General features: G+C 40.9%; 5 protein-coding genes and 1 long non-coding RNA gene across 11 annotated transcripts in view; 3 read left to right on the top strand and 3 right to left on the bottom strand.

Moving 5' to 3' along the window:
- Positions 1 to 57350: 57350 nt before the first annotated feature.
- ccdc80 (coiled-coil domain containing 80) lies at positions 57351 to 75681 on the top strand. 3 transcript variants are annotated; one of them, XM_055059762.1, is made up of 11 exons: positions 57351 to 57399; positions 57519 to 58669; positions 59362 to 59559; positions 60488 to 60921; positions 62285 to 62617; positions 63764 to 63920; positions 66200 to 66336; positions 68570 to 68724; positions 70452 to 70555; positions 73227 to 73310; positions 74860 to 75681. In XM_055059762.1, the coding sequence occupies exons 2-11, from the start codon at positions 57979 to 57981 to the stop codon at positions 75180 to 75182; spliced, it is 2616 nt and encodes an 871-aa protein (XP_054915737.1). In that variant the 5' UTR covers positions 57351 to 57399; positions 57519 to 57978; the 3' UTR covers positions 75183 to 75681. The 3 variants fall into 3 exon arrangements, with proteins under 3 accessions (XP_054915737.1, XP_054915739.1, XP_054915738.1); XM_055059764.1 differs by lacking the exon at positions 57351 to 57399 and having other exon boundaries at positions 57483 to 58669; positions 60506 to 60921; XM_055059763.1 differs by lacking the exon at positions 57351 to 57399 and having other exon boundaries at positions 57483 to 58669; positions 68573 to 68724.
- Positions 75682 to 76551: 870 nt separating this feature from the next.
- Positions 76552 to 85762, bottom strand: slc35a5 (solute carrier family 35 member A5). Its single transcript, XM_055059765.1, has 11 exons — positions 85669 to 85762; positions 85162 to 85362; positions 84152 to 84330; positions 83891 to 83989; positions 82386 to 82519; positions 81405 to 81472; positions 80272 to 80460; positions 79360 to 79560; positions 79143 to 79270; positions 78764 to 79032; positions 76552 to 77875 (listed from the first exon to the last, which is right to left on the bottom strand). The coding sequence occupies exons 1-11, from the start codon at positions 85704 to 85706 to the stop codon at positions 77807 to 77809; spliced, it is 1575 nt and encodes a 524-aa protein (XP_054915740.1). The 5' UTR covers positions 85707 to 85762; the 3' UTR covers positions 76552 to 77806.
- Positions 85763 to 86761: 999 nt separating this feature from the next.
- Positions 86762 to 106959, top strand: f5 (coagulation factor V). The gene is made up of 25 exons (XM_055059761.1): positions 86762 to 87004; positions 88485 to 88567; positions 89588 to 89710; positions 90980 to 91192; positions 91280 to 91441; positions 92291 to 92512; positions 92598 to 92763; positions 93668 to 93848; positions 94029 to 94125; positions 94217 to 94422; positions 95107 to 95254; positions 95463 to 95675; positions 95775 to 98100; positions 98213 to 98381; positions 101891 to 102127; positions 102548 to 102764; positions 102901 to 103080; positions 103163 to 103279; positions 103788 to 103859; positions 103939 to 104024; positions 104440 to 104595; positions 104682 to 104826; positions 105440 to 105591; positions 105889 to 106071; positions 106169 to 106959. Exons 1-25 carry the CDS (start codon positions 86844 to 86846, stop codon positions 106313 to 106315), a joined length of 6162 nt encoding a protein of 2053 aa, XP_054915736.1. The 5' UTR covers positions 86762 to 86843; the 3' UTR covers positions 106316 to 106959.
- LOC129379139 (uncharacterized) lies at positions 100522 to 101584 on the bottom strand. Of its 2 annotated transcripts, XR_008608149.1 has the most exons (4): positions 101554 to 101584; positions 101336 to 101407; positions 101184 to 101246; positions 100522 to 100951 (listed from the first exon to the last, which is right to left on the bottom strand). It is a non-coding gene; the product is annotated as an uncharacterized LOC129379139 (long non-coding RNA). The 2 variants fall into 2 exon arrangements; XR_008608148.1 differs by lacking the exon at positions 101554 to 101584 and having other exon boundaries at positions 101336 to 101498.
- A 2844-nt stretch (positions 106960 to 109803) lies between the features above and the next one.
- On the top strand, positions 109804 to 116415 carry rgcc (regulator of cell cycle). Of its 2 annotated transcripts, XM_055059984.1 has the most exons (5): positions 109809 to 109989; positions 110128 to 110301; positions 113744 to 113851; positions 114737 to 114799; positions 115868 to 116415. In XM_055059984.1, the coding sequence occupies exons 1-5, from the start codon at positions 109962 to 109964 to the stop codon at positions 115873 to 115875; spliced, it is 381 nt and encodes a 126-aa protein (XP_054915959.1). In that variant the 5' UTR covers positions 109809 to 109961; the 3' UTR covers positions 115876 to 116415. The 2 variants fall into 2 exon arrangements, with proteins under 2 accessions (XP_054915958.1, XP_054915959.1); XM_055059983.1 differs by lacking the exon at positions 115868 to 116415 and having other exon boundaries at positions 109804 to 109989; positions 114737 to 114810.
- A 19759-nt stretch (positions 116416 to 136174) lies between these two features.
- The window catches only part of vwa8 (von Willebrand factor A domain containing 8), a 64119-nt gene continuing 56114 nt past the window's right edge, over positions 136175 to 144179 (bottom strand). For both annotated transcript variants that reach the window (XM_055059885.1, XM_055059886.1), the window contains exons 40-45: positions 142427 to 142535; positions 141151 to 141276; positions 140554 to 140712; positions 138901 to 138999; positions 138031 to 138269; positions 136175 to 137092 (exon numbers count right to left, since the gene is read on the bottom strand). In XM_055059885.1, the coding sequence (XP_054915860.1) occupies positions 136984 to 137092; positions 138031 to 138269; positions 138901 to 138999; positions 140554 to 140712; positions 141151 to 141276; positions 142427 to 142535 (841 nt within the window). In that variant the 3' untranslated portion in view covers positions 136175 to 136983. The remainder of the gene's footprint in view (positions 137093 to 138030; positions 138270 to 138900; positions 139000 to 140553; positions 140713 to 141150; positions 141277 to 142426; positions 142536 to 144179) is intronic.

Here is a 144179-nt window from a genome sequence, read left to right as displayed (position 1 = left end):
TTAAAGACTTTTTGCTTCGACTGTCTTTCTAGCTCGATCATTGCCTAAATGCAATTCTGCTCGATTCAATTCTCCCTTTGACTTGGATTCCTCCTGCAGAATTTCTGCCGACTGGGTTTTAAATGACTGGGTGAAATTGAAGCATTTCTGAAGAGTTTATGAAAACAACTGTTTCTCAATAACGTAGAGTCCAGACTCTGTGTACGAAGAGAAGCACAGAACAAAACGTCTTCTCATTCTATTGAGGCCTCCTTGGCGCACAAATTAGTAGACAACAGTTTCAGTTTCAGGGACATGCTGTTCACCTTTAAAAGAAAGATTCTGCGTTATTATACCTTCCTTATGTCTGAATCATACACTGACACACAGAGGAAAGTCCAACCCTGTCCAACATCTCCCACCGCTTCCCCAGGGTTACATATTAGACAGAATAATGCCAGCTCCTTCTCCTCCTCCCCATGTACTTAACCTTGCACCTCACCTGTGTGTTGTCTGTGAGTCAACACAGATAACAGCCGCAGACATTCCCGCCTCAGCGGCCCGGGCGCCTCTGGGTTCGGCCGGCTCCGGGGAGGCGCACCAAAGGAGGCGGAGGACTCGCGGGGAAAAAACGTCTCCGTGGAAATGAGGCATCGTCCACCTTTTGTGTGTCAATCCCGCCTCCTCTTCCCCAGCTGCTTTTCACACCTACGTCGTCCTCCACCTTCCAGCATCCCGGTCCCCGCCGCTCACTGGCTCTCCCTCCATCCTACCTCTCCATCCTCCTCCTCCCTCACAGCCCTCTCCACATCAAAGATAAAAAATAATAATAAAAAAGAGCGAGTGAGTACGTCTTTTAGATGTAGTGTTAGTTTTTTATTTTGCGGAGGGTTATCAGTGAAATCAACTTTAGATTTTTTTTTTTAAAGATTATGTAACGTTACATAACTTCATCTGTTGCAGCACACACACTGCAGAGGTGCTTGACCCTGGGCTTCTGGTAACAAAACTCAGTTTTAGGTTTTTAACAGTCAAATGTCAACAAGACATGAAAGACTAAACCTGACATGGCCAACATGGTGTTCATATGGGATACTTGGGAAAAAACAAAACTTGCTTTTCAGAGGAAGAAATACTGCTGACTTCATGAGTCAGTCTCTTGAAATTGTGTTCAGAAAGAACAGAAACCAGGTCATTGGTTGCATTTCGACTTACTATCTTTGACTTTAAAAAAATACATGCTTAATGGGAAAACAGCATTGTTGAACAAAATGCATTTTTTGATCAAAAGTTTTGGCGCTAGGATAATTTTTTTTTTTTTTTTACTGAACCAAAATTGAGTTAATTCTCAACACAGCAACAGAATCACTTTTTGCACCTTATGAGTCACATGATCAACAATCTGATGGTGTTTCGTCGACATTAGCTGAATACTGACATGGCATTTTGTCATAGAAATGCAGCTATTGGTGCCTGAACCTTGGCACCAATACATCTTCCCTCTGTTCAAGGGTTGGTCCAGTTGAAATTCTACCAGAAGAATCCAAATCAATGGGAGAAAACCCAGACTTGCTGCGGAGTGAAATTAAAATTGAGTGGAATTATGTAAGAAGGAAACGGTCAGACTCCTCAAACTATTAAAAACTGGAGAATTCCTGGCAATTTCTTTCTTTACCTTCCCTTCCCTGTTTTTTTTTTTGGCTCTTTTCTCCTTATCTTTGTCTGTTCAGTTCCACATGCCACAACCCTGTCCTTTGTCAGCCACACCCAATATTTTAGTCAAGTAATCTTCAGATTGTTTCCCACAATCAGAACACGATTGTTGGAGAAACGCCCCGCTGCACCCAAATATCAGCAGACCAATTCCGCACAAGAGTTCGGCACCGCTTCTCTTAACAGCGTATCATAATGAAAATTGTAGGTTTTAGATCAGGAATAAAAAGGAAGGGAGGATAGAGGAGTGAGGAGCGCTGCTTGGTTTCCAAGCAACAGTTAACGGCGGGTGCAGCGAGAGCTGCAGGGTGGGTTCCCAAGTTCCCATGTTTCTGCCTTCGACTCCACATTCTCTTCCTGAGGAATTTGACCCGCCTGACCTCCTTGAATATGTCTGGCTCGTCTGACACACAATCACAAGCGCACTGTAATCGAAAACTGTTATGAGAGCAAATCTTACTCCCTGTTTTACCACCTCTAAACGGCAGAGGTGGTTCGGGTCAGGAAGCCGCGTGTGCTCCCGCGGACATGCATGTCGACGCCAGCTGACGCTCGGACAAATTGAACATATTCACAGCCTCCCGCCGTGTGCTTCCGTGAAGGACTTGTTTACGGTTTAAGCGGTGCAAATTGCTGCACTGTTTAGCGAGTCAAACCGAGAACCCTCAGCACGGACGGCCAAGCAAAGCAATTTTGACGCCAGCGGAGATGTAAAAGTCTTCGCCTTCGTTTGGACTCGCCACAGAAAGATGACATTACTCTGCCGAGATTGAAAAACAGTAATTAAGACAGGAAATGTGGAAAAAAAAGGAAACGGCTGTAATTAAGGGAAGAAATGAAAAGATTCACAAGAAAGAAAACTACATTTTGTCGTAAAATATATATTCAGGAGCAGACAGCTTTTAACCCAATAAGCTGAAATGTCTCCCTGCCTCCCTTTTGAAATGTAGCAAATAAATGCTGCCAGGCATGAGAATGGTTCGGTGTGGAAACCCAATGCAAAATTACAGCTTTCTAACAGGTTTCATAGCATTCAATAATTACAATTGGGACATGTAACCTGTTGTAAATGTGTACAAACCACAAAGATGTTCTGAATGATGCTAAAATAGAATTTGTTTTTGTAAAGCTACTTACTAGAAAGACATTATTCAAAGATTAAAATGTCTGTGGGAATCGTGAGCGTAGTTTATCTCCCCAGCGTGGTGAACAACGCTGCAGAGCGGCGCTGCAGAGCGGCGCTGCAGAGCGGTGCTGCTGACCCCCAGGCGTTTCGTCAAGTTAACCTAAACTCACAGCAAGATGACAAGTCGCTACGCCGTGTCGTTATCAGCCAACCCACAGAGTTTGACTGGAGGAATCCAGACTGATCTGATGACGATTAAACCAAACTACCACGATGCTCGACTTTATCTTCATCACGCCTCTTCAGGTTGAAAAGCCTGAAGAGTATTACAGTCGTATCTAAATCGATAAAGTTCAAATATCACAAACTGTTTAACAATTTGTTTTATTTTATTTCTTTCTTTTTGTTGTTACCAAAATCGGAGAATTCCTTTCTCTCTCTCTCTCTCTCTCTCTCTCTCTCTCTCTCTCTCTCTCTATTTTGATCTTAGTTGTAAACATTATGGGAAGCTGTTGACCTTTGTTAATGATTTCATAAAGATGATTACCTTAGAAGCATGTGCAATTGTTCCTCATGAAAGGTTTGGGAAATAGAGTGAAAAGATCAAGTGTCTCGTTTTCAGGCCAAAGAAATGAGGCTATTTCCACAATGACACAAATCTAAGGTAGACAATGAAATGTGCTGTATTTAAACGTTTTATTCCATGAAAAACACTTTATATCATTTTCTACACTAGAGATTTTATTTTTTTTTGATACACAGCATTTATTCAGTTTGTGGCAGTTTGTTAACCTGACAGGAATCAGTAGGTGAAAAGAAATAACTTAACGGTGCAACTTTCCCATACAGCAAAACAATAACACTTGCTAGAAGTGTTGATATCCTGGAAGTGCGCCTTGGATTCAGTTCAGCAAGCAAATGGAAAACAGGTTTTGTTAGCGATGCAAACAAGGATCAGCCTCTTGTGAATGTGTTCGGGTCTGTAGGGGGGGTGGGGGACTGTTTGTAGGTGCAACATTTGCATTGATTGTTAGTGGAAAATGTTCATTACCTTTAGTCATTCTTATTTTATGTCACCCATCGCACAGAATTTGGTGCAAAAATGAGTTACTCACTTAATGACAGCAAGTCGCTGATGTTTAATTCTTGGCTGTTGCAAATATGGGAACTTTACTAACCTTTTTCAATTTTCCTTAACATGGAATATTTCCCGTTCGGCCGGGAGATTGTCTCAGAGCGTTTGCATGAGCAGATTTCTGTGCATGGGGATGTAGCTTGGAGGTGTATGGGGGATGAATAGCCAGAAGGCCGTCTGGGAGCAAGGCACACACTCCATCTGGACACACAGTCACTGTGAAAAAGAGTGTGAAAGAGAAGGATAAAGACACACACAAGGAGAGCGAGAGAGAAGGTGAGAATGTGATGTTTAATGAATTTTAAAAAGCAACCTGTAAAATTTCCTCTTATGCAGCACAGTTCTTGTTTCCCCCCCATTATTTATGTCTTCATTAACTTATTTTAAAGAAGGTGATGAAAATCTAGTGCAGAAAAGTGACTAAATTAACAGTTTTTTTGTTTTTTGGTTTGTGCTGAGAAAATAGCACAAACCAGTTAAATGATACGTGGTAAAAATAAAAGGTTAGAGTATTTTTGAGGGAGGTCCAAAAAAACAGACAAAAAATACCAGTTATGTTAGGATTTCAGCATTTATATTTAATATCAAAATACACATGAAAAGACTCGATGCTCTCTTTCAGTCCTGCTTCAGGTTGTCAGATAGGCTCCGTTCAAAACCGGAAAGACAGATATATCTGCAGTTTGGATATATTTACTGTACGTCTGAATCAGAGGAACCTTCACCACATTAGTAGAGTTTCCAATAAAATAAGAAAAGCCATTGAATTTGTGAATAAGTTTGTTCACGCAACAAGTCGTTAAAAAACAAAAGAAAGCAGAGCCACTTCCTGCTGTCTCCTTCCTGGTGGTTTGCACCACTGGCAACATCTGATTGTTGAACATGTGACTCCTGTGATGGGAAAAGAAGTCTTTCCATTGCGGTTTTGCGAAATAAAGTAAATTCAATACGGCAAAAAAAAAAAAAAAAAAAAAAAAAAAAAATCAAAAATCAAAACATAACTCATCCCATTGCCCAAACCTTTTATAAAAAGCAAGTTTTTTTTTTCTAAATTCTTATTTTTCCATTAAGAGAATTTATGTTCGAAATGCCAAATTGCGCAATTATATGTCCAATGGAAACACAGTTAGTGCTCCACGCTGCATTCCCTGCAGCCTAATGGGTGGTCATAATGTTCTCTTTTCTTTTTTTTGTTGTCCATCAAAAACATAACAACAAGAAAGAAAGAGATTTTCTTATGGTTAATGCTTTCTTCCATTATTAAGTCCATTCAGATCCTGGTTCGTGTTTTTTGTGTATTCTGGGTTTTCGGTGTGAACATCGTCTCCTGTTTTATTTTGTTGGATTCTCCCTTGTATGAATTAGTTTCCACCTTCATTTCTTGATCTGTGAAGCAGGACTCGTCTTTAATGTGTTGTTTTCTCCTTGTGTTTGTAGGTCGCTGTTTCCTTTCACCAGATCTTTTATGTTAATTGCAAACTTCTCACCTGTTTTGCCTTGATTTGGGTTTTCCCTCTCATCAATAACTCTATTTTTCCAGTCATCTTACGCAACTCTGAGAGCTAATTTATTCATTTATTCTTAAATAAGCCTGATGGTTCAACAGCATTCCTTGCGGAAGTGTTTCACTAACAACCGACTGGTGAAGGTGGGTGCTGGAAAATGAGAATGAGAGACACACACAAAATAAAACATTTGGAGTCATTTGCAATGTCACCAGATTTATAGAAAGACGAAGGAGGAAAGTAAGATGCAGCAGCTGCTGCTGCTGCTCCGTTTGGTGCATTTCTGCCCACTGGTTGTTTCTTCTGAGCGAGAATACTTTGGAAAAGTTCTCTTGCCTCTTAAAGTTTTTCACTGTTTGTAATGTTACAAACCTCTTTTTATGCATTTTATCCAAATATTTTCATTGGATCGACTCTGAAAATCTGAAAAGTTCTAAAGGAGAGTAACGGTTTGTTTTCTTCATTTATATATATATATATATATATATATATATATATATACACTTTTGTGCCTAGAAACCACATAATAGTTCCTCTTTAACACTATAAGTTTTTTAACAGCACCCCACTACTTCCATGAAAGAAATAATCATTTTAAAAGAGTTCAATTTAATCATAAAGTAGAAAATGTAATAAGGTATTATGTTTACATTTATAGTTTTTATGTCAGAAACCTTTTGATAGGTCGTCCAACAGTGAATCTCCTGAAAACACCTGGAGTTGATAATACTAACGAACGCCTCCAGATTCAGTTAATCCCAAAAGTGCAAGCGCGTGAACAGGGGTCTCTCCAAGACCTTCCATTTTCACTTTGCTAAATCGCAGATCAGAGCAGCGATTTCAAACAGGAAACAAAAACCCCACTGCAGCTGCAGCTGGTGGACTGAGGCATCGACACGCACCGACTGACGTTCAAACCATTTCCATGTAACAGCCGTTTATTTCTGGGTCAGTCTGTTTGATGGGCTCGCGAGCCCACTCTCACTTTTACGTAATTCCAAATCTCGCAAACTTCCAGAAACATGGACGCAGAGGTGTTGAGAGAGCTGACCTGTGGCCTCCCATCCAGCGCCGGCTGTGTTATGTAAGGGGAGCAGCGAGTGCTAGTCAGATCCTCCTACAGATGCCTGAGCAGTCACGACTAACTCCGATGTTCTCCATCCATCCACTCAGCCGGGCAAACACCGACTGCAACTTATCCACACACACACACACACACACACACACACACACACACACACACACACACACACACACACACACACACACACACACACACACACACACACACACACACACACACACTTCAACTAAACTGATGCGTTTGGTCCAGAAATTGGCACAAAAAAATAAAGTGCATATGTTTAAATCGAAGAATAAAACATCTTGGAAAAAGAATAATGCATTATAGAAACAAAAAATCTGACAAAGTATTTTTCATCTTGTTTCTATTGTAAATATCTTGACAAAACTAACTATCAATTTTAAGATAAGCTAATATATGAGCTTATTTTTAACATTGACAGATTATTTCACCTCTGAAAAAATTTTTTATTTTCAGTAAGTGGAATAATCTGTCTAGACATTTTTAGTATCATTAAAGAATTAAAACGAGCTTCTAGAGTCTATTAGTCGCCGAAAGCTGAAGGGAAGGTGAGAAAATAAAAACTAAATAACTGAATTGAAACTTTTCAATCAAAATTCAATCTGGTCTCCAATCATTGTAAAATGTAGGCAGCAATTTGCTGGAATGTTATTTGCCATGTGCGTCTTTCTGGTTGGCTGACGGTCAAATTTATGGAGCTGCTTTGCACTTCAAGCTGGTGCAGCCAGCAAGCATGAAATGAACAAGTTTCTGACAGATTTGTCCTGATAAATCAGCCCTGAATTCCTTAATTTTTGGAGACTGGAGAGACGCCAATATTTACATGAGAAACAGACATTTACCTTCCTTAGAAAATGCCTAAAACTCAACAATAGTCACCCCACTATTGCCCACTAAGCAACTTTCTTGCCTTATTTTTGCAACATTTCAGACCAGAATCAGAATTGGCTGGTCAGGGTTTTCAGTGAACGATGAACAAAAGTGAGGGGAAAAAACTCCCAACATTTTCAAAATCAATGTTTCTTTACCTATTCAGTAACATCGTCTGTTAATTCGCTAAGGGCAACAGAAGCCAGCACTGTTTTAGAAAAGTTTGGGAACCAATCTGCTAAGATATTTGCACCAGGATCCAGAGCAAAAACACTTGGGTTTCGTGTTTTTGCAGATTGGTTCATAGCTCAGGATGAAGGAAATGGGATGAGCTGAACATCAGAACGCTCATCTGTATTTTCCCAGATATGACAGGACAAAGTCCCTCACCTAAACGCCCCCCACATACACACACACACACACACACACACACACACACACACAACACACACACACACACACACAACACACACACAACACACACTGCTCAGCGATCAACTCACAAGGTCCACTTGGACTTATTCTAAAATAACTCCCTCAGATCTCCCGTCTTCCCACAAACGCAGCTTCCGGTTGGAAGCGAAGGCTGATCTCAGCGCTGGACTGAGCAACACGGGTCACCTCTGGAAGCAGCGGCTCCTCCGGGCTCTCAGGGGCCCCATCGCTGAGAATAGCATGCAGATCCAGCCCACCATCAGATGTTCTCTGTCTGCAGGGAGGGAGAGAGAGAAAGATGAACCCTGATGAATAAATATGAAGATAACCTGCACCTCTGCTGTACTGTGCTTTTTTTTTTTTTCTGTTCCCAGATGGTTCCACTGAAGAGAGAGTAAAAGAAAGAAAGAAAAAAATCACGTCAGATTTTCAAAAGAAGCCTCTGGGCTATTGTGTTTGCCTGCGTGTGCGCTGGGTTTTTTTTTTTGTGTGTATGTGTGTTTTTTGTGTTGGAGGATTTGTTGCGTGTGTGTATGTGTGTGTGTGTGTGTTGTGTGTGTGTGTGTGTGTGGGCGGCACAGTGTAGGAGTGTGCTGTAGCTTTTTGACAGAGCCTCCAGTAGCATGTATTTGTGAATCTTTTGTTTTATTCTCCATCACTTGTTCGGCGCTGCGGTAATCACACCTAGCAGGGTCCGCTGAAGAGCTGCCGCCTCTGAACGAAGAGCAGCAGAACGCAGCTCTTTACGCGACTCATTTCCCTAACCGGCCTCAGTCATGCAAAACAAATACCAGATTGTCATTTTTTTCTTTTTTTGTTGTGACACTGATTTTACAAAACAATCGATATTACAGCACAAAGAACAAAAAAGTAAAAACAAACAAAAACAGAAAAAAAGGATGAAAAGTCGGTGTTAATGAACTACATATGAGTGGAAATTGCTGCACCGGTGAAGACTGCTGTGAATATGAAAACACTTTGAGGCAAATATTACATTCTGGCTTCACTGGAAAGAGGTGGGTGGGGGATCGATTCATTCAGGGCCAAACTGCACCTTGTTGTGACTGCGTGCGGCTCTGTCGTGACAAAGACAACCAGACGCAACAAGGTGAAGCGTTTCACTCAGAACAAAATGACGAGCTGGCCGCCGTGTAAGCAGAGACTCCTTCGGGCTGAACGTTTCAGATCTCTGTTGTTGTGCCTGAGTTTCTTTAAGCGGCCTCGTAAATCCACCTTTCTCAGCCTTTAAACCCATTTAGTGAACAGTCACAGTAACACAACATCTTAACTCATAAACAACCTGAAGCAAAAAGATTAGTTATTGTTGTCTTCTTTGTTCAGCCTAATGTTGAGTGAATGTGAAAAGACGTCGACTGCGTTTTGAGTTACTTGCAGATTCTCAAACTGTGGATTCTAAGTTTGTTTTCTTTCAGACAGACGTAAATAATCATTTTATTTCAGATGCAGGTGCAGTTAATCGGCATGGGGCGGACCACCAGAGGTCCGGGAACCGCCAGAGGTTCGGGGACCCGCATTTTGACAAAGACTGATGTAAATAAAGAATTAGGTCAGTTTTCATTTTTTAAAGTGAGTCTCAAGGAAAGTGAGCCTTTCGATCGGGCCTGAAACCGATAAGCGCAGCGTTTGACCGTGATCCGGCCCGACTGGTCAACTTCAATTAGACACGGGAAAATCTGACGGAAATGTCTGTGAATCACATTTCAGATGAGCCACAAGTCATCAGATAATTAATAGCTGAGTCACAAAGTAGGCCATGTCGTCAGTTTCACTTTCAGTTTCAAGGATCCGTTTCCTGCATTCTGAGGCGAATGAATCACCATCCTTGCAAACAGATTGTTTGCATAGCGTTGAAAGAGATTATGGTTCTTATTGAGTCATATCTGAATACTCTGTAAATAATGCAGCAGTGGTATAAATGGGTTTTATACAGTCTTTGTTCACGCTTCAGAACTTTGCAGAATGTCAAAAAGGTCCATGGCAGCCTGCTGTGTCTCAAAAAACTATTTGTATTAATGCTCTTCTATGTTTAGTTCTATCCCAGTTTTGTTCATATGTTTTCTGAAATGTGTCCTTTATTGAGAACAAAGCTGGAATGCTTCTCATTCACAATAAGCAAAGTGAAGTTATTTCCAAAGGCCTGTTGTTGAAAACTTCCTAGTTCAAATCTTTATTTTTCAATGAAATGAAAACAGTTATTTAGGTCCATTGACACAAATCATATGATGCTTTTATGTCAACATATAATAATAAAATAAATTCAGAAACATAAAAGTGACCAAACACAACTTGTCTTATAGCCATTTAGGTCCCAAATTGTTATAAAGTGAATTATTTCCTCATTCATTGATGAAAACCTGGAATAATTTATGAAAAATGACTAAAACTATTATTAACAGTAGAAGCAGCAAAGAAAAAGCTTCCTGGTCTTAAACAGGCATTTTCTCTTCGTAATAAATTTCTAAATGAGTTTGTCTTGCTAATGTCTCAGGACGCTTGGGGAACATGCTGAGGGAAAGTTTAAAATGAGGTTTAAAAGCTTATTTGAATTTTAAAAATTGTCATACAGTGACAATGGGGGAAGCTAGAACTTTATGACATTGTACTGGTTTTCAGCAAGATTAATAAGTCGTGTAGCTAATTGATTTTCTCACCTGAAGAAACATCAAGCTGAACGCAAACATCAGTGGTAGAAAAAAAATCATCTGGAGTGCAAATCCAGCTGCTTGACAGCGTCAATTTAAACAACACTGAGATCTGAAACAGCCCCGCCTGGATGATGCATTTATAATGCATCATCTCGTACACTTACAAAATAAAAAAACAACAACAAAAAACACAGAAAGCAGCTCCAACTCCACAATTTGTAGTAATAAGTCAAAAGTAGTTGAATAAAGTTTGTCAAACTTACTTTACGTTGGTTAAAGTTGACAACTTAATAAACTTTTAATAAACGAACTTGGATAAACTTAACTTGATTCCTTGTGACCTGTGAACACAACATATTTAAGTCGGATCAGTTTTTCAGTGCTGGGTGGTCTAAGTTTTAAAACCAAACTGATTCTGAACCGTTTTGATGTGTGAATGTCTGCAGCCTTAAATGACACGGACTGTTTTCAGCTGCTTCTGTAGTTTCATATTCTGTCCGTCCGTCTGTTTATCTATCCATTTTTGTTTCTCTTGATGGAAACAAACGGAAAACGGACTGAATCATGGTTTTAAGAGTATCGTACATTCATGCTCTTAAAACCAGCATAAATGGAGCTAATGTTCTTGAAAAGAAAAGAAAAAAAATCCCAGCAGTCATTAGTTCTTCCTATTTCTGTGAACAAGCACCAAGTGCACCTAATGAACTTACCAATGTGTATTTGACAAGAGAAAAGCTCCAGGTTTGTTTGCAGTGTTGTCAGCTTGAATGATTTTTATTTATTTTTTATTTATTTTTATTTATTTATATAGCTTTGGGCCTGGCAGGTTCATCTTCACCTTCACCGTCTTCGCTCCACTCAGCGGCAGACGGCTGATAGATATGTTGTGTTTATTGGCTGTGCAAGAATACACAGCAGGACAACCACGGTTAGTATGACTACGGAGCCGTGCGTTTCACTGGCATCAGGAATAAAAGCTTCTCAGAGAGCAGCTAGTCTGAAAACCATCAGTCTGCTTTTGCGTATTTTTCCATTTGAACAAATTAGGATGCATTGTTGAAACGGCGCATCTCACTGATTTTGTCCAAAAAGGACCACAGGCCTGGAACAGGAACTATTCGACCGACACGAACCTAAAACAATTGATGTCCCGGCAAAAATGTAGAAATTTTAGGGGGCTTATCACTGCTCTTTTAATGAAGCAACAGTCTAAAGCCCTTATGTTTTGGATCATAGACCTATTTGATGAAAATGTAGTTTGTTCATCAGGCCAAACACCAAAAACCCCAAAAATGAATTTTTGCATTTTTAGTGTAATGAATGTTGGGTCAGATCATCCTGTCCTCCCACCAACATGTCTCTCTCCTCCTGTAATACTTTAGATTAACCTCTGGACTTTAAGCTTTCGTAAAGTTTTATTTTAGCTCATTTTTTGGAACAGTTCATTTTCCACCTGCCTGCATTTCACTATTTTATAACAGGAAAATCTCAAGGCTGAGTGGGATAAAGTTTTCTCAGGCTGATTCAGACTCTAGAAGATGGCAACAAGAACCCTCTCCAAGAAGATTTTTTTATTGGCAAATGTGGCGGGACCAGTCTGATCAAGATGAATTTAAGACCACTATTTTAATAAAGATAAGATTGCTTGAAAAGTTGAAAAGTTAGCTTTAAAGCGCCACGACCAATTAGATTCATGCACTTGTGTGGTGCGTTCAGGACAAACGCACCACACATGCGGCGGTAGGACAAACCGCCTCATTAAGATTAGCTATCCAGCTAGAAAACACTTTTTTTGTTGTTGAATTTTAGTTAAAAGTGATTTTTGTGTGTGTGTGCGTGGTTTAAGTGCAATCAAATCACCTTATTTTGTATGCGAACACAACTGAATAAAAAAATGAACAGTTTAAATTTGTTTCACAATTGTCACATGAAGTAACATTAAGCTCACTCACTGAATCGTAGCAGCTTGTAAAGGTTTAAAACAGAAATAAAACATGAGCTTCCATCCATTGGTTGCCAACTTCAGGGTAGCAGGTGGCATAATGACCAACTTATTTTTCCTCATCCTCTTCTGCTTTTCACAAACACAGGGGACAGAAATCAACGCTACAATATCTGACACCAAGAAGCAGTGGACACTCTCACACTCCCACTTGATATTTAACAAGTGCTCAGTAATTTGATAATTACAGGAACCGTCTTCTTAACGTTATACAGGACTCCACAGTTCAATAGTATTTCGCAGAGCAATATGTTTTTGCGACTTGCACATTAAAAAAACAGTAAAAAAAAATGATTCACTTCTCTACGGTCTCACCTTCGCCTTCTACCGAAATGGGAAACGCTGCAGATAGGAAGTGCTTTCACTGATCACAATGCTTAATATAACTGTAAGATAGTTATAAATGTTTCATAGGGAGGTCTTGTAGATATTTTTGATATGATGAGTCAGTTCAGTACCTGTTGAAGTCATTCCACAGAAATATAAACAGAAGAACAGAAAGCAGAGGAAACCTGGCAAAAGAATGAAGCAAAAGATTTAGTGTGATTATTCTCTAAAGACCCCAAAACAACAAGCAAGAAACTACAAATCACTGAACCAAATCAACAATTGTCAGTGTTTCACACCTGATAGGTTTTGGTCCAAAGTTGCAGCATTTGTTACATTTTCAGCAGGTGAGGTTCAATTTTATGCTGCATTGTGTCAAACCAACTAAACCCTTTGAAAAACCCGTTTAAAGAAGTCGCACGTTTCTCTTTTGTCGTTGGTAAAAGACCATGAGTCCTTTCTCCAGCCAGCACTAGAATCTCATGTCTGTTTTGGTTGTATTTTCCCAGAATGCCCAGCGCTATAGTCGCCTTCCTACTTTTGAAGCCGCCTCCAGTCCGCTTGCGTTCACATACGAATTCAAAGTGCAGGTGAACTAAACCCAGACCTCGGCTTTGAGGCGGAGCAGAGTTTGCTTTCCGAGTCCAGATCAGTTTGGTTGCATCGAAGAACCAAGAAGGTCAGAGCTAAACAATCTGAATGTGTTCAAGTATTTGTCATGGAGAGGTGAGCACAAAACAGGTGCGACGGCCCCATGAAGCAGGTTCAAATGCTGAGCAGTAAGAACAACTAAGTGACTGTAATATGATGGAAATTTGTAATGCTTTTGCAGGCCTTTGCTCCACAAAGAGCCATAACAAGATCTTTTTACTGCACTTATTTTACATCAGTTGTTTAGAATATTGATTTTGAAATTTTTGCAGATAATTTTTGTAGACTTTTCTGTCTGTCTTCTTGGGAATAATTTGTCAGTGAGCTTTGCACATTTGCCAGCATCCTCCACTAATGCTTTTCTTTTCTTTAACCTGGCTTTGTCACAGAGAAATATTTTCATGTCTGTGGATGAAAATACAGTTCTGGAAAAAATTAAGAGACCATTTTAAATGATTAGTTTCTTTGGTTTTACTCTTTTTACACATCTATCTATCTATCTATCTATCTATCTATCTATCTATCTATCTATCTATCTATCTATCTATCTATCTATCTATCTATCTATCTATCTATCTATCTATCTATCTATCTATCTATCTATCTATCTATCTATCTATCTATCTATCTATCTATCTATCTATCTATCTATCTATCTATCTATCTATCTATCTATCTCTTTATGTGTTACCCTGTGCAGACAGATGAGAAGTCAATGATGTGTTGTGTAATAAGGGAAGCAGATTTCTGCCTCATTTATCCTGCCAGAACTCCCAGGATCTCCCGGCTTCTCTCAGCAGCTCACGGTTAATGGATCCGATCTGCACAGCACCTCGCGAGCTCTGACATCATCCAACACCAGCACAACCATTTAACACCGGATGTACTTTCCGCCAAGGTAGTCGACCCTTAACTGATGAAACACCACATCCATTTAAAAGCTGAGCAATGATGTTTAAGGCTGTGACAGAGCTGCCTGCTATTCTAACACCACTGTGTGTTTTTACATGGACTCAGGCGCCGGCAGCTCAACAAACGTCACATTTTCTTCCGGAGGAGGAACAATGACTTCATTCTAATTTCAGGTTTTGTAGTTCATTGAGATCAAAGCAGCTTTTTTCACATGTAAAAATCATTAAGGGAATGATAACATTAAGTATCATCTTTTATCATCACAAAAGGAAGCGTATACATTTATTAAAGGGGCAGTGATATATATTTTCCAGGCACATGGTGGCATTTTATAACACAATCAAGTAACTATGTTACCTTCAGTTGTTACAAAATTGTTGTGAACGTCAAAGAAATTTTATTTTGTAATTTAACGCCTTGAAATTGGGCTTCTGTCTGCCGGCCGATCAACAAGTCAATCAATCAATCATTTCAAAACTTAATTACAATCACTTCAAAGACAGAGGACGTTTTCAACGTTTCAGAAATAAGCCTGACAGATTCTGTCAGGCAAAGGAGCAGCGACTCCTGGCAACACCTCACGTCTTTGAAATCTGTTACTGATCCACACAGAGATGTGTGAAAATGTACTTCAAAATCTGGTAAAACTATTTTATAACCACATTCTGGGGGAAGGTTTCTGCAGTGGGAACCTGCTTTAAATGTTTTTCAGGGTGCGAGGAGGGGCTGATGATGGGAAGTTTTATATTTGTAATAATGCAAATTATTTCATGGTGGAATTAGGGTCTTGTCCAAAGAAAAGCTGAGAGAAAAGAAAACCAGTTGAATTATTGCCCTACCAGATGGTTTCAACCACTCCATGTCAAGAAAAAGATATCAGTGTAAAATTACAGCTCAAACTTTCTGCTTGTGGCTGAGAAATCGGTGACATAAGAATGTTTTTAACTTTTAGGACTGTGCAAAGGTCCGTCATTAAAACTGACTCTTTTAAATTCAATTTCTCTTACAACCTTTCAGTCGGTGTGTCTTGAAGAAGTAATGACCAGAAGTGGGCTCATTGTAAAACCTTCACTTTGTCAATATTTTGCAAATGTAAGAAGAAAAAAAAAACAACACAATTTTTCAATTGTGGTGTTTCGATTAAATAAGTAACACAATTAAAATCACACATGAATAAGTTCGTTCACAAGATAGGTCTTTAAAAAAACATTATCCTCTTACCACTTCCTGTTGTCTTCATTGTCGTTTACACCAGTAGTAACATCTGGCTGTTGATCGTGTGACTCGTGATGCAGTTTCACAAAACACATGGCCAAAAAAACACAGCTCGCCCTAATGCATTAAAAAAATGGCTGTTTTTTCTTTAACCAAATGTATTTTCACAATTTCAATTACAAGGTCAACAGAAATGCAGGTGGGATGTGGGAAAAAAATGACACAAAACAACATGAAGGTCAGCACCCCTTAAAGCCCCATTGGGGACAAGGGTGTACAGAAAATGGATGGATGGAACATGAAGGTCCAGATGAAAAAAATAAAATAGAAAAGAATCCATTGGTAGAAAACTGAAAGCTCAGAGACGATGTGGAGTCTGTCATACCGAAGAAACAGGAAAACGTCCCGGGGAACTGAAGGTCTTCGGCACCGAGCAGCCTTGTGACTGCGTAGGTGTCGGGGCCAAACATCGTTCCGCTGTTACGCAGGGAAAAGGTTTATTATCAGTGAAGATGATGCGCATCATCAGGACCTTCATACTAACAGTGTTTAACCTGAGAGCTAATTTTACCTGCCTTTTTGAAATGCCCACACATCGCCATGCAGCCCAGCACACAGAGAGGGAGAAGGTCTGCTCTGCTGCGCCGAGCAGAGCAGATTTCACTCACAAGGCAAGAAAAATGTCTTGTTATAAATTAAATAATCTACCAATATGAACTTGTAGTTTTTTCATCAATATTTAGGAAAGTGTGACTCGAAAGAAGCTCCTATATCTTCATGTGAAGCGACTTGTAAGATAGTTGTTCCATTAAATGAAATAAAAAATCAAATAAAATCAAACTGAATGAACTGTACTGAAATGGAGTGAACTCAATTAAATGAATTTGAATTTTACTGGATTTTTTTGTGTCATTGTATATTAATTAGAGTCTAATTTTACAGGCTTTTAAATACATTTTTAAAATGTTCTTCAAACCCTCTCCTCACATTTATTTTCAATTGACTTTTTTATTTATTTAAAAAAATAGAAATGAAGTAGGAAGTAGACTGAGTTTAATTTATGTAGCCAAAGTTGAATCAGAAGTATAAAGAACAGTGTGATCAGAAAATCCCATCTTTTACACGTTGCAACCAGATCACAACACAAAATGTGAAATAATAATGCGACCATCTTATCAACCAGTATTTCACATCTGGAAAAGTCCTGGAACAGGAACAAAGTGCTCACACGATTTGCGCAAAGAAAGAAACTTCCAACTCGAGAAGCTGAAGAGTGGATTGATCGTGTGAAGAGAGGTGAACGCGGGCACTGCTTGGACTCCTCTGAGCGCTACTTTAATTACACAATTAACTGGGACACTTTTCATGAGAGCAACACAGTGCATCCTTCCAAGAAAAAGTGGTTTTCACCTTACTGCTTAATGCACACTTAATTCCACCAAGACAACAAGGTCTCGGAGCTGTTAATGACTTTTTTTTTTCAGGCTGTGAATTTGGACAGTTTAAACAGCAAAAACCTGAACAGTCAAGTTTTTTGGCAAATCAGCTTTACTGCAAGAAGTAAACAGTAACCTTTAGCAGGAGCACAGATAATGTGAAATATAAGATAGAATGATATAATTAATTACCAGAAGTAACAGTCAAGTAGCGAGGGTTAAAGACTGCTCTGAATCTTAGTTCCTTATGCAGCACAATTATGTTGACATATAATTATTTAAGCAGCTCAGCATTATAAAAATGATTTTGACGTGAAAAATTAGTACTAGTTTCTGTTACCTCAGACTTCTTCCTGTCAAGAAAGTGAAGCTAACACCCTGTGAAAGCATCACCCCACCCTGGTACAATCAAAAATAAAATAAAATCCACTAAAGTGGGCAGAGCCAAGAGACACTGCCAAGCCTGGGGTTGAGTGGAGAGGATCAGAAGTGACCAAAAAGTAAAGAAAACTTTGACACAATATATTTATTTACTTTTCACATCCTCTAGCAAAAACCAACAAGTTACAAATCTAGCGAGTCTCTTTCTGTGTTGTTGGAGTCTTTTATGGTGAACCAGCAGCGAGTGCTGCCGCAAGCGGAGGTTTGAGGTTGAACCCCATACCTTCGTTGATAGTCAGAGCAGAGGAGATCCATTCTACTCCATGTCCACATTGCATGTAAATCACACATTTACTAAGCTGAGTAATGTTCAGTATTTGCCGTGGACACGCTCAACTTGCTATTCCAACTCCGTGTGTCTCCGAGAAAACTTTTTATACTCGAACGCATGTATGTGACGAAGTTGTACCAACTACCGTTCGTTTTAAAAACGTCGATTCAGGGGTGAGTTGCACTTCTGGCCGATAGACATTACTTCAGTTGGGTGAGAATAGACAGTTAGATTTAAACTTTTAACCCCACAAGCTTTTTCTCCTGTGTGCGGTCCATCAGGGTTGCACTGACCCAATGTGCGCTTTTACAAGTTTTTTTTTTTGCTATTACGGGACACCTATACCCAGCTATCCAACCATGACGTCTGCTGTGGGAGGGTCATGAAAATGAAAGGAATTTATTCCAGTGGTCGGGGTAATTTGATACCCTTATCTCACCATCATGTGTCTGCATTGGATTTCCGTGACAGAAAGATACACAGTCTCATGCAAATCATGCTGCAGCATCTCCAGCTCAGCAGCGCTGCATCACAGTGACAGAATCCCTTGGATATGAGATGCCAAACCAAAGTTCAGAAGTCCCAGGTGTTCATCCTGCATGACCGGGTCAGTGGCTGAGTGGTGTCAAAGAAGCGGATGTTCCTACCAATGGTGTCACTTAGTATACGTGCGGTTCATGAGTCAACCAGACGAGGATGAGCCTGGACTTGAGGTTGAGCGATTGCACGGCGGTGTGGGTCTTGTTCGGTTGTTTGGCACTTTCGGGGATGGAATGTGTGGTATTCGCGTGGGCGAGCAGTTAGTTCAGAGGGTATGTCCCATTCTTTTTCCATGTGTCAGGAGTGGTAAGTGTGAATGTGGGCCTGTGCAAGTATTTGCATAGTGTGGATTCCTGGTGTGCATGCTGCATGTGGGAGCAGAGAGAAAGCACCTGGCTGAGGGGTGAGTCAGAGATGCAGGTAATCGCTCTGACATTTAATTCTAATGGAGTACTTGGAAGACAATGGTACCAAACCAGCATAAGGGCTGTTCTCACACAAACACACACACACATAGCCCTCCCCAACACTTACCACTGTAAAAAGCTATGCTTAAGATCCTGACTCATACGCATTAAGGCACAAAAAAAAAAAAAAAATTGCGGAGGTGGGAAAAGTGTATTGAAGCTCCAGACAAGATGACAGTCAAAAGGACACGCGCGTAGCCAACCGGGCAGGTACTAACAGAAGGTAGACAGCGAACACGAAGGAGAGAGGGATGGAGAGGGTAAAGAGGTGACTAATGCACCGAGATGCTGATTAGCTTCCTTGAAGACATGGTTAGAAAGTTAGAAAGAAATGGAGAGTGAGTCTGTAGTTCCTGCAGCAGGAGGAGCATGCTCAAACTCTCCAAAGTGAAGTATTTCACTTCGGCGGAAGAGAGGCGAATATTCAATTGCAAGTAATATCGAGGTTCAAGAGTTGAGTGGGCAGTTTCGCGATTCCAGTAGGTCTTTGATTGCTGCTTATTAGAAAAGCTGAAGGGTAAGATGCAGTAAATTAAACAGGGTTTTTTTTTTTGCTCTCTCTTTCTCTGTTGCCAGTTTGAACATTTGAATGTACAATAAAAATGACGGTAATGCACTCGTTGTGCTTGCGAGCTGATTAAGGTCACATCTGATGTCACTGTGTTTCCCCTCAGTGAAAGCATTGATGTCTGTTGTGGTTTTGTCGTTGACTTGCTGTGGTTTCCCTTTATTTCTATCAAAGCTGAGGCGCGTAGAGCGCTTGTGTGAGAAAGACTGATTGAGGGAGATAGCGAAAAAGAATGTCGTTTTCTGACTAAATGTCGGCTTCCCCTCGCCAGTCACTAACGTTCGGACGCTCGGGCCGCCCTTCATAAGAAGCTCCATCTCGAATCATGCGTTTTTGTTTCTTTTTTCTTCCTCTTGCCCACACAAACCAAGTAGCGACAGAAGTACAAAAGCCCTCATTCATTTAACCTCTGTCAGAGTTTTTGATGTTTCTGACACATTGCAAAAAAAAAAAAAAAAAGGAAACAACAAAAAAAGCAAAAAAAAAAAAAACGTCCATGTGGTTTAGGGAAATTCTGCCTTTGAATTTCTGGCTTTTGTTCTGTCTCCCCACCGCCAACACCCCCAAACAACAGTCACTATCTGCTGATTGTCAGCTTATGCACAGACTACAATGACTTTATGAGTGACTGTGATTGAGTCTCGGCAGAGCCTGCGGCGGGGAAACACGAAGAGGAAGAAAAAAAAAATGCATATTTGATAAAGAAATCAAAAGCGAGCTGCCAGTGCGGCACAAGAGCCCTTGAAAATTTCGCCTGTTGCTCCGGTAACCGCAAGGACGAATTCAGGTGAGCATGACACGAAAGCGAGAGTGCACACAAACTCTTCATGATTTTCTCCCTTTTTTTTCTGTGTTTCGGCACAGCTGTAGAAATTTGTTCCTGTGAGAGGCTCTGATCCTCACACCTGGCTGGTTCCATGTTCATCACCCACATTTGTTTCCGTTTGTCCATTCACTGGATTTGTTTCTTTTTATTTGCTCAACAGGTCCTCACCTCATCTAATGTGGACTGTCGCTAAAAAACTTTTATTAACAGGTTTTCTATGGCGGCGCAGCATTAGTGGCCTGGTGTTTTCTTTTTCCGACGCTCCTTCCCCACCTCTGAACACATCTCAGTATCTCTGTTAACTGTACTGCTTTTCACTGGATTCTAAAGCTCCTTTTATATATTTATATATATATATATATATATATATATTTCACCACACCCTCGCCTTTGTGCTGCTATTTGGTTATGAATCCCACGGCTGGGAAAAAAAAAAAAAAAAGCATCTCAAAAACTGTCATCTTTAAAGCGTGGATTTTTTTTTTCAATTTATTATAAACAATGCTTCAATTTCACTTTCAGAAGAATATTTTTTTATCCCCTCTTTTTTGCCACAGCTCTTGTTCGAGTGGTGGAGGTGAAACCCATTATAAGATGTGTCGGCAGAAAGAATGAGTGAGTGGGTGAGGGGGGGTAGAGTGGCTCCATGAGGCTGTCACGCATTCTTTCAGCCTTATTCACTGAGCGTAGGCAGCTAATTCTTGTTTGCATTTACCAGGTTTACCTCAGGGGGAAATGTTTTATTATATGCTGTCTTTGAAATCGATGACTAATTGTGCTTTATTTTTCTCTCTCTCTTTCCAAGTGTCCATCTGTCTCCCGGAGCTCGGTTTCCCCTGAATCCCTGCCTTGCCTCTTCTTCACCCCACCTAAGATCCAAGTCATCCTCAGACTTAGATCTGAGGATAACTTTGTTTTGAAAAAAAAAAAAAAGGAGAAGATAAAATATAGAAAGATGCTTAAATAGTTCCATAAACGCCCTCTGCTTCAACTCAGTGTGGGTGTGACGAAACACTCAGCACCGTGAAGGTCTTTGCTACTTTTTGAACCACAATGTTTTTTGCTCACTTTGCGACAGGTCAACACTAAATAAGGCAAAATTAGAAAGTTGAAGTATCATACATTAATTTCAAATGTTTTAACAACAACTGCGAGGTCAAAGAGTGCCATAACTCCAGCACCGTCAACAAAACACCATCCAAATCAGTTCAGTCAAGATTCTCAATGACACTACTATACTATCAATACTTCAGTTTCACATTCCCTCTTTGAATTAAATTTTATTTTTGTATTGTTTCTCAAATCTACCTCAAAACATTTTCTTCCGATTTGCTCTCAAATGAACATTTTTGCCTTCTGTTTAATGGAAACGTACACCAGTCATACTAATATGGCATTAAATAATTTTGTAAATACCTGTAAACTTTGATAAGTTCAAAGAAAAAACTACTAAAATAGATACAGGTCAGAAATCTGATGGCATATGATACTTGAACAAAAAGTATCAGTATCGATATCGGATATTGGCGATATTGACCATGTATTTAGCCTACTCGATTTTGGATCAATACCAAAAAATACTGTTTCACACAACTCTACTGACAAGGGCTGGGCAATATGACTTAAAAATGAGATTGATTTTTTTTCATAGTAGATCCGTTTTACAATTTTAACTTAAATGTTTCTTGGTTCTTTTTATTTTTGATGATGGAAATGACAGGAAGTATTTCTTTAAAAAATGGCTTTTATTTAAACCATCCCTCCTGCGAGATGTGCAACAAGTTACAATCGGGCTATGAAAATATTTGTTCAACTATGAGAATATGGTTATAATATTAGCAGAATAAAGATGCACTGATTGTTGTCATCCATTGTTGCTGCAACGCAGAACAGATGAGACACGCGCGAGCTTTTGTTAGCATTCAACATGAAGTTTCATTCTCCTTCTGGGTGCCCTTAAGTCTGTGCAGCAATGCAACAGGCGCCCCCTAGTGGTTGGATGTGGAACACAGCTAAACAACTGAAATAACTCCATGCGACTAATAAAAAGAGAAGGTAAGATCAAAACAGAAAAAAATAATTCTGTTTTGGAGAAGTACTGGAGTAATGTACTGTTTTCTGACCTAATTGCTTTAACATCCTCCCTGACATGTTTCTAATGTCCTCTAATTAAGAAATTTGAAATGTCTTCAAAATTATTTACAAATAAAAACTTGAAAGTATTGCATTCATTTGTATTCTCTGCTCTTTACTTTGATAACCATAAAAGATTTACATATATAAGGTGGATTTATGCTGAAGTTAAATTGCGGACAATTAGTAACTATGATGCTATAGGGGGACTGGAACTGGTTGCACTTACTTTATGTGTAACAAAGTAAAGGACAGCGAATACAAATGAATGCAACACTCTCAAGTTTTTATTTGTGAATAATTGATCATTTCTTGTTTGCTTCACCACTATGCAGCACTAAATAATCGCAAAAAATAAACACGTCAAGGTTCTGTTGTAACGTGAAAGATGTTCAAGCGGTATGAAGGTACTCCAGGTTGCAACTGGCCCCAAAAAACCACGAGTGTAGGACAGTGATGCAGGCATGGGTTGACAAGAAAAGAGCAGATTAAGATAAATGGAGTGTGAGTCTAACTGAAAGGAAATAAGACAGCTTATAAAAAAAAAAAAAAAAGCCTCAGAGAAAGAAAAAAAAAGTACATTCTTGGGAAATGAGTCACTTCTAAGTGAAAGCTTTGTAATTTAAGCCACACATGGTGAAGGAGAAAGTGAGCTGGAAGGATAGATGGAAAGATAGAACGGTAAAAACAGACAGGCGTAGACATTATCCATCACAAAAAATCACTGGTTTTAACCACAGCGCAGTAGGTGGATTCAATTAGGCTTGTGGGCTGAACTGTACCAGAAGTGGCAACACCTATCAAGGTTGATTTCGACATGCAGTAATTATACACCAACAGAAAGTGCAGGTGAAATCTTATGTTGGCCTCCTTATAGCACAACCATATATAAGCTATACTTACTCACTTCGCCCCAGTCTTTTATTCTCTGTTTCAAGCTGATGAGTGTCAAGGCTTTCTATAGTCTGTCTGATTGATGACAATGATCTGAACAATCCTGGGAAGAACAATCTGTCTGAGCTGCGGCGCGGTTCGCACTCACCAGCGACTGCTCCTTTAAGTTCTTCTCAAGGGGATTTTATCTGTTCACAGGTGGCTGTGGTCAGTAACGCCTGCAAACACAGGGAACTCACTACACACGATTAATTCAATCACCAAATCTTTATTTGGTAAGCTCGAAATGTGAATATGCGCGTTTTCATAAAGTGTTACCGAAAAAATTTTATTGTCTCAAACCAAACATCTCGGTCGTCCAGGTTTTTGTATTCAGAACAGTTTTTTTTTCTTTTAAAGCCATTTTGTTTTAAACGTTAAATTCAGAAACATCAACTATAAACTGCCTGTTCTTCAGAGGAAGGATACTTAATCGTTACAATAAGTACGTTGGCTTTCTTCATAGTTCCACAAGGGTGTTTTTTAAAGTTCAATTTGCCGATAAGCACAGCATGTAGACGTTCCCATCAGCCCGCCTTTTCACTCGCGATTGCAGCTAAATTGCTGACCGCAACAGAAGACCATGCAACGGGCTTGACACGCCTCGTCTTCATCGGTCATTTCTGAGGAAACTGGTGTGATGAGGCCGCCGTCGCTCGTCATTGTCCATCGTCTGGCGACATTGGTGCGTGTGAAATTTCAAGCTCAACATAAGAAAGTTGAAAAAAGTTTACCTTATGGTGTCTTATGGTCAGCAGACTCCGATGAGGTCTATCGCTGTTGCTCATGGCTCCCTGTGTGTCCCGCTCATAATGCGCCGCAAGAGAGGCTTTTAGGTCGAAATTGGTAATCTGATTAACCTGAATCGCTAAATATATATAGATGTATTAGTCCTGAAGGACATGGCTGAAAAACATACCGCAATACAAAGGTTTCTTGTCACTCTACGTTGGTAATTGTTGATTCGTTCTTTTTGTTTTAAATGTCCGAAATACTGGCAAAAATAAAAAAATTTGCCACAAGCAGGCCTGGTGCATTAAACACCTAAATAGGAAAAAAAAAATAATTCCTATAATTCTGGTCTCTATGAAATACTTCTGACACCAAAAATCAAGCTGTTTGTTCTAAATGTGACAATCCTCCATAAGGACAGATTCACTTTCAGACATGGGAAGAAAAAAAACAAAACGTGTCACATGTCTAATTGTACCTATTTAAATTGGAATGACTGTCGTATGACATGTGGTGTGACATGTCCTGTTTCATCCAGTTTTCACTGTTCAGAATAGTTTTTATTTTTAAGCAGTGATGAGGCAAAGTGGCGATACTTCAAACTGCTGCTGCGCAAGTCGCTCAAGAAGTTAAGAGTTATTTCTGAATATTCTAATCATTTGTATTATTTATTGATACTGATCAAGTGTCTAATGCGATATCTTTTTTATATTAATTCATTGTCCTGAACTCCAAATTATGTCTGTACACATATACAGTTTTGTTCTTCTTTCTTATAAATTCTCTGTTTCTTTCTCAACAAGAACATGCTACATGTTGAGTCAACTCAGAGGGGGGGCGGGCGACGCTTTCAGGGATGCAGGAGACAAAAGCATCAGCCTTCCTTCGCCTGCATTGTGTTCACACTGCAGTTGCAGAAGCTCCACCTGGTTATTTGCAGGGGCTCTCCACAAGCAGAGTTATTTCTTTGTGCTTCAGAAAGTGTGAACTTATTGCGCAGCATGCTCATTTTTGTCACTTTGGAACACCGTGGCGGTGACATGGTTTGTCATTACGTGGCAACACGAAAAGTGCAACTAGAGTAGATCACTGGTCTTTGAGTTGCCTTTGAGACCAAGTTTATATGTGCATGTATGATTGGACAGAATTGGAAAGAAATTTATTAAAGTGTTAAGTGCCACTGAATTGAGTGGAAGTTGTTGCTTAACTGTTTTTGTCGGGACGTAAACAGGAAGAAATTAGAAATCCGATGCAGCACAACAGCGTTTCGTCTGGCAACACCGTCAGAATTAAAGGTCCTTTAATTTTCCATGCAGTGTTGACCAATTTGCTTACATTATACATCTTATACAAACATCAATTGTGATTCAATTATACACCTGCTTGATCAAAATACCGACTTTGAAAAACAGTTTTTTTGATAAAACGTTAGCTCAGAGGAGGATCTGCAAAGCAGAGGTCCACCCAGGTGTTTTGCACAGCTGAATGGTTGATACGGGAGATTAAGGTATTTCTCAAATATGTACAAAATAATCAAGGAAACACTCCATGTATGTTTTTGATGGGAGAATAAAATTTTACACAATACTATCTCTTGAAATATCAGTGATTCTTTTTCATTTGAACTAAATCTTGTCTAATAGGCAAGCAGCTCTGATCCAGATTCATCAGGATGGGTTATTTTCTCGCCAATAATAAAAGAAAATCTAATTTGTCACTTGTTTGTGAGGAATCTTATTAACCATGAGGCACTGTCTGTTATTTTTTTTACATTTTTTTTCTCTTGTTTTTGCTATGAACGCAGCAATACCAAGCCTTGAGCATGAAAGGTCTGATAAGTACCATTTGGCCGAACATGTTGAATCTGTTCAGTCCACATGGCCAGCTGTACGTGACTCATGTTGTTTATGATGACCAACCAGGAGTCGTACCTCTTCTCTGGCCACCAGCTACCGTTTCATTTACTGATCCTCTGCCCCCGATCCTCTCGCGTCGCTTTTGGCTGCAGCTCTTTGTCTTCACAACTTGTGGTGGTGGGAGTGGGGGGGGTTCAGAAAGAGACGCAGAAGTATACTGCGGTTCTTCTTTGTTCGTTTTAAAAGGAACAAAAACAGAGACACATGTTGTGAGTCAGCTCAGTGTGTCACAATGATCCATCGGGAAGAAAGGCGTCCTGTGTCGATGCGTGATGTTGTTCCCACGAGGACCACGCTTTCTTCCCACCGACACGGCCTTGGTGAACTGCTACAAGAAAGTACTTTTATCGTTACAATTAAATTCATTTAATCAATGTCTTTGGGTCTTGTGTGTGGCTCAACAGAAATATGTGAGAGATTTTCAGGTGGAATTTTTTTGATCAAATGAAGAAAAGGAAAATATGGGTCAGTCAAAAGAGACAAAAGAGAAAAGAGACAGTGATGTATTATAAAAACAACGCAGACGTTTTGACCAAAGGAAAGTTAGTAAAGCTAGTTCTTGGTTGAATGATATCTTGTATTACTCACTAGCTGAAAAAAAACATCTTAAATTCTCTTTAGGGGATTTTTGATGACTTGAAAAATCGCTGTAATTATTAGAGACGCTAAATGAGATAAACAGGAGGATTCTCTTCCCGGGCCCCACTTGGAGTCAACGCTCTGCATGGCGCCCGCCGTTCCTCTGACAGCGGAAGGATCCTAAACAGGTTTGGAAAACGAGAGGGAAACCCCGTCCCTGTGCCAGAGAGATTCAGGTATTCAGGCGGATAAAGTTTTCCCTGCCAAGGTATGCGAGTCTCCCATTCCTGCTGGAATCCGTCCTGTCACAGTCATTGTTATTCAACTCTGCGGAAGTCATTCCAAGTCTGTGACAGAGCAGAAGTGAGAGCTGCTGGCTGGAGTCCAAAACCAGGGCCTGCCTGGCTGGCGAGGCGGCGGGCGGCTTCAATGTCGTCCCCCGCAGCCGGCTGGCCGGCCGGCGGCTTTCATCTGCCTCCAGTCAAACTATATCAAAGGGCAGGTAGGTGATAAGGCAGTGGATGGTTCTCCACCCACCCAGTCTTATCGGCGTGGCCTACATCGCGCAACATTCGGGTCATGTACTGAGCAGACCTGCCTTCGCGTGGCGTTTAGAGCCCTGCCTGCCACAGAGGAGCGGGCCGATTAAAGTCAGGGTGCGGCTCAAAACGGTTTCCCTGTGTGGAATAAAGACGACATGAAATGTTTGTTAAACTCAAGTGTGAAATGTCTTATCCTAAAAAAATAGAACACAAATGCACAAAGACAGATTTTTAATCTACTTTCTAGCGCAAAAGTGAAATAGTCAGCCAATGGAACACATGTTTGTTTTCATCAGTATTAAAGAATTATTGACTCTAAACAAGGTCAAAACTTTTGTCTTATTTTACATGTATTATTATATTTGCACTATAGACCAAAATTATTTGGTGAAATTTTGTATTAAGCTACTTACAAGTAACTTTTCAGCAGGACACAGAAGTTTGCTTTCTGTCAGCATTTTTCACACAAGTGAAAAAACCTCACCAACAGTACAGGTTTCATCATTAAGAAATGTTTTACTCCCATCTCTTTCTGAAAAGTTATTTGTAACTTAGTTTTGTCTTACTTCAAGTCTACTAAGATATTTGCATTATGCCGTGGTGACAACAATATCGCGTCACAAACCCGCTGACGTGACGTGAAGACGGGCCGTTTTCGCTTGCTGTGCGGCACCGCGTCTCTGATAAGGATCCAGACATCAAATGTTTTCCTGTGGGGCGTCTCTCAGCAACAGGTGCCAGGAACAGCAGGCTGAATGTTCGACTTACATCAAAGAGGACTTTCACAAGCCGTGTGACGTCACTGCGAGGTCCACCGGTCACACGCCGGTGGTATTGACCTAAACTACATAACCTCCAGAGTGCTGGATCAGAATAACAGAGCAGACCTGTGCCGCTTGGTTCCACGGCAGAGACCTTTATACCAAAACGTCGCACTGCAAAAACACTAAATCTTACCAAGTATCTTTGGTATTGATTTTAGTGCAAATATTTTAGTAGACTTAAAATATGGCAAAACTAACTTACAAGTAGCTTTTCAACAAGATACAGGAGCATGTGTTAAGGCAATCATTTTTTTATGCTGATAAAAGGAAATACTGGTTAAACTGGCAATTTTTTTCCATTTATAACTAATACATTTTCATCAATATACATATACACCAATTTGGCTTTGATATTATCAGTATTTTGGGATCGATACGCCTGTGTTCTGTTCAGTGGTTAAAGGCTACCGGTGCCTCAAATCTAAAAAAGAAACCTTCAGGAGACAAACACTCAGGGCTGATGAAGTAACACCCGGACTTGTTTACATATTTGAAATAAGTGAGAACTGATGATACCTCTGCTTCTTGAAGCAGCGTCCCATTTGTCAGTGGGATATTTTAACCCCAACTAAGCATCAAAGCAAAGGGGGTAGCCATGGGAACCGGGGACCTAGCCAAACGTTTTACTGAACTCCACAGCTGCGTAACAACACATCATTTCCTTGGCTAGATTAATAATGACTGATAAACCACAGAGGGGCAGGAGACTGGACTGTCTGTAATATTTCAAAATAGAAAGACAAAACCTTAACCTGTGATTTTATTTTTTACATCTATAAACCCACATCCTTTCACAGCAGGACCTTGACAACACAAGTGTCTTGAAAGGCCTTTTCAGAGGCACAAGGTCTCTGCTGAGGTTTTGTACGGCGGAGAAAAGCAGCGCTTCGGCTTCCTGCGCCAACAGAAGTCATATCTCTAAATGAAAGGGCCTTTTGCAACAAGGCTGCAATCATGTTTCTCTGAAAAGACAGTCTGCCCTTTGGCCTCACATATCTGCTACAGGCTAGCAAAGGAAGGAAGAGAAGGAAGGAGGGGGGCGGGGGGACCTTTCATCTCCTTTTTAATTTCCCTCACCTTCTCTTCCTAACATGGAACCTCTAAATCTCTGCCTTCCTTCTCCTTTCAGCGTCGTGTCGCCATCTATCAGTTCGTCCGTCCTTCCATCTTTAGGTATTTGGGGAGGAATTAGCAGCTGACGCCGGAGCATTGTTTCCCACGCCGAACACTGAGGGGTTAACGGAGCAGCGTAGGAGTAGTTTCGATCCATCAGGTAGGTCAGGTTTCTCCTAACTCCACTGCATACCTGGGTGAAACTGCATGCATTTGCATGCCTGCCGATGAGACGGATGAATGTGTGCGTGTGTGTGGGGTGAAATAAAGTAATTGTTGACGTCCTCAGATGGCCGATCGGTTCTCTGTATTTTACGTCTGCCAGTCAATTTGCTTGCATGTTCATGCAGGGGACGATGGCTGCAGACTAAAGGAGCAAAAAAGGAAACATACAGACAAAGACATTGGATATTTTTGGTTTAATGTATGGGATTTAGGCTGGGTGGCATCCTGGGTGCACAAAGGAGCATCATCGTAGATTCTCGACTCTGTCGGTGTTTGCATCCCAGATGGTGTTTGGGCAGTTTCACTCATTCTGAACAACATTTATAATCAATAAAAACTGTTGCGTAGGTTTTTATCGCCACTTGTTGTCGACAGAGTCTTGCATGTTTGCAATGGAAATGCAGCTTCTTTCATGTAGTAGACCGTCTTCAGTCAGGGGCTTCGTCAAAGCAGCTGTCACAGACTGCGACAGGAAATCTCTCCTGACCATCTGTTTAAAGAAGCAGAACGATTCATGCTCCTCTCTCACACCCATTGAGATATTCATTTTGTTCTGATAAGTTTTGTTTTATTATTATTATTTTTTTAATTATTATTAATTTTTCTATTTGAATTAAAAGTCAATCCAAACAAAATTAAATCACGATCTCTGCTAAATCACTGTGAAAGGGATGCTGGACCTCGTCTCTGCTGTCGGCTCCCTAAAGAACTTTAAAAATGATCCAGAAGAAGCTGAACGTCTTTATAATTCACACTGCCTGTCTTTCTACAGATACACTCAATGAACCGACCAGGGGGAGACAAAAAAAATAAAATAAATCAGAATAAATATGTCATTTGAAAGGGTGAGAGAGAGAGAAACAGGTTTGATATTTCAATTTCTAATGCCAGCGTTCATCTGCGACTGAGTCATGTTGTTTATGTTCTAAAGTCCTGTGAGGAAATGTAAGAGACAGAACGCGCTAAACGACAGCATGCATGATGAAGCGTCCCCGCTCTGCTGCCGTTTTTTTCTTTTTATTTCACACGAGTTTGAGTGCGAACAGTCAGCGAGACGGCGTCTTTGTCTCACACAATTGCACAAACACTTAGAAACAGGCAGACCCGGAGGTGGCAGCACACATGTTTGTGAGAATCATTTTTCTTACAGGTAAGTTTTCTTCTTTCTTTTTTTTTTTTCTACTGAAATAAATATACATACAGTAGCCTGCAAGAGCACTTTTTAGCCCATGGAATTGCTTCATGTTTTGTGGCAACTCAGCCACACTTCAGTGGATTTTATTGGGGTTTTATGAGACAGTAGCGCAGAAGAATGAAGGGCAGGGGAAATGAGGTGAAAAAAGTTTTGACAGTCTTTGTTTTGTTTTGTTTTTTAATAAAAAAATCAGTTCATTCAGTTCCTTTTCATTAAAAAAAAAACTTGTCAGAATGAACATCATCATGAATCAATCTTATGCTCGGAAACAATATCCAACAGTTTAAATGTATATGTCTAGAAATAGGGGCAGAATTATGTGTTTTCTAGGCAAATAATGCCATTTTATAGCATAATTAATAACAATGTTATCTTCAGTTGATATAAAAATGCTGCATATATCAACTAGACTAAAAAGAAATTTGACATTTTGATATAATGCCTTGAAATTGGACCGGTGTCTCTTTAAGAAGCTCCTGCTCTTTCTGAAACTCCACCTTCAGGAAGTCATTACAACATGGCTCCTCTATTAACCCTTTAACAACATTTTAAACAGCGTTACACTGAAAAGTAGCTCCTATAAAGAGCTTGGCAGAGCCGCAGTTCCATTTGGGTTTTTTTTTTTCTAATTCTTGCTGGCTAGTCTGAAGGAGCAGCATAGCGGAGGGCTGCTCTGTGAGGCTGAAACTTGGAAACTGCAGCTCAGAGGAGGAGCTTCGTCCTTGAAGGTGGAGCTAGGTCCAACCAGGCATTCTGCATGGCAGGATGGTTGCCTTGGGAAATGAAAAGATTTCTCAAACTTGAATGAAAGCAACATTTTTGATTAGGACACAGCATCATAACATGACATGCAACCCATGATACTGTTCCTTTAAAGGTTCAGGAACTCTTTGCAGATGTTTGGAGTTAATGAGGTGATTACGCCGTGACACCATGAATTTCCATCAACGGCCTGTATCATAATATTCTACATTTCAGAGACGCTGAATTTGAGTTTTAATTAATCTACAAACCATAATCATCAAACCTGCAAGAAACAAAGGAACGGTGGAATATGTCACACTATATGTTTTATGATTCCATATGAGTTTTACTTTCTGACATGACAGAAGACATCCAGAAAGTTTATGCAATATTCAAAGACTTTATTTAAGACGTCGTAGTAAAGGAGTCCTGCGGCTCCTGCTTTCGGTGAGCTGAGTCCAGCCAAACCTCGCTACTATGAGCTAAATGACATATTAACACAGACGTTTTAAACATATGCACACAGTCACACACGCACCTTGTTTAATCCCTTTCATGGCGGGTGGCTGTGCAGGCGGATGCTGTTTAAACAGAGCGGGGCCCTTGATGTGGGGGCCTCTCGGGGCCAGGGTCTATGTGTATGTGTGGTGTGTGTGTGTGTGTGCGCCTCTCAGAGTTTTCTGGCCATGGGAACAATGGTCCTTTAGAATGCGAGGTTACTGGTGCGCTGACCCCTGGCAAATAAGAGCCATGTTCTGGCATTCCAGGCCTGATTGGCACTTTGAGCCTGCAGGGAGCTCAAAGGAGACACAGGAAATGTGACCAGTGTAATTGGTTATATATTAGCGGTGCATTCCCCCCCTCCTCTACCCACCCCATGTTTAAATGATGGAACATTCTTCAGTGACACTTAGGTGGATGGGACCGGGATTCCTCCAGTCAGAGAGGCTGAGGGGGGGAGAGGGAAGGGGAGCGAGGAGACGGAGGCGAAGATGAACGAAGGGCGGCGAGGATTTGTTCCCGTCTGCTTCAGAGAAGTGGGAGATTTTCGAAAATGAAAGTGGCGGATAAAAAAAAAAAAAAAAAGACTTTAGCTTGGTTGAGGGTGGGGAGTTGTGGGGGTCATCTCCTGAAGCCTTGTGTATTTACCCCCGGCGGTGGCGGTGAGTGGGGCTGCCGGGGTCACGATACGCTCCGCACTCTCCCTCTGAAGCGTGGCGACGGGGGCAAATCAGTAGCTTGACCTTTGACCTGAGGAGAAGAAGGGGGAGTTGGGGGGGGGGGGGCTTAGCCGTAGTTCATGAAGCTTCATCTCACTCCGACGCTCGTGGGCTTGAGTGCGTTCAAGTTCAGAGTAATCGAGTGATCCAATGATTATTCTGGCAATTGATGAAACATTTTATAAAATATTGGTAATTTCTGTCATAACAGCTTCACTAGTATAGGAAATCAATGATAATCAACATTTTCATATTTGTGTAGCTTCCCTGACATTTACCTGTCTGCAGCTTAGAAGATTAACCCGTAACAATAATAGCTCATTTTTAACTCAACCCAGACAAAAATTCAACAAATGTGAACTTTTGATCGATTTAACAATAAAAATAAAAGCAACTAAAGAGACTTAGAAAAATGGTTGCTGTCCAGTTTTTAAATTTAAGGAAATTGTTTTTACTCAGTTCATCCACAAAGCTATGAACCAAATTGATGGCGTTCGCAATAAATTACCAAACCAATAGGGATATAAAGATCCTTATTGGTCCCTCAAATAACGATGAAAACTCAGATTTTCATCAATCTAAATGTCCTCAGATACAATGTGGAAAGTGTCAGAGGAAAATAGAACGTTTGGTGCAAATACCAGTTATCAGTGGTCAACAGCTGACTTACAGAAGTGAAAGCACACCAATCATGTGATGAATCGTTACCATGACGGCGTATTGGGGCAATTATGGATGAAAAAAAAGGAAGTTTAAAAAAAACAAACATTTTGAGATTGACCTCAAAAGTCTTCTAGGAAAATCTTGTTTTTAACTTTTGAACCTGAAACATTTCCATGGTTCCAGAGGTGAACATTTCCCCTTTTTGGAAATGTTCTAAGTTGTATTTTTTTCCTAGAAGATTTCTGAGATTAAACTCAGCATTTCTGAGTTTCAAGCTCATCAGTTCCTGAGTTCTTTCTAGGAAATTTCAGAGTTTTTAGCATAAATGAACTCCCCCACCCTTTTTTTGTGTGTCTATTTACAATGGCCTTAAAACGCCATGGTACATTACAGCCTTGGTTTGAGTGCGATACATATCTGTCAAAATAACACATGTTGGTGTGTAGAAGCCATTTGACAGCCCATCAGTGATTCAGAGGCACGTCAGAGGAAGGAGCTTTTATCCCCGCCTTGCAGTTCGGCTGCTTTCAGGGAATAAAGAGATGGCTGATAATTTATTCACTACCCACCCACTCAAAATAAAATGTTTCTCGGTAAATACCACTAGCCCGATAGAAACTGACCTTATAGCTCGCGGGGACTCTGGATGAGCGAACACAGGCACCGGAACGCACACATCTCGTTGTAAAATAACAAGAGGCTGTCAGTTTCTGTCCGTCAGGCCTTGAAGTCCTCTGGGAACCATGAGAATCATGTCAAAGTGGACCACCCACTCCCGTCGGTACACAGATGAAGTTCACACCAAGCTGACGACAGCGGCGAAACACCTGAAAGAGGAGAGCATGGCGGCCGCTCTCCCTTACATTTACACCTTTCTCTGGGTTCTTGAAGACGCCACACGGCACTCTGCAATCTGCACAGGTATTCACACGCCTTGCATTCTGTCCCATTTCGTCTCATCACAGCCACAAACCTCAGTGGACACGTCTGAGACATTTGGGCAAATCTGGCTCTCAGCAGGCCTTGTGCGCTCAAATATGGAAGGCGTTTTGTGATTTGTGCTCACCCCTGTTTTATCCTGATCTTTCCAAATGAAATGTAACACAATCAATTGCTCTTTTTTTTTTTTTCAGCATAAACGTAGCTGTTCTGTGAACGAACGATTAGTTTGGGAATCAATCATTCTGACAATTAATCAAAAAAGGAAACTGGCACATTCTGCTGAATGTTCATTCAACCACTCAAGCTTATTTTATATGATTTTGGAATTTAATAATATTTTTTAAAAATTAATGAATTCAAAGGAAATAATTATGCTGGACTGAAAAATTAATACTTGGAAATGAGAAGGTGCTTTTTCCCCCTCTTGTTTTTACAGAATTTGAACCAGGTGACATTAAAGCTGAATTCTAGATTGAACTGATTTACATTATGAATAATCGTTTCTTGCAAAAAGGTTGTTTTTTGATTCAATGAGATTAATACAAAAGCGAATATTAAGTCGTCTGTGCATATTTGGTGAACAACTAACAATGAACCCACCGTCCCCATGATAGAGCACATTGGTGGTGTATCATGCTGTGGGCTGCTTTTATTTTTGACAGCAAATCAGCATCAAAACTCCCCTCTAATGAGATCACTGCTATTATTTCTGTAAACCTTTTATTGTATAATTAATTCTATCTTCTTCCTAACTGTATAATCCCAACAAGACCTTCAGAGGTTCAGCCTGTAGTTAAAAACCATCGCTAGGTAACTATTTAACCAAAATTGGAACTGAAGGCATCCAAGGTTTGAGGATGGAGAGAGGGGAAAAAAATATTGTCCCACATTCCCTCCAGCCTTGGTAGGAATTCTGGAGTCAAAAAACAAACTAAACAAGAGCCTGATCTATAAATGAGGTCAGTAAAAAGTGCAATTACCAAATTGATTATGTACTAGGAATGTTTCAGAATTCCACTCTGACATTCTAGGACTCAATTAGTAATGAAGTTGTACATTAATCACAAATTGGCCTGCTTAATGATTCGGGCATCATATGTTCTGTAACAAACATCACATCAGTCGTTCATTAAGGATACATTCAATAGGACGGTAAGTCCAGGCATCTCGGGAACTTCGCCGACAATGTCACAAGCAATAGCAATTGGAAAAGATGTCAAAAGCACCAGAAAAATAAACTGCAGGGTCAATGGGAGTTTATCCGAATTGTTAAGGACCCTATCCCTAACCCTAATCAGCAGGCTTATTTCAAGACCCTAAATTCTGTTATACACAGACTTATCAAAAATAACCAGACTCCACTATATTGAGTTCTGCTTCAACTCTGAAACTGTAAAACAGACAAAATGCCACCTGAAAACAGATAAAATTAACACAAACTGATCCAAACAACCTGAACGTCAAGCGGCTCACCGCTGAATCTGGTAACTCCACATTAAGTTTTCGTCAGCAAAAACAGACGGCTGCACACAGCCTGCACTTCTACGACAGCGCCCCCGGTGGCTGGAGGAAGGAAAGGGATGGGGAAGTTAGCTAAATGTCTGCCGTTACTTTATTGTTTTTTCCTCATGTCTGGCGCCCAACTTGAAAAACTGTGGCGACCCCCAGTGGAACTCCCCATACTTTGAGAAGTCCTGGTTTAGATCAGATATTCATATGTTTTAATGGCATAGGCTCTAATTGAGAATTTGTGGTCACCATTGAAAATGACCAGTCACAGGCAAGTCACTCAGTTTGACCGAATGGGCAAAAGCACATTTTTATTGGATTAAATGAAGCATCCTTTGCCTGTTTGATTTGGTATATAAAATCACAGTAAAAAGCTGTGACGTTTGTAAAAAAGTTCCAAGATGTAGGAATAAATTGCAAGGTGTTGTATTGTATTTTGCAGAACAGAAGTGGGCTGCATGAATTTAACACGTCCAAATTCCCAGAAGCTCCTCAACAGTTGGCAGGATCTGTGCAAAATCAACAGGCTGCAGCCCCCCACCCCCTCTTCCTCTCCTCTTTTACCCCAGCAGGATCCAACATCCTCATTTTCGGCCCCCCCTGCTTCCAAAAGCTCCGAAAAAAATTGCCACATTTCCAAGAACGAGGCGTAAATTTGACCGAGTGGGAGATTCTCCGAGTCAGATCACTGATAACGGGAGAAGATTTGTTAGCATTGCTTGGGTCATCGCGAGTGAATATAAATTGGGAAACCGTGTTGAAGAATAGTGTGCAACGAGTGAAATAGGAAGGCAGAGAGGAAACATGCAGAGGAAGAGCAGAGCGGAGACCTTGAGGTACTCCAAACGCCCACAGGATCTAACGGGCTCACAGATCCACCAGCCGCATCTCCACTTCCGGCATCAACCCACAGCATCTCAGATTCAAACCCCCATCATGTTTTAACACATCTGTTCGCGCTTCCCGCACAAACAAGCTTATTTTATCTGTTCAACTGCATATTTTAGCCGTCCTCAGTCAAACCAGGACTCTCGCCTAACAAATTCTATATCCATTAGAATATAGAATTCTACATTTACACATCTTCTGTGTAAATGTAAAGAGGGGAGGCGAGTTGGTTCCCATCCTGGATTGTTCTCCATACCAGCTGCATTCCACGACGAGGTGAGCACTGGGGCTGAGAAGAAGCATGTCTGTGGACGTCTCGCTGTCAGGACACTGACGATCATCTGTCTTCATTCAAAGAGACAGGCAGCCACCATCCAGGCTTCTGGCTTCACCTCTTTTTTTTCTTTTGTTGTTGTTGTTGTTTCCCAAAACCCCTTTAGGGGTATTGCATTATTAAGTTGTACATAGAAGAAGAAGAAGAAAAATGGCTGGGGGAGAAAATTGCTGCCAAAAATAAAAAATGAAAAAAAGTTAAACTTTGAGATTAATCTAGAAAAATACAGGGAACTTTATGAGTTTGAAAAGTCCAACGTTTTCTAGAAAAAAAAAACATTTTTGGAATAATCTCAGAATAACCTCAAATTTTGAGATTAATCTAAGCAAATGTTCAACTTTCAGAGCTCAGAAATGAGCAGTTTTTACTGCTTACACTGTAAAAACAAGTTCTTAGATTAATATCTAATTAATCTAATTAGAATCTGAGGTTTTTCTAGCAAATTATTGAGAAGAACCTCAAAATTCCTGAGTTTATTTTCATTTTTTGTCAGAACTGCACTGTTGTGTATCTTTCAGTCTCCATTGGCCCTAAAACGTCATCATACGTTTCAGCTCAGGACTGAGGGGAGATGGAAGAAGAAGAAAACCCCCCCAAAAAGAACGCGGTCTGGTTGTGAGATCTGACGGGGACAGCAGTGATGCGGCTGCAGGAAGCTGCCCACTGGCCACAGGAAAAGCTTGTTGGGAAGTGAGTTAAAGGTCACATCAGTCACACTGAACTGATGGGCCGAGACGAGACGTCTCCCCAGTGACCAACATCGCCAAGAGACGCGACCCCTGTAAAAGAACAACAACAAAAAACTGCATTGGAAATGTAATCGCAAAACACAGACGCGGGGATTACACAGGCATTTAACAAGCTCTTTGTGGGGGTCAAAGTTGACGGAAGGTCCCCCCAGCCCCCGAGGAAAGCGAGTAGAGCTGGTGGTGCTGGCGAGGCCATGGAGGAATGCAGCACAGGCAAATACTGTAAATCTTAACCAGACTCGAGGGAAACGTTTCACTTAACTTTCCCCTAAAAGCACGGTTTGAAAACGTCCTCCGTGTGTTAAACTGCTGGCTGTATATACAGTTTTTATTTCAGAGCTGGAAGACCTTTTTTGTTTTGCATCTTCTTTTGTTACCAGGGTACAGGTAAAGTAACACGTTCAATCCCGTAGAAAGGAGCCCGAATCCGACCGCAGACAAGATGAAGACAGGGATCCGTTTAAAGCCCCTGAACTGTGTGAGAAAAGAAAGGGGGCAACAGATCCCTGGGACCACCCAGGAGCCACACAGATAACTCACGTTCAACGCTGCTCGACAGATTTATGTCGCCGGAAAATGACCAGCTCCTCAAAGTTTGCTGTGATTTTTTATTTTTTATTTTTTTCTGTTTTACCTCAGTGTGGCTGTCTGGCTTTTTTTTTTTTTGCTTTGTTTTGTTTTATCATCAAATCAGACAGAAGCTCTTTCAAGGATTCTCCAATCAAGGGGAAGAAAAAAAAATGAAGTAGATTTTTGGGGTTTTCAGAGCAGCGTAAAGGCTCACAACTTGTTCTGTGGCCTGTTCAATCAGGAGGGCCACCTGCTTACACTGTAAAAACACAAAATCTTAACAAGTCATTTTTTTCTCGTTTCCAGAGCAAATATTTCCGTACACTTGAAATCAGACAAAACTATATCAATATTAGCAATATATAGGAGCTAGTTTTTATGCAATGATTCCTTAACTTTCATTTTTTTTCAAACTTATTCATCCCATTGGCAGATTATTTCACTTATAACATTAAAATGCCAGTGGATCTCGTAGTTTTTCAAATATTAAGGAATTACTGAGTTGAAAGGATCTATATCTTGCTGAAAAGTTACTTGTGAGTTAGTTTTGTCTTATTTCAAACAGGAATGGACCCGTCCACTTTTTCCCTTTCGACACCAAAATCAATATTGATATCAACATCAGAGGTTTAGTATTGGCAGATTCCAATTCAATACAGAAAAACAGACGAATTAACTTAAATGTACTAAATTCCTATGTTTTTTTTTTTTGGTAACTCTGCACCAGTACAGCACTCTGACCTAGACTGTGATGATGTTGTTGTATTTCAAACATGTAAAACGACACAATTTTAATTTGTTCAGTCAGTGCGATCAGGAGTAAAACAACCAACGTCAAATAAATAATAAAGAAATTGAAAGGGTGGAATTTTTGTAAAAAATAAACTGCAATAAATCTTCTTTCAAATGGTTCATAAATTCAGCTAGAAATTCCAAATATAATGGAATATAAATAATGACGAATGACCTTTCTGATCTAGAATTGTTCTCTGTGTATCGAGACCAATACAGATATTAATGTGATAAATTGTTTCATAGCTATTTTTAGGTGTAATAAGTTATTTGCACCAGCTAGAAGCTAGACCAAAATATGTTGTGTTTTCGTAGTGCAAATAGTTGAATTATCTCCTCAACATGCCTCTCAGTTGTGCAGCTGCACCACTGGACCTGTCTTAAAACACAAAAAAAACCAGATCATTTCATTTAAAAAACAAAACAACAACAAAAAAGCAGCATGACAGAATGAAAAACTAATTTAAACCATTTTATTGAGCAGGAAAAATAATTCCCAATATTTTTTCCCTGACAGAAGGTCAGGATAAGTGAAGGTCTCCCTGCCTCCGGGGTCAGTCCTGGTCAAGCGGATATTCCTGGACCAACAGCGCCCTCTTGTGTTCATGTTTGCTCATTGAAACGTCGGGGACTCATCTGATTCACAGGGAAACAGAGACGGCGGAGAAAGTTAAGAGCGGACATGTGAACGGTGTGATTTACAAAACCGGCCTGTAGATGGCAGTGTTTCACACGTTACCGTTATGGACGCGTTTCCGTGAAACCAGGCACATTAGGACGGATGTGCTCCAGTGTCTTAGCTCACTGGAAGAGAATGAGCTGCATAGATGTACAACATAAGATTTAATTTGTTCTACTTCTCCCTGCAGTCAGACTGGAAGCCCGTTGTTTCCTCTGGGCTCCCTGCTTGTTTTTATTTTTGCATGCCTCCTGACCTTTGTGTTTGAGCGTTGCATTCCCGTGGTGGCTGTGCCTGAGAAAAGGAAACACTGCTCAAAAAGAAAAAGAAAAGAAAAGCTGCCGCCTCAGCGAGCGAAGCTGCAACTCTTGACATTTCTGCAGGAGAGTTCAGGTGTGTGTGGGCATAACGCCTGCCTCACTATTCCAGGACAAGAAATGGCCGGGCAGATATTCTTCTGCCTGGCAATCATGAAAGGCCTCCTTTCATGCGTTCCCTCCGTCTCACACATAAAAACACGCATCACCACAGAGGCTGACATGCACTCATTTCAGGAGCCACTGGCCCGAAGGTTGATCTTTAAATAACTCATCTGGACTCTTGTTTTCCAACTTCACTGACTTTTTGAAGACAAGAGGCAGAAGAACACTGCAAAATAAAAAACCTATGTGTTTTTGGTCTGGTTTCTAGTGCAAATATCTTAGTAGAGTTGAAATAAGACAAAACTAATAACTAATATATCCTGAAGCAAGAGATAATAGCTTGTTTTGAATAAATCATTATTGAATATTCATGAAAAAGAAGGACTGGGAGATGATTTTACTTATGACATTAAAAATGTCTTGTTCTACATAAAATAATTTGCCAGCGGAACAAGTACTTTTTAAAAATAAATACTAAGACATTTTTCTCTTAAAACAAACTCTCATATGTTTCTGAAAATTATCTGAAAATTAGGTTTTTCTTATTTCATGTAGGGATGCACCATTTCACTTTTGTCACTTCTGATACTGATACCGATTCTGATATCGGATGAGGCAAAACTAATACCATACAGAAAAACTGAGATAAATGCACTGGATTACACATTTATTTGCTCACTCTGCTCCAGCACAGCACACTTAAACACAGCAACCACTTAAGATATTTGCGCGAGAAACCCAACCTAACCCTAACCCCTACCCTAACCTAACCCAACCCTAACCCTAACCCCAGTTGTCGGTCTTGGTAAGATTTTGTGTTTTTGCAGTGACAGAGCTGTAGAAAGTACCAGGAAGTCCTGATTGTCTCTTATAGAATTCATGTATCTGAACAAAGAAAAAAAAATTTCCCTGAGAGAAAACAACTTAGCTTTAAACAATAATAAAAAGCATGGCAACAACAAATAATTCGGAGAAAGAGTTACGGTCTGATGAAATGATCTCCTGTCCTCTGTAGTAATACACTCCAGCTCAGTGACGACCAATCAGACCCAGGAGGCGGGTCTTTGCACTGTCAATCATGCTCATTTATGAATAGCTCACACCCTCTTGATTTCTGATGCACTATGGCTAGCTTTAGCCTGTCGTGAATGCTAAGGCTAGCCAGCATGGCCGCTAATGACGGCAGATGAACAGATTTCCTGTAACTGTAAGTTGTTTCTCTGCTATTAGCACATTTAGCTGCGCGTAAACGAGCTGACTAACAGCACTAAGACCCTCCTTCGGACTCCTATTGGTTATTTTTGACAGATTGTCGGTCTTATATGACATAGTAACAGTTTTCACAAACATGTTTTTGTTAAGACTGTGCTCACTAATAGAAACACTTTTATTAATGTCGTTTTCTGTCTATTTTCAGCTGTTTTGCACATGATGCTTTCATCTGCTTTAGGGGATTAAGAGTGAAAAATTTAAACTGTTCCTCGGCTTTGTGCTGCAGTCACCATGCATCAGTGAACAGAGGGAGTTTTCTGTCAAAATGTGACACCACTTTCTCTAAAAATAAAAAATAAAGCTGTTAAGTAAGCCTTTTTCTGGTTCTTTTCTTTGTAACTACATTTATAAAGAATCTAAGTTCAGTAGTTGATTTTACGTGGATGAGTGTGAATCTTTCAGCTGAAAAAAAAATGTACGTTTGTAATTCCACACGCCAAGGAAAAAAAAAACCACTTGTGGAAATCATTACAAACTGTATTGAGAAATCCCATTGTGTGTTTATACATATAATGCATATTTTCAGATTTGATAAGATAATAGTCTTCTGTTGGTTGACAGTAGGAAACTACTCACACAGAGGTTTCAACTTCCAACCCACATAATAACAGAAAACAGGAGAGCAAAAAAACAAAAAAACAATGAAAAAAAAAAAGATCACTCCAACTTTGGATGGAAAAATGTCGAGACAATGCACATTGGTAGCTTATTAAACCGTGACCAAACACACGTATGCCATAATTAGAGCCAAATGTGGTTCAGGGAAAAAAATTCTTCTTGTAATTCTTCTCTTGCTTTGGCCGAGTTGTTGCAGGCAGATTGAATCACATTGGTGCCTGAGGCCAAACGAGGCAACGCAGCAACGCGGCAACACTCTTTGTTTTTTTTGTTTTTTATCAAGTAATATATATATATATATATATATATATATATATATATATATATATATATATATATATATATATATATAAATTCTTATATATATAAGAATTTTTATTTTTTCCTCAGAACAAATGTTGACTTTTGAATAAAAGTGGAACGCTCAACACAACATCGTCCTTCAACTTATTTTTCTATGTGTGAAACAAATCCTCCTTCGTTCATAAATGACTTTTTGTTTCCAAGCAGCAGCGTAAAAAATGTCTCTGAACCAACTGGAAAAAAAATTTTCTATTTTGTTGCAGCTAATTTTACTTGTTCTGTTCAAGCCTTAATTCTCATTTCATAATTAGAATCAAATAAATTCAAATCTGAATAACAGCTTGCAAAAAACTAGTAGAATTAACTGTGACAAATTAGTCTTAGTTCTTCTTTTTTAAGTTGGTTGGAAGAATCTTTTTTTTTCAGTGAGGACTCCGAGGCGGGAAGCTTCATCAGTTACCTCTCAGTCCCTGACTCCGGTTCTGGTTCTGATTCTGGAGTCAGAACCAGAACCAGTTCTGACTCCGGTTCTGGTTCTGGCTCTGGCTGGGGTCAGTGATGTCAGTGGAAACATGGGGAAGGAGGTGGCAGTGTTCAGCTGTGTCTCAGTGGGGGTGAGGGGTTATGCGGGTTGGGGTGGAACAGATTCCTCAGGATCCAGGAAACAGACTCCGACTCAGGAAGCAGGAAACCTGTTAGTCACATTAGCCACAGGGTCATCCCAGGAAAGGGAAGGCCTCAGTGAAAACGCTTCGCTTTGTGACAACTTTATTGTGATAGAACAGCTGCAGGACTACGATCTAGGAAAAAAAAAAGAAGAAGAAATACAAAGTTTGACCTGTGTTCAGGTTTATTTCTGCAGATTTTATCTGAACATTTTCCAGGTTTTGGACTTTGCTCAGAAGACAGGAAGACGTGTGTAAAGCAGATCCTGAGCTCAAAGAGAGCAGCAAACTTTCCAAACTGTAACTTGAGACTGAAAACTGAAAATGTGTTTTTTGTTATGTTTGTGTGTGTGTGTGTGTGTGTGTGTGTGTGTGTGTGTGTGTGTGTGTGTGTGTGTGTGTGTGTGTGTGTGTGTGTGTGTGATGCTATACTTTATAAACCCCCAAAACATTTATTTGCTTTTTCATCTGTCAGATTTCGTTTCTATTTTTCTCATCTTGTCTGAATTTAACAGTTGATTAAATCAATGTGTCATCCATCCATTTTCTAACATTCTTAACTCCTGTGGGGTCAGGCGGGTGCTGGTGCCGAGCTCCAGCAAGACATTGTGGGCAAGAGGCGGTGTCACCCTGGACAAGTCGCCAGTCCATCAACAGAGAGACAGACAGGACAACCAACCATACACACACACACACACACACACACCCTCACATCTAAGGAGGATTTAGAGAAACCAATTAACCAATTAGCCGGAGTACCTGGAGAGAACCCACAGATAGAAACACCCTTTCAGTTTATGTACCACTTATGAATTAATTTTATTTGAGATTGATTTGAATTTCTTTGATTTGCCGTTGGAATGTTATTAACTATTATTATGTGTCAGTGCATTTTAGACTGACAACATAAACTAAAGGCAGCACACATTTTAACAACCCACCCAAAGCTGGTGTTTTGTTTCCCAGCCTAGTTTTCACCCTAATCTACCAACACACTCCCAGAACAGAGGAGAGAACAAAGTGACGTCATTCTGTTCACACGGTTCTGGTTAATGAGCTCTTGAATTTTATTGTAACACATCATCTGGGCAAGACATGTTTTCATGCTATTAGCAGCGAGCAGAGCCTGGTTCTGCTGGAGGGTTCTTCCTCTTGCTTCCTGTTCCCATATGCTGGCTAAAGACCACTGCAAAGCCAATAACTTGATGCAGTCATCAATTTATTATCAATCAAGTGTCTTTCATTGAACTTGCTCTGACTCTGGTTCAGGTTTCATTCAGTGAAATATCACAGATTGACTGTTTGCACTTCTATTGGATTTTACATGTTTTCTTAATGCAAGCATATGCTGCTGTAAAAGAAAGCAAGAAGAAGAAAGAGAAAAGCAGACAACATTAACTTTGACTCTGGGCCTGACATTACTCAATTACACAGAGGGACAATACTTCTATGTCTTCATTATGTAATTTTCATTTTATTCTTGGAAACAAGGAAAGATTTTAATGCTTTTTGCATCACTGTGAAATGGTGAGATAAAATTTTAAGATGTCATTATTAGAATTGTAGGAATTCCTTATGGAATATATTGACCATCAATAAATTAGTCTTAAAGAGGTAGTATGATGTAAAGTTGACTAGGCAATTGTATTGCCTTGATACTTTTATGCATGTTTGAGAAACCCTTTAATCTTGCCTCACAGAGCATCGCTCCCTCACAGTGCCCTCACTCAGTTCCTTCAGACTAGCCAGGAGCAATTAGCAAACATCTGGTGGAACTTCACATCTGCTGAGCTCATTGTAGGAGCTATTCCTCAGTGCAAAGTTGGTGAACACTTTGTGAAAGGATTAATAGAGGAGCCCTCTTTTGACCAGGAAGTTGTAGGAGGAGCCACAACTTCCTGGAGGCGGAGTTTCAGAAAGAGCAGGAGTTTTATTTTATAATAAATCTTGCGCAAACCATTTGCTGTTGCCTTGGTGATATTGCAGATGTTCCATGATCTGACAAGCTAAATCCATTACTGAATTGAACGATTAAGTTTAAATTCTTAACGTTTTATGTCTTTCTTTTTCCCCCCCTGTGAACATATCAGGACTGTTTGCATTTGTTTCTTGGTTCATGTTCAGTGTGAAATAATCGCCACCTGGCGCCATTTGTGGAGTAGAAAGCAGCAAACTCTGCCAGGAAGGTTTTCCGCCTCTCCTCCTTCACAACGCGCTGCCCCCACCTGAGCAACAGCGTTTGGCTTTCAAACAGCCAAACCAGCCATGAAGTTGGAACGTGTTCACCAAGTCATCTGCACCAATCTCCCAACACACAGTTGGAGCTAATTAACAGATCCCCCTCGCGAACACGTTACAACTCCTGGAAACGCTACAAAACCAACAATTTTACTTTCTTTTCTTTTGTGGTCTTTGCACATGTTGTGAAAAAACATTTCCCTCGCTGATCAAAGCATAGTTTTTGCAAGTTCCTGTTGTCTGGCAGAGGCTTTGCTAAAACAGCTTCTCATGGTCGTGTGTGTAATGGTGTGAGAAAGTCTGCATTAAAGGGACTCTGCGCCCTTTGGGTCTGACGCTGTGGAAATCCTGCTGCTGTTGTCTCTGTGATAATGTCCACATGGGGACAGCGCAGACTGTCCGCCTGGCTGCCCCTCAATGGGGAGCGCCGTATCCGTATCAAAGGCGGGACGCGGCGTTCCAAGCGCGGGGACACTTGAAAGCTTAGCGCCGGCTCGGTTCTGGAGTACGTGTTGGTGTTCGAGAGCTTTGTTCCAAATAATGTCACGTCCAAAACAGACAATATCTCATTCCTCTTGTAATCACAGCCAAATCTGTTAGCTGAAAGGCGCAGCCCGGCGAAATGAGACACTTCAGCCTTGAATCGCCTTTTAGATCAAAATGTGCCATGTAAATAAATAAAACAAATAAATACAGCTCAAAATTGAAAGCGGATGTTTTTGCAGAGCCGCCGACTGAAAATGACCAGGACAAAAGCAGGCAGTTATTAATCCATCAAACGCTGTTCACTCATCATATTCTCCATAAGGGTGTGATATGAACGTTTGGGTTCTGGAAGAAAAGCCAGAAGCCGTTAAAAAGAGAAATGGCCGATGTCAAAATGTTACTGCACATGTTTCCGATTAGGATTACATTTACCTCACATTCATTCTTGATAAGACGAGAACCAGTCCGCTGGTTCTGCTGCTGCTTCCTGCTCTCTGCAGTTCTCTTTTTCTCAAACGAAGGGTTCAAAGTCTCACCGAAGGACACTTCGGCACATGGCATCGAACCGTCAGTCTTCTGGTTGAAAAACAACCACCCGGCTTCGCGGTTCCACATTTGATTTCTACTGTGAGAAACACATCCTTATATTTAACAAATTTAAAGCAGGTTTACGACTTATGCTTTGTGTGAGTAAAGCGTTCTGCTGTCACACTTCAAATCACATCCAAAGAATGAAAAAAATTCTCCAAAATGTTGACGGGATTAAAGTGGAATTTTTTGGGAGGTGTCTTGTACAAACACAGCTTTTCATCAAAACATCAAGGTGTGAAAATCTTAATTGTAAGACGTCTGATTCACTCACGCTGACCAAGCATCGACCATTTAGGCCAATGAAAGGCCTTGAACACGTCAGTGCTTTTGCTGTGGCTCATCTGTTTGCGTGCTCTCTATAGCGCCACGTTTTCAGACTGTCTGCGGGTTTCGGTCTGCTACGTGGAGCGCCGTTTTCGGCTGCCTCAGATATTTCGGTCCTGAGTGTTTGTGAGAGCTTTAGGCCACAGAGGGGAACTGGCACCACGAGGTGTTGGCTGGCGCACACGAAGATGCTCAGTGCGCCGGAGCCTGCTGAAAGACACAAGCAAATGTTTTGTTTTGTTTTTAATCTGTAATCTATCCCAAAATAACACCGACCACCATGTTTCCTGGGGACCTGTGGACAGAGTGGACAGACAGGAAGTCAACGCCTCCCACTTCCTCAGATGCCTCTGTGCTGGAATATCAAACCAGCGATCCTCTTCTGGACACACTGTAACACAAAGAGTACTCCAAAATCTTCTGCAAAGGCAGTCTGAATATAAGTAAGGCTTCTCATGCAGTGGAGCATGGAGTGAGCCGTGTCTGCATATTAGAATAGTGCTGCAGTTTTACTCCACTGTGCTAGCATCCCAGGTAGCCGCAACACCCTGGAGACTTTTTGAATCATCGAAATGTTGTCGGGTACATTATCTTAAAAAGAGCTTTGAACACCTCTAGCAATAATAGTAGTGATAATAAACTTTTATATACAGTTAACAATAACTGGCATGTTTTGTACCCGCCTCAATAATCTTTAATTGCATTGGATTCATCAAAGCCTTTGAGGTTAGAAGGCCTCCTTCCAATCACCCTAATCTTTAGATCATAACTTTGACTAGGCTACTCCAAAATGTTAAGGAGGCAATATTATGTTTTTTCACATACTGCCATTTTATAGCACAATGAAGTAGCTATGTTACCTTCAGTTGCTCTAAAAAAAAAACAAAACCTGAAAGTATTTTTATAACAAAGATCTGACACTAGCAAATTTCTTCACATTAGTTATATGTATGTATAAAAATCTAAAAAAATATATATATATATATGCAAACATATTTGTATTTATTAAATATAGTTTAAAAGAAATTTGGACAGAAGCCCATTGATATTGGGCTTCTGTCTCTAAGAAATTCTTCCTCTTTGTGAAATATGGCTCCTCTATTAACCCTTTAACAATGTTTGCTGTTCCAACCTGGCTGCGGTGTGGCAGGTCTGAGCCTTGACTTCAATCTGAGAACTCCTTTGTGATGAATTAGAGCACACACGGCAAGCCAGACGTTCCCAGCCAACATCAGTGTCTGACCTCACTGTTGTGCTTCCGGAAGAAACGTTCCACCAAAGACAGAACAGCAGACGCTGTCACAGCTGCAAAGGATGCAGTAAATGTCCCAGAGCCGGCAGGTCTGGCTCATTAGTGATGGTTACACCGGGCAGAACTTGCACCAGCAACTTTGCATGAGAGCAGTGTTATTCTAAAGCCTGACAGTGGAATGCACAATTCAAACATTACAGACCTGCCGAAACTCTCCACAAAGTCCTTTTCACATGCTGAATAAAGAAATGTCAGAGAAACTCCTTCCAAGGGAGAAAAATAAACAAAAATAAACAAACAATGCTGTGCAAAAGTTGCAAACCAGCCACAATTCGTCCTGTGAAAGACCTTTTATTTATTATTTTTTTAAAATAGTCTTATCATATTTTTTCTCAGACTTTGCAAAGGTCTTTCCAGGGTTTAGTTGGACTGCAGTTTCTTTATTTCACACATCATCTACTTATGTTGTTCAGTGTGTGTCTACAACATGGAAAGAGTGGAGGACAAAAGAGGGAAAAACACTAATTCCATCTCCTCATGACTTTCTAAAGGTCAGCTTCTTTACTACTGAGCGTCTGCTTCTGAGAGCACGACTCCTGTTCAGCTCCTTTAGACTAGCCTGCAGACGTTAAACACCTGGTGGAACTGTGGATTTGTTAAGTTCATTAGAAGAGCTACCTCTCAATTCAGCGCTGATAACAACGGCTGTAAACAGCATTAATGGAGAAGCATTGTTGTGCTGAAGGACGGGATCTTCCAGGGGTCAAAAGTGCTTTTTGGTATTCGTGTTAAAATTTTCAACATTCCTTCTACTCCTCCGTCTCGACAAAGCAGTAAGTTCCTCAGCTAAATTTTTACTACGCCCCCAAAAAAGAAAACCACTTATGAGCAATAAATGACGAGAAGCGTTGAAAGAATGCCAGTTATTTTCCTTGAGAGAGCCCCTTGTCAGCGTGCCAAGTCTTTTCCTCACACATTCCCAGGCTTTCAGTGCGCTGAACCCATTAGCATTCCAGTAACAGAACTTCATGTGGGATTGATTTACTGGACAAAGTCGCTGTGTGCTGCTTCGATAACCAGGATGAATTGCAATTGTTTCCCTCCGCATTATACAGAAATGATGCCGTGCAGGAATGCGCTTCATGCCTGAGGCTTGAGCCTGGACCATCAACACGCTGTCACTGCAACCTGAGATCTACTTTCCCTCTGTTTGCTCTTTGACCACAGAACATCCTAAAACAATTGAAATACCGCAGCTCTGCCGTTCTCCCTCCACTGGTTTCGATTCAGCTCAGTTTCTCCGTATGTTGTTAAAGAGCCAGTATCACGTAAAATCAACTCTTTTTTTTTTAGCTTCACATCATTTATTGTGTTATTTCTTCATCAGAAACATGCCTGGAGCGCTGCCTTGACTCTTTTGTACATGTTTGTGAAATGCTTTTATCTCCACAGAACCCCTGGTTGGACCTAGCACCGCCTTGGAGGACTAAGCTCCTCCTCTCAGCCGCAGTTTTCAAGCTTCCACGCTTCTGCCTCACAAGGCAGCCTTTCCCCACTCCTACAGACTAGCCAGCAGCAATTAGCAAACACACATTTATTGAGCTCATTATAGGTGAACTACCTCTCAGAGCAACGCTGGTAAAAATGTTGTTAAAGGGTTAATAGAGGAGCCATGTTGTGATGGCTTTCTGAAAGTGGAGTTTCAGAAAGATTAAGAGTTTTTAAATCACAAAGTCAAATTTCCTTTAGATAGTATTTGATACATAGCATCTGAAGCAACTGAAGGTGACGTGGTTACTTGACTGCCTGGAAAACACATGGTACTGCTCCTTTAAGAGACCTCATGAAGCTATTTTGCCTTTAAGACATCATATGGATCAGCAGTGAATATTGAACGTTTCATTAATAAATGGTTTGTCTTCCATGTTTTGCGGCCCCATGGCATGATGCAGTTCAGGGAACCATTCCGACCCTTTGTGCCTCTGTTTGGACCACTCTGATGGGGAGAGACCGCAGCAGACGTACAACTCCTCAGAAACTCTGCACTTGGCTCATGCAGCTCTTCAATTCAAGAGCAGATTTTGAAAGAAATCGCCTTTTACAGTTTGATCTCGTTCGTCGTTCTCTGTGCTCCAGGAACAAATGGTCTGGTGGTTTGGGGACCATTGGTTGTAAAATGTGTTTTGGGTTAAACATGTGCTGCCTGCAGAGAATCATACCCAGAACTTTGCATCTCTTAAAGTTACCATGGCTGGGTATTTCATGATTGGTTACTGTATTATGTTTTTTATAGGATGAAAAACACTTTGAACTGACTCGTTGCTGTTCAAATAAACTTGACTTGCCTTGATTAAAAGTCATTTTTTTCCCAAAACGTTATCCAAGTGAATGTAAGTAGTCCCTGCCCAACTCCGTCAGAACAAGGTTTTTTTTTTTCATTATACATTTTATGTATTTTCAAAAACGGAAAAAAACCCACCCCTCTCTTTCCACTTCAATTATCCACAACATGGGAATGTGATTTTTCCATGTCAGACAACGCGTGTCCCTCAGTATTACTCATTGGCCTTAAATGAGACATTTCTAGGATTTATTGGCTCCACAGAGAAAATGGAAGCAGTCAGAGGTAGAAACACATGTAAGGCTCTTTAGTTGGGGGAAGTCTGGCCAGGCCACCACCATGTGGGGTTTGAGTCATAAGCTCCTCGTCGCTGGAGTACCGCTGATGTTTCGCTCCGCGTGAAGGCCTTCTCGCCGACATGATGAATGGCCTCTGCCTTACGGAGAAGCACTTGGGGAAATGGAGTCACATCCTGGAGGTCAACGGTCCAGGCAGGACGCACACATGGACCTAATCACAGCACAGACACACAGGCAAGCTGAACCCACTCAGAGGCTACCTGTGTGAGCACACCAAAAAAAAAAAAAGAATGAAATGTCAAGGGACATATTGTCCATTATAGTAACTTTATACTTTTCCAAACTGGAGGAAATTGAATTCCCAACTCTACACCTTTTAAGATTCGTTAATGTCCAGCAGATGAGTTCCTTGAAGCAGAAAAATAAAAATGTTCAATTTTGTTTAGCTAACTCAGCAAAGAGCGACATGTAGAGGATTTAGTTTTGCCTCAAAGAACACCGGAAACGATCTGAAATGTTATATTTTCAGTTTTCTCGTTTTCTTTTATTTGCCGCAGAAGGTTTGTCCGTTTGCAGGCTGCAGTCTGACGTCAACCCAGAACCGAATGGCTTTAATAACAAAAATATCCAGCAAACAAGTCAACAACAGTAGTCCGCAGTCAGGCAGCATGGCTGAGCGGAAGCCAGGACGCACACCGGTAGCAACTGGTAAACAGGCGGAACAAACGACAACGACGACAAAATACAACAAGGACCCGACAAGGAACAAAGGACACAGGAGGAGGGATTAAATACACAGAGAGTAATCAGGGGAACAAGACACACCTGGTAGCAGGACAACGAGGAGACCCAGGACACAGAAAAGTCAAATGAACAACAGAAACACACGGAACACAACATGAGCTTTTCCACAGTAAGGATTAGGGAGGAAGATTAGGTCCCTGTCTGTAGCTACACTTTTTAAATTGACACATTTTATCTCAACTGGGTCAAGAAACTCAGTAAAACGGCTGTCAGATCTCAGATCTCCTCTGGATCTCTGCTCCGCTCTGCTTCCGAACGGTGTACTGAGGAGCGGTGGTTGGGGTCACTGCTGTGGGCGGGGCTAAAGTCCACACCCACAACACTCAAAAACAGATTCCATTCATCTGATGCAAACACGTACAGCTGGTGTGAAGCTGCTTAGATGCTGTTTGTTTCTTGCCATGCCGCACTAATCAGACCCATATGGGAATCATTGGCCTGTAGGGGTTACATCAGAACCGAGCCCTTATCTCCTGTCAGGCCCTCTTTTTATGCTCCAACAAACCTTTCAGCTGCCTCTGAATTCTGCTTCCTTTCTTTCCCTCCTCAGCAGACATATTTCCTCCTGTACCGTTTAATAGTTTGTAAATATCCCGCTCTCTTTGCTGAGCCTCCATAATTTCTCGCTCATAAAGAGCACTTCCAGTGGAATTGGGTTTTTATTGAGTCTGCATAGTCGTTTGTCCTGCGAATGGGAGGAACCTGTGAAATATCTCCCGCCCTTTGACCTGCAGATGGGGCTAATAAACACGATGGGCGAGCTCGAAGTGAATGTGTTTACAGCTGGAAATCTTGCGGCTGATGGAGGGCAAAATAAGTTTTCACTTGCCGTCCATAACCACTTTGCTACAGTGGGACAGTTCCATGAACTGATGAAACCTGGAGATGTAAGTATTATTCATTTAGAGCAGAAAGGATCAAATAAAGCAGAAAAATAGTTGACGAACAATTCAGAACCACTTGTATTCCTTTTTGTCGCCTACGATATCCACAGACCAGTTATTATAGGAACAGCTGGCAACAGCTCCAGCAGTGAATCAGGATTCAACAGCAAAAGACACGCAAGTATTTCCCACACAAAGAACGGAACATTCAGTCCATCACAGTTTTATGTTTTCAGGCTTGTTGTTAGTTCTGTGATAATTAATAAGTGGTTATCTGAATGCAGCTGCAGGTTGACTAGCTAATTTAAACTCCTGCTCCGCTGAGGATCCATCCAAGAGTCGGTGTGTGGGCCGGCTTTCTTTTTTTTTTAACTGAACCAAAACACACCAAATCCCACAGCATATGTACATCTTCAGATTATCAAAGTCAAGCTAGCATAGCCTCCCTCACTTCTTTTTTAATCAAAACTTTTTCGTGACCTATGAAAAGGGTTTACTGTGGACCTTGTCTTCTGGATGTGGTAGCATTGACACTGAGCAGCAAAGCTCTGGATCCATTTTCTCGTTCGTATATCCAGTGCACATTTAAGATTGAACATACCCTGTTGCTAACTTATCAGCAAAAAACAATGTCCTGTTCTCTCCATCACAAAGCCAGAGGATGGGCTCTTGCACGCAAAAAACTACTTGCAGATGATGACCACCGTTGGTTTTATCTGTCGATTTGTCAATGTAAAGTCCTAAATCTTAGACGTATGTGATACAAAACAGAAAGGGGACACAGAGCTTTGTTACTAATTGTCAACACTATGACAGCTAGAAAACCAGGTCAGAAATCAAGTTTTAATTAAAACCACAGCAAAGGTGGAAAGGCGGTCAGCTATGCTAGCTTGACTTTGACAACCCTAACATGTAGACGTGCTGCAGAACTCGATGTGTTTCGGTTCAGTTAGCCAGAAATAAACAACATACCGACTCTCTGACAGATCCTCAGCACAGCAGGAGTTTAAATTAGCTAATCAATCACAGCCGTGTTCAGATAACAACTTATTAATGATTGCAAAATAAACATCAACCCTGAAAACATAAAACTGTAACGGACTGAATGTTCTGCTTCTTGTGTGGAAAGAGTTTGTGTGTTTCTCTGGCTTGGAGTCCTGATACACTATTGGAGTTTTTGTCAGTCAGTTGCTAAGTCAACCAGCAAGTTTGTAGCGTAGCCAACAAAAAAAAAAAGAAAAAAGAATACAAGTGGTTTTGAATCGTTCAACATTTTCTTTCTGCGTTATTTTCTTTTTGCTGTGGCCTCTGCATTAAATGAATAGTTCCTAGATCTCCATGTTTAATACTTTTAATGGAATCGTTCTGCTGTGGCTACGGATGGAAAGTAAAAGAATCGTCTTTCTGTCCTCCAGCGTTGTGCGCAGGCCTGAAATTTCCGGATGTAAACAATATCATACAACACGTCAACAGAGGATCATTCCAGCTGCAATTGGAGTTCAGGGGACGTTTTGAGATGTGGCCCCATGCAGTGAAGCATGGCTCTCTTTAAGCTACAGATATAGCAGGCTGCCAGCAATCTGCTCACTGCTCACTGTTTTTATGGCCCACATGAGAACAATCAGGTACCGGGCAGCTCTGACTCCCAGAGAATCCTGCTCTGCTCCCCCAAAATAAGACTTTGAACAAGAACATGTGAGACCCAGATGGGCGGGATCCTCTGGTGGGAGTCGAGATCTCACAGGGGGAGGATACAGCAGGAGCAAGGGGTCGCAGAGGCCTCATGGAAACTGTCACTGAAAGCTAAAACAGGAGTTGTCACAGGCCACCATCTTGATGGAAGTAAAACACGACTTCGCGGGTCTGGGAGTGATTTGACGGTGCTGGCTAGAGGAATGCAGCGGTCTCCTGTACAACAGCTGGGACGACAGAGTAAATCATGGAGACCTGTGAGGAGCCTTGGAAAACTACTTTGGCGAACGCCGGAGTTCAGTGTTAACCTGTCAGTGAAATGAAACACGTTTCTGACCCTGCCCTGGTGAATCGAAGCTGTCACATGGAGGAAGACAAGCTTTCCTCACGATGTACAGCTGACTGCTCACTGCTAGGGTCCATTAATCCACGTGTTTCACTTTCAATACTAATACCGACATCTGAGGTTTAGTGTCGGCTGATTCGATACAGAGAAACAGCAAAACTGACTCAAAACGTTGCACTTGCTCGCTATGCCACAAATGATGAAGCATCCTTGTTTTCATGGCGTGTCGCTGCAAACTTGTTCCTTCCTCGTGAGGCGTTGTAAATAAACAGCTGAATTCTTTGTTTTCCTGCTGGTGCTCGGGAGGAAAACTGAAGGAAAAACGTCTGACAAAGAGGATGAAAGTAAACTGGATGGAGAAAAAAATCCAGTGTTGCACCAAACATTAGCAATCATCTTCAACAAATATCATTGAATGAGTCAGAAATAAGTCCGAAAAAAACCCTAAAATATCTCTTTTGATTAACTTTGCACAGAGCCCACTGCAGCAGCAGCTGTAAGCTGGTGCAGAAGTGCAACATTCCTTTGCTTTGAGACAAGGCAGACGAAGTGGTTGACTTTTCTTTACATAGGCCGTAATTACAAACTAAACTGGGAGACATTCGCAGACGAAATGGAAAAACATGCATCGAACAAGCCATTAAAACAGAACAGAGATTCATTGTCTTGTTACGGCAGCAAACATGACTTACATCACTCACTTGCTCAGAAGTCGTGGACAATCAGGGAACAAAATTGTAATTCACGTCACTATTTTAGAGCTTTCTCACACCAAGAAGCAGCAGCAACTTTGCAGAAAAACACAGTCCTTCACACACACACACACACACGCACACGCACACACACACACACCCCTACACACACACACATGCACACACGCACACACACACACACGCAAGCACGCACACAGACATTTTAACACTCCCTCGCTACATTTCCTTCATATTATAACCACAAACGAATATGTTTTATGTGGGCTTTTTGTAACAGAGCAAAAAAAGAAGCAGTGCAGAGTTCTGAAGAGAAAGGAAAAAAAAAGTTATTATTATGAATAAATACCTAAAATGTGTAGTGTGCGACTACATGCAGATTTTAATGAAAGAAGGATGGAGCTACATGTTGGATAACTTTGTTAGCAGATCCAACAAATCTGACATGAGGGTGAAGCAGCCACCCAGAGCAACACGGAAATGGTTCAGCTCAAAGCATATTCATATGTAGAATGACCCAGTGAAAGTTCAGACCTAAATCTTATTAATAATAACAAAAGTATATCTTCTGGTGAGCCTCAGGGCTCTATGTTTGGGCCCAACTATGTTCAGTATTTACATGGAGACATGGTAGACATGTACATTATCTGATGCTAAAGTCATCCTCTATGCTGACGATACAGTCATATACTACTGAGGCTTACAGACTGCTTGTAATGTTGCAGCATGTCATCTTACATATTTGTAACTAATTTTAAATGTTTCTAACAAATTAATTGTTTTTTTCAAAACCCCTCTAAGGTTGTTCTCTTTACAGGGGAACACTATCGACATGCTGCCTTCTCTCAAATACCACAGGGTTTTGATTGATGATTGGCTCTCCTGTAGGGATCACTATCAATAAGTTCAAAGTGAAATTGTGCTTCAGAACATTCTTTACTTTTGGTGCCAAGACAACGACGGCTGCTGCCATCTTTCCTGCCTTGTCGGACGACGGCGAGCTTCTTTACAGATGCTCCTCATCCAGTCTGAGTCTGTGAGAACTTGAGCTGTTTGGCGAAGACTGGGTGAAAAAATGTCAGCCTGTGTGTGTAAAAACACTTTATTGTTGAATGCCTTTCTATTCTGTCTATGTTTCTTGATTGTTGGCACGGGGACACGTGTTAGGCATAAACAAAAACAGAACACTAACATTTATAGTCATAGCTAATTTGCTATGCTTGTCCCCATTAAGCTGTTTTCACAACATAAAACAGTTTAATAGACAATAAAACAGCATAACCAAGATAAAATGTTAAACATAACATAATGCTAAAATTAACTTAGAACAGACCACAGTGAAACAAAAGCCATCATAGACTGACTGTTAACCATGATTATGAAGCTAAACCTGCTCTAATTTAAGAAACTCCTTCAGTCCGAATCTAAAAGTGTGCCAGTCTGGAAAATGCTTCAAGACTTCGGGTAAGGAACTTCACACAGTCATGTCTTACACCGAAAAAAAAAAAATGTTGTGCATAAAAGTAGCTGTTGCTGAATGAACCACGAGTCTGTTGGTGTTGCTGATGGCTCGGGACGTCGCACAACTGAATGGCAGAGAGTCGATGGGAAGCATGACACTGTTTGCACCTTGAAACAGAAGACAGTCCGCGTGTGCGTCCAGCAGGAGTGAAAGGTGGTTTGACAAAATATTGGCACTTTTTTAGAATTTCATTTGTAAATGGTTTTTGAAAAATTATTTAATCAATTGCACCAAAATACGTTGAAGTTAATAATCTTAAGGTGACGTGTAAAAACTGTCCAGGAGAGTGAATACTTTTGTAAGGCGCTGTAAGAGTAAAGGGTGTTTTATTATAGATGTGTCTAATGAGATTCTATACTTTGAGTTTCATAAATTTTTCATATATATAATCTAATATTAGACATCCATGTTTCCTCCTAATATTTTAAAAGGCACATAGTGCCATTTTATAGGACAATCAAGGAACTACTTTACCTTCAATTGGTACAAAAATTCTATGGATGTCAAACAGGACTTAAAGGAAATTTGACTTTGTAATGTAATGCCTCTGTCTCTTTAAGAAACTCCGACTCTTTCTGAAACTTCAGGAAGTCATTACAACATGGCTCCTGTGTTAACCCTTTACTGTTTTTACCAGCATTGCTCTGAGAAGTAGCTCCTACAATGAGCTCAGCAGAGGTGTTTGCTAATTGCTGCGAGCTAGTCTGAAGGAGCAGAGTGGGGAGGGTGGTGCTCTGAGACGGAAGCTTGAACACAGCAGCTCCCAGAAGGGGCTTCGTCCTTGAAGGCCGGGCCAGGTCCACCCAGACGTTTTGGACAGCTGACTGGTTGCTATGGACATTAAAGGATTTCTCAAACATGCAAGAAAGAATCGCAGCAACACTGCAGGTGTGTGACTTTATAAGTCTATAACATGATAATATCACGTGAAAGATGTTTTAAAAAGTTGATTTTACACAATACTGTCCCTTTAAACCGTACAGGAAGACTCTGTTTTACATTTGGGGGAAGAAAGGAGTGTATTTGCAGATCGTGAAGTGGCAGCTGCGCGTCCTGGGCCAGCTCCTCCTGACTGCGCACTGCCAACAGTCCGGAGGCTGAGGTTTGTGTGGACAAGGCTCCACCGCTCCCAGCTGCCAGAGGAGGACCTTGAAAGAGGTAGAGCCGAGTTTTCCCTGTACAGTCTCTCTCTCTCTCTCTCTCGCCCTGTCTTTCTCTTACTCTCTCTCTGTCTGCAAAGCCTCAAACTGGAATTCTTCCTCTCCTTCATTCATCAGGAAGTTTCTCTCTCTCTCTGGAAACAGACAATGCCGGAGGATTAGGGAGAAACTCGGCATTCAATCGACGTCTAAAGCTTCTCTCTAGGAGGGTTGAGCAGCTTTCCTCTGTGGCTATGAGTTCTTCGGCGACATTTCTCCTGTCCTCAGCGGGACCCCGCTTGTTTCTGGGATGAACTGGTGGATTTAAACTTTACGCACAGCGCGTTCGGCCTGTTTTCGTGCGGTTTGGTTTCCTCTCGCAGCGCAGGGCCCGCTCTGAAAGCGATCCCTCCTGTCCTCTGTCTGTCTGTCTGTCTGTCTGTCTGTCTGTCTGTCTTCATCTGGATTCAATAAGGCACCAAATGCTGTGAGGAAACTACAGAACATCACCGAAGCTCCGCTGCTGGATCTGTTTTCTTCTTCTTCTTTTTATTTTCTCTTCCTGTTGGGTAGGTTTGTTTTACTCGAAGGATCCACAATGAGGGCGTCTGTTTGTGTCAGCTTGACTCTGATTTATTTGATCACCTGGACCGAAGCCGACAAACAGACTCATCTGAAGAGAGCGGCTCTCCGCCGGCGTGTAAAGACCGGACGTGCCCAGCAGCGCGCAACCGACAAGGAGGGCTTGGTCGGGCGTCTGCGCCCGGAATTTGTATCCGCGATCACTTCACAGAGCTCAACGGGTGGCGGAAATGTGCAGTCTGACGAGGGGGTCCGAGTTCCCGTCAGGACAGGGGCGTTGAAGGACAGAAGAGCAGGAGGCGGTGGGTTGTCGCCACGGAGAGGGGGCGCCGGGCAGATCGGCCTGCCGCAGCGGCCGGACATGCTGCAGGACGAGGGCACTCCGGGAGCGAGGGCCAGGATCTCCAGGATGCCCAACAGCGCGGGGTCACCCAACCTGCTGGCCAGCTTCGCGGGGAAGAACCGGGTTCTGGTGATCTCTGCGCCCCACGAGTCCGACGGCTACTACCGGCTCATGATGTCTCTGCTGAAGGCGGACGTCTACTGCGAGCTGGCCGAGAGGCACGTCCACCAGGTCGTGATGTTCCACCAGGAGGGCGAGATGGGCGGTAAGGTGAGGAGGATCACCGCCGAGGGGAAGATCCTGCAGGAGCCGCTGGACACGGCGCTCATCCCCAGGCTCATGAGCTTCCTCAAGCTGGAGAAGGGTAAGGGGTGAAAGGTCAACGCAGCGCCTGGAAGTGTTGACTTTGCAGATGTGCAATGTCTGGCGAAAGTATTTGTGTCGCTGGAACTTTATCACATTATTTTCACATTACAACCTGGAAGTTTCAGGCATATTTAATTCAATATGGTCATCGCAGGTAGAATAAAGTGAGGAATGAACGTCTGCTATAAATATTTCTAGAAAAGATGAGGAGAAAATAAATCTTCAGACATTTGAGATGAATCTGAGAAGGTTTCCTAGAAAAACTTGAACACTTTGTAAAAGTTGTTCAAAAGTAAAAAAATTTCGAATAATCTAAATTTAGGAGTTTAGAAGAGGGATTATTTTTCTTTGGGTGGAAATTTAGTTCTTTTTTTTTCTCCATTTAAAAAGTGTTTCCATTGAGCACAAAACATCTAATCCAAAAACATCTTTTTTTGATTAGATGTCTTTTTTTAAAATTGGGGTGTTTCCATTACATTTCCAGTTTATTTTCACATTTCCTACTCATGTAATTTTATGGTGAATGGGTCAGTTACATCAAAACACATGTGCACTGCTTAATAAGTGCTTTATGCAGACACTGAGTTGTAGTCAGTGAAGTTCAGGGTGGTCAGAGTAAACAGGAAGCAGGCTATCAGTGTGGGCCACAAATTTCTTCTTTACTTTATTCTACTTTTCATTGGCCTCCAGGTAAGTTTGGAATGGTGCTACTGAAGAAAACCCTGCAGGTGGAGGAGAAGTACCCCTACCCGGTGAGACTGGAGGCCATGTATGAGGTCATTGACCAGTCGCCCATGAGGAAGGTGGAGAAGCTACGTCAGAAGGGCTTTGTCCAGAAGTGCAAAGCAGCAGGCGTGGAGGGTCAGGTGGAGGACGTCACACAGACAGGCAAGTCCACACGTTTTACACTTCTTAGTCTTCAAGGTTTACAAATGTACAAAGCTTTGCTCATCAGATGAGACCAAAATGAGGTTTTTAGGACACAGCCAGGTTGAGTTGGTGCAAGTCCAAGGAAGAATGTGTGGAACATACTATGTAGTACGATGGAAGATCTGTGAGGATGTGTCTTTTGGCCATGAGCCGCTCTATCTTCCAGACCTGATTGGTGGACTGCTGCGGAGATGGTTGTCCTTCTGGAAGGTTCTCCTCTCTCCACAGAGGAATGATGGACCAGTGGGCTCCTGGTCACCTCCCTCACTAAGACCTAGTTACCATTGCCACCGATGGCAGTGAGCAGCGCATAAACGAGCCTGATTGGCAGGATTAAGATCCCTCTCCTGACTCTGATTGATTGATTTTGTCTGAGAGTGGTTTATGTCTTCAGATGAGAATATTAGCACTGGGAGGAAGTGGAGGAGCTCTTGCTCTTTTCACCTTTCAGACCACACAGTCATTGCATGGAAACAGTTTTAATAAATGTGTAAAAAAAACATTTTTGTAATAGCTCCACACCTGCTCTGAGCTGCAGAAACGTCTCAGTGGAAAGAGATTCATGTTGAGCTTCACCAACAAGGAGTGAAGCAAAGGCTGTGAAAATTGACATAAAATTAATATTCTTTTCAATTTTTAATACATTTTCAAACAACTGAAAAACTTTCTTTTCACATGTGCATAATTGGGTAAATATTTTAATACAATATTTTTTGTTAATACAATATAGCTTTATTTTTGACAACTTTTTTTTTACGTTTTCAAATTTTGCAACTTTTCACACATGAAATGTGCACCGTCACTGGTACCATCACTGGTACCATCACCGGTACCATGATGGTACCAGTGAATATTTTCCTGAAGTTAAAGTTTATCTGTCGAACAGCTCCTGATCCTCCTGCAGAGAGAAAACCAGTGAAGTTCCCTCGAAAGCCCACAAGGACCTCAACTACAGCTGCTACAATAACCACCACCACCACCACCACACGGCCCACGACAGCACCAACACCAACCACAACCAGACCCACAACCACCACCACCACGACCAAAGCTACAACCAGGAGAACCACCACCACCACGAGAAGACCCACCACCCAGAGACCGACCAGAGCCCAGACTACAGCTGTGTGGCTCCCGCCTTCCAGAACGACAGCTGTTCCTTACGATGACAACCACAGCGAGAGGCACCCGGCTAAAACCACCCCAACCGGAGACAACCGCACCGACAAGGACAACAGAGACTCTCACGGCCACAAGCTGGTCCCTGTTCCACACAAACCCACCAAGACAAAGTCCGCCAAGAAGAACGAGGCAGAGAAGGTAACGCTGCCGTTGCCGACTGTTAGAAACAGTTTAATTGTTCCGCATCCTTTTGCCTCTCTTCGGGTTCATAATCTCATTTTGTACTATGGATTACAAGTTTGTCCTTCCACCCCTCCGTTCATCCAGGCACTTGAACCATTGACAGCAGTTTCCTTTCTATCTTTACACCATGTTCCAAATTATTATCCAAGTGATATTTTCTCAGGTTTTCTTAAGTAGTCAATGCAAATGATGCTCAGTATAATTTTCAAGTCATGAACTATTACAGTATAAATGAAATGTTACTGAACGAAGCTCCCCATGAGGACAGTATTTTTTTCAAAAATAAAAAACTCAAAATGCACTGTTCCAAATTATTATGCACAGCAGATTTTCTAAATATTTTATGGATTATAAATGTGCGGCATTAAGTGGTCACATGTACTAAAATCAAAAGCTATTTCAATCAAAAACATCTTAACAGACAGAGTCACATGTTAACATTGGACCTGCTTTGACATCATCCTCTCAATTCTTGATCCATTCAACTTGTAAGTTTGCGGAAAGTTTCAGCTTGAATTTCTTTGCAGGATGTCAGAAAATCTTCCCAGAGCTGCTGTTTGATATGAACTGCATTCCAGCCTCAGGAAACTCCAAAGGTTCTCAATAGGGTCAGAGGTCAGAGGAGCATGGTGACCACACCATGAGTTTATCCTCTTTTACGCCCATATCAGCCAGTGACACAGTGGTATTCCTTTCAGCATTCATTGTCATGCATGAAGATGATTTTGCTACCGAAGGTACGGCTTTTCTTTTTGAACCATGAAAGAAAGTGATCAGTCAGAAAGTTCATATACTTTGCTGAGGTCATTTACACACCTTCAGGGCCTCTGAAGGGCCCGACCAGCTCTGTCTTTCTCTCTCTCTCTCTTTCTCATAGTCGTGATAGCGTGTTGCTATCACGACTATGACCTGCTGAGATATGACCTCCACTAAACCCCTGAAGGTGGTTTTGGAGCAAATTCTTCAAGTATTGTAAATTGGATTCAACTTATTTGACCAGAGTGTCCCACAGATGATTGATTGGATTGAGATTTGCCAATTGATAAACATCTCATTTGCCTCAGCTGCTTCCACTGGGTCACCTACTGACCATTGGCAGCCTTTTAAAGTGACTGAGGACATATTCAGACCATTAAGTTAATGTGAATAAATAGAAGGTGATCAGATCTAATTGATCTGCTACTTTGGCTATCGTCACTATCCACGGTTTGCTCAAGCTCTGATTTTTGATTTTTGAAGTTTTGATTTTTTTTCTCCTCAAACTGGGTAAATTATCGTTATGGTTATCGTCATGGTAACAGCATGATTCCGTCTACAGTTGTCACCTAAAGACTACGAGGACAACTACAAACCCGGCCAGCCGATTCCGAGTGAACCAGAGGAGACGGAATCCGTCCCGGATGCCAGTCCGACCAAAAAAGCTAAAAGCAAGCATGATAAGAAGAAGAGAAAGAATGGCATGAAAAACATCAAGAAACCTGACAGGAGAGGAGAGAAAGCCCGGAAAGAGGAGAAGAGGAAAAATGTAAGGAAGCCGACAACGTACCCAGAAAAGCAGGAATACCCGAAACCCACAAAGAAGCCAACGCCCCCTCCCAAGGGCGCCCTGGCCTCCTTCCTGGACTACTTTGAGAACAGGAGGCGGCTGCTGGTGAGAGCATGACACAACATTTACAGTCCAGTAATAGTACATTACCTCTCCTTCAGGCCCTAATGACAGGGGAACATATTGCACATAGATATTACTCTATGCCCATAAACATATTGCTACCTGACATAAATCTGTTTTTCAACATCTTTGGGCCTTCTCTGTTTGGTTCATCGTATCGTTCTTTACAGTTAACTCCCACTGCTGATGTCCCATTTGCCAAGAGAAAACAAAATAAGCTTAAATTCACGTCCAAAATTAATTTAATAGCCATGAGTAGCCCTGTGATTAAGTCCCTGTGTTGAGTCAGCAAGTGACAGACGTTAGGATCCACTGACCATGACGGCCATTTGGAGTTTGAGCTGCTCTTTCACTCTGAGTGGAAAAATCATACAACATACAAGTGCGTGGATTTGTTGCAATATGTGATTGTTTTAATTTGTTGCACTTTTTCTTTTATTATGCCTAGGCTAATACAGTAGATGTACAATCAGCAAACACCTGGTGGAACTGAGCATTTGCTCAGCTCATTATAGGAGATACTTCTCAATGACAAGATGGTAAAAACATTGTTAGAAGGTTAATAGTGGAGCCATGTTGCGATGACTTCCAGAGGGCGGAGTTTCAAAAAGAGCAGGAGTTTCTTAAAAAGACAGAGGCCCAATTTCAAGGAGTTTAATAACATTCAAATTTTGAAAGTCAAAATTTTTAAGTCAAGAACTGAAGACAGCATAATTATGAAACGGGACAGCACGGCTGTAAAACTTACAGGGAATAAACTTTCCCTGTAAGTTTAAACATTAGACAAAGATAACAGATATATAGTAAGATTGCAAAAACTAACACATCAGCCTTAGTTTGAAGAAATTCAACAAACAGCACTTCTGAAGTTCTATAGCTTCACAAATGCTCCAGGGTGTGTCCACAACTCCTCCTGCTTCAGCCCGGGCTGCACAGCAGAGTGCTAACAGACTACATGTCTCCGTTTAGTATCCAGTACGGATTCCTTATCGCAGCCCTGCTCTCAGGAGGGTGGGAAAAACGTTCTCCCACTTCATACAGGTCAATGTAAACATCTCCCCTGAGGCACAGACTGCATGTGTGTTTTATGGCACTTGTATATTACCCTGACCTAATCTGTCCCTCCAGCTGATCACCTCCCCCAGTGAGGAGAACAGAATGTATGTCCAGCAGAGGGACGAGTACCTGGAGTCGGTGTGTGAGATGGCCATCAGGAAAATTTCCATCATCACCATCTTTGGCTCCCTGACCAACTCCACCATGAAGATCGACCACTATCAGATAGGTGAGCTCTTCTAAATGGGATCTTGATTGTAATTAGTTGACCTTTGAAGTTAACTACTAGATTTTACTTCAGGGTATTATGTAAGGCTGTGGAACTGCATATTTAACAGCAAGTCACACAGCTTCTTTATGAACTTTAACTAACAGTGTGAGACTTTGGTGGATGGGTTTCACCAACTGTGTCGAGTCCAGAAGTTAGAAGTGAGCCGATCCAGGCATCAGTGATCCAATCACAACCAAACAGCAGGTATCTGGGTCCTGTGGAACGAACCAACCAGCTTTCCCATGTCAGAAATCCTTACGGCGGCATAACTCCAACCATCTCATAAACGATCCCACTTTGTTTTGAGGTGGAAAACCGATGAAAGCTGGTTTGGAGGGGTGTGCTGTGTCACTGGAGCTTGGGAAACCCCAGTCGTCCCAAACCCTCGCAGTCGGTCGCTCTGCGTTTGTTTCACGAGGAGTGAAGCCACTTTACGAGTCCGTCTCTCCTTGTGTCGGGGAGGTTTTCATCCAGATGGAAAGAGCTCACATCATCCTCCGCCCCCACCGCTGGTTCAGCTTAGCCACACGTCCCTCCTTCCACTTCCAGCCCGGATTGTCCCTGTGTTGTTTTGGACCGGCCATGTTCTCAAGGCTTCTGGTCATGCAGCTATTTTTGGAAAGAAAAAAAAATCCCCTTTCAATGTTTTTAAAATGTCAGGATAAAAACCAGACGTAAGGCAAGGTGGTCTAACATCTGAGGCTCTATGTTTCTAGTTTTTAGTACAAACATCATAAAAGTAAGATTAAACTAACTCACAAGTCATTTTTGAACAAGATATAGCAGCTAGTTTTAAACCCAAAATTTCTTAATATTAATTTTTAGAAAAGTACTTGTTCCACTGGCAGTTTAATTCACCCATGACAAGGCATCACTCCCAGGTTACAAGTAAAATAATCTGCCATTATTTAATATTTATGAACCTTTTCATAAATATTAAATAATTATTGACTTAAAACAAGCTTCTTTAGCTGCTTTCCCATTACAAATATGCACAAATCTTTGTCAATATTCTACTAATGTAAAAACAAAGCAAACGTTCTGGCTTCCATTAAATAAGAAACCTGATTAAAATCACACACATATGTCTGTTCATTCAATACGTCATGAAAAAAAACATGCTGTGCCGTCATCCTCCTACCACTTCCTGTTGTCTTCTTCATGTTTTCCACCAGTAGTAACTTCTGGTTGTTGATTATGTGTCTGGTGTGATGTGAAAACAGTGTTTCTGTTGCAGTCATACAAAATACACAAATTTCAATAAGGCTGAAAAACCACTTCATTGAAACGCAAAAACTTTTTATTGAATAACTTGTTTTTGTGGTTTTTTTAATTGGCACGTTTCCATTAAGCTAATTCATTTTTGTTCAGTCATATAATGGAACAAAGCTAATTAGCTAACATTATCTGTACCCAACAGCATTGCTCAACTTATATTTTGTTTGTTTGGAAAAACTGCTGATTTTTCACGTGTTTCGTCATGAAGAGCATCCCAGATCACGATGCTCCAAAAAAAGTGTTTCCATTGCAGTTTTAAGTAAACTAATTTTGATGTGGTCAAATCAAACCACCTCAACCTAATAACCGTTTCATCAAAAACAAAAAACAAAAGCTTTTTTAATGTTTCCATTTATTTTCAAAATCTCACAAAGTCATTTGAAATGCAGCTCATTTCTTGCTGAAAAGTTGTCTTATTTCTAGTGTACTTAGATATTTGCTCTGGAAACTGGAGCAGAAATACTTGGTGAGATTTAGTGTTTTGGATACACACACACAGCCTGGTCTTTAGGTGTGTGTGTCCTGGACTTCAGTCCAGAGAGTGTGGACTCCTGTTGGGATTGCTCACCACCCAGCAGAGAGCGGCGCAGCCAGTCATCAAAAACACGCCGTTCTGTGGTCTGTGTCTCATGCGCACATCTGGGACGGGACGTCTGATTAGAGGCCTTTATTTTACTCCGCAGGCCCACAGCATGCCAGAGGCAGTTCTCTTCATCTAATCCAGACGGATCCCACTGAATGAAAGCCGCTCTCTGTGGAGTTAGCGTGTGATTTACTTCGAAGACTATTTTGAACTGTCTCCATCTGTCCCGTTAAAGTCCAATAAAATTCAGTGAAGTGGCTGTAATGTGGCAAAATGTGAAGAGGGGCGCGTGGGGGTGGGACGTTCTTTGAACACATCATAGTTCTACTGGCTAAGAAACCCGGACGCTCACAGCATGTGTCATCTCGCTCTTCAGAGAATGACAAACCCATGAAGGGTCTTCGTCAGGAGGACCTGGTCAACCAGGAGCTGATCACAGAGCTGAGGAAGGAGTTCGGGATGACGTACGATGAGTTCTACATGGTCCTCACCGACACCGACATGAGAGTCCAGGTGAGAACCCGCTCTGCAGGGAACCTGCCAGCAGCAGGCGGACAGCACGTTGTTTCCACAGCAACATCATGGAAGATGTTTTCTGTTCCACTCAGTGAATAATTACTGGAGATCAGAAGCTGAATGTTCAGCCTGAAACCGTCACAAGATATTGTAAATACTGTAAATTTTGCATCATAACCTGCGCAACATTTACAGACATTAACGGTTTCACATGAAACCTGTTTTCTATCTTCATGTTTTCTTCAGCATAGATACTCCAACATGGCATGATAGGAAACAACCTGAGAGCAGATTAACACAATCCAATTTTATGATGAATTTTGTATATATTTTTTTCTTAAGTGGAAATTTCTACTTTGAATGTGAATTTTAATCTGATGCATCAATGAGTTTCTTGACAGGAAAGGTTTGGATCGATTACTGCCGTACAACTTCTCTCTCAATACATAATTTTGTTTTCGTGCCATTATGATTTTACTCTCGCATTATTTCAACTTACTGCCGAAACGTTTTTCTCACATTAGGACTTTTTCTCTTGCAATTTTATTTTTTTATTTTTTTTATTTGACTCTAATACTCCATACTCTTTCATCTAAAATCATTATTAATGATCATTATTTTCACCACAAATCTGTGACAAACTTCAAAAAACTGCAAAACAGCTGAAACACTGAGTTCCCAGCTGCTCCGAGTTGCTTTAGGACCATAATAAAGCAGCACTCACCAACACATTGGTCGATGTTGCATTGATGACTGATGATTTTAGTGATGGCGCTTGACAAAATTCAATGTCTTATTGGTTTTCACAACTGTTGACCACTTGATGTTTTTCAAATTGTTTTTATGATGTGCTGCGTTCAGCAAATAAACTCGACTGGTTGATCGATGCGTTTGAGTTTGAAGTTGTAACTTGGAAAAGTGAGAACACTTGTAGATGTGTGAACGTTCTCAGTCATCATGTTCGCCACTCATCTGCCGTCAGCTTCCATTTCCCCGCTTTGCTCTTTGAAGGTGACCTGGCCTCACACAGTAGCTCCACTCACACGCTGTTTTAATTCACACAGCTCGGCATTTGCTCAGCAGCTGCGTGTGTGTGGAGGTGTGTGTGCCAGAATAAACCAGCTGGCTGTTTTTGGACAGACCCATCAAAGAGGGTCTGTGTTCGCATCCTCTGCTGACAGAGGCAGAGACAGGGCTGCCTGTGAGCCGACGCGGCCGTGGGCGTGCGAGGGAGACAGAGCGAGGCGGAGAGAGCGAGACAGAGGAAGGTGCGAAGGAGAGCGGGCCGCGCCGCGAGTTCAGCACATCCGCGGAGGCGTGAGAGTCGCTCGCGTTGTTCTACACACGTGTTGTCATTCACCAGATCTTCTGTGTTTTCGCTGCTTCCCAGGAGTTGCTGCGAAGAATGTCTGGAAGGTGGCAAAGCTCACTGCAAAGTCACAAACACACACATCTTATAGCTTGATTTGATGTAATACTCGCCTCCATTGACTGGAATGTTACAAAGGAACTGAAACTGTCTGTGCTCTAGCTGAGACTCTGGAGCCTTTCGGTTCCATCTGTTGCTTAACCAGTCTGGCAGTTTAGCAGCAAGTCTTTGATTCTCTATTCCATCATTGAGGATGTTCAGATTCTCATTGGTAATCAGTGCAGATTGACAGCTTTGTAAGAAATCCACAAACTTTCTTAACTCTGCTCTGTCTTTACCTTGGAGCTTTGGTAATGTGTCCAACTTGTCCCTAAAGGCCTTAGCAATAACAAAATACTCTCCATAACATTTGTTAAGCATATTCCATGCTGCCGTATAGAAATCTTCAGAGCCAATCAGAAAATAGCTTCTGTAAGAAAAATATCTTTTCTGCAATAGGAATGTTCTTTCTCTCTTTTAGAGTCTGAAAAGATGCTTTCCAATGTTTAAACTTAAGTGGATCCCCACTAAATACTGAGGGCTCTGGAATCGGGAGCCTATTAGCTGACATAGCTTCTGCCAAAAGCTTCACCGCTAACCTGTGCTCTCCTGAACGACATTTAATGGTGGTGGTGGTTGTGTGGGTTGATTAGCAGTGCTTAATCCCCTTCACATCCTCCCCCCCCCTCCTCTCTCTGCACGTGCCTGCAAACACACTTCCCAGTTCTCAACTGGCCTTAGAAACCATGTTTTATTTCATAGATTTGACATCTAACTTTCTCATTTTTGTGTATGTCTTCTGTTTTTTTTTTTCTTTTTAAGCAGCAGTCCTACGAGGTCCCCATCGCCATGAAGGCGGTGTTTGACTACATTGACACTTTCTCCTCCCGAATCCGGGAGATGGAGCAGCAGAAGAGAGACGGAGTCATCTGTAAGAAAGAGGACAAACCCCGGTCTCTGGAAAACTTCCTGTCCAGGTGGGACTCAACAACGCAGAGAGCAACAGATTCCATCTGTTTTTGATTCATTGGGTGAAAAAAATCTGTCCTAACCAACACGCCGCAGTGTGAAACAGTAATTACCTCCTAGACTTAAAAGGCCAGAACTCAGTAAAAATCGACTTTTTTTGAACTTTGCATCATGCTAATTGTTGCTAGCCAGCAGCAATTAGCAAACACCTGGTGAAACATCAGCTGAACTCTTTATAAGAGCTACTTCTAAGTGCAACTCTGGTAAAGACGCTGTTAAAGGTCAATAGAGGAGCCGTGTTGTGAAGACTTCCTGGAGTTTCAGAAAGCGCAGGAGTTTCTTAAAGAGACAGAGGCCCAATTTGCTTCCATCAAATTACAAAGTTACATTTGAGATATTTAGTCGTTTTATAACAACTGAAGGTAACAACTGCTTGATCGTGCTATAAAAAGTCAATCAAAGGTCAATCAAAACAAGGGTAGAACAATCATGTGTCTTACCTCTGGTTAGACGGTGATGCCTGAAAATTGTAGACAACTCTGAAATGACCATGTCTTCATGGTCATTGATACCAGCCGATCCGCAGATATCTCTAAGGGTGAAGAGTCATCTATCGAAGTCTGTGGGGGTAATTCAGTTGACAACATCTAAAACCAGAAGAATGGGCAGTCTTGAGGACAAAGGTTGGAGGTCCCTGTTTTAGACACTTCTGTCGTAAACTGAACCTAAACAGAAGTACTAGCGTGAACTGACCTGCTTGCCCGATATCTGCTCTGTTTCCCCGATATCACGAAAGGTCACATTTTTCTTGATATCGCTCCAAAAATTAGAAAAGAAAATGAAGAGACATGATCTCTAAAGCAGAGCCCTGAGGCACTCCACAGCCAAGAGGAACACTTCAAGGTAATACTGACCTAGATGGATGCAGAAGCTCTTGTTTGAAACAGAAAACATTCAGACTCTGTGCCTATGACACACACACACGCACACACACACACACACATCTAGGTCTAGATAAAGAATAAAAAATGTTTAGCCACACTCCAAATGCAGCGATGAGCTCAGGTCAAAGGGCAGTAGTAGGAGTTCATACTATTCTCATGAAAGAAATAACCTGACTATGATTTATTTATTAGTAGTTAATAAGTTTTTATCCAAAGTTATGTGGTAGAATGGAAGAAGAAATGTCAGCCATAGAAATAAAAAATGTATTTATGACTGTTGCTGCATCAACTTTAACCACATTGATCACTTTATCATCCTGACGCACAGATAAGACAAAAAAGAAAGTTGGTCCAAGAAGTTGAACGTACGATCCTGAGTGGTCAGATCATGTTGCTCCTGTTGTTTCTCTGAGCAACAAGAGGAACCAGATGTTTTTAGTTGCTTTGGTCAGAATATGGCAGACAGCAGCTGCCTGTCTGTACGCTGCCTGCAGACGGTAAAAGTAGAACAAACCCCTGCAGTTTGTCAAGGCTGAATAAATGCTGTCACATATTTTCGCGAGACGCCTGCAGCACAAAGGCCGCCTTTTGTTCCCATGGCGGAGCATGTTGGTTTCCCCGCTGCTGTGATGTGGCACGTTTGCAACCATAATTTGGGGTTGTCGCCCTTCTGGAAGTAATTGTATGGGAATATGCAGAGTACATGCATAAACTGCTTGTCTTGGCACCGAGCTTTCACTGCTGCACCAAAGTGTCACTTAGATTCAGGCGGAAATTTCCCTTGATTGCAGGTTCAGATGGAGACGTCGGCTGTTCATCATCTCCGCCCCCAGCGACGAGGAGTGGTCCTATCAGCAGCAGCTGTACGGCCTGAGCAGCCAGGCGTGCAATCTGGGTGAGCCGTCCGAAAGCAAGCCGTCGCGTCAGCAAGCTGTGTCTGACCAGATCGCTCAGCGCTCTGAGGTCAGCTCACGAGTTTATGGTTGAAACAGTCCAAGAGGGAAAAAACAATCAGAACCTCCAAATATAGTTTATATGGAGCTAAAAAGGGGCCATAAAGTTTGTTCAAAGGAAAAAATTAATTGAATCTGAAAAAAAAACGTTGTTTTTTTTTCAATTTCAGGATATTTTTTTTAAACATTCAAATCTATGTTTTCAGTTTTACTTTTTTCTGTTTCAGAACGCTTTTATTCAGTTTCAAAACTTTCTAAACTTTTTTCTTTTTTTTAAATTTCAAGATTATCTTTCAATTTCAAATCTTTTTTTTTTTCAGTTTTAATTTCTTCTTTCTTTCAAACAAACTTTCTGGCCCTAATTTAGATCCATAGGTTTACCTGCACAAGCGTGTCAGAAGATGGAACAAAATGTGCACGACGTTTCGAGTGTTTGTCAGTCATTTTTCTTTCCTGACTTGAACAAGTGGTAACTATGGCTACATCCACACACCAGGTCTTGGTGCTCAATTCCAATTTTGTGCTGAAATCAAACAGTTTACGTCCCCAGAGCAACTGGCATGCGCTGAAAAGTGTTGACCTTGACTGGCCCTCAACTCTTGGAGCTACTGGGCATGCACAACTCATTTATCAGAGCAACGTTAGCTAAAAATTTAGCTCTTTCCAACATATTGTTGGGAGCCGATGCCTGTTTTCCCTGCACAATGGGGAAGAAGAACGTCGTAGCAAGATGGCGGCTGCCGTGTGCCTCTCTGTTTTCCGCCATGTTTGTCGTTTCTTTGTCTTCAGTATGACCTGGTCTGCTTCAACCCGTCTTTTCTTGACTGCATTCCTTAGCAGCACGTAACAATAACTTGTTAAAAATGCTCAAATTTATAGACATAGGGTTCTGCAAGCTCATCGATCTGCTTAAATCAAAACAATGAGGTTGTTTATTAAATCCAAATGGTGACATTTGATCAAAAACGCTTTCTTGCTTCCTGGTATGACCACACACATCATCCAGCGATGTGTGTGGTCACACTCTGCCAGAGCGTTGTGGATTTTTATCAATATACGAATAAATTCCTCATGTGTGAAAAATGAATGACACAAACCTTTTTCTGTTTGCTGTAAATCTCAGATATGAAGCCCATATTTCTGGTGGATGTGTGCAATGTGTGTGTGCATGTGTGTGTGTTAACATATTGGCTTGCAGAAGGATCCCAGATGATGAAACTGGCACAGAGATGTTCTCTTCTTTTCTCTAATGCTTACAAGTCTTTTTTTTCCCCTCCTCCCTTCCTCTGGCAGGAGTCCTGAACGCCCGCTGCTCAACCTTTCCACTGCTGTTTAAAAGTTATTACTGCCGTTTATGTCGAAACTTTGCAAACGTGAACAATGTCGACAGGTCTGGCAGAAATACGGCTCATAAATGTAAACCGGACAGACCCTTGGATAGATCCACTCGTCTGCAAGAACAGATACTCAGGGTTTCATATCCTGGTCGCTTCAACTCTCATGAACATTTAAGAGTGGCGTCATTAACCCACAACGTTCTCTTTGTTTCAAATTATTTCTATGACACATAAGTGGAGCCAGAACATCAATTATTTGATCACTTTTATTACTTTTACTACTGTTAATTTTCAGACCCATCCAAACAGAACTGCTCTGCAACTTGAAGAATTGATTGTGGGGGATATTTTTATAGTTATATTTAGAACCAAAGGTCAGTTAGAATAAAACAGTTTTTATTGAGGCAAAGAGTCTGGAAGGGCCCATTAACAATACCACTGTAGGAACTATTCTATACTGCTATATTTATTTTGGTACTTCAGTATAATTTGATTAAGCGTAAAGATAAAAAGGCCCCCCCAAAAAATCCAGAATCTTCTGTGAAATGCAGTTTATTTGTGTGGAGTTTTCGTACGTTTTCCATGTCGCTTTTGGTTCTGATCCCTGTTCGGGTCAGTGACCTTATAACCAGCGATCAGACCCAACGTGACGCTTAGTAGATTTTATTTCTTATGTTACCATGGCAATGACTTCTTTCGGTAGAGTATCAGCAGATGACAGCTGGTATAATGAGTATAATACGGTGGGTATAAAACATCCTGCCGCTCAGTTTTGTACCTGTAAAAATAGACTAAAACTTCATAATGAAGAATTTAGGACTGCAACGACCAATGACTTTAGTTATTGATTAATCTATCAAATACCTGGACAAGTAATTCATTCATCAGAGATGGAGAAAAATTGGACTTTTTCCTTCCTTGTGTGTTGATCTTGGCCATGTTGGAACCCTGAGCGGTTCTGCCCTCCTCCCCCGATCCCGCACCCCACCTCCAGACCACCTCCACCTCTCCTGGGAGGTTTCATCCTGCTGTTTAGCGTTGGCGCTCACCAAGTGAAGCCAGCATTCTCTCCCACTTTAGAGGAAACGATTTGCTGGCAGGATTTTCCGGACCACCTCCGAGTTCTCCTCCCTCCACATAAAGACCGGCGGTTTTCTGGGGTTCGTTCCGTCGGTTCGCATTAGCAGAGAGGCGGATGAACATGACACAGCTGGATGCAGCTCCTCCCTGTCCTTATGTTGCATTTATGGCTGCTGTGTTTTCCGTGATGTTTCAGGCCTGAGGCACATCGCCGTCCTGAAGCTGGTTGGCACTGAGCTGCCAGACATGGGCGGAGTCCTGGAACTTTATCCCATCAATGGTGAGAACTTTGTTGTTGAAAAGGACATTTTCATAACAGCATGGTCCTCATGTGCTTTTATTATTGCAGGGTATCCTCATCCTCATCCACAGAAACTAATAAAGATACGGGAAAATTCACATTATTTGACAGAAACTCACTCAGTTGCTAATGCAAATCATTTTGCAGAAATTATAGACTTGTGTAATAATTTCATAAATGTTTCAATGGGCCTTTGAATCACCAAATTTAGTGTGGCAAACAGCCAAATATTACATATTGGAATAAACAGGGATTATACTGAACAACAATCACTGAAAATATTTGGGCATAACTTTCCTAAATATCAGGCGTTGGAGGCTTTATACCAAAAGCCACTCAGATTTCATCATTGTAATATTTTTGCTAAATTCTTTACTCAAGGCTTTTCCAATTATGTAGATTTAATTGTTCTTAAATTGATCTTGAAATGCTAAAATTGACTTGAACTCAAACCATTAAGAAGCAGTGTACAGAAGCTGGCCTTCAAAAAAAAAAAAAAAAAAAAACTTTTTTGCTCAAAAAAAAGCAAAAACGTTTTTTGAGCAAAAACTTTTTTTTCTCAAAATAGTCTCTGTGAGAGGATCCACGATTTGGAGCTCAGTTTGGATGGAGCTTCATCTCTTTGATCGCTGGTCTCACATTCATCTCCACAATACTTCAGTACTAAAAGAGTTTATGAGAATAGTTGACGACCCCCTGCTGGGAGGCTGACAGTCTAACAATTGAAGCTCGCACCACATTATGACATTACAATGAGTGAAATGTTGCACAAAAGCACATTGAGAGAGCAGGGATTCTAGAAAAGTGCAGTATGTTTCATATACAGGAGCTCTCAGTTGATTCATTGGAAACTTGAAATTTAAGGCAACACGACTGGGAAAGGTTTTCCAAGTTAAAATGCGAGACTCTCTGTTTTACGGCTCCCTCAACAGGGTAATGATGATGATACCAAACACAGAACCAGATCTGCCACAGAATGCTTTGACTTAAATCGATAATTAGTGAAAGTGTACCTGGGCGTGGGGCCTATGGTGTCTGAGAAACTGATTCCAGATGGTCTGGAGGAGAAACCGGCCCTCAACGGGCCACACTTGATCCTCACCATTACTCTCAGTTAGCGCACACTGGATGAGTCACACTGATGTGCTGCAAGACAGAACAGATCAGTGGAACAAAACTGAGAGGGTACAAAGTGCTACTAATGTAAAATCTTAAATGCCTGATACTCACAGTTGTAGCCGTCCTCAAGAATGAGCTGTGCAATGGTGATATGTTATGTTTACATGGTTGTTGGTTGTCATTGTCTACTTAGCGATGAGAGGGCAGCGGTTTGTGGAAAAGAATTTCACAAACAATTCTTGTTTGTGGAATTCTTGAGGAGAATAAAGTCTAGAAGTCTGATTTACATTTTTCAGAAGTTTGAAAAGTGTCAATCTAAAGATAAATGATGTGTTTGGACTCTGCTCTGCTGAAAGAAATTCTCCTCCAGATACCGTCTAACTCTCCATTGGACGTTTCCTCTGCCCAGGCAGTGCTACAGTGGAGCGTGAAGGGCTCTCCGCCACCCTGGTGAAGGACATGAGGAACTACTTCCAAATCAGCCCGGAGTACTTCTCCATGCTGCTTGTGGGGAAAGACGGCAACGTGAAGTCCTGGTACCCCTCGCCCATGTGGTCCATGGCTATCATCTACGACCTGGTGGACTCCATGCAGCTTCGCAGGCAGGAGATGGCCATCCAGCAGTCGCTCGGCATGCGCTGCCCGGAAGACGAGTACGGCGGATACGGCTACCATCAACACGGCTATGAACACGGTTACCAGGAAGGCTATCACCAGGGTTACGGATATTAAGCCGATGAACGACAATCGTGTCAACTGCTCCTCTGACATCCTCTCATGAAGTTTTATAGCCATCCTACACACGGTAGTCAGGGATGTAGTCTTTTGAAATATTTTGTAGCACTTAAAGGAAACTCCTGAGCTCCCTTCACCTACTCACTTCAACCCTGTACAGCACATCATACCACAAGGTCATGAGCTTTTATTCAGTCAGAGGTTGGAGGGTTGTTTTGCATTTGTCACTTTCCAGCATCGAGCGTGTATAATCACCTACCACCTTTACTTGCTTTGTCAAAGTTACATTTTCATATTTTCAGAACAAATCTTTTTTTTTTGTAGATAATGAGCTTGAATTTGTATTTATTGGACATCTGTGGCATCTAAAGTGCAATGACCGACCTTTGTTCAAGTTTGTCACATCATTTTCCTTCTGTAAAGTCTACATTGCTCTACAATGTTCCTATTTATATTATGCTAGCAAATATGATGAATAAAAATGTTTTTACCTCTGGTGCAGTAAACTGAATGACTTTCACAAAACACAGGATTATCTGACATTGACCAACACTCACTTCGTGTCCGTTGACCAAATAACTGCGCAAATAGGAATTATGAAAATAAATGTGTTTGATGTAAACATGTCAGGACTTGCGAATCAACCTTAAGACGAAACCAGATGACCTTGTGAGGACGCTGGAAAGAGAGCTTCATTATCCACCGGCAGTGAGACGAAACTTTTACCTAAACCTAGCCATCAAAGAGGAAGCCGTTCAACCAAAAAACACAAACAGATTTAAGAAAAGCCTCAATCTTGTGTCCTGTGATCTGACGAAACTAAAATGAAAACAAATAGTTTGGCCATAATGACCAGAGATAACAACCCCAACTGTAAAGTACAGGGCAGGAAAAAGGGTTTGTGGACATTTTGGACCGTGTTTAGCTGAGTCACTTCAGATTTTTACTGCCTGGTTAAAAGTTGGTTTTATAATGTAAAAGTAGGATCGTAACTGATTGTATCGCTTCAGTAATATAAATATAAAGGAGAGAGGGTTACATTTATATACCAGAAAAACATCTGAACTCTTTATACACCAAAAGAGCAATTGAAGGAAATGAAACTTCATCATTTAGTGACTGTAATTTGAACTTTTCTGGGTGAGCTGTGTACCCAGCAACAATGTTTTAAAGAGTACCGCCCCCTACAGGCTTGATTTGGTAAACCGCTAAAGGGAAAATCTGAAAGACATGTTCTAAAACTGAGCCAATGAAAATGCTTAAAATAATTTATCTAATTATATACCCGGGTTGAGAAGATTGTCTTGTTTGTTCTTCAAACTGATTCTTTTTTCTTTTAGATAAAGAATTAACACGAAAATCCCACTGTGCTTCGGCAAGTTTCTTTTAATAATAAAAAAAACATTTCAGAACAAATGGAATACATATTTCAAAGGCATCAAGAATATTAAGAGAAAGATTCATTTTATAGAATTTCACAATTAATCCACCAAATGAACATTAGTGCTGAAGCTGCAGCAGATTTGAAGCCGATTCACTGAATGCTCTCAGATCAGACGCAACATTAAATATACATAAAACGTGGAAGTCTGCTCCACATATTCATTCGCACACGGACATTTGATGAACTCAAACACTTTTGCTTCATTTTTCACTTCAAGAAATATGTGGGAACAGAACGTTTTTGTGCTTTTATTGGTAAACAAGCTTTTTTTTTTGTCCAACTCATTGCAGCAATAGTATTCTCTGATGTCTGTATTGATAAAGATTCACTCGCCTCAGCATAACAAATACCGGAAACAAAGTGAAATTGGCAGCTTGTCCTTTATTTCTAATTAAATTGACAATGAGAATTTGAATATTTGAGCACTCATAGCACAATAAAATAGAATTTAGAATGAGTAGTTGATTCTTAATCATTTGGTGACATCGCGAGAACAGTAAAGAGCCCAAGACTGACGCAGCAAAAATCCAAATTCCACTCCTTTGATCCCAATATACACGCTGATTATTCAGAAAATTCAACACAGAAAATATAAAAAGTGGGACAAACTTGATGTTCCACCAAGTCCCCTTCACTTCTTCACATTTAGACCCACAAAATGCGTGGTTTCATTAGGCCGGCAAACAAAGCAAGATGGCCGTCTGATGAAAAAAAATAGAACTTTGTTCCATTACTTTCTGTTTTTGGTTTCCTTTTTTTTCCTTTTTATGAATCCCTGCAGAGCCACCGATGACTCCACTCAGCATGAACTGATTAAAACCTATACTGTACATTACAGGATTAAACCATAGATCATTAAATAACTTTTTCATGTGTCAAAAGTCCAAAGTCTTACAGGATCCCAATCCCAGTTTATTATTGGCTCAACAGCTGGAGGCATCACTAGAATATTTACACAGAAAACCTGGTAATGATCCTTAAATGCAGTTTTTTTTTAAAGTCTCTCAACAGCAGCATTCATGCACAAACAGGCACGTTTCAGAAATCTGAATTAGAACCTGGCATTCAGCATCGTTATTCAGTTCAAATGTAACAGACAGAGATCCTGCCGGGTGACGAGGTTCAGACTTCAGTGCAGAGCAGCTTTAGCAGCGGTTTATCCTCCGAACTCTGGATTTTACAGAGACTCTACATCAGACTCGCTGTCGGTGTTGGTTTTGGTGAGGAGCTCCAGCTCCTCGCCGTCCTAAAGCAACAGGAACACACAGAGAACAGGATGTGTTTAGACACTCATCCCACTGGATCCACATGGCCTAAACTCTGCAGTGGATTCCTGAAGAATCATTTCAAAACCTTTTACCTTTTTAATCTGATATATTCTGTACAGTTCAGTGCATAAACTATTGAGAGAAAAGGAAAAAATAACTAAATTGGGTCTGTGTCACTGTGAGAAACTCAAAACTGCTCTTTCTGAAGCTCCACCTTCACAACATGGCTCCTCCATTGACCCTTTAACAATGTTTTAACCATCTGTTCATTGAGAAGTAGCTCCTACAATGAGCTCAGTAGATGCTCAGTTCCATCATGTGTTTGCTAATTGCTGCTGGCTAGTCTGAAGGACCTGGATGGGGGAGGGCTGTCCTGAAATGTGAAGCTTCGTCTCTAACGCGAGTCCACCAGGTGTGTTGCACAGCTGAATGGTTGCCATGGAGACTAAAGGATTTCTCAACATGCATGAAAGAATCAAAGTACCACTCCACAAATGTTTTTAATGAAGGAATACATTATAATATGATGTAAAGCTCAGAAAAGTTCATTTTTACAGAATGTTGCTTTCTTAAAAGCTTTTTTTCTTCTTCATCATTTTTAATGCACTTTCTCAAAGTGAACAAAGGCCTAATCAACTAAATAAACAATTACAATAGATAAAAATGAAGTAAATGATTAATAAATTAGTAAATGAAAGAGATTATAACAAATGTCTAAAAAATGTTGGTAAAGGTGTACAACTTTTTTCTCTGTATGTTTTAGACCTTTCTTGTGGCTAATTGCTCAGACTCCTCTTAGTTGTGAAAAGCTCAGCTCAAAATGTTTGAGTGTGAAGCTGCCTGCTGACCTGAGGCGAGCTGCTTACCCCTCTGGACCTCTCGAACACCTCTCCGTTGATGACCCGCAGTTTCTCCTGCTGCAGGCTGTACTCGGGGTCCCTGGGCCGGCTGGCGTTGTAGATGAAGATGGACAGCAGGACCATGGGCGCCTGCAGGAAGAAGTCCAGCGACGGCCGGAAGTTGAACAGGAAGAGGGAGAGGCCGGTGACCAGGACGGTGGTGATCTGGCCCGTCAGCACGTGAAACATGTTGTCTCTGAACTTCAGGATGAAGGCGACAGACAAGCCCAGAGCGGCTGAAGAGGAGGGAGGGAGAATCGCAATTGAATCTCGAGACACTGGCAGATCAGTATCTCTGCTCGTTAGCGCTGCAGCAGCAGCAGCAGAATCAGCCATCAGTCCTCACCAGTGACCAGCACCAGGGCCAGAGAGGAGACGTTGTGTCCATGGAGGAGGCCACAGTGGATGGTGAGTCCTCTCGCCTCGCTGCTGAGCGCCAGAGTCAGAGCGTTGAACACCACACCAAACACATACCTGCAGACAACGGGCGGTCCGGTGAGACCACCACAACACACACACCACAACACACACACTGCGTTCCTGCTGCTTCAGCGTTTCCTCACAGTTTGCTGTTCTGAATGAAGATGCTCTCTGTGAGCTGGTCTCCCTCTTTCAGGATCTTCTCGTTGTAGATGTTGGCCATGGCGGAAATGAAGCACTGAAGCAGCAGCAGGACGTGACCCACACCCAAAGTCTGCAGCTTCTCCACCACCTGGTCCCTCCAGGCCTGACCAGGCAGAGACGACGTCCACGACTCGGAGGCGCTGCCAAGCAACCAATAACACTCTCACCACAGGAGTACAAGCTCTGGAGACGGCGGCTCTCTTGGGTCTTTTCTCAATCCATTTACTGGTCAATCTACGATGGCTTCCAGAGTCTCCCTCAGAACACCTCAGAAGCCCGGTGGTGGGGGCTCTTGGGGTTTTTGTGTTCAAAAATGTTTAAAAGTTACAAAATTCTGAGTCACATAAGCAGGAATTTTTAAATAGTGTGTGAAGCCAATAGGCAGATGCAGGGATGGCGCAATTGGTATGTCCTGCTTAATCTGTCTCTACTGTCAATGTTACTGGTGTATAAAAACTCCCATTTAAAATAAACAAATGACTCTTAGCCTGGGAGGGGCCCCAAGTAAAGCCTGGTGGCCCTCCAGGCTTATAATACACTGAGGGAAACCCAGGGCTGCCATTTCTGAATGAAACAGAGATCAACCAGTGAATGTTTTTAGTTCTGCTGCTACTGAAGTGTATTTCCTCTGCAGATTGAATAAAACTATTGTTTTCCTCTATTGTGATTCAGTCCTGCTTCTAAGTCATCTGGGAATACCACCTTCTGTATTTGACCTCCCTGTGAGATTAGTAAAGTATATTTTTTAAATTGAATTCAAGCTCAGATATTTTTTTCCTTCAATCGATCAAATCCTGTCTTGTTTTTCCCTCTTCAGTGAAACATTCTGCATTAAATCAGAGTTAAGTTACCTGCTGTTTCTCATCTGCTCCAGCAGCTGGGTGTAGAGGATGCAGGAGTTGGACGGGGTGGAGAGCGGGTTTGAGTGAAGGCCTGGCACTGTTATGGAGTTCTGGCTGCCCCCTGATCCTGTTGTCAAGGAGACGATGGCCAGGAAGAGGATAACTAAAGAAGCCCACTGAACCCAGGACAGGCGTCTCCTGACAGAAAAAAACAAACATGTCCGTCTGATGCTGAAGGTTTCCGTCATTATGGTTTCATTCCACTGGAACGACAGCTGGTCAGTCTGAAGATGCTCAACACAAGATTAAGAAAAATCTATAGCACCCTTCATGCTGCAGGTTGGTAAGATCAGGCTTCACTAGCTCTAATTTAAGACTTTTACAGACCTTTTTAAGGCTGTTATGAATAGAATCTAATACCTGTTTCACAGAAATGTGCAAAAGGAAATATCAGATAATATAAAATCGTTTTATGGGGAGCTTTAGCCACACCAGACCACCAAAACTGTGTCATTTCTGAATAAAGTTTCCCTTAGATATGACAGACACAAAGAATCTAGCTAGCTAACTACAGAGTATCTGCAGGTTTCAGCCTGTCAAACTTAAGACTTTTTAAAACCTTTTTAGTGCCAGCTTGAAATTTAAGATAGAAAAAACTATAAATATAAGGGATGATTGGGAGATTCGGCTGTATTACAATCATACTAATAAAAACAGACATTTCTGCGGTTTGTGACTCTTGGCAGCGGATTTATATGAAACTATAGCCTTATCCACCATAGTGCCTAGCTGAAAAGTCTTTTTCTTTTGCGCAGAATGTGTCTCACCACATATGGGGATGTGAACAGAACTGAGCCAGTGGCACAAATGAATGTTGTCCAGTCAAATGTTGATAAAGCTGCAAATACGCATGACAGGTGCAAACAGCTAGCTAGCTATCAAAGGTATGTCAGCAACTACTTTTGCCTGACAACTTACATTTTGTAATGAATTTAGGCATTAATTTAAGACTTTTAAGGCTAAGCAGACACCTTTCATACGTCACCAATAGTGCATGAATGCAAAAATGCCTTTTGTCTCTGCATAAATATTCACTTCTTAGAGTAGGAACGAACAGGGAAATGCTGAGTTGAGCCACTTACTTTAAAACAAGTCTAAAGAGAACAGCTGTGGTCAAGATGACAAAGTTGGAGAACAGCACTGCCATGGCCTGGAACAACAAGAGAAACAGCAAAGTCACTGCCGGTCACAGAGGAGAATGACAAACCATGACCTTTACAGAGACCTAAATAAACACAGCTGGGTTTATAAATCTCTGAGGCCAACTGGGTGAAATTTATTTCATTTAGGGGAGTTGGAGTGAAAGGGGTCTGGCTAAAAAAACACATTGGACTTTAAAGATTTTGATTGTAGAAAAGCAAAACATTTTTTTTCTTTCTTTCAACTTGGTCTGCCACAAAAAGTCTGAATAAAATAAAACAAAAAAAAAATAAAATACACAAATTAAAATGAAATAAAGCTAAATAAAATACACAAAATTACATTTAAAGATAAAATACACAAAATAAAACAAAACACACAAAATACACACAATAAAAAAATCATAAATTGGGATGGCACAATGTGTTGGGCCAGACATTAGAAAGGGTTTACATGGGCAGTAGCCCATGTCGCTGTGTTTATGGGTCACCAAACACTTTTTTTTTTTTTTTTGCTTAAATGAATATATGTTTTGTATTGTACTTTATGTAAAAGTTGTAGAACCATATCACATGATTCTACAACCATTTGAATTTTTTTCAAAATCTGGAAATTTGACAAATATACACAATCCTCAAGTATTTGGAAATTAAGAAGTTAAACAATTTTTTTAGGAATAAAAAAAATCCTAAAAAATGTTTTCCTAAAAAATTTTTTTTAGGAATTTCAGGGGGGCGTATTAAACCTACCATACATCAGTTCATGCGTGAGACTACTCATTGTTGTGCTGTAATTTTTAATAGCAGACAAATTTGCCTATAGTGGATGGGGTACTCAAAGTAGCTCCAGCCCAGGGCCCCACATCCCTTTAAGTCAGGCCCTGAGAGTGTGTGATGAGGATCCTGATCTGAGCGTTTACCCACCGGCTGCAGATAGGTCATCACATAGAAGATGATGAGATTGTCCAGAAAGTAGAGGAACGCTGGAACGGCCCACTTCAGAGAGATCAGGAAGGAGGAGCTGGAGCCGCATCCCAGATCTCTGCAAGATCGTCCCTCTGAGGACACACACACACACACACACACACACACACACACACACACCATTCTGGTATGAATTTTTAATGCAACATATTTACTTAGCTGCACCTATATTTTTACATTTCGGGATGTATATAATGAAAAACTCAAATTGTTAGTAACAATGCTTCCAATCCATAAGGGCAGATCTATTCTGTATAATTCTAAGGTTTATGGTATAAGTGATATCATTAAAATTATTTATTTCACATTATATCTATCCATCTTAAACTCTTTATTGCACTGACGGAACAAACTAAAGTTGTGATGTTTTTTCATGTTTGATCAAACTTGTGAAGCGTTTGGTGAATTTAGGTGCTGTACTGGTGCAAAGTTATCAAATAAATTTGTAATTCAGTACATTTATGTGTGCTTGCAAAAGAATGAGTCAATAAAGCGATGTTTTTCTGTATTGGATCAGTATCAGCTGATGCTAAACCTCTCAATATCGGAAGTAAAAAAAGTGGATTGGTGCATCCCTTATTTTAATTCAAACAACAACAATAATCTTGTTGTTTGTTCTTTAAAGAACAAACAAGCAAATGTAATGAGAACTAGCCTGCTGGTTAATAATTAGCTGACTGAAAACATGGAGAGTTTTAGACTATGATCTGTTCTCAGACAGATTATAGTCTCCCTAAACAGGATCAAGCCAGACAGACTGGAATAAACAAGCATAATAAAAACACACCATAGATCCATACTATGAATCTATGAGATATGTGACAAGAGATGATGAGTGAAACAAATGTCAGACTGCCAAAATGTTCTGGACTTGAAATGGAGCATAAAGTAGAAACAACTTCTATAAAACTTCTATGATTACAATCACAGTGACACACTCATCAAACGTGTCAGGTGACAAGAAGAGTGAACAGTGATAAAAATGACGGGGGAACCCACATGCACAGCAGAAAACATAAATGTACTGAATTAACCAGTTATTTGATAACTCTGTGTCAGAACAGCACACTTAAAAACACCAAAAGCTTCACAGGCTTGATCCAACATAAAGAAATAACAGAGCAAACAGGAATAGAACAGTGAATGTAGAATAATTAACAAACAAAAACAACAGTTTGACTATGTTGGTCAAATACCTAAAAAATAAAATGCAACAAACATTCTTTCAAAATTTTCATAAAGAGAAATCAGAAATTCTAAATATAAAAGCATGATGTCGCTCAGGGCACACAGCATAGAATTAGACAGAATAGATCTGCCCTTATGGATCGGGATCATTGTCATCGATACCCCATTTGGAATTTTTTTTCTATATCGGGATCAATTCAGATATCAATATTGGATCGGTTCATCTCCACTAAATACCATGACAGCGATGTTTTTACCTCTTACTATCACTCTGACTGACATAACCAGACAGAAGAGCAGCTTCAGAGCTTCAGCGAGCAGGTTCACAGATGCAGGGAGGAAGTCATACTTTTTTTCTGAAAATAAAGTCGAAAAAAAAAAAAAAAGCAGCAAGATGTATTACTTATGAAAGGGATCCAATCTCTTTTGTCAGAAGCCCCTGCTGGAGACAACCGCCTCTTACAGAGACACAGAGTTTATTACGTGTTACGTTTGAAAATGTACATCCTGTCGCTCACCGTCGTTTGCTGAGAACTTGAGCAGCAGGATGCGACTCGTCCCCAAGGTAACGAAGCCCAGGCCTAGAGCGAGCGTGTAGGCCGAGGAACGGGAGCAGAGCCTGGGGCGGGGGCAGCAGCTCACCATGGCTCTGGCTAGGTGCGGTGCAGGAGGCTGCTCTGGGTTCACCTCTTCAGACCTATCACACAATCAATCAGGCTGCTGGTTTATGACTTCAACACTGAAGACAAAATTCAACTGGTCACAACTCGTCAGTGCAGCTGGAACAAATGAGACAGGGATTATGTGGCAATAGGGCTAGATGTTATGAGAGTTTCATATCAGTCGATAATTATTGATTGAGTTTTTATGTTTTAAATAACTGAAACACTGGCAAACTGGCGGTTCTTCACCAGACAGAGTTCTTGGGAGCGTGGCAAGTCTTTGAAGAAACTTGGATGAGTTACAATGACATTTAAATTCCCTCCAAGTTTAATAAAGCATCTTTTTAATTGAATTCGATTGAATTGGACTGATGTCAAACAATGTCATGAAATTTGCTGAAGACCAACTTTTAGGCCTGCTATCTATCCACATACTACATTATCCCCAAAGGCCTCATATGGCCCACGCCCCGCACTGTGGACACCCCTGATTGAAGACCCCTGATTGAAGGACAACACAGTCGAGTTTAGCTTTGGGCTTTTTGACAGACACAGGTAGCCATTCTCAATATACATTTGAAACCAATAAATCTATGAAAGAGTAGCCACATTTATAAGAATTTTATTAAAACCGCTTTAGCATAATTAAGGGAATAACGTCCGTCTAATCATGTAAAACAGAAATAACAGTTGGTGCTTTTATGTTCTCTCCTTTCTCTTTGTATCAGCTGCTCAACGTTTAGTTAGCATCAACATAGCATGACAACAGCTGTGGTTTTCTATCAGGAGTTAAAATAAAGTCACATTTTCTGTAGCAGTTCAACAAGTACGAACTGAAAGATGTCTCCGTTTTTACAGGGACGTACCATTTATTGCTGCCTTGATCCGAAGCATAGCTGAAGCATCTTATTCCGTCAACACAAACCGACGACTTCCTCGTTAGGAAGCGTACACGTTCACGACGTCGCTGGCGCGGTGACGTCATGCAGCGAGGACTCGCGCACTGTCGAACGTAAGCTTTTGTATTCGGAACTTTTCTCAGATACGCTTTGCTGCCTTTGATGGAGCTGAGTTGGGAATGACATCGAATATATTCGTTATAAAGACATTTTTTCTGTTGCACACCCCAGTGGATTTGCTTTTACTCTAAAACATAACTTGCTCATTTGAACATTCACAAATGTTGATTTTAATTATTTATTTAACTGCATTTCATATTTGCTGCGGCTCTTTAGGTTCTTGTTTTAACGGCCAACTGACTAAAAATTCTGTGGTGTTTTAAATACAAACAGGATTAAATAAAAGCTGCTTATTTTACTGTTTAAGTCACACAATATTTGAAACGTACTTATTTACGGGGTTTATAAACATACCTTTTGTCTTTCTCAAGCGGGATGCTGATAAGATGCATTTTATACGTTACATCTTCTGGTTGTCGTTAAGCTAACTTTGCCCGAAGAGCTAAACCGGATATTACCCCGTCAAAATAAAAGCATCACGACTCAAACAGGAAGCTACTCCAAGTTGAAACTAATTAAGGGGTGATGTAGGCAAGGACCTTCTAAGTTATTAGTGCATTTCATTAGTACATCGTTTTCAGCATTTTATCCACATACTTCCCAGGTACTGCAAAATGTTCTCGTATTTAATCTTGACCTGTTGTCATGTTGAATCCACTGTCAGATTCACACGTTGCAATATTCATTTCCACTTTTCATTTAAATGTACAAATTTGTTCGTTTGAACAAATAACCATGATTATGACGGGTTTTTTTTATGTTTTTTTTTTCTTCTTTTTAGTAAGAGTGGTTTGGAAATGTGTATTTTAGACTTTCAGAAGATTTCCTAGTTCCACTGGCAGACTGTTTCACTTGCAACAAGATAATACAATCTCCCAGAGGAACCAGTGCTTTTTCATCAATATTAAGGATTTCAAAGAAGCCCATTGGGCTTGTTGAAAAGTTACTTATAAGTTTGGTATGTCTTATTTCAAGAGTACTAAGATTTTTGCTCCAGAAACTACAGAAATATTTTGTGATTTTGCAGAGATCTGTCTTAGTCGTTGAGGAAAACATACTTTGAGAAATGTTTCACGTTTATTTGTATGAATATGCATAGTCAGAGCTGAAATGGTTGTTTATTTCCCAGAAGACCAATCCACGTGAGTGTTTTATGGCTCCATGTTTCCACCAAATGTTTCTGTCTAGATTTACAGCATGTGTATTTCTGCATGGCTGACTTTCCAGGGACATTCTGAGGTCAGATAAATACTTCAGCACTTATTCCTACGAGACTTATTCAGTAAAGATGGGACTGGGTACAACCTTAGGGATGACTCAAGATAAAGGACATATGACTTAAATTACAAGACCGAGAAAGAAAGAAAAAAAAAAACTGCACTGAGGCACAGTTCATTGCCCCGGTACATACTGTTTGGAAACAGATGTGTGTGTGTGTCAGTGACAGATAACACACACAGCGCAGCTCTCTGTTAGCTCACAGTCTTGTGGAACCGAACAGCATTTCACCTGGAAGACTGATCCCAGACATGAAGCTCTGTCCTGGGATAGGAGTTCACCGTCTCCTGCACGTCCTGGTTCTCCTGGCAGCCCTGGTCATTAAAGTGGACCTGCAGAGATCCAAGGAGAGACGCTACTACATCGCTGCTGTGGAGATCAACTGGAATTATTCGCCCAATGATGCAAACAGGTTGGCTAGAAATGTACCTGAAACAGGAAGAATGGGGTTTCTTTACTTGTTTGTCTGGATAAAAGTTGCGTGTTAAGTGTGTAATATTAAAACTGTTAATGTAGTTTATATTAACTATAAACTGTTTATTTAGCTTTTCACTGAAACAACTCAATTTGTCTTTGTTTCATTTCATTTTTTTTTTCTGTGTTCTTGTGTTCTTTTGGAACAAACTTTACATTATGACAATGTTTTATGGAAGCAAATTTTCTTGTGATCAATATCCAAAATTTTCAGGAAAAAAAACTCAAAAAATTACTGTTTGAAAATGACAAATTCTTTATAGTCAAAACTAAAAAATTGTTAGAAAATAATTTGGAAATTTCAAAAGTCAAAAATATTTTTACTGCTTTGAAACTCTTTTCTTTTCTTGTGGAAGACAGAAATGTCCAAAATGTTTTCCCTCAAAATTTCAGAGATTTGTAATTTTATATATATATATATAATATAATATATATATATATATATATAATATATATATATATATATATATATATATATATATATATATATATACATATATATATATATATTATTTTTTTTTTTTTTTTTTTTTTGAGGATTTTTGAGACTGTTTCCAAAAAATTTCAGAATTTTTTGGCTGAAATTTACTCCTATTTTTTTTCCATCTACAATGGCCCTAATACACCATTATATTTCACAGACTTGTCAGTTCCTAAAGTGATTTTGCGTCAAAGAGATCCTTTGTTTCTGAATCTGTTTGATGGAAGATAACTTTTTACAAAATAACGTTGTTTTTTTTTTCAAATAAGTTTTCTCTGTTGCTGGATCAAATAGTTCCTTTGATTTGCCCCCGTATTAAAAGTAATACATTACTTTTAATTCTTTAAAAGTAAAGTATCACTTTTAAAAACAGTGTCATATGACAACATTTTCTGAGCTCAGTAAAACCCTGAGGCATGAATAGAAAATGTGTAAAAACGTCTCGACAGCTTTAATGGAGCTGCAGTTTCTGTGGAACTGTTTTTGCAGAGTGTTTCAGCTCAATTTATGTGTCTTCACTGGCCAGCACCCTTCCATCATTCAAGAGTCTCTCTCTTTCTGTGCTTCACAGATTGCGTTTCTGTATAGCACGGAAACGCTACCTACATTTGCAAAGTTGAACTTGCCCTGGTGGTATGACTTCCTGAACAACATTGCTGCAGAAAAAGTGGAGATGTTTGACCAAAATCCACATAAAATGGTTGAGATTAGAGCTAAAAGTGATTCTGTTTCATCAAATCAAACACACAATTCAGTAATTTTGCATATCGTGTAACCTGACAGTCATCACAGGCTGTGTTGACCACAGACATCAAAATACTAACTCATTTCCTTTGCTTTTGAGGCGGAGTTGTTTGTTTTTACCATGACTAGACGTGGTCATTCCCTTCCGACTGGCTTGCTGATTGATGCTTCGTATTTTCCCACCATTCCTCAGGCAAGATCCCACCTATAAGAAAGTGGTTTTTCGGGAGTATGACGAAACTTTCAGCCAGGCAAAGACTCATCCGCCCTGGTTAGGTGAGTGGAGCTGGAGGTAAACCAGCAAATGGCCTGGCTTTGATCATGTAGAAAATCTGCCTCAAGGTGGATTCCCACAGCAGAAGTATTTATTTAAAAAAAAAAAAAACAATTTTCCTTGGAGGTAGGGACTCGAATCCTCCTGCTATTCCTATGACCATCTGGTACAAGGCTGGGAATAAATATCTATTTAAAAATAGATTTTTTATTTTTTGGCTCAAACATAAATGTTTTAGATCATCCTTTTTTTCGGAGCAGACGGAACATTTTCAAAACCGAGCTTATAGATTATTTTTTCAATTATTAAAAGGACAGCTTCTCTGCCTTCACCCAGTTCTAACTAGAAACTAATCAGAGTCAGGAGGCGGGTCTTAGCGCTGAAAATCATGGCCGTGTGCGTGCCGGTCACATTGCCACTTATGATGGTGGATAAACAGTTTTCCTGTAACGGTGAGTTGTTTCTCCACCATTAGCACATTTAGCAGCATATTCATGAGTTGACTGACAGCAGTAAGGCACCCCCTCTGGTTCTGATTGGTTGATTCGAACTGGGAACAGTGTGTGACTTTAGACAGCAATAGTCTAAAGCTAGTCTAAAGCTCTGGGAGGAGGTGTAGGAGAGCAATCTTTTCACAGATTAAACTGTCCCAACATGGTGACATTTTCAAAAATATGTATAAAACTTATTCTTTTTAATAAAATGACATTCTGCAGGCTTACCTTTTAAAAAAACATTTTGTTATAGAAAATGTGTCTCGGCTATTTTTTGTTAATGAACAGAGGACAAAAAAAAAAAAAAGCTCTCTGGATTGTGAATCTTGCAGAGTCCTGGTCTATGATGACGACATAATAAAAAACAGAACTCACTTTTACACCCCAGTCAAATGTTTAATAATTACCCAGAAAACGTGAGAGGGGTACCAAACTTGCCCCCGGTGTGTTTTCACTTTGCAAAAAATCCCAGAACTGCTCGCACACAAATCCAAATGAAGAAACTGGAACCTGTGCCTCTCTCTGCAGGTCTGCTGGGACCCACACTGAGGGCCGAGGAGGGGGAGACGATCGTCGTCACTTTCAGAAACATGGCTTACGGCGCGTACAGCATCCACCCACACGGAGTGGCTTACGGGAAGCAGTCGGAGGGTGAGTTGGCCGTTAACCAAGACACACAGAGAAAGTCTCCCAACCCTGAACGCCACACACTGGATTAGAGTCGCTCCCTAATCCAATGTCCCTGATGTTAGACCCTTCATCACTCACACAGCATTGGCCAATACAGCAAACAAAACTGTTTGTCTTCTTCTAACATATTAACCAGGACAGGCAGGTTATCAAGGCAGATGGTTCTGAAGTCCAACAGGAAGAAGACCTGAAGCCTTTGGAAATCACTGTCTGCATTGCAAAAACACAAAATATTACCAAGTGTTTGTGGTCATAGTGCAAATATCTTGGTCCACTTGAAATAAGACCAAACTAACTAACGAAACTTTTCAGCAAGATATAGGAGATTATAATAAGTCAGTCATTTCTTGATATTGATGGAAAAAGTACTTGTTTAGGCAGATTATTTCACCTACAAAGTATAAATATTCTGCTGAGATAAACAGTGTATTTTAGAAAATTAAAAAAATACAGATGCTGCTTGATTTCAAATGAGTTCCTCTGTGATTAAGCTGCATCCAAAGAGGAAATGTTAATTAAAGAAATGTTTACAGGAAGAAGTTTATTTCCTTTTCATTCGTTTTAAGGAATTTAATTAACTGGGTGCTCAATAATCCACTGAGGCGTATGCACACCACAGGGATGTTAATCATCTAACTGCTAACCATTTGGGTTGAGGATAAAGACTTTTCATCCTCCCATCATTGACATAAACATCCTACTCATAACCGTTATTTTTTTCCGAGGAGGATATGACACACAGCTGCAAGGACTTTAGCAAAACAGGCCTGCTGGGTTCACAAGTTTTAATTTACTGTAGATTTTTTCTGATCTACTCTGGGTCAATGTTGTGCAGGAGTAAATATTTATACCATGGTCCTCAAAATCCTAACATCACAGTTTTTTTGGTCAGGTTAAAAAAAAAAAGTGGCGACAAACACAAAATCTTGCCAAGTATTTTTGGTTTGTTTCTGGTGCAAAATGTCTTTGTACACTTGGAATAAAACTAATCTAACTTCTATGTAAGACATAGAAGCTTCTTTCAAGCAAATGATTTCTTAGTATTGGTAAAAAAATGAATAAATAAATGCTGTAGCAGTTTCACTGCTATTTAAATCCCATTCATGGTCTTAATCTACAAAATGTCGAGCAAGATTCATGTCAACGGAAATCTATTGTGTAGCCACTTTGGCAGAACAGTGTGTTTGGAGATCAGTGGTAATTGCCAAGGTTCTTTTTTTTTTTCCACAGGAGCCAACTACTTTGACAACACGTCACAGAAGGAAAAAGAGGACGACATTGTGCAGCCTAATGGTGAACATGTTTACACCTGGGAGGTGACGCCAGAGGTTTCCCCGCTGCCCGATGACCCCGACTGTCTCACCTACACCTACATCTCCCACCAAAACGTGGTGCAGGACTACAACTCTGGCCTCATCGGCGCTTTGCTCATCTGCAAGGCCGGTCAGTGTTGTAAAAACGAACTTCTTATGTTTTCATGAAAATTAAAGTTTGGATTTAATGCCTCTTTGGGCTTCCTTCTGATTAAAGGCACCTTGGACGAATCGGGACAGCAGATGGGCCTCCACAAGGAGTTTGTGTTTCTCTTTGGGGTCTTTGACGAGAAAGAAAGTTTGTACAGTCCAGGTGGACACTCTTCAGATGACCACGTCAAATACACCATCAACGGATACACACGAGGATCCTTGCCTGGTCAGTGTATTGGGTCGTTATCACAACTGTTGAGTTGAGGGTGTACTTATACTTGCTCTATATTAAGAACTGATCCAAAATGTTGAAATCGGTATCAATGTTGGACTGGTACTAGCGGAGCAACTGAGACTGATACATCAGTTTCAGATTCCTTCTTGAAATTATATTTGATTGTTGTACAGCTCCACCTCAAAACAGATTTTGGTTTTTACACTTTGTTTTACGAAGGACCCAACATAATAATAATTTTAAAAAAAAGCTTCATCATGTTCCGACAATTATCGACAGTATGTTATGAGACAGATAATTTGTGAAAAATTCGAACTCCTCCCTGCGCTACTGCTTTCGTTTGAAGAAATACTCCACTCAACGATCAAGAACAATCAATCAGAGCAAGGAGGAGGGTCTTAGCGCTGTCAGTCATCCTGATATACTTGCTGCTATATGTGCTAATGGTGGAGAAACAACTCACCTTACAGGAAAACCGTTTATTCGCAGTCATTGGTGACTACATTAGCTCGCGGGCTATTAGGAACAAAGCTGCAGTATGGTGAATTAGAGGGCGGGATGAGCGAGGGTGATTGGCAGCACTAAGATCTGCCTTCTAGTTGTGATTGGTTGTTTCTGATTAGCACTGGGTGAACGCAGAGGAGCTCTATTTTTTTTTCACAGGAAAGAAAATGTCCCATACCACCCTGTCACGACATAATGCAAAAACAGATATACAGTAGTGTAATGTTGATGATATTTCTGAAGTTTAGAATGACTGCCATAATCTGTTGTTCAATGGGTGAAAAATGTCTTTTATTGCCTCAATTCTAATTAAAACCTTTATGTTTCTGCTCCAAGCTGTCAGTATATGTGCCCACGCCCCTGTGAGCCTTCACCTGGTGGGCATGAGCTCAGAACCCGAGGTCTTCTCAGTTCACATGAACGGCCAGGTTCTGTCGCACAGCGGTCACAAAGTGTCGTCGGTGGGGCTGATCAGCGGCTCCTCCGCCACCGCCAGCCTGGTTTCTGCCTATGCGGGCCGCTGGCTGCTCTCCTCCTTCACCACCAAGCACATGGAAGGTGGGTGGACCTGAACATTTAAGCCAACAGAGTCACCATTTTCTTTCCCGCCGGAACAACTCGAATGTGTGTGATGGGTTTGCAGCTGGCATGCACGGCTTCGTGGACGTGAGGATGTGTGAAGAGTTTGCTGAGCCAGTGAGAAAGATGACAGTCATACAGAGACGACACAGCAAGGAGTGGAAATATTATATTGCTGCGGAAGAAATAGTCTGGGACTATTCAAAGGACAGCAACAAACACATTGATCAGTGAGCAACTTTATTTTTACATATAGATTGCCAACAGCTGCTATTGGCTATTATGACTGACAATGGGACATTAACATTAGTGCTTCAGGATTTAAATAAAACTTCACTCATTTCACAACATTGGGAGACTTCTGAGCATCACTGGTGTATTTAAAGGGGCAAAATTAACTTTTTTTGAGCTCTACATATGTTCTAATGTTATCAGAACCATTCCTGTGGCGTTGCCTTCATTCTTTCATGCATGTTTGAGAATCATTTACTGTCCTGTGGCAACCATTCAGCTGTGCAAAACACATGGGCGGACAGAGCACCGACATCGAGACGCAGCTGCAGTTTCCAAGCCTCCGAGCTTCCGCCTCACAGAGCTGCCTTACCCCTCAACTCCCCCACTCTGCTCCTTCAGACTAGCCAGCAGCAATTAGCAAACACCTGATGAAACTTTGCATCTGCTGAGCTCATTATAGGAGCTACTTCTCAGTGCAACACTGGTAAAAACGTTAAAGGGTTAACAGAGGAGCCATGTTATGATGACTTGCTGAAGGCGTAGTTTCATTAAAAGAGCAGCAGTTTTTAAAGACACAGAGGTCCACTTTCAAGGCGTTAAATTATGAAGTCAAATTTATTTAAGTCATATTTGATATATATATATTTTTTATCACAATTGAAGTTAACATACTTACTTGATTTTGTTCTAAAATGATATTATGTGGCTGGAAAACATGTAATACTGTCCCTTTAAAGTAATGTCAATCTGGTTTAAATCTGGCCTGTGATTTAAACTCAAGCTGAATTTGTGTTATTATAGGAGGATAAATGAGGTCAGTTATTATTTCCCACAAAGACATGAAAAATGAAACTTTGCTATCTCAGAGCTGCACTAAATGTGAGTTTTCTCTCTGTTTAGAGACTTCAAGCTCCAGTACCTGACACGGTCAGCACGTCGTATTGGATCAAAATACAAGAAGGCGGTGTACACTCAGTACAAAAATGAATCATTCACTGAAAGGGTGGAAAATGAGCACAGGAAGAATGAGCAGGGCATCTTGGGTCCAGTGATCAGAGCACAAATCCGAGACATCATCACAGTAAGACTATAACAGAACGAAAAACCTTAAACTTAGGAAATAGGACGTATAAAGATGAACGCCAAATACTTACATTCCTAAATCTGGTGCTGGTACAGTATTAAACAGAAAAGCAGGAACTGTGTGATCATTTTTTGCAGATTAGATTATGGCTTCATGCACTTTCTTCCTCTTTCCCAGATTGTTTTCAAGAATTTGGCCTCGAGGCCTTACAGCATCTACCCACATGGCCTGACTTTAGACAAGTCAGAGGAGGGAGTCAACTATCCAGCAGGAGGTATAGATTATTCCCCAGATAAGACACCAAACAAAACATAACAAATTTAAATATGTGAAATGACAAAGTTGCTTGCGACATAATCAACCAGGAAACCAGACCCACGGCGTTCGGCCAGGTGAAACGCACACCTACACGTGGAAGGTTCTGGAGGAGAACGAGCCTCTGGATGGAGAGTCCCAATGTCTGACGCGGATGTACCACAGCGCCGTGGACACGCCGCGGGACATTGCGTCGGGCCTGATAGGACCCATGCTCATCTGCAAGAGTCAATCCCTAGATGTCAGGAATGTACAGGTCAGGACCAGCGCTATGATCGTTGTGGGTTTTTCATTATAGTTTAGTTTTAGGTGAATGTGACTTTTTGTTTGTCTAATTTAGCTTGAATTAGTTTTTGGAGCGTGTTGGCTACTTTTTATTAGTCGTAATTAGTCAAATATTGTTTCATTTAATTTAGTTTTTATTAGTTGTAGCAGTAAGTTTAGTGTTTTGTACTTTTGTTACTTGTTAGGTGCAGAATTCAAAAAGGTCAAATTATTATATGTACGCATCCACTGGATGATAAATACCCAACAGAAAATACCATTTTCAAAATTATTCAATTATTGTTGTTAGCTTTAGTTAACTATAATAAATAATACTGGATTTCCTGTTTGGTTTATTTATCTAGCTCCAAATTACAACAGAAGCATCCTCGGGGCTTTAAGGACCTAATGGTTACAATCCAAGTCCAGGTGCAGCTGGATCAGCATCAAAATTTTGGTTCAATTGGATTTTTCAACTGCAGAATCTTTCACCACAGAGTTACATCATCTAAAGGAACATGTGCAGAAGAAAATATCTTTAACATATTCAACTTAAAACTCAACAGAAAAAAACAATCTGCATGGTGTAAAACCCAAGGTCCTATTCCTTAGTTCATCTTTGTTCTGAAAAGGTGAGCTAAGCAGTAATTGAAAAATAATCCCTTTGTTTTTGCAGCTGAGAGCGGACAAGGAGCAGCATGCTGTGTTTTCAGTGTTTGATGAGAACAAGAGCTGGTATCTGGACGAAAATATTCGCCGTTGTTATGATCAATCCAAAGTCAACAAAGCCGACCCAGACTTTTATAAGTCCAATGTCATGCACAGTGAGTCTTACTGCTACCACAATACAGTTAACAGCACCGGCCTTGATAACAGTAATGATGGAAATGAAATAAAGTCACCCAAAATATCCCTTTTAGCCCAATGTAGTATTTATCTGTATTAACATATACTCTTTAATTGTAGGGACTTCTTGTGTATTTTTCCAGTTGTTTCTCAGACATCTAATGTCCATCTTCTTTCAACTTACAGCAATAAATGGATATGTGTTTGAGAGTGGCCCTGACTTGGGCTTCTGCTATGGTGAGGTTCCGACTTGGCATGTGTCCAGCATTGGAGCACAGAACTACATCCAGACAGCTACTTTCTACGGCCATCCGTTCGAGCTGAATCACAGAACTGAAGACATTCTGAGCCTCTATCCAATGACTGGAGAGACCATCAAGATACCCATGGACAACATAGGTGACAACAGCCAACTACAAAGTCACTTTTTTTCATCCCTTTGTTTCATTTGGAAAACTTGTTTGCCAAACCTTTGTATGTGTATTTGCCTCACAACAGGTTTCTGGCTTTTGGCATCATTGAATACTCATGAAACAACAAAGGGAATGCGTGTGAAGTTTCAAGATGTTGAGTGCTACCGCGAGCTCCAATATGAGTATGAGGACAATGACGTGAATGGAGTTGATGAATTTACTCAGTGGAAGCCCCCGACATTTGAAGATGTCAAAAAAGAAAAGGAGAAATCAAAATCTTTACCCACAGAACCAGTGGAGATCGATATCTACACGGACATGTTTGCGGACGAGTTAGGTCTACGGTCGCTGAGGAACCAGTCCAGAAACTCAGATGTGGAGATACTGGACTTGAGTTTATTTGACTATGATGATACTGATGTTGCTCCTGTGGTCGGCAATGCTAGTCCCAATGTAAAGGACACAAAGAATAAAACTGAGCTCTTTTCTAATCAGACTACAGTGAATGATACTCAATGGAAATATGTAGATAACCAAAATGTTACAGAACATAATTTGCACAACAGCAGTATTACTAAACATGCAACAGCTGTACAGAAGAATAGGACTCAGTCATTCCTTGACAATTACACAACTGTTCTCAACAGCGATGGTGATTCACTGAGCAATCAAAGCACGGCAACCACCAACAGGACTGTTTCTGTAGTTGCAGTCAGTCCAAATAATGCTAGTTTTACAGTTGCTGAGTTAATGAACTCAACAGTTCTCAATGCTACAGGTTCAACAGTTCTCAATGCTACAGGTTCAACAGTTCTCAATGCTACAGGTTCAACACGTTCAACACTTCTCAATGCTACACTTTCAACACTTCTCAATGCTACACGTTCAACACTTCTCAATGCTACACGTTCAACAGTTCATGGAAATGCCTCTGCAAATGGTGTCAACATTTCCACTTCATCCAAACAACTCACCTCTATCACCATGGGAGCATTACAGACGACCAGTCAACCCACAGGGAAGCAAGAGTCCACCAATCAGACCATGCCAGTACAATCACAAGACACTACTAAAATTAATACAACATTAACAACAAATACCAAAGATGGAAGAACAGAATCAAACCCATCTGGCAGTAGTAACACCTTTATGGACATATTCTTTTCCAGAGAGAATGATGTGCAACTCCCTCGGGGCGATATGTTCTTTTACACAGGGTATGCAACTGACACCGACACTGACCCAGTCGGCAGTCTCTTGTTTCAACAGACTTCAGCACTTGAGGATGACCATAATACGTCATCTGATGTGTCACCCGTTGGATTAAACCAATCACTTTTAGGATTTGATATCAAGGAAGCTGACAACAGAAGCATGGTCAAAGATAACCTCACCAGCATTGAGTTGGTGGAGACCACAGGAAACAATGAGGGAAACTCTTCAAACATGACTTTGCGGCTAGAGCTTGGACTACAAATGAATGTTACTGAAGGTGTGAGTGTTTCTGCCAATTCCAGCCTTGGGAATGCAACATATCTTTTAAACTTAGATGAGCTATCACAAAACGGTACAGTGAACATCTCCAAATCAAGTTCAGTGGGGAGAAGCTCCAAGAAAGGACTTCTTCCTGGGGAGTTGTCCAATTCTTCAATGGAAAGTTTCTCTAACGAGACTAGAGGTTCATCCAACCATTCTCTTTCTGGTGGCTCTGTGAAGCTGCTCAGTTCTGAGGAGTTTGGTTCTTCAGAAAGTAGTGAGGAAATATTTATTTATGTTAAAGAAAACAAATCAGAGGCAATCAAAACCGTCTCCTTGAGCTCACAAGGCCACAACTGGACTTATGATGGAACTCACTCCATGGTACCTGAGGAGATTCCTGATCACATGAAAAAATACTTTGAGAACAAAGCACTACAAACAACTCCACCTCCCAAAAGGTACAAAAAAGTGAACCTCAGACAAATACCCAAGAAAGGTGAAGGCATGAAAACAAGGAGGAGGAAGGTCTACAAGCCTCAGGCCAGAGGTGGCTCACCCTTTTCTCCACGAGGATTTAACCCAGAGTTCACCCCCCGTGGGGCAAGGCCCATTGTACCACAGCCTGTCACCAAGGAGGAGGAGTTGATTAACTTCCCCATAGTTATTGCTTTGCCCCGACCTGATTTCAGTGACTATCAGCTGTATGTCCCTGAAGATGAACCAGAGCAACCTGATATGAATGAACAAGATGTGACACAAAATGAATATGAATATGTGTCGTACAAAGACCCCTACAGCAGCCATGAAGACATTAAGGATCTCAACCTGGACGAAACTACAAAATACTACTTAAAGTTATCAGGTCCTGATATCAAGACATACTTTATTGCTGCAGAAGAAGTTGAATGGGACTATGCTGGTTACGGACAGAGGTAAGCAAGCTCCCAAATAAGAACATGGAGGACACATGTTTTGGGAAAGGGAAGATTTAAATATGCAAAAAAAAAGTACTTAGTTCATGTGATGTTTGTTTTATTACCACAGGAGACACGATAAGTCGCAGCAAAACATGCTAGAGACCAAATTCACCAAAGTTGTTTTCCGAGGTTACCTGGATGCGAGCTTCAGCACTCCTGATCTCCGCGGGGAGATGGATGAGCATCTAGGCATCCTTGGGCCTGTTATCAAAGCTGAGGTTGGACAAAGCATTATGGTAAGTTAGCTGCTCTCAGATTCTTCATTTGACGGCTTTTTCACTTACATACATGCATGATTCAAATTTGGAGATAATAAACTGACTGCACAAGGCATTAAGAGTAAAAGTAAGCAATGTGTTCAGTGTCACCCTTCCAGTTTCAGATCAAAACCAATTTTATTATCAAACAGGACAATGCTTTGCAAAAGTCCTTCATTGGAAATAGGTTGTTCAATATTAAGCGTTACATTCCACTACAGATTTTGTTTTCACAGTGTTTGTTTGTTAGTAGTATTTCAAAAGTTGACATAGTGTGAGAATATCTACTGTCCTGTTCCTGCTCCTTGTGGAAAAGGTAGGAAGCAGAAGTAGAGTTACATTGTTCAAAATCCTAAGCTAATTAATAATACCTTAAGACTAAAATAAGAGCATCCATTGGCCAAGCCTTCAGAACAACCAATTCCTAATGCAAACCAAAAGTGAAGATGAAATATTATTTTGACAAATAAATGTTTTATTACTTTGCAGAGAAAAGCTATGTTTTGGAATGCTGGAGCACAGGGTTACCACTGGCATCCAAATTTTACATTCAGGACTTTATACTTCCTCTAAAATGCTTATAATAGCTTATTTTGATAGTTCAAGCACACACAAAAAAGCTATTTATTAATGAGCACAGTGGAGAACGTCTGTAATCATCCTTATTGCTACTCATTGCAGTCAATCACCATTAATGAAAATGAAGGGGATTACACCTGGATTACCTGCTTTGCTAACATCAATATATCAAAGAAAACATCAGTGAATGGCGTGACATTTAGCATTGTACCTGTTGGGAGTATAAGTTTGGTTATATTAATTTCAGAAACAGTTAACCTTTGTGCATATGAAATATTAGATGGAGCATGAATATTTTGAGTAGATTTTAAGTGAGGTAGATTTAGATAAAGATTCAAACTAAAACAACTGCTGACTTTCTGAACTTACATAAATTACTAACGGCCTACAGAAAGGAAGTGTCTTGTACTGGCGGATAGGTCAGAGGTCGAGGGGGTCTGCCTGTTCACAAGATGAGTCAAATTCTTTGGTGTTTGTTTAGGAGTTCAGTAAAACACTAAAACCTTTAGAAAACAAATTTTCTAGAAGTATAATCATATGAATTAAGACATTTCTTTTAAGCATTAACAGCATGTTCTGAACTAGTTAGTGTCTAACCATACTAATTTGCATGCATCTTAGATTACTAAAATAGAACAGAATTAGGAAACTAAAAGTTTTAGAAGTAAAACATTTCAGGTATTCTAAAAGAGATTTTTCTCAAAGAAGATAATCCTGCAGTTTTTAGTTCCAAACTCACAGTTATCATCTGACACCAGATTTCTGTGTCAGTGTGTTTATAACAGGAATCGCTGAGGCAGAAAACCACCAGGTCTAGCTGAAGTATAAATTTTGGTCTGGAATGTTTAAAGGAGGAGACTGGTATGAGAATGACCTTTGTTCTCTCCATATATTTGCTTTTGGGTTTGAACAGGTCTCAAAGAAGGTAATAAAATTAACTTTAAACAGCTCTACAAGGGGAGGACACACCTTCAAATGCATATATTTAAATTAAGGGAATACACCTCCTTATAAAATCTCTGTTTTACAGCAGAAAAACGAATTGCTTTGTTTGCAGCCGTGAGAGCAATTCCCAAAAATGCATTCTTGTGTCTCTCCTATTGTGTTTTCCTTTCCAACTCGTTGCAGGTAATTGCATGTTTTGTTATGTGTTTGGACTTCTTGATAATCTGGGTGTAATGCTGATGTGACATTCTATATGCATTGAATTCTCTGCATAAAACTCTAGATATGTCTGAAGTTTGATATTGAATGGTTGTTCTCTGTGCTTCCCGCTGTGTCCCAGAATCTTGGGGACTAGAGGAAAATTAACGAGCCAAGTAAATTTATTCCTCTAAGATCAACATACCTCAGTATTTCAACTTCCTAAGCAGCATTCTCTGTCAAATATTTTAGATATGCTCTCAGAAAAAAATTGAATAGGTGAATTTTATATGTGTAACACAGTTGAGAAGGGTACAATATGTTTTAGGTAGATGAGCCAATAGGGTCGGCTGTCGGAGCACGATGGGTGTTTAAATGACACACATACACAGTTGAGTGAATTTAAAAAACAATTAGCTTTAGTAACATGAATCATAAACTCACAAGTGGACAAGACATACAATTAAGAAAATAAAATTACACACAATAAAATACATGAAATAAAACAACAATACTTGGCCAAGTGCTAAATATCAAATTTAAATCTATTGGGTGCACCCTGGTAGTTTGCGCTCTAATCTCTTTTAGATGACAAATGAATCAAATTAAATCCTGGTTCAGGTCTCACTCAACATGGGAGGAAATCCAGATCTTTCTAAGTCCAGGTGGGAAGGCTCTCATCATGGGAGGAAATCCAGATCTTTCTAAGTCCAGGTGGGAAGGCTCGCCATCAAAGTCAGTAGGGAAATCCACTCCAGGAACAATCCAGGAGAAGAGAAGAAAAAGCAAAAAAGCAAAAACAACACAACAACAAAAAAAACCCTGATCTGTCAACAGACAAGACCAGCAGAAACATAGAATTATTATTAAACCATTCTAGCTTATTATGTTTCATAACTGTTCGAAAAATCCTTTTCCAAGAACAATAATAAAACATTACATTTTACACAAACTCAGCAAAGGTTCACGTTTTAATAACTAAGTAGGTCAAATAAAGATCATTATTTGACAACAAGATAAAAGAACAAAAACCAAATGAAAGCTACAAAATATGCTCACCGATCTCAGTGCGGCACGTTCAAAACAACTAGACAGGGACTCTCATTCCAGACACGGAGGGCACTAGACAGTGTAAAATGCATATTTTTTAAGTTTTAACTTAAAGAAAATGAATTAAGTAAAATAAAAATACATTATTATATAGGCTTTACCTTCAGTTGAACTGAAAACAACTGCCAATCAACTGCCAGAAAGTGCAACAGTTCCAACTGATCTTAGTGGTTCTAACAGCAGAAAAACTGAAGTTCAGTTTTCTGAAACTTATCACTCTTTCTAACTTATAAGTTGGATTTAAACAATAACTATTTACAAAAAAAAAATTCCTTCAAAGTCAATAAATGATATTAGAAAGAAACCAAAAGACTCTCACTCTGGCTCAGCTGTCTGATCAGGGTCAGATCTGCCTCTGTGGCATTCCGCTCTCTGATTGGTCTAAACATTCATGGGAATCAAACTTCCCATTGGCCAGGCAGACTACCCCGCCTACCCAATCTCTATTTCCCAAAAGGCTATCCCCACTTTATGTGGGTTACATATGCATAATTTGAAATTACGTTCCATCAAAAAAAACCAAAAAGAAGTGGGGGTCCACTGTACTAAGCAAAGAAATATGTCTTTTTGCTGTAACTGAGTAAACAAACATACAATAACTGTGTTGGATTGTGACCTTTCTGCGATAGAATCAATCGTTGTCTCTTGTTTTATAGATTGTGTTCAAAAACAACGCCAACCGTCCGTACTCCCTGCACCCCAATGGGGTTTCCTATACAAAGCAGTTTGAGGGTCTGTCCTACGAGGACGGCTCCAAGCACTGGTATAAATATGACAACGAAGTTCAACCCAACACCACCTACACATACATATGGAAAATCAGTCCTATGGTTGGGCCAGCTCCGGAAGAGTCTGAGTGTCGGACCTGGGCGTACTACTCTGGTGTTAATCCCGTAAGTAGTCACAGTTTACCTGAGGAACCTTCTTCCTCAGTTTTGTCACGTCTCCTCCATACCTAGCGATAAACGAGCAGAGCTTCTTGTCTGATTTAAACCCCTTCATAGCTTTTTCTGTACATACATTTTCTGCTGTGTTTCTTGGTTCTCTAATGTTTGCTGACAAAACTCTTAAGCCTGAAACAGATCAATTGTGTCGATGTGTGTGTCATGAAGCACTCATCAAATTTTAATTTGGAAAACAATGTGAGAATATTATTGGAGTCTATAGTATTTCTAACTCACAAAATTCCAATTGAAAACTTTGTGTTTAATAGCTGTTTAGTTGCACAGTCAAAAACTAAGGAAAAGTTCAAAAGGTACGCAAACTTAGCAAATCACTATGTAAATAATGTATTTCTAAAACATTTCTTGCAGGAGAAGGACATTCACTCCGGCTTAATTGGTCCTTTGCTGGTGTGTCGAGAGGGAACTCTGAAGAAAAAGCCACTCGACACGAGGGAGTTTGTGCTGCTTTTCATGACCTTCGATGAGTCACAGAGCTGGTACTACAATAAAAACCAGGAAGTTATGCAAAGAAAGTACCGAAAACGAGTTTGGGATGACTACGAGATGGAGAACCTCAAGTTCCACTGTAACAATCCATGACCTTTTTGTCTTGTTCAAACTGTATCAATTCATTTCAGAATAGGATGATATGACAAGATGTTGAAAAGATATTTCAGAGCCTGGAGGAACCAATTGTTTGCTTTGTCTGTTTTTTTATTTAGCCATCAATGGAATAATATACAGTCTTAAGGGCCTGAGGATGTACACCAACCAGCTTGTGCGGTGGCACCTGATGAACATGGGTTCTCCCAAAGACGTTCACAGCGTTTACTTCCATGGGCAGACATTCAGAAATGTTAAGACCAAGAGCTACAGGCAGGCTGTGTTTCCCCTGCTGCCTGGTGAGAAACAGATTAGCTCCTCTACCTGTTCATGTAAAGAACATCCATGTTGTGTTTGTAACACATTGCTGGATTTTTGCAGGGAGCTTTGCAACATTGGAGATGTATCCATCCAAGCCTGGGCTGTGGCAGCTGGAGACAGAAGTTGGTCGAAACCAAAAGAGGGGGATGCAGACGCTCTTCCTGGTGCTAGATAATGGTGAACACAGCTATGCATAGTCGTATGTTGTAAATTGGCAATGACAGTTGCTCTAAAAATTGAGTGACCGACTCTGTCATTACTCTTGCTGGTAAAGATATGTAAGTTTTTGACTCTCAGATAAAATAGTTTAAATTCAAAGTATATTTTTAAATTTTTTAAATATAAAATTTAAAACATTCCATACTTTTAATAGAAAAATGCAAAAAGGGATTTTTATTTGTACCTGCTCATACACTAGGGTGATAGACAGCACTTAAACCCTTTTATGAGTTTTATTTAAATTTAAAAGCTATATTTCTTTTAAAAAAAAAAAAAAAGAAAGAAAGAAAGGAAAGAAGCGTTATTATGCTTTTGGAATTTTTTATTTTTTTTCACACGTTTTTGACAAGAGTGCTTATTAATTGTAAATTTAGCAAAGAAATTGTTTGAAGAACTTTTTTTTCCTTAACCAATTGTCTTACAATGATGTGTTGTATTTCAGCCCTGATATTTTTTTATATTTAAGATTGCTACCATCCTATGGGTCTTGAGTCGGGCAGCGTGAAAGATGACCAGATCACAGCCAGCAACTCAAGAGGTAGTCAGACCCCTCCTGATATTCTACTCCAGCCAGCCACTTTAAAAATATGAATAAAAATTGCTGTCCACATATTAAGGATACTGGGCGCCCCATCTTGCCAGGCTGAATAACCAGGGTAAATACAATGCATGGAGCACAGACAAGAGAGGCGAGTGGATTCAGGTGAGAGTTCTATATTTTTCGGTCTATACGTTTTTGTTCTGTTTGTGCTCTATTCAGTTTGTTTTGGAAGTCAGAACTTGGACCGAGACTGGGAAGACTTTCTGAATGGTGGGATTTACCTCGGTGCTAAATACTATTAGCAATACGAGCCAATAACAATATTATTCAGGCTATTTTTGTATTTAAACTCTAAAGGAACACATCCAAAGATGTGTATTTTACTTTGGCTTTCATTCTTATTTAAGCTGCCATATTGGATTCAAAAATCTGGATTTCTCAGCTAGCTCAGCTTTTCCAGTGTTCAGGGAGCATTCCTGTTGTTTTTCCAAACAGGAACTAGAAATATCTTACTTTAAAGTACAAAAAGAAAACACTCAATGTACTTAATCGATTGCCTGCGAACCTCCGCTATAAGGTGGACTTCAAGCGGCCAGTAGTGATCAGCCTGGTGGCCACACAAGGAGCCCGGCAGTTATTCCAGTCCCAGTACGCCACAAATTTCTCCATCTCGTACAGCAACGACCGCCGCAAATGGATCTTTTACAAAGGCGACAGCAGGGAATTCTGGAAGGTAGGGAAGTTTGAATCATTCTCTTTCAAAATGAACACACACATTATCACTTGTTTATGCCCCTGTGTTTGTCCTGGTGTACTCAGACATTTCAAGGAAACGAGGAAGCCTCTCAAACAAAGAAAAACATCTTCTTTCCTCCTTTGATTGGACGGTTCATTAGGCTCCACCCTATCACCTGGAATAATGCAGCAACAATCCGCATGGAGTTCTACGGTTGTGAACTTGATGGTAAGACTTTTGCTTAGCAAGTTAATGTGGACGAAAGTCAAAGAGATATTAGTTTGGTTTGCTGTGTGTTTGATGTAATCTCCAACAGTTGGACTCAGGAACCCAAATCTTGTTCTTATTTTGGTGGCTTAACATTTCCAATGCCTAAGATGTCTCTGTCGGCTCTGTCGCCCGGTTGACCACTGTTCTTTTCTTGGACCACTTTTGATAAGAGATCCACAACTGTAGACCAGGAACAGGAACACCCAACAAAGAGGGTCACTTTGGAGATGCTGTGATCCGGGATTCAACCATCACAGTCAGATCTTTGTTAAACCTACACTTGCTCATTTTTCCTACGTCTAGTTTTTTTGTGGGCAAAAAAACAACAACATTGACTTGCTCTCTGGTTTATGCCACTCAGAACAGGTCCCATGATCAAAAGATAAGTGTTACTTTTCAGTAACCTAATGCCTGATTTGAGCGTTTTATATCACAACTATCTACATCATCTGAGATAGGCATTTTAGGGTTCAGGTACATATGAAGAAAAGTTGGTTCTGTTTTTGATTAGGTTAGCTACATGCTAACATAATGGCTAAAGCATGGAAAGATTATGCTTGTCTCCGTTCAGGCTGCTCTGTGCCTTTGGGGATGGAGAGCAGGCTGATAGAGGACAGACGCATCACAGCCAGCTCTGAGGAATCCAGCTGGTTTAGTGGACTCTGGAAAGCCTCTTTCGGTCGCCTCAACAAGCTGGGTTCCATCAACGCATGGAGAGCGAAGGTAGTAACCACTGAAGACATTTCAATTCTGAAAGAATTTTGTTGGATTTTATCTGATCACTAGAAAAAGATTTTGACAGACATCTATTATTTTTCTTCCACTTCCCACTTATGCACTTCTTCATGTTGGTCTTTTATATAGAATCCCAATGAAATGCATTGCAATGACTTGTCATGTGACAAAATAAAAAAACTTCCAATAAAAATTGTTCTGATTTTACGTAGACATAAATTGGGTAATACCTCGGAAAATGTGTCAAATATTTCACAAATTGTCCTTGTGCTATATTTTATTCAGCACAATGACATGAACCAGTGGCTCCAGGTGGAACTGCCTCGCATGATGAAGATCACAGGCATCATAACACAGGGAGCCAAGTCTATGACGAAGGAGATGTACGTCACCAAGTACGCCCTGCAGTACAGTGACAATGGGATACACTGGACTTACTACATGGACGATGATGATGTAACTGTAAAGGTGAGTCGATGTAAAGAGCGCAGGTATGTTTTCATGGACTGAAGCTTTTCTTGATGTTGAAAGATGTTTTCTCTCTCTCTCTATCTCATGCACCTAGATGTTTGACGGAAACACAAACAACAATGACCACGTGAGGAACTACATCTATCCTCCCATCTTCACTCGCTTTATTCGAATCGTCCCCAAAAGATGGTGGAACTCCATCACCATGAGAGTAGAGCTTCTCGGCTGTGACTTTGAGTGACACGTGCTCGTGAAAACGCGGGAAAACACTAAATAAATGTTCAGAGCGTAGAGGCAGACATGCAGGATTATTACCAACCATGGAATATGTTGCAGTTTTGTCCCTTTACATCTGGATCCGGCATTTAATATGAAGAGTATTTGTGGCAGAAAAATAAGAAAAAAAAGTTTGTTAAAAAAAATGTGTTAATCTTCCCAGATGTAACAAGGTAAATGTAATATACATGTGTGCAGCACATCTTTCAGCACTATGCTAAAGTACTTCCTGTAGAATAAGTAACCAGAAGAAAAGTAGTTCAACATGTACAGGTCTGATCATCCGGATGATCAGAATGCAAAAACAGATAATCCACAAACTAACTTCTTCAAATAAAAACAAAACGAAAAAGAGAAGCAAAGGTGACAGTACAAAATCTGATAGAAAACATGTGACAACAGATACAACTTTTTCAAGATATTTTTATATCTTTGCATTTTATTGTACCAATTTCTATTCATTTCTCGTTCGAAAGCTTGACTGGAAGTTGTTAGCAAACTCTCTCCTGACCACTAGATGTCAGTATAATTGTTACGTGTTCTTCCCTCATAAGCTACAACACAAATTAGACACCACTTTTTTGCGTGTTTGCTATATATATATATATATATATATATATATATATATTATATATATATATATATATATATGAAGGAGATGTACGTCACCAAGTACGCCCTGCAGTACAGTGACAATGCGTGTTGCGTTGTCTGATCATCCGGATGATCAGAATATATATATAAAAAAAATTCCCTTCTCACCCACCTCGGGTGGTTCTTATCCTCTGAGCTCGGGTCCTCTACCAGAGGCCTGGGAGCTTGAGGGTTCTGCGCAGTATCTTGGCTGTGCCAAGGACTGCACATTTCTGGACTGAGATGTCTGATGTTGTTCCTGGGATCTGTTGTAGCCACTGCTCCAGTTTGGGGGTTACTGCCCCGAGGGCCCCGATGACCACAGGCACCACTGTGGTCTTCACCTTCCAGGCCCTCTCCAGTTCCTCCCTGAGGCCCTGGTATTTCTCTAGTTTCTCGTGCTCCTTTTTCCTGATGTTGCAATCATTGGTATTGCTACATCTACCACAACGGCTTTCCTCTTGTTATCCACTACGACAATGTCTGGTTGGTTCGCCATTACCATTTTGTCTGTCTGGATCTGGAAGTCCCACAGGATCTTAGCTCTGGCGTTCTCCACCACCTTTGGGGGTGTTTCCCACTTTGATCTTGGGGTTTCCAGTCCATATTCTGCACAGATGTTTCTGTACACTATGCCTGCCACTTGGTTATGTCGCTCCATGTACGCTTTCCCTGCCAGTATCTTGCACCCTGCTGTGATGTGCTGGACTGTCTCAGGTGCCTCCTTGCACAACCTACACCTTGGGTCTTGTCTGGTGTGGTAGATCTGGGCCTCTATTGCTCTGGTGTTTAGGGCCTGTTTCCTGGGCTGCCAGGATGAGGGCCTCTGTGCTGTCCTTGAGTCCAGCTTTTTCCAGCCATTGGTAGGATTTACTGATATCAGCCACTTGGGTTATTTGCTGGTGGTACATCCCATGTAGGGGTTTGTCCTCCCATGATGGTATCTCTGGCACCTCAACCTCCGTTCCCTGTTGTCTGAGACATTCACTGAGCACATTGTCTGTTGAGGCTTTGTCCCTGATGTATTTATGGATCTTAGTTGTTTCGTCCTGGACAGTGGTTCTCACACTCACTAGTCCTCTGCCTCCGTCCTTGCGGCTCGTGTACAGTCTCAGGGTGCTGGATTTGGGATGTATATATATATATATATATATATAATATATATATATATATATATATATATATATATATATATAACATTTTTAGGCTTAGAAATACAACAGAAAATGGAACGGATGTAATGTACATATGTCAGTGGATGTGTAATTTATTATGTTTTAATAAATGTGATTCCTTTGCTTTGTGTATTTAGTGTCAAAATCACTGATTAATCAAAGTGAGACTCGAATAAGGAGCGCCTCTCGGCATCTTAAGAAATAACTAAGTAATCTCTGAGTAGCAGCAGTAGAATTTCTACTGACGAACTGATTTTAAAAAATTAGGGATGAAAACAAACTCAGAAGACATTGTGACTATCTTGTAAAATGAGCAGTGGTCTCAGAAAAAGTTTTTAAGGTTGTCCATCGGATTTCACCTAAGTCTTCGACTAACTTCGATTGAAACTCTTCGTCTTCGAAGTTGCGTCTGAACTTTGAGGTTTGGTTCGGAAGTTGTTCTACCGGCAGATGGCAGCATAAGCTTGGTTTTGCACACAGACTTGGCCAAAACACCCCGGCAGGCACATGAACCTGCCTCAAAGTTATTAAACTCAGAGTTCATGAAGGCACAAACTCTGCAAAAACAGCAAGACTTAAGAGATGTTTGTCTGAGGAAACAGTTTCATGCTTTCTATTTTCTGAAATTTTCATAATCATTCTCTTATCTTTATTTGACAGATGTCAAATTGCTGTGAATTTGAAGTAAACAGAAGGACATGGTGGAAGGCTAACAACTAGTTTGAGGATACTGCCCACTTTATCTAATCCGAGCTATTAAAACCGTCAAATAGATTCTCAATTCTCAATAATCACTCTGTGACCGGAAAATGTGTTGTATAGTTAATATATACCGCTACGTATGACAAATAAACAAGGTTATAAAAGTTCACTTGGTTGTCTGTAAAAATGTTATTAGCAAATATGTTGTCTATTTATTTTACATGTTGATATTTTTATATAGAATATTTTTTTAAAAAGTTAATTTTAACCCAAGTCTCATACAGATTTAAGTCTTATTTAACCTACTCATTTATTATCTTAAGATTAGACAAAGTGGTTAATTTAACTAACTATGTTGTGAAACCACCCATCAAACTCATAACCTAACCTGGCTGTATTAAAAGAACCCAGAATTACTTTTGGTCTACATTTCATGAAACAAGGGGGGAAAAACCCCAAAACAAATAAAAAACAAATTAGGATGATTTTACATGGCTGCTACTTTCTCCCTTGGATGGAATCAACAGGAGTGAACTTGGTTTTTTCAAGGCTGCATTACCTTTATTTCCCGCCTAGCATAGCGACGTCGGGTAATAATAGCAGCTTATATGTGATATTAGCAGCTGATCCCTTAATGACCCCCAGATATGACTGAAGATGATGCCGGTTCTTGTATATCCGTGTGGTCACTGAGTATTATGATCTGCCTGGTGACACAGCAACTGGGTCCTCATCAGGAAAACATGTGTATTACTGCTCCTCTTGGCGGCGAACACCACGGTTGTTTACAAACATCTTTTTTGAGGTTGGGGGGAGGAGAGGGCAGGAGAGGGCAGGGGATGGTTGGGGGTACCAGGAGGCGGGGCAGTTTAACCGGGAAAAGTTTTATTTGTCACGCGCGCCAACATGAACGCTCAGACGCCGCGCGCGCCGCCCCCTTCGAGCCGGGTTCGTTTAAAAGCGCCAGTGCTCGGCCTGAGGGGTCGTATACTTGGAGAGCATCAGAGCTTCACCGTTCCTCGCTGCGACAGACTGGGATATTTTATTATACGGACATTTTTAGGAAATTTCCGGATACTCCAAAACCCGACTGGCGCCGTCATGAAGTCCCCGAAACTGAAGACTCCAGGTTGGGTCCATTTTTTTATTATTATTATTTATTACCACCTTTAGCTTCGTGCTCCTCCGCCGCCTGGTCGGAGGGTTTCATGTGCGACAATGACCTAAACTGTAGAAGTGACAGCTGCCGCCTTCCTCCGTGTTGCAGCGAAGTTCGTCAAGGAGGAGGACCTGAGCGACGTCCTGTGCGAGTTCGACGCGGTTATCGAGGACTTCACGTCGCCCGTGGAGAAGCGACACTTCAGGTACGACGAGCACCTGAAGACGGTGAAGAGGAGGAGCAGCGCGAGCGTCAGCGACAGCGGGATGAGCGACACCGACAGTGAGCCTCACCTCTTCCTCCCTGACCGACTTTTTCCATCTTCATGTCACTGACCGAATCACCTGATCAGAAGCTTGCGAGCCAGAATTTGTGCGTTTAAAATCACAAAATTTTTTCTATAATTCTTTGTAAGTGAAAAATCACTTCCATGTTTTTTTTTTAATTGGCCATTCTTGGGTGCGTACCTTGCAATTTCAGATGTGTGTAATTAATAAGCCAATAATAAGTTTTGAAACTCAGTGTATGACAGGAGCGACATATTATCTAAAAAGTAACACTGCAGGGTGTCAGATCAATCAAAATGCAATGCATAAATCATGCAAAGGTGTGGTCGTAAAAATAAAACAATAGAGACATAGATGAGTAAAATACAAGTGCATTAGAATTATTCACAGTTCATAAAATATAAGCCATTTATCATTTGCATTATTATTAAGTTACAGAATCTAAAAAATATTTTACAAAGTTTGTGTCACATGTGTTCAGATAGTGACATTTCGACATGTTGAGCTCATTTGCTCCAGTTCACTATGGAGTAACTGAAACTGTAGCCCCGCCCACTGAACTCTGATTGGTGGGGCTGACAGATGAAATAAATCATCTGACGCTGCATGTCGCCAATAAATTAATAATTATATGTGGTTTTTCACAAATGAAATATTATTTATATACGTATTTCACAAATTTTTGCTACACTACTCCGTTCCTCTGGTTATTGATTCTTGTCGGACTGTTCACATTTTTGGACGTCCTTTCACCACAAACATTGCTTTGTGACTGTTAACATACATAATTAAGCTATTAGTTAGTTACCTTAAATTGTCATTTAAAAATTACTAAATAAGATGTTCTAAATTTGGAGTAAATGTAAAATTAGGTTAAAATTCAACAGATATGAAGTTAAAAAATCGAATCTCTCTCGGCCCCCTGCTGGACTGCTGTCAGCTTGGTTAGCTTTGGTCTTGGCCCACTCTGCCGTTCAACAAACAGCAGTGGAAGTTTTTTTTCCCCCTCAAATCTGAGTAAAGATTAGATTCACCTTAGCATAATTTGGGCATAGCTGTCACATATTTATATATTACTCAACCAGAGTAGTTAAAAAAAAAACTGTCTACCCGAGCTGTGTAACTGGCTTCAGATACTCAGCTGGGTCAGAGTCAAATGCTGACACACAGAGAAAAGTATCCTCCAGCCCCGCATATGTGGAAAAGCTTTCCCCTCACAGACGTACAAGTAGGTTAGACTTCCAATGAAAGGTGTGATCAAGAGACTCTTATGGCTTCGGAACATTCAATGTCAGGTATTTTTCGAAACAGCGGTGGTGAGAATTTAATCTAGTCCCAACAAATGACCTACTTGACATTAATCTGTGCCCCACTGTTCAAAACGGGTCTGAAACATCACGCATGATTAACACATTACTGTCGTACAAATGTAACACACGTTTACATTGAGGTCGTTTTCACTGGCTTGAACTAAAAACGTGTTCACCTTCCAGTAGGTATAGCCGTCTTTCGTCTTTTCTCTCCCTCTAGTTCAGACCATCGTCTCCAGTTTTACGTCACTGCTGAAAGCAGCGCAGCGCACAGGCAGGAGCCGGCAATGTTGGTTTGTTAGTCTTTCACAATACTTAAATTCATTTCAAACTTGGACTATGGTTATTGTAAGTGGCTTTACAATGTGCTTTACATTGATTTAATATATTAAAGAAAAAAAACATCTTTAAGATGGTAGCTTTTATTTTGCTGTGGCAATGCGCCTCGATCTGCTATACGTAGAGGAAACCCTGGAGATATTCAGACTCTACCAGTTATCATCCAAACAACCTTGTAGTTGCATAATATCTGCGGTACAAGCTCAGGAGGAAGATGTCTGAACACGCTTTTTTTTTTTTTTTTTTTTTTGGAGCTAAAGAACCTCAGTATTTACTCAGGGATCAGATTCCTGTCCTCTCCAGGGCAGTCTAATGAAGAGAGAGCTGTCCAGTGTAAGGAGGACGTATTGTCTCACTGCCTGATGGATGGATCTGCAGATGAACGAACAGAACCCACCCATTGCTTTCACATGTTGACGTGTCAGTGAAAAAGAACGACTGAAGACGGAAGCGATGCAGAGATGAATATGAGAGTTGCCTGAAGAGTTCAAGTCAAACACTGATGCTAACTCCCAGTTCACGAGTGGGCATGTGTGTGTGTGTGTATGTATGTGTAGTGACCCTTGTCTCCTGCTGGGAGCTGGTCAGAGTGGGGTGTAAGTAGGTGCTTGACATCTGACTCGCTGTTAAGCTGTAGACTGGAGCGCAGAGTTCTGCCTTGCCTTCTCCTCTTACAGCTGGGGAGGAATGGCAACGAGGCAAGTTCAGTTTGACTTATTGATTGGCCTTTTGCAATAAGCAATAAATCAGTTAATCGCATGGTAATTAAAACATGCTCAATAATTTCCATTTGCATGATTTATCAGTTTTTCTCTTCTCTCTTTTTACCAAAACCTGGATGATAAAAAGTCTTCAGTTTGGTTCTTTGGTCTCAACCAGCTCTTTTTTTGCAGGACAGTTTTGTTTGCAGAGACTTTATATTTAATTTTATTTGTTGTTTCTGTTGTTTTGTTTTTTATTTTGAATATTTAAAATGTCTTCCACTGCCAGTGTTAAATGTTCAATAGAATTTAAAGTTTATTGACAAAGTTGTCACATCAGAAAAATAAATTGTGAATGGATATTGGTTAGGTAACTCCTGATTGGTTCGTCTCTGATTCCAAGGTTTGATCTCTGCTAACAGTTACCATCTCTCTGCTCTTTGAAGTGTTTTTAATGAAAAGAGAAGAGATTCTTATCTTTGAACAGTGTCATATCTGACAGAATTTATTTAAGCTCCTACAGTTTTCACTTATTTCCCTTTAACTTACAAGAGAAACAAATTCAACTGTTTGGATCTAAAGTTACTCTAATGAAGGGAATGCTACTTCTAGCTGGCAAGCATAAAAATCTCTCAAAGACAACTCAATTATTAATGACTACTTCTAAATGTAGTTTGAATTTTTCTTTAGGTGCATGTATTAAAGTTAAATATTTCTGTTTTCATTTTTGTGTATTCACTGTAAGACTGTGAAACTATGGGAATTTTACTGAATACAGGCATCTAATTGCTACCCAGACCTACTTGTGTATTAGCAAATGAATGTAAACGGGGCAGACAGCAGAGCAAACAAACAGTTAAACAGATCTTCTTTTGCAAGTTTTCTATCATGAAAATGTTGGGGGGTTTTCTGTATTTTTGTGGAAAAAGTCTGGCCACGTGCGCACGCTTCATGCAGATGACAGGCCGTGGATAAAGGCTGTCAGTAACGGAGAATGCAGACTGAAACGAAGCTTCTCTTCTGACACAGATCGGAGTGGGCCGCATTGGTGTCAGATTAATCTGTGTGTCTTTTGTCTTCCTGACAGGTGCCGATTCGCTCAACAGAAATAGCTTCAGCTTCAGTGACGAGAGGCTCAACTCGCCCACCGCCCTCTCCCCCGCAACAACCTCCCCGCCTCTGATGTCACCCAAACGTGAGCTCATTACCTCTAATACATCCACTGTTCCGCTCTCTGGTTGTATGGAAGGAGAAACATGTCAAAGATTTAAAGAGGAATAAAAGGAACAATCAGCAAGTTCAAAATGTAAAATTGACAGGTTTTAGTTTTTTTGTTTTTTTTTTTAAATATTTTTTCTTATGTCTTTCTATATGTTGAGTAAAACCTTTTTTATTTTCATTTTATGTCTGTTTATATAAAGCTAAAGCCCTTGTAACATAATTTATGATTTATGCTACATGCTAATGTTGCATTGGGTCAATATCGGTATCATCCAGTACTCAAAGCTACAATATTGCATCAGAAGTGAAAAATACTGTCTTAGGACATCCCTAATTAAAGAGCGACAGTGTGGAGGAACAACTGTCTTTTAATAGAAAGAAACTTCCAACTTGTAAATTCACCATTTTATATGTCTAGAAGACAAGACAAGATATTACTATTCTCATATTTTTCTCAGCCTGTGCACACACAGATAAACAAGTCAAAAAACAAACAGACAAAAAAGGCTGAATGGGATCATTGCATTCATGTTAATATTTGATATTAATTGAAATGCCATGTTGAAAAAATGTTAAATTTAGTGAAAAAAAAGCAAAAGTAATGGAGATATAATATTCAAATAATTGAATGCTTTTTTACTTTTGAACCAAAAGTTATCTTATGCCATAGTCTTTTTTTGGCCCTCTCATTGTCCCATATATTCCTTCATTAAACCCAGAGAAATCCAAATCTGAGGAATTTAAGAATATTTCAGAAGCTCTACAATCAGACAAACATCACTGTAATGAATCACACAGAAAATAAACGGAGCATCATTTAACGGCACACATCTTTCTCTTTCCCCTCTTGCCCCTGCAGCCAAACTGGGTGACACCAAAGAACTGGAGGACTTCATCGCCGACCTGGACCGGACATTAGAGAGTGAGTGTTGATGTCTGTCAGAACCAGTGCGATTAAGCCGCCCTGTGCCACGGCGCCTGCCACTCTTTGGGATTAGTGTGGGCGTTCAGTTGCGTGTCAGCTATGCTAACGACCGCTCACAGAGCGCCATGGGAGGCGCTGCCCTCTGCTTTCCAAGACACAATGATGTGTCAGGATTATGAAGGGCCTTGGGCTGTGCAGACGTCTTGGGTTACATCAGACACAGACATGGGGTCGCCTTTCACCTTGTCACCCGACTGTGAAGAAAACTCGTCTGCTAGCGTTGTGAAATTAGCAGGAAGCAGTGACAAGTTCAGCTTCCTGGATCTTTTTCTACTTTTGTTTTCACATGTAACTCCATCTTGTATCCCTAAGGTTATAAAGCTCTGACCTAGCAATATTAGATTTCTAAATGTTGTTTTCTCTTTAACTATAAATAACAGCGTTAAACTTTTTATAACATTCTAAGTAGGATACATATTAAACTGCTTTACCAATAAAGTTTTAATGGTAAAATGAAACAACAGTTGCAGAGCTGTTTTTCTCTGCAGCACTTAAACACAATAACTGGTAAAATCAGTTTATGAGACACAGCTATCTTAAAGTGAAACTACAAATTAATTACAACATATGTTTTTAACATTTTACTAAACAAATTACAGACAAATAGCCTTTTACATTTTTTGGTCAGATGTAAAAATATGTTCAATTCTTTCAACAATGTCCTTTTAAAACAACTTTGTTGTGATTGGTGGCATGGCAGCCTTGTGGCCAATCACATTCACATGTGAGGATATGGAATCATACCATTGTGTTAAAACAGAGAGGGGGACAGACAAGACATTCTGTCCATCCTTCCAGTCAGTTGACATTAGAGGTATGCGATGTTGCATATTTTGACATCGATCTTGTAATAATTTTTTTACGAATGGTATGAATTTTTATTTCCTTCAGAGAACGACTGCTTTACAACGTCCAGCCGATGAAATCAAGCGTCTGCCGCTCTGAGAATAGATCCGGCGACTCAGATCCCTGATCGTGTCTCTCTGTCCGTCTGTCTGTCCTCAGGCATGTGACCCAGGAGCTCTCTGTCACCTTGGAGCGTAGCCATGACGGAGGGAGGGAGTGGATTTCTGGACCCTCAGCTGCCCAGCAGGATGCAGCTGCAGAGAGCAGCAGCAGGATGCTGAAGGCTGCTGCAGCCGGTCCCCACACACTTTCTGGACTCTATATTCTGCAGGGACGTTCTCAATCTGCTTTCTGTAGAACTGGAACTAAAACGAGTTTGGATAGCTAACGTCATCCTGACGGACACTCCAGGCTCCACTCTCTCATCCAAAACCTGAGCTGGAAGAGTTATTTAAACAAAAAAGGCTTTTTGTAACAGAAACATATTTGTAATTTTATAAAGCTTCCTGCTGTTGATTTATGATCCGTTTTGTGAAATCTATTTTTGTATCGTATGTATATAATGTTTCAGATTCTATTTGTGCTAACCCGGACGGATCAAGATGAGACTCACACTGACTGGAGGGAAAACTGGAGAGCAGTGTCTGTATCTAATACAGCTAACACCTGCCAGAGAAAATATTCAACTATAAAATATTCTTAACATAGCAACACCAGACTCTTGTATTTATTTTGCATTCATGCCATCGGTCTGCTCTGTGGAGAAGTCTGATGAAGTAAGTTTCTTTTTTCAGGAAGGAAATTAATCTCATACTTTTGAAATGTCTAAAAATGAGTCACTTGAAAGTGCTTTTTATACCAGTTCTTTATATACACTGTTGCCATAGCTGTTTTTATATGACAAACAGTCATGCTGAGTTTAACATTGTGGCCCTAATTATCTTGGAGTTTTTTTCTTAATGAAAATTCCAGATGATGTCACTCATCTTAAAGGGACGTTTTGGTTTTAAAAGTTCTGTGACACTTTGACATTAGCAGTAATATCTCTGATCCATAAACATAAAATATTGCAGTGAGCTATTATAAAAGTGGACGACTGCTGATACACTTAACACCACATTGGTTATGGGCACATTGTACCACAAAAACCTTTGAAAATTAGTTTGTTTATTTGTTTTGTTTTGTAAAAACTGACTTGTTTCCAATCATCAAATTCATTTTTGTATTTCCAGTTAGCACAATTTTATGTCACTGATGATTCTTGTGTTTTTTCAGGTTTCAATGTTTTTGGGATTTTATTTTAGATCCATCAGCTGACTGGGAAGCAACACATCATTCTGTGTTTTCTCAATTGAGAAACTGGCATTAAAATTGAAAATACTTCCTAGTGAAAACACAAAAAATAAAAAAAATAGAATTCACAAATGTGGCATTTAGTGAACTCACAAGCCCTCTATTCTGCATTACACAACCTGTTGCAGCCGGGCCTTCATGTCTTCCATGCAGGAGAATCAAACAACACTGTGTTTATTTCTCTACGTTTTGGTTTCCTTATCGACAGATCCGTGCTGGAAAAACAACCACGAGCATTAGCAAAGCGTTGGAACATCCACTTCCTTCCTAGAATACGTCTCATGCAAGCAGGAACAGACACTGAAATAGATTAAACAAATCTCAGGACTTCTGAGCCCATTAATCATCCACTCAACAAAGCAGCACTTATGTAACGTCTTTAGCAACAGGGTCTATTTCCAGAGGTGGAGGGAGACGAGAGGGTGTGACCCCGCTCTGCAGCAGCTGATGTCACAGGCACCCCACTGTCTGTGGACCACTAGAGGTCAAATGTCACTATTGGGAGAGGATAAGGCATGCGTCACTGATTTCATGGAGACAGTGCAGCAGGTGCAGACAGGCTGCTGGTAAATGGAGTCAAATACAGACTTTTTTTTATGGTTGTAACCCTGGATTTTATGCTCTCATTTAAAAAAATAAACTACAAACTAACGTTTTTATCTGGATTTGCAGTTCAGAATTGTGAAGTGAAAGGAAAACGATGAACAGATTCCGTGGATGATGGCGTGGCAATTCTTTTTAATGGCTTATCGAATGAACAAACTTATTCACGTGTAATTTTCACTACAACTGTCATGAAATGGAAACACAGCAATTGTGGGATTTTTTTTCAACATTAGCCCAATATCAACAAATTTTTGCGAATGCTTAGAATGGAAAGGCAATTAGTGTAGCCTGAAAAGTGAGAAGAACTCACATCGCTCATCTGCAGTCACGAGTAACTGGTTCCCCAAAGTTATCTGCCCGTCCAAGCCAGCATGGATTCATCTGACAACAGGAAGCTGGCACGGAGACACCAGCTGCTTCCTCAGCACAGTTGGCAGAGTGAAGCTGGATACTTGGACTCCAGCGCTGCTCTGCGCTGCTCTGAGTCCGGTGTTCAGAGGATAGATGAAGTGACAGTGTGTTGACACAACAGATGATCCTCCTGTCCCACCGCTGAGGGCCAGGGATGAAGCCCTCCCTGCTGAAACAACCTTCCTGCCGTCTGGCAGCAGTTGGCATCGTTTCTTGCTTCATGGGTTCTGTGCAAGCATCAGACCTTCCAGAGTTCAACCAGCTCACATACTGGACTTAAATGTTGTTGTAACTCATATTAATTAGATTTCTTTAAAGGAGTTACTGCAGATGGAGATGGCAGAAAGGATCTCATATAGTGGTCCATGTTAAGCCCTTTGGCTGAAGACATGGTCAGGGTTGTTCATAATTTTCTTGATTTTATGTAAAATCCTTCTTTGCACCGTCATCTCCAGAGGTCCCACAGTTGTCTACAGAACAGAACCAGCCTACTGTATCAGGTCCTTTTTAGGTCACTGGTTCAGATGCCGCTGCCCCAACAGATGATGACGGAAGAGTCCTTCCTCGGAGTCTCGACTCCAACAAAGAGGTAGAACACAAAAGACGCAAGAATGATAAGAAGGAATTTCTCGCCATTGCAAGGGACATAAAGTGAAAACTGGAAACTCTGACAAGACACAATTCTACAGACCTGACCACACAGAAAACCTTTTCACCAAATGAAGCCTTTCCATTGAGATGCACTCTGATGTGACGCCCCCTGACGACTGCTGTGGTCTCTCTATGAATAGGCTGGGCAGGGACGCACACATGTTCATCCACATCACAAAAACACAGCAGCACCCCCATCCAGATGTCAGGTTCCTGTCCCAGATGCAGACCGAGGGCAGGGAACATTAATGACTGGGTTCAGACATCTTTGGACTGATCATGCTCTGTGGGGTACTGCTACCTTGAACTTCTATTTTAATCTGCCTCCATCATGTTTTAATTTATGTTTGTAAAGACAGAACCTCGAAGTGAACATAGTTTTTTCGCAAAACTGCAACAGAAACTTTTATTCTCGCATCTCACGAGTCACGTGACCAACAACCGGATGTTGGTGTTGGCGGAAAAGACGAAGGTAAGAGGACGATGACGCCAGATACGGAGTTTGACAGAACGTCTGCTTGTACCAGCATGTGTAACTAAGACTTAAACACAGAAGGAATCGTTCTCAATAAATTGTAGACTTTTAAGAACTGCTAAAAAAAAATGACACGTGTGATGCCAATCTTTATTAGAAATGTGCTTTGTGTTTAGACTCTCCTAGGTGTTAGAAATGTAATTATCTTTGGATCTTAAAGAGCTCTCAGATAATACTGAATATCTCAAAGTTCTCAGGACAAACTGTGTGTGCTATTTCATGCGCTGCCTTGCTGTTTGCATGAAGAGAGCAGCAGTAATGATGGCTCATAAAGCTGGCGGAGGAGATGCGGTGATATCACTGGGGACGCTTGAGGTCATCGGATTCCCAGCCAGAGTTCCCAGCTGTCTGCCGCAGCTTTTCCTGATCCAGCCAGCAGTTCACTTCACGCTTGGCTGGTTTTTTGAGATTAATCTCAGAAAATTTGTAGAAAAGGAAATTTCAGAATTTGAAAAGTCAGATTTCTGCTATGAAATCTCAGAAATTTCAAGAGTGACCTTAGAGATTCTGCAGAAAAGGACATTTCTGAGTTTGAAAGGTGAAGAATTGGCAAGAAAAAAAAAGACATTTTGAGAGAAATCTCAGAAATGTTGTAGAAAATGAAATATCTAAGTGAGAAGTTGAAAATTGGCTGGGGAAAAAAACTTGTACAATTTGAATTAATTTCAAAATTTACTGCGCTCCTTCCAGCGGACTTTTTTTTTAACAAATAAAAAGATTTTTTTTTTTTCCACTTTTGAAACAAAAAAAATTTTTTTTTAGCAGAAATGTATTCCTCCTTTTTTTCTTCTTCTATCTACAATGGCCTTAATACACGGTCATACGCTGCGTCATTTCATGCTTGTTGCAAATAAGTTTCTGGTTTCTGCTTTGTAAAAAGAAAAATAGATGAGAAACAGAAGATAAAATGGGACATAAATAATAAGAAAAGAAGTATAGAGTGTGTTTGAAACTCATCACCCTTTAAACTTTTTAAAAACTGTACATGCTTATAAAAACCATGTGTAATTTTTCTCCCACTTTACAACCATAAACTTCTTAATTTGTTAACCCAAACTCCCAATAAGATATGCTGAAAGTTTTAACATGACAGAATGGGGAAAATATTCAGTGGGTGTGAATAGTTCTGCAAGAAAGAGCTGCTGTAATTCTGACGGAGTGATGATGATGACGATGAATCCCAATGGACCCCTGAGTGGACAGTGAACCAGTTTGCAGACAGACTGACCTAATCCGTTGTTTGTCAGCATAAAGTGATGTGAGCCAATATTTCCAGCTGATGAGTCAGTGGGCTGCTGGACACATGAAGGACGTGACGACGCCTGCAGAAACCGCTGCACTGGTCAGCAGGAATTAATGCAGAAGTCATCATTTTTATCAGAGTGGGAAAAGTAAGTATTGTCAATTGGGGCTGGTCATTTATCATAATAAATTCCTCGTCATAAGAATCTTGATTGATCATTGGCTCAATAAATTACAGTGAATAATGTTTAAAATTCCCCTGAACTTTCGATTATTTTCTCAACCGTTTGTTCAATGAGAGAATCACTAAATATAAATCGATTCAAAAACGTGAAATGCAGTTACTGTATTCAGCTTAGTGTTACAAATCAAATTTTTTGATGCGATTGGTGTTGGAAAGCAGTTGATCATCCAAATCGAAATACTTTTTAGAGCGTTTCTGGGGCAACGCTGCCAAAACAAAATCTGAGCAAAATACTTGGAAAGATTTTGTGATAAGTCCGTATCGCCCAAACCGCTGCTGTCACTCTAAAGAGGCCAGAACAGAACCGCCAGGCCGAACCCAGATGGTGCTGACGCTCTTTCCAGCGGTCCATTAAGACTGTCTGGCTCCCATCTGGTCCTCCGTCCACTTCCTTCCATTTGTCCATCTGTCTTTTTGCATCTGAACTTACAGCAAAGGTTGCTACCAAAACCCTTCCATCCCGTCATCAAACGAGTAAAATGGACAGCAGCACACAGAAAGTGATGTCAGTCTGATGTTAGATGTTCTCTAATACATGAAGGACTTCATGTATTAGGTAACCATTAAACAAGACGGTCATTTTTAAAAGTGTAGCCTCCAAATGCGGAAGAAAAAGAAAAAGAATTTTAGAATGAGTAGAATAGTGACAGTTTATAAAAAATATAATGTGTCTATTAATTTGTTTGTTTTTAAGTTTTTTATAACCATGATATGTAATAATATTACACCATACTTTTCATTTGACCTGTATGACAACATGTAGCCTATTTCTTATTTTATTTTTAGCTTTTTTTTTTTTTTGTCTAAAAACGCTACGTGCCGACCAGTGGTGGTGGCGACGCCCAACATGCAGGAGATAAAGCTGCCAGTCAGATTATGAGCAAAAACAGCAACAATCAAGATGTCAGTGAAAACACAGATAAGGAAGCGTGAAACGAATGACTCATCTCTGCCCCGCTGCAGACGCTAATGCTTCCCAGTCTGAACAGTCTCAGAATGTGTCAGGAGAAAGTATCCGTTTCCACAGTCTGCAGTATGACGAAGAAGAAAACGTTCAAAATCTGCAAGGGCAAAAATACATAGTTACTGTTTTCCGTTCCCTGTGGGACGCAGGTTGTTAATGACATGAAAACCTCTTCTGCTCCAGGCTGTGCTCTGGTGAGGTTGTCTTTTCTTTATTCTTTTTTATAAATCTATTTATTTATTTCGAACAGACAATAAATAACCCGAACCCTACCCTAACCCCCTTTGTGCAATTTCTTCAGGAGAGAACAGATGATAAAAGATCATTATAAAAAAACAAAAACAATTTTCTTTCTATATACCGTTTTGGTGCTGGGGTGAAGGTTTTCTTCTTCCCTTTTCTTTTATGCCGTATTGAAATTGGTTTATTTTGTCAAACTGCAACAACCAGGCGTTGCCTCTGGCAAAAACCCCGAAGAAGACGACAGGAAGTGGCTGCAGGATGACAGCACGGCTTAGTTTTCTATGACTCTTGGGATCAACAAACTCATTCACACCTTTCTTGAACGCTGCGAATGCACAATTGCGTTTCCTCAACATTAGCTGAATATTGACAAAGTTTTTACACGCATCTGAAATAGAAACGCAGCTACTGACTGTACAAATATTCACAAATGATTCACATGAACAGGAGCATTTTTTGGCCTTTGAGACACACATTTTCCAATAAACCCAAGTGACGCAATTGTAGAGCCACAGCTTTTCATTTTTGTCTCAAAAGACATAAAAGATGACATTACAAGGTTCTCTTTAGAACCGTGCACTTAAATAAAAGACTGAACTCTTAACAGAAAATAATATGAATAATTATGTTGCAGCAGATGTTTGGGAGGCCCCCAATCCCTCCCTATCTATCCACACGGCCCTCCTCGGCTCCACCCTCCTTCTTTATCTTCTCCACTGCTACTGTAAACACGGCCGTCTGTCATCTTTCTGCTGCTATCTTCAGTCTATCAGTGCTTCTTGCCTCACTTGACATTTCTTAGTGTCTTGACTTCACCTCCCTGTATCTCAGTTCCTATCAGCTCTTCCAGTCCTCCTCCTCCTCCTCCTCCTCCTCCTCCTCCTCTCCTCCTCCTCCTCTCCTCCTCCTCCTCCTCCTCCTTCTCCTGCTCCTCCTCCTCCTCCTCTCCTGCTCCTCCTCCTCCTCTCCTCCTCCTCCTCCTCCTCCTCCTCCTCCTCCTCCTCCTCCTCCTCTCCTCCTCTTCGTCACGGCTCAAACGTGAAAGAGAAAGTAATGAGATCGATTCACCTGCAGCTGAAGCTGCTGGAGCCTCTGGAGCTCCGAGGCCACGTTGCGCTGCGTCGTCGGGCTGACAGGTCTGAGCTGGTGGGATGAGGACTGACAGGATGATTTGGGGAAGATTAGCTGATATATGGCAGGAGGAGAGAGAGCAGGTGTTGCAACATCGGCTCATGCGGGAGCAGAGAGAGGAGAACCAAGCTGTCATTCTAACTGTTGAGACAGACGAACAGCTTGTTCCAAGGTCTGGTACGAACAGTTTGTGCCCCTTCAATCACCTGCACACAAAAATAACCTCCTTATAAAAATGACAAAACAATTAGAGAACAGGCCTATTATGTTTTACAATAAAAAATTAAATTGTACTTTGGCTGCAAGTCAAAATGCTGCAAGTTTAAAGGAGCAGTAACTATGTTGGTCATGTCATGTTATCCCCTCATCAAAAACATCCCTGGACTGTTGCTTTGACTACTTCAAAGCAACAACAAAGGAGAAAAACGGCTGGGTTGACCTTGCGCCGCCTTCAAGGTCATGGCTCCTCCTCCAATCTGCAGTTTCCAAAATTCCTCCTCAAAGAGAATCCCTTCCCTTGCGACTTCCCCACTCATTTCCTTCAGACTAGCCAGCAGCAATTAGCAAACACCTGGTGGAGCTATCATTGTAGCTCAGCTGCTTCTCAGAACAACACTGGTAAAAACATTGTTAAAGGGTTAATAGAGGAACCATGTTTTGATGACTTTCTGAAAGCGGAGTTTCAGAAAAAGGTAACACTTTAACTTGATTGTGCTATAAAACAACACTGTGTGGCTGGAAAATACATAATACTGCCCTTAAAAGAAAATAAAAACTTTCGGTTTGCAGCCTTACTTTAACACAAGGCGAGCGTTAGGTAGCATTAAGCACGGCACATGGTCAGCCCGGGGCGACAAAGTCAAAACGCCGAAGCTTTGCAAGAATTAGCGAGCAGGAAAGGAAACGCGGCTCACTTGGAGCGGCATTTCCTGAACGTCGGTGTAATCAGGCTTATCAAGGCTCAGGCGTAAGAGAACAAGTAAATCTAACAATGGCTTTACTCTAATTACGCCTTATTAGTCGTCTCAAGCTTTGAAGACCCGCGAGTTGCCCGTATTTACTCGGTGAAAGAGGAAACACCTTCCACTGTTTTGATTCTGTCGGCCCATTAAGCAGCAAAAATAACCGTTCTGTTGAGGATTAACAGAAATCCACAGCAGCCTGAGTGACGATATTGAGGGAAGGAGTCTGAGAGGCGACAGAGCAGGAGAGACATGTTCACTTATTATTTGCATAGAGTCAAAGATAGTTTTGCTTTATTGGTTTTATATGTTTTATCAGCTAATGTCATGGTTCTTTCGGGGACCTTTTTTACATCCAAAAACATAGTTTAGGTTAAACCCATCCCTATTTCAAGCTGCAGCATGTAATTTTTATGAAGATTTTTTTTTTGTTACATATTTGTTAAAATTGTCACCATGTTGTGACTGTATAACATGAGACAGATAATCTGTGAAAAGATTAATCTTGAAAATGCCCTGCGCCTGACCAAAAACAATCAATCAGATCCAGGGGGAGAGTCTAAGCGCTGTCAATCATCCTCACGTACTCGCTGCTAAAGGTGCTAATGCCAGAGAAACAACTTACCATGACAGGAGAACTGTTATCCAACGTCATCGGTGGCAATGCTAAGTAGCCTAGCATTCACGACAAGCTCGGGGAGAAGACATAGCGTAGCAGAGGGCCCCGCCTCCTGGCTCTGATTGGTTGTTTCTAGATAGCACTGGGAGACAATAGAGAAGATCAATTTTTTTGTTTTATTATTTTAAAGGCTTTTTTGAACACTTTTTGAACCATGTCCGTGTTCGATTCCTTACCACTCTGCTACCCGTCCTCCGTGGAGGGACGGGCGGGAACAGAACCAAGACGTGTGAAATCTGTCACCGTCTTCCAGAAGCAGAGTCCAGTGAGGAATGCGTGACGGCGTGAGGGGAGGGGAACGGCAATGGGGTGACGCGCGCGATTTTTTGTGAGATGATTTACTGTTTCGTGGCTTCACTCACATCTCTTCTGCCGTCACCGTTTGGCCCCGCTCATCATCATTATATCATTGCGGCCTCTCTCCTCAGGCTGTTGTTGGAGGATAACACCATGTCTGCAGGACGCTGCCGCTCTGAGGTCAACAGCTCCACCCTTGTTTGTGCTTGAGGGGACACCAGGCCTGCAGGACCAGTGACTGTGTGGCTGGCAGCAGGATGAACTCCTCTGGTAATGTAGAGGACACAGGACGGGGGATTGTAGAGCACATTTTCTAGAAAAAAGATCGTAGAAATGTTCAAGCTAATCTCAGATGTTTTCTATAAAAAAAATTAAAAAAAAAGACTTGAAAGTCTCGGAGTTTGAAAAGTAAAACATTTTCTAGACAACCCCAAAATTTTCAGATTATAGGGGGAAAAAAAAGTTTCTGAGTTTCAAAAGCCAACATTAGTCAACTTTTGAAACTCAGACATTCAGGCTTTGGCCCTAAAACGTGGTAAATTCATGCCAATAGATCTAAACCAGCAGAATTAGACAATCTTTGTATGAAACGTGCAGGAATGTGTCAGAATGAGAGGAAGACGTTTGAGTTGACCAGAGAGAGGAAGAGAGACACGACGGGGGAAACTGCATTTCTGCTTCTGCAGACTCCAAAACGCCTTCAAATCAGAGACAACCAAGTTATCTCTGTTCCAGTCGGTGGCCTTGGGAGCAAAGTTGATGTTTGTCGGTCAGCAGGCTCAGGAACATCTTCTCGTGTGACTCCCAGCTGGCTAGGGGGACGACACCTCAGGTTTCACCTGATGTCCATGTGAGAAGTGAAGTGTCCACAGTGTGGCCAAAATCAGCAGTGGGCTGAGTTTGCCAAGAAGAATCCAAAATACCACAGAGGAATGTCCGACAGCTATAATTCCACCTTTTAGCTGAGGCTGATTATAGAAGCGTACACCAACAACATTCTTGAGTTATGTCTCGTGTTTTGGGGTTTTTTTTCTCAGTTATTCTGACTTTTATCCAGGTTGAACCCGAGAGACGGCAACATGTTATTAATGCAGTGCAGTGAGCTGAGGGGCTGGAGTTTATATCTTTACACAAAATAAAGATTTGAGTATAAACGTGGAATCTAAAGGGTTTGCGAGGCAAAAACAGGCAGATAACAACAACAAAAAAACAAAACAATAGTGTTTTGTTGTCCTACTTAACCTGTTCAGTTTAACACAATTTCTGACCCTTTTAAAGAATATTTCTATGTATTACATCAGCGCTTGATTCATGGGGGATGTGATACTGTTTATTGTGCAGTCACAGCTAAGGGGACATGCATGCCCTGCTGCCTGGATGAAGAGAATCAAAGTTCAGATAAGATTTGGTGTCGCTGAGCTAAAGTCAGCTGAGGCAGAGAACAGAGAGGAGCTGAGCCGAGTCCGCCACACGTTTGGCTCGTCCCGTCCGTTTGGATCCCAACAAACACCGTAAGGAAGGGACGTCCTGCACGCCTCATAAATCTACTGGTGTGAAAACTTGCATGTGCATGTCTGCAGATCAGTTTGGTGAGAGAGAATATACTGGGGGGAAAAAACTCATGCAAGTCCCTGGAAGTAGATATCAGGAAGTGCTGAACAAATTCATTTCTAGTGTTTTATGTTCAGAATGAGAAACATGACAGTGAGATGAAAGGAACCTGGGAGGAGCAGACTGCTGCTGTGCTGCTTCAGGCTCATTTGCGTTTCCAGGTTTCACAAAGATTTTTTTATTTATTTATTTTTTTGGTTTATCACACATCTGAAGCTCAGAGGATAAACTGTTTATCAGACATCAGGGGACAACAAGATTATATCTGCTCCAAGAGCTGCCAGCAGCAGCACCATGTGTTAAAACCACATCCTGCATGATGTGAGACCGGTCACAGGACCGGACCGAGGTCCAGTCCATCTGAACCGGAAGCTTTAGTCATGATTCACTGATTTGCTCATGCAGATGGAAGAAAAAAGAAAAAAAAAGACAATTTTAGACCTGTAGTCACCAAGAACTGATACAAAAAAACATGAGGTTAACATTTTATTAAAATGAATATGATATCAGGGAAATGTGATATTTCACTTTGACTTGAAAAGATGGGCGTGTCTGCAGAGCCATCACTGTTAAAACACAAAATCTTACCAAGTAATTCTGGTCTAGTTTCAAGTGCAAATATCTCAGTTGACTTGAAATAACACAAAACTAAATAAGTACATTTTCAGCAAGATGTAGGCGCTTTTTAAAAATGAATAATTCCTTGATGTTGATTAAAATAAAATATATTTTCATCGGAAGATTATTTCACTTATGGGAAAAAGTCTTCTGATAAGTAAAATAATCTGCCAGTGGAACAAGTGTTTTTAAAACAGGCTCCCATATCTTGCTGGAAAGTTACTTACTAAAAGTTAGTACAGTTGAAATAAAATAAAATAAAATTGAAGATATTTGGAATATAAACTAAAACTAGACCACTTGCCAAGATTTTGTGTTTTTGCCATGTCGACAGGTGTGAACATTTTCTATGCTACAGCCACAGACACTGTGGGAAAACGAACAGACGTAGATGTAGCGTCACACCTGAAGAGTCTGTTACAGTCATGCAAAACCAATGAAGCAAAACACAGGATGATCCTGGAGGAGAGCCTGTCGAGTCTTCAAATGTTCACAATGCAGTTATGAAAACGGACAAGATGAAAACAGCTTCTCACATTCCCTTTGACTGAGATTCAGTTACTGCAAACAGAAAATATTTCATTAAAAAAAGTATGACTTCCTGTAGCAGATTATTTAACTTAGAACATATCAAAATGTTCTATTACAAGTGAAATCATTGACTTTAAACAAGCTCTTGCTGAAAAGTTTCTTCTAAGTCAGTTTTGTCTTATTTCAAAACTAGACCAAAATACTTGATAAGACTGTTTTTGTGGTGATAGATTAAAATAAGCAAAAATAAATCATGAGTTCTACAGCAGTCTCTCCTACAGCGTCAAATGACCCAGAGGTTCTGGGGCTTTTCTCGTCTCAGAGACCCGGCAGTGTTTGGGAGCATCTGATTGGGCCAGAGGTGGATCAGAGCTGGCGCTGCAGGACGTCCTCATGTCATGTGACACTGAAAGCCTCAGAGGATCAGGGCAGCTCAAGCAAGGACAGATTTACGTGCTGCAGTTGCTGCTAACTGCTCCGAGGTTAACCCACCACCAGGGACTCGGTTCTGTTTTCTTCACATCACTGACCTGACCTCTCTTCCTCACAACTTTCCATTTGTATCTCATGCAACTCACCATAAACAGTTCATACAGAAATCCTAGAATTGAATTAACTACCTTTTACCACCTAGAATATTTTCACTATCAACATGAAATCGAGCCGAAATCTCTGCGGTGAATTCTAGGGGTGCAGCAATTTATCAACCAGTTTGTTTATCGGCACAGATTTCTTTTCTTTTATTCGTGAGATTTGTGATGGGCCAATGCTTACATGTGAAGCCAATCTTATCCCCTTATCTTATCTACCTTAGCAAAGGTCTAAAAATCAGCCACTGTCCTCTTCTGCTCTGCAGTGAGACGGTTGACTGATAGACTGTTTGACCGATAGACTGACCCACCATGTCAGGTCTGCATGGTGGCAGTTAACGATAGTCACCCCACTGTTGCCAAAAGCAAATTTTAGTGACTTTCAGTCAAAAAAATGTTGACGATCCGGAACTGTAATTTAAGATATCTGCATTTACATTCTGACTAGTAACAATCATAATTCAAGATATTGAATTACTATTCAATGTCTTGAATTATTATTCCAAGACATATTGAAGAATTATTCAATAATAAGAGGAATTATTTAATCAAAATTTGAGATATCTTCAAACTTCTACATTCTTGTCATTGCTTGCTGCACTACTGACGAGTTCAGACGTAATCAAAGGGCTTTCAGAGTTGAACGATGAGATTGCTGCAGCAGGACTTTGAGCAACTGAAGGCAGCTCATACTGCCAGCGAGGAAGCGATCCGGGCAGAAAAAAGAAAAAAGTGACGCCCTTCAACAAGAATTGGACCTAAAAGGAGCTTCAATCAAAGTATGAAGCTGCAGGTCAGGGGAACCTGCAGGTTGATATGCAGCTATTTTATGAAGAGAGAATCAGACACGAGCAAAATCTCTACAAAAATCTGAGAGCTGAGAAGGACAATCTCCAAAAAAAACTGTCCAAGGAGATCGCCTGCCTGCAGGAAACGAAGAAACGTCTGGAGAGTGAGCTGCAGCTGCCTGAGATTTCATATGAGGAACTAAACAGCAAGTATCAAGCAGATGTTTCTGGACTGACACAGAAACCAGAACATTGTCCGTATGAGGTGAAATGTGAAAAAAAGGAAAGAGCAAAGCATGACCATCATCTCATCAACACGCTCAGATCAGAAAAGAAGAGTCTGCATCAGAGTAACACAAGAGTTCACTTTCCTGCAGCATCAATCCGCAGAGACAATAAAACAGCTGCAAAGTGACCTGGAACAGGCCAGAGTTTCATACCAGGAACTTAGAACTCCATTTGAAAAGGGTCATAGAAAATTCCTGCGTTATCCGGTCGCCCACCAGATGGGCTGCAAGCCTCCAGTTGTGTCTTGGTTTCAGCCAATGGATGTCTAGGCTGCCCATCACCTGTGCTTTGTGGTCTGCTGGGCTCGCCTCATTGGTCGCCCAAACTTTGGACTATTGAGAGGAGGGTTAAAACGATTCTTCGAACGATTCCAGTACCTCAATCATTAAAATTTCTTGAGAAAAATGTATGTGCCTCAAAGCTTCATTAAATTATGTTTTATTATGTAGCGCACCACGTTCCATTATTTGTGGAGGGCAGCACTCAGACTTCAGCCTATGAGTTGTTGGGAAGCGCGAGCAGCATGGTCTGGAATTGTGCGGCGTTTTGCCAGACTTTAGGGGACAAATAAGGATTGTTGAAGTTCGATGTGCGATGGTTGGACTACGACAACTTTTCTGGCATCTGAATCATCTTGTCACGGGTTTGGAGCGAATGGCAGGAATGGTGCAGAGAGAGAGAGCGGATTCATTCTGATTTTCAGTGCTCACCACTGCATCTTCAAAGAAAAGAGTTAGCTCGTAACCTAGCGCCTCTAAAAAACTAACTGTATCCACGTTGTTTATTCCTTTGCTGCTCTCTTCTTCATGCTGTCAAGATGCTGGGCAACATAAGTTACGATAAGGTTGGGCGAGACCTGTCTGAATTCACAGCTTTTCTCTTCCGGTCTTTGTTTATTCACGGCCTTTGAAGGACGTTGATCCTGAATTCAGACACAGCTAATGTCAGCTCAGGTCCTGGGAGTAATTATAATTTTTAATACAGATTTATAGTCAAATAAACTTAAAATTCTAAATATGTTGAAGGGGTCATGAACTTTTTATTTTTTTTAAATTACTACCAAGTCAAATTCTATTTGTTACGTTTTACTGGCCTTAATTTGAGCTAATTTAATTTACTACCCTGGTAAAACATTTGGACGTGGTTTAACTTGAAAACGAAAGCTCACCTGCTGTCATGAAAATCAAGCAACTTAGACTTTTTAAATTTTTTTTACTTTGACTCAGAAATCACAGTATAAGTTGATTTAACGAGATATGGGTTGTCTAAGCATTGTTTTTAAGTTCTGACAGCTCGTTAATCTTTAATTGTGAGTTATGACTTATTACTGTAATATCAACCAATTTATTATTTCACATTATGCAAGAAAACCTCCATTTCTTCATTATTTTCACTCACATCATATCAAAATAACTACATAAGTCAGAAGAATTTTAAATTGTTCATTCAACTTCTGTGAATAATACAAAATAATGCATTTTAATGCTTGTGTGTGTGTTTGTGTGTGTTATATCTACTTTCACTCTCATTTTCCTGGGAAAACGTCTGTCCTGGGTAATTTCATCCTGCTGCTGGGCGCGCTCCACGGTGTAATTCTGGAAACGTGGATCCCTCCCTGTTGAGTTGCGTATCCAGTTGCTGCCTTTTGGCTGCGGCGCTCAACAGAGATCAGACATTGTTGGCAACGAAAACTGGCCACGCTGAATCTTTCATTTTAAAAAAAAAGTATTAGTTCCAGTGGCAGATTAGTTTGCTGCCACTGGCAGGGGCGCCACCAGGAATCTTGGGCCTCATGACAACAAATTAATTGGGCCCCCTTTCGCAGCTGCTGTTACAATTTTTTGAGTCTGACTTGTCGAAAGCGTCACAATTTTGAAGGCTTGCAAGAGCCTTGCTTTCTTTGGTCCAATACTGATACTAGCACAATATTTACTGCTCATGAATTTTACATCCAACAGTCCACATACAGTATGCTTAATTTTTTTTCTAATAGTTTTAGATTACTAAAATGTCTCCCCATGAGGAACAGTCATAGCCAACATTCAAAATACACATAAAGCAATACAGACGCTTCAAAAAATCCTATATAGTTACATTTTATTCAAGCTGCAGTACATAACTTTAATAAAAAAAAGTTTTCTCCATATTTGTTAAAGCTGTCACCATGTTGTGCCTGTTTGTTATGAGATGGATAATCTGTGAAAACAATCAGTCTCCTCCACCTCCTCCCTGAATTACTATTGCAAGCTAAAGTAATGCAAAGTTCTGACCAAAACAACCAATCAGAAGCAGGAGGAGGGTCTTAGCGCTGTCAGTCAATCTCATTCACTCACTGCTAAATGTGCTAATGGAAAAACAACGTCATTAACAAAATGTACCAAGTTTTTAGAGATGTTCTTGTACTTCTGTACTAGTTAGCTAGCTAGCTAACTCTACAAGCTAGCTAGAACAGAACTAGCTATCTGTGGTAGCTGGCTACTGCTAGCTACAACTAGCTAGTGCTAGTTAGTACAGCTAGCTAGTTCTGTTCTAGTTAGCTAGCTAAGTCGTACAGAAATACAATAACATCTCAAAAAACTAGTTTCATTGACACTAGCTAGCTACAGGAAGCTAGTACATAATCTGTTGTGGCTCTCTCTGTAAGTGTTGTTTCTCTAAAAACTACACTTTCAATTTTTATTTAACAAGATTATTTTAATCTGACACAGCAAGCCGCATTTCTTGTCCAAACTACTGTTTCTTTGGCACTTAGCATTTAAGTTTCACCCGCTTTATTTCCCTGACTTGCTGAAACATGGCAGTGTAATCCTGCCCTCACCCCTTGACATTAGAGCTATTTGTTTTTCATCAGTACATGAGGAGACCGCCAGGCTGCCTGCTCATCTGCCTGTCAACATTTCTGCGTGTCAGGTGCTCCGGCGATCTGTCTTTGGATCTGTCGGCAGCTTGGCCCAGAAGGCTCCTTGTACAACTCAATTAGCGGCTGAAAGTGGCAGCTGGTTGCTCCGTTTCTCTCTCTGTTTGTCCTGGAGAACACATGGCTCAACTTTTTCTCTTTTTGCTTTGTTTGTTCTGTTTTTATTTCTTTCAAGACTACAAAGTGAAACTGATATTGTTGCTCAGACACTTCGACTCACACGCTCTCCCCAGGATAATTAGTGAGCACCACCGTTATTATAGTCTAATGAATTGGCCACAAAGCCCTGGGAACACCTCCCACTGTCTCTCTCTTTCAACCACAAACCTCTTGGCTGATGAACGTGGATAATTACCTCAATAGACATAACAGGAAATGTTGAAACTGGCATGGAATTTAAATACTTTTTTGCACTTGAAAGGCCAATCGACACTTAAAACTCTTGAATAAATGTAACAAATGAGTCAGAATTGAATTTATCCAAAGGGAATAAACCTTGTCTGCATTCAAAACAAAACGTGCTCCAGACTCGGAGCATCTGAAACATTGTCATTGTCTCTGACTGTGAACAAAACACAACAAAGGGGCCAGATTTCTCTTCTGTACAAAAAAACAAAAAACAAAAAACTGTCTCATCATTTGATAGCCATTAGGCCCGAGGGTAAGAATCAAATGGAAATGTGTCATTAAACCTTTGAGGCCCACGTTTCAAATCTCAACCTGGATATTTTTGCTTCATTTAATTGTATGAAGTCATTCAAATGTCCAGTGAGTAAATATATTTGCCCATTTATCCATAACAACTGAAACTTGTAGATGAGGAAATGGCTCTGATTATGCAGTGTTGCAACAGGCAAAACTAGGAGCCATTTTGTGGAGGTGTTGTTTGTGAGCATTAATTTCTGCTACTCAAACTACTATTAAACAATGTGATGTATAAGTGACTTTAAAGAAATAAATCAAGATACAAAACAATCTTTCACACAAGTCAAACTGAGTCATACTTGAGATTCTCAAATTTTGTTCAGTTGCAGAACAGAGTTTGATTCACTCTTGGTGTCTGAGAAATCCCCAGTTTAATTTCTGGACGAGCCCCCAATTGTCATAACTTGGTTCAAAGACTCCCAAAAAAAGAGGATTAAAGACAACATTTATTTCACACAGACTAAAACCAAAGTTAACCATACAAAGTGAATTCAGTAAAATTAGTGGTATAGTTTGCATGAGTGGAAGGGCTTTCAATAAGTGTTTTTGATGTGCATTAAAAATAATCGATTAAAGGTTGTTGTATGTAACTTTTTCTTTAACATATCTTATGTATGTCTTTTTTTTTTACACATTTGTTAAAACCCTACCATAACTGTTGTGACAGTATGAGACAGATAATCTGTGAAAAGACTGAGTTCCTCTGCTTCCTCCCTGTGGCATACAGCCATGTGCAGAAACACAGCGGAGGGTGTGGGCAGCGCATACCTGAGAGAGATCAACAGCGCTAAGACCCTCCTTCTGGCTCTAATAGGAGGTTCCTGACCAGCAGTGGTGAATTTCTTCAGATGGTAGAAGGACCACAGGGACGAGGCAGAAGAGCTGGATTTCTCATAACATAGAGACAGTTTTAAATAATTTGTAAAACATATATATTTGATAAAAATTGCATACTGCCGAACGGGTACAAAAAAACAACATAAATTCACAAAATTATTATTCAAACTTATAAATAATAATAAGAAAAAAGGTTAGCAAGGGAGCAGCTGCTCCCTTCTCCATAATCCGCTGAGTATGGATCATCTGTACCAGACAAACATCTGCTGCAGATGTTTGTCCTCTTTATTGTGTCACTGTGCCAGACTCAAACAGGTAGACGCCCGGCCAAAATCCCCACAAATATTTGAGTCACCTGGATTCCACTGATTGTTGTGCAGCTGCACAAAGCGACAGGCTGACTCACCACCAAACACTTTAACTTTTAAGTCGGGGGAACCCAGAAGAAACTCCCACCGAGCTCTGACTAATGTTCCGCTAGTCTAGACGGCTTAACCCTCCGTTGGAATCACACCGGGAGTTTTATAGGCGGCAGCGCAGATGTGCAACACGTGAATGCAGGTCTGAAGTTGAGCTTTTCGGTTGTAAACACAGGTTTAATAAACAACATGTCAACAAAGGAGGAAAATAGGACTGGCATCAGCAGAGCTCAGCTGAAGTGGATGGAGACGGTCCCAGCTTCTCACAAATGTGAGCAAAAACTTTATCAATGTTCCGTTAATGTCGGAAAAACTGAATTTTGCAATTGCTCTGTTTCCCTTAAATTACACGTGAATAAGTTTGCTCACATGATAAACCATTAAAAATCTTAACACACCATGATTCTCCAAATACTTCCTGTATGTATTGTGTGCTTCATACCACTTCCTGCTGTTGTCATCATTTCCTTCAGTAGTAACATCCGGTTGTTGGTCATGTGACTCGTGTGATGAGAAAAAAGTGTTTTTTGTGAGACACACTGATTTTGATACAGCTGAAAAAAACCTCCTCATCCTATAAACGTAGCCAAAAACTTGAGTTTTTTTTTTAATTTGTCTAAATGGACGTTTTTCCATGAAGCAAATTTCTTTTCATATTTCCAACTTTATACTCAATGGAAATGCAGCTAGTGAGGATTTACTCCTCCAGAGGGAGAAAACCATGTGTGTTCAACACCCTGCAAATATGCGTAAAGAACAAAATGATCAATGACATTGATTTGAAAATCTTTTTTGAAAAACAGGATGTAGAAATTAAAGAAGCTCAACACAGAGCTGGTTCTGAATCAGTAGAAAGGCTTAAGAATGCTGTTGACAAGGGACGTTTCTAGGATTATGTAACAGTGGGGGTGGGCTGGGAGAGCAAGTGAATGGATCATTAAAACACATGGAAAATGTGACCAGAAGGAAATGAGAAAGAGGCCGAGTATCTGGGATTCGGAGAACTCCTCCGGTTTTCCAGGAGGGAAACACTTCTGGTCGGATCGGACGGAACAAACGCTCCTGTACAACGTCCACCGGCTGAAAGTTCACCAAGAGCAAAACATCACCTATAGCCTGCAGCCGGGCGAATGTTCTGCTGCAGCAGGAACTGGAACTGTGTAATATTTTTAAACATAAGGTTCAGGTTATGTAGGTAGAGGACTGAAAAACTGCTTCAACGATTTTGCATGGATAAAAATACAAATCAAATTGGTTTCTAAAGAAGTCTATAACATGGAGGTGATCAGCCTGCATTACAGTATAATGATATGTTTTTGAGCTATGCATCATGTTATGTTATTGCTTCATAATAATCATAATAATCATACCTGGAGCGTTGCCTTGATTCTTTCATGCAAGTTTGAGAAATCTCTGAATCTCCATGGCAACCATTCAGCTGTGTAAAACACCTGCTTGGGCTAAGCTCCGCCTTCGAGGACGGGGCTCCTCCTCTGAGCTGCAGTTTTAAAGCTTCCACTTCGCAGAGCACGACTCCCATTCAGCTCCTTCAGACTAGCCAGCAGCAATTAGCAAACACCAGATGGACGCGTTCCTCTGGCGAGCTCGTCATAGGAGCTACTTCTCAGTGCGACGCTGGTAAAAACACTGTGAAAGGGTTAGGAGAGGAGCAAACTTCCTGAAGGCGGAGCTTCAGAAAGAGCAGGAGTTTCTTAAAGAGACAGAGGCCTAAATCCAGAACTGAAGGTAACCTAGATATAAAGGACACTATCTGGCTGGTAAAATCATAATACTGCCTCTTTAAATTTCTCTGTCACTTTCCGCACATACTTGCACAATAATCATAAACAGCAACATGGCTTTATTAAATTGTTTTTACATCACTTTTACATGTTATATAATCTTAAATTAACAACCATGTACAATTAAAGAAGTGACTACATCAGCAATAGTATGAACTATCATTCTAAGAGTTACGATAAGACTCACTATTGAACTGGTAAAACATCCCAACATGTTGGCATGTTGGGATGCCAGCATGCCGTCACACTGTCACAGAGGAATCAATATGGACCGATCGATCAGCTGCTTTATTGATCCCATCTGCTCCAGACAGTGATGCGTGAATGTTAAACATGATAAGCAGGGACAGAGTGAGCACGTGCCTCTTGTCTGTGGAGACCTTTCCTGTCAGCATGCGAGCGATAGTTACCCCACAGCGACCAGAGTGTGTGTAAGAGTGTGTGTGTTTGGAGAATGAAAGCAGATCTGAGATTCCTTGCAGGACTGAGAGCGTGGAAGGCGTCACTCCGTCCAGCAGCCAGGAAGGAAGAGGCTGCTGCATGTTGATGCTGCACCACAACACACACACACACACACACACGCACGCACACACACACACACGCACGCACGCACACACACACACACACGCACGCACACACACACACACGCGCACGCACACGGACACACACACATCCACACACACACACGGACACACACACACACACAGAGGAAGAAAATGGGGATTTGTGATGTCATCACCGGTGTGTTTTGTGTCATGTCAGAGTCATTCTGAAGGAAACCACGGCGACAGCAGCAGAGCAGTTCGGACATGTGTAAGAGAGACGGCTGAAAGTGTTGAATCTGTTAGGAGTCAGGCGCTGGACAGCATGGTGGATGTGAAGATCTGCTGCAGAATCTGGGGGATCTGCTTGGTGTCCATGGCAACAAAGGATCTCCCCGCTGGAAGGGTCCTCTGCAGCCTGAGACAAAGACAACAAGTGTTTGGAGATCTCCTTTTTTTTTCTTTCCTGACGACAAACACAGAGCAGAGCTTGTTTGGAGTGTGTGTGTGTGTGTGTGTGTGTGTGTGTGTGTGTGGAGGTGTGTGGGGGTGTGTGTGGGTGTGTGTGTGTGTGTGTGTGGGTGTGTGTGTGTGTGTGCGTGTGTGTGTGTGTGTGTGACAGACATTTCCATTAGCAAATTACAGTCTGTGTCCCTCAAACACAGAAACTTAGCAACAAAACAACACAATGAGTAACTCTGGGAATACATTCATCCACCCAGGCAACGATTCACACAAATCCTATTATTTGTGTATATTTTTTGTTTCGTTTCTCGTTGAAATGTCTTTTTAAATTAGACAAAATGAACTTATTAGTAAAGTTTAAGTAACATATGGGAGCTTGTCTTAAGTAACAATAACTCCTTAGCAGTGATGAAAAAGTTCGAATTCAATTTGCAGATTATTTCACTTAAAACAAGAGATTTTTCTCATAATAATGATAATATTAATGATAATGAAAATGTAAACAAAACAAAACAAAAAAACTACCAGAAAGGTAACACTTTATTTGAAGGGGTGTGAATAACACTGACATGACATTGTCATGAACATGAAAGAGTCTTCATAAATGTTTGACTGTTGTCACAAAGTGTCATTCGGTAAATAATGACACTTTTACTGTAAAAGTTAGATTAAAAGTCCATTAAGATCAACTTTACTTTATTCGGTAAATATTGAGACTATTAATGCAAAATTCCACTAAATCTCGTATTAAAAGACCATTAAAAGTGTCATTATTTACAGTCATAACGGTTCATGAAGATTCCTTTATGTTCAGAACAGATGTTATAGACTCGTGACAAACCAAAACCCATTAAAAGTGGAGAGTGAAGGCGCGCTCCGTTCAACCCTCACCTTTCAGCCTGATCGCCAAGGGATCCGATGAATATGGCGAAGGCGTTGACCTGCGGGTCGGAGGTCAAGACCCGGGCGAAGCGCTCCGGTTGGATTCCGTAGCGCTCCAGGTTGGCGTCGCTGAGCACCACCACGAAGTGCTCGTCCGCCTCCTCCCGCGCCAGCTCCTTGATGCTGGCCTCGGTGGCCTCCAGGGTGTAGTCGCCGCTCATGCAGAACTGGGCGTGGGCGTGCATGGTCTGAGCGCGGGGACGGAAATATTAGCTCAGAAAACATTTACCAGCCGTGGAACTGTCAGCACGGCTGCTATCTGACAGATCAGACCTCATCTTAAAGCAATAGGAGTCATTTTAGAAAGACTTACACCACATCGGTTGTTTGGTTGAAACGTTCTATAGCTCTCCTCAAACTTACTCAAGAAATTCAATTTAGAGAGTCTGACATATTTGTTTTTAGTCCTCTTCTTACTCTGACAGATTCAATCAAATATACTCATTTTTGTGGAAAATCTGCAAAAAACTAAATTACATCCGATTGATGTAATTAGCAATAAGCACAAGAAAACTGATTTGATTGGGAAGATTATATTTTACCACACAATTCTTATTTTAAAGGTTTTCTTTACATGTCCCTCTGGAGTCTAGTGGGTCAAATAAAATGCTATGCCAGACCGGATTTGGGTTCCAGGCATTGAATTTGACGTGTGGTGTACAGCGCGGCAGCCTGGTTTTACACATGAAACATGGCAGATCATACCACAATGCTCCGGAAGGATTTGAACCTTGCATTAGAAGGAAGAAATCCCTTCAACGGACCCATTTAGCAGCTGTTAGATGAACAACTTCTTCTAATAAATCACTCTGACTGTACCTTGAGGACTTTCAGTCTCTGCTTGTCGTTCTTCGGCATTTTGTCCGCCGGGACTAGTTCGATGTCATAGCCGTCGCCCGAGTGGCCCACTATGTCGTACTGAGTGGAAAAAACAGGGACTATAAGGAAACTCTCTAAAATGGATGGTATCATGAAAACCTCGTCATTCTCAAATAGTTCACGTAAATCATGTGTAACTTTGGAAGAGTCAGGCTGAAACCAAGCAGTGCGTGTCAACGCTGTCAGGAGAGACAGCCTTTCACAAGCTGCGTTTCCGTTACAAACGTATGCGAAACTTTATCGATATTCCCCTAATGTTGAAAAATTTGACTTTTGCAATTGGGGTTTTCATTAAAAAAGAAATACAATTAGAATCTCACATGAATAAGTTTGTCTGTGTGACAATTCATTAAAAGACATAATCCTTCTACAAATCCCTGTTGTCTTCTTTGTTGTTTCTGCCAGCGGTAACATCCGGTTGTTGATCACATGACTCGTGTGATGCGGAAAAAAAAAAATGTGTCCATTGAAAGTTTTTCAAAATATACATTTTTTTCCAAACTAACATGTTTTCATTAAGCTCGTTTATTTTCATAATTCCAATTTGCACAATGGAAATTATGTCAATGATGCAACTCAGGTCATTGATCTATGTCATACCAGTGCCCAGGTATGACATAGATGCACCAGTTCTGTTGGAGCCAGAGGTGATCCTGTTGTTCGAACCACCTGGCTCTCCATAGAAGCGATGATGAAATACATTTTTGGTATTAAGCATCTTTTACAGAGCATTTTTATTGTTCTACTTATAGTTTGCGAACAGACATGAATTTAAAAATGCTCACAGCTAACGGTGCACCACTGCTTCCCTAAACCATTACTGGCAGAATTTCCACTATAGGTGACATGAGACGAGGGAGTGACTGCACTCCATCCAATGCAGGGAGTGTTATGCAAAAAGCACAGTCACTGCCGTCTGATGTGGGGTGGGGGATGATCACTTTTAGGCTGGGTTGAGTGTCATTCAGGGGCCAAGAAGTCTGGCTCCCTGCTGCTCGTCTTTGCAGATGCATCTCTGCATGTCTCCTCTCTGTCCTGTTTGTCGTCTCCTTCTCTTCAACGACTCTACTTTCTAGGCTACAACATTCTTGACATGGATAGAGAGACAAGTGCTTCCAGCAGTGATGCAGACAGTCTGGGGTAGCTGGATGAGCACAGACACATTACTGTGCTTTGAGATATCTTATTTGTCAGTGAGATCTTGTTCTAGTGTTCAGTGGGGGGAACATCCTGTTTGTTACGATGTACCACAGGGGTCCAGCTTCGGACCTGTTTTGTTTGGATCGTACATGCTTCCTATTTCCTGTTATCAAAAAAAAAAGCTTTCTCGCTTTTCCGTTTCGATTAAGGACATTGATATGTGTCATTTGAGTTTGCGTAATGGAAACACAGCTGGCGTGACAGATTGTCAATATAAACTTCCCACTACTATAAAATGACAAAATAAGCCCAAAACGAAAAATACATGATCAATTACAAAACGTCACGAAAAACTGCAGAGATTAATTCAGAGGAACTTGAAGACACTACAACCTATAAGGAATGTAACACCTTTTTGTTTCAACTTAGACTCCTCCTTGCTCATGTCGTCACCTTGAACTTGTGCTCGTAGCTCTCCAGGGCCTCCATCACCATGCACACGGCCTCCATGGAGCGCTCCAGGCGGCCGTCCACCCCGTTGAAGCGGTACATGCTGCCCGACACGTCGGCCAGAACCCGCAGACGCTTTGGCTTTTGCTGAGGACTGCCCAGCTGGAGGGACGGAGAAGGTCCAAAAACAATCAGACGCAACAGAACCACCTGATGGAGCTTAAATAATACACTGGGCTGGGCGCTGCTGGTTTTGGAGCGACGTTTCCTAAAATACCTGCCAGAGATCTGAAACCTGGAGTAATTATTATAATGCAGGCGTTTTGGTTCAAGCCAAAAATATGCAGCTGAATGAGTTACACACAAGAGTGGACTACAACCTGAGAGGAAGCTTCAGTAGGAAACCAGGGCGCGCACACACACGGCTAAACATAGCACTTAACGGTTAAGGGTTGGAATTATGTGTGCGATGAAAACAAAGATAAAGTGTAAAAATATCTGCAGCTACAAATACACACACCCACACACACACACACACACACACACACACACACACACACACACACACACACACACACACACACACACACACACACATACCTCTGGATCCAGCTCTCCCCTCCGCTTATAGATGGTTTTCTCTCCGGTTAGACCGTCGATGATCTTAGCATCATCCAGTTCTCCCATAGCCTGGTTCTTCAGCCACTGCCGCTCCTTGCCTTTAGCCTGAAACACACACACACACACACACACACACACACACACACACACACACACACACACACACACACACACACACACACACACACCACACACACACACACACACCACCACACACACACACACACCCACGCACACACACGCAAAGCGCTCATCAGTAGTGACAAAATAAATCAGAACAAAAAACCTTTCAGAAAAGAAAATCAAAAGGAATCAAAAACAGCTACAAAGGGCTACAACTTTTTTTTAGAAGAGTCAGAGTAAAGGAATAATCATTGGTCATCTGCCAGTTGCAATAAGCAGTAATTCATTTCTGCATCTATTTTGCGTGGGAGTCCCTAAATCACTCCTGACGTACGACACAACAACACATGACTTCATGGCGTCTTGTCTGCCGGTTTCGGGGGAATCGTCATCCACATCGTCATCTACAGTGAGGAGAATAAACTGAAGGGACAATAAGCAGCGATCACAGCTGTCAACACCTGGATGGAAAGAGATGAACTCAAAACATGACACACAAACACTCTGAGAGGAATGACATCCTAACACAGCTTCACACCTGGACCGGAGAATAATAGAGCAAACCTTGATGCCTCTGCTCTGTAATCACCGCAGTATGAACACACACGTCATATGAACACACACACACACACACACACACACACACACACACACACACACACACACACACACACACACACACACACACACACACACACACACACACACACACACACACACACAGAGGAGAAGCTCAGCCTACTACGCCTAAACAAAAGGAGGAAAGTTCAACCCAAAACAATGAAACTGAGACTCTAACCCTGATTTTTTTTTGGCTATCCTTCCCTTCGCTCTTTCAGTCACATCAGCAAGACAAAAGAAAGCGTTCATGTTCACACCCCAACATTCTGATCTCCCAGCTGTAGTTTGAAGGCTTTTGAACTTGGTAGTTGGCTTTGAATGAGACCGGGACTGGACAGAAAAGCTGGATCAAAGTCATCAGTGTTCTTCAAAGCATAATCAGGCTCATAGCAGATAAACGGCTGCAGGAAAAGAGATTAGAGTCCAGAGACTGAAAGCGGTGAGCTGCCCAACAGAGGAACCCACGTGCACGATAAACAGCAAAGTGTTAGAAGGGCAGAGGGACGCTGACCTGTAAACTGTCCAGGATGATCCGCAGGGACTGAACCTGCCTCCTCACTGCGCTGGAGAAGCGCTGGTAGGTAGCAGCGTCGTATTCGCTCATATCAATCTCCTTCAGCCTGAGACAGAGACAGGAGAGACGCAGTTCTGTCAGCACAGCCTGGAGGAATTGTTGCTGTTGTTGACTTGCAGCAAGAAGGTCCTGGGTTCGAATCCCGTGCAGGTGTGGGTTTTCTGCCTGCCTCAGTTCGAAAGACAATTATCATTGATAGGGCTGAAACGATTAATCAGATTAATCGTGATGAATCCATTACTGAAATAAACTGGAAAAAACAAAATTATATTCCTTTATTTTTAGCTTAATATTGTTTTTAATCTGTTCTGAGATTTCTTTAGTGTTGAGTTCTGTAGCTACTTGAACTAAACCCAGCTTTCCAAATAATGAGATTAATCCCATTTAATTCCAGGTTTTTAATGATTTGAAATATTTAAAAAGATAAAGTTTAAAGATAACCATAAGCGTGCAAACAGCTCCAGATCTTCTTTCAGACATAGAGAGCAAAGACAATAAGTGGAAATGAACACCCAGCACACTACGTGCAGAAAAACCATATCTGAGGTTGCTATGGCAGAAAGGTTAAAGGTTAAAATACGGAGCATGTGTTTGTGATCTGTTCAAAAAGCCCCACCTGTAAAGACCCAGGTGGTCCCTGCAGCCGTCAGTCAGGTACCAGCTAACCGTACACACACCTCGCTAATGTAAAGATGTTACCACCATGCTCCGACAGCGTGAAGTGTGTGTGTGTGTGTGTGCGAGAGATGAAACGACGGCGAGACGTGGGTGAAATCTCTCCCAGGTATTTGAAGCGCTTGGCGACAGCCAGACCGTGACCACCCGGGCGATGTGGAGGCCTGAGGTTTTTTTTTTTTTTTTTTTGTTATAACGTCGGCAGGGATTGGAGGAAGGGTGGAGTCCCTCTGGCTTAATATGTCACAGCTTGTAACGGATCTGTGTGTGAATGTGTAGACTGTGCTGGCATCAGCCGTGCAATCAAAGGAGATCACAGACACACACACACACCCTCAGAAGAACGCACCTGCAGAGATAACCTGAACTAAACCAACGTTTATCTTCCACAACATCAACAGCAGATGAGTTGGAGCTTCGATGGTTAACTGAGGCTGGTGCCATTTAAAACCAAGAGGCCAAAACTTGTTGAAAATCAACATTTATCCACTGAAACAAATGAGAGCCATTTATTAGGAGAGCATCGCTTCCAGTAAAACTGTTAAAACTTCACATTTCCTTATTTTCCCCGCTTTCATTTATTCCATTATTTTATTCTCACCAAGCATTTTTGGTTTGGTTTCTTGTGCAAACATCTTGGCACACTTGAAATACGACAAAACTAACTTACAAGTAATTCGTCACCAAGATATAGGAGCTTGTTTAGAGTCAGTAATTCCTTAATATTAATGAAACTGAACCAATTCCACTGGTAGATTATTTTACTTAGAAATAATGTAGCAACTGAATGTTTTATTATAAAGTATCTGTCAGTGGAGCTGATACTGGTGATACCAGTACAAATGATTGCAATCCCCTTTCAAAAAAGAAAATAAACATTTGATTGCCAAAAATGCAATCAAATGTTAGCTTGATTTCTAAAGCTGAGTTATTGAACATCAATGCCACACTTTTATTTGAAAAAAGAAAAAAAAAAACAGTTTCCATTCCAGTTAGCAACTAAATTAGATTTTAA

This window comes from Poeciliopsis prolifica, unplaced genomic scaffold (genome assembly GCF_027474105.1).
Source record: "Poeciliopsis prolifica strain line A6 unplaced genomic scaffold, Auburn_PproV2 SCAFFOLD056, whole genome shotgun sequence".
NCBI lineage: Eukaryota > Metazoa > Chordata > Actinopteri > Cyprinodontiformes > Poeciliidae > Poeciliopsis > Poeciliopsis prolifica.
The sequence above is the reverse complement of the archived record's forward strand: the minus strand, read 5'-3'. Positions and strand labels throughout refer to the sequence as shown.

What these genes read in the sequence shown, in the direction of transcription:
- ccdc80 (XM_055059762.1), top strand. Translation starts at nt 57,979, where the DNA reads ATGAGGGCGTCTGTTTGTGTCAGCTTGACTCTGATTTATTTGATCACC. An exon ending in GGAGGACGTCACACAGACAG is followed by an intron (nt 59,560 to 60,487) that starts GCAAGTCCACAC and finishes TCTGTCGAACAG; the next exon opens with CTCCTGATCCTCCTGCAGAG. An exon ending in ACACCGACATGAGAGTCCAG is followed by an intron (nt 66,337 to 68,569) that starts GTGAGAACCCGC and finishes TTTCTTTTTAAG; the next exon opens with CAGCAGTCCTACGAGGTCCC.
- f5 (XM_055059761.1), top strand. Translation starts at nt 86,844, where the DNA reads ATGAAGCTCTGTCCTGGGATAGGAGTTCACCGTCTCCTGCACGTCCTG. An exon ending in TGTGTTTCCCCTGCTGCCTG is followed by an intron (nt 103,081 to 103,162) that starts GTGAGAAACAGA and finishes GGATTTTTGCAG; the next exon opens with GGAGCTTTGCAACATTGGAG. An exon ending in AGAGAGGCGAGTGGATTCAG is followed by an intron (nt 104,025 to 104,439) that starts GTGAGAGTTCTA and finishes CTCCGCTATAAG; the next exon opens with GTGGACTTCAAGCGGCCAGT.
- slc35a5 (XM_055059765.1), bottom strand. Translation starts at nt 85,706, where the DNA reads ATGCATCTTATCAGCATCCCGCTTGAGAAAGACAAAAG. An exon ending in TGATGACCTATCTGCAGCCG is followed by an intron (nt 81,473 to 82,385) that starts GTGGGTAAACGC and finishes TTGTTGTTCCAG; the next exon opens with GCCATGGCAGTGCTGTTCTC. An exon ending in TGTTCGAGAGGTCCAGAGGG is followed by an intron (nt 77,876 to 78,763) that starts GTAAGCAGCTCG and finishes CTGTTGCTTTAG; the next exon opens with GACGGCGAGGAGCTGGAGCT.
- rgcc (XM_055059983.1), top strand. Translation starts at nt 109,962, where the DNA reads ATGAAGTCCCCGAAACTGAAGACTCCAG. An exon ending in CGGGATGAGCGACACCGACA is followed by an intron (nt 110,302 to 113,743) that starts GTGAGCCTCACC and finishes TCTTCCTGACAG; the next exon opens with GTGCCGATTCGCTCAACAGA. An exon ending in GCCTCTGATGTCACCCAAAC is followed by an intron (nt 113,852 to 114,736) that starts GTGAGCTCATTA and finishes TTGCCCCTGCAG; the next exon opens with CCAAACTGGGTGACACCAAA.